Source organism: Ursus arctos, unplaced genomic scaffold (genome assembly GCF_023065955.2).
Source record: "Ursus arctos isolate Adak ecotype North America unplaced genomic scaffold, UrsArc2.0 scaffold_25, whole genome shotgun sequence".
In the NCBI taxonomy this organism is placed as follows: Eukaryota; Metazoa; Chordata; class Mammalia; order Carnivora; family Ursidae; genus Ursus; species Ursus arctos.
The window spans coordinates 17808560-17952738 of record NW_026622930.1 but is presented as its reverse complement, the minus strand read 5'-3'; the positions used below and the strand labels follow the sequence as shown (position 1 = coordinate 17952738).

Genomic DNA, 144179 nt, shown 5'->3' with positions numbered 1-144179 from the left:
GCCCCAAATTTGTAAAAATTTAAAATATTATCTACCTCACTGAAACATTGTTATAGGAATTCAATCTGTACTCATGAAATTTTTTTCATCAAATAAATACTTGCTGTAAGTAGTGGATCATTATGAATTAATCTCTACTTTATTACTATGCTCTAATTTGTGATTTGTTAATTGTAAATGAAAATTAGTTACTACTTGCCAATTCATATTACAACAAAAGTAATTGTAGATTTAAATTAGGAGACTGACAATGCCATTCTAGCACAATAAACAAACATTATACCATATGATGCAATGTGACATATCATATAGAGCCAAAATATTAATACAAACACAATAAACAAACATTATACCATATGATGCAATGTGACATATCATATAGAGCCAAAATATTAATACAAATAGACATTTTACATACACCCATAGGCACATTAACCAGAAAATGATTTAACATTTTACATTATTTTTATTTTAAATATTTTAAAAATATGGTAGGTTTGCAAGGCATTTGTATTACCTAACTCATGCCTGCTTTGTAAATAGAAGGAAAATGAAATGTACTATCCCAATAGAATAAGACATTTTATTTTCTTCTAAGATCCTAGTGTACTGATTTATTAGAATAAATATTTCATATTCCAGAAAATTTTTATAATAAATGTGTAAATTATCTGTCTTTGGATTTAGCAAAATCACAAAATAATAGAAATAATTTCCAAACTAATAAAATATATCTATTTTGTGACTAGTGCATTCTGCAATGCAGCACCCATATGCAGCCTGCCGTGAACAGCCTGATGTCTCCTATTCTGAGATTGGTTCACAGAAGGTCTCTACTGAAATCCACACCATTTAAGGAAAGCAGCCAATAACTTTTTCAACTTTTCCAAATATATCTTTGGCATTGTCCATTTTTGTATAGTTTAGCCACCCCTCTGTACATGTAAAGCTCAAATATAATGTTTCCTTAATTTAAGAAGGAGGTAGTCTGTTTGGTTTTAATAGGAGAATCATGGCACTTTAAAAATAAATGATTCCAGAGTCAAAAAACTCAGAACTATGTGGCATCATATGGCTCACCAATCCAATGCCATAACTTTACATAAGTTTCATTCACTGAGCAGATGGCTGTTAATGTTGTAGATGTGTTTATATGTGCAATAGAGTGCACTGGCACAGAGAACAAGCATTTCAATATCCTCCCTGTTTGCCAATGTTAAAGCTAATTTTTTTTTTTCTTAAACAAAGAGAAAATTATTTGATCAAGTGAGCCCTAAGTAATCCTGCTGGGTAAGAGCCTAAAGTTACCATGAAAAGGAAATCAGATTGTCAATGGGGGTGAGGAAAGGGAATAAAACTGCTGGTGCAGGGCTGGGGGGTATATCCAATAGCTTTTTCCTCTTTCATTTTCCATTTCTACTAGCATGTCCTTCATAATCGAGAGTATGTCATTCAGCTTTGGGATTGGCATACAAAATATGAAATTTATTTTCATCGATTAGAGGAGCAAAATCGAATGCGAACAAACAGTAGCAACAACAGAAGATGGCAAAAGATGAACCAGCTATATGCTCTAGAAAAGAAGGCTGATGTGCTATGCTAGCTTTGAACAAAACAGACTTAAAGAAAAATACATTATTGGAGATAAAAATTTCAAGTCTGTGAGAAGTTCTAATAAATATATATTTAAATACACAAACCAAATTTTAGAATGTAAAAATTAGTAAATTCACCCAATTGGTGTGAGATAAACAGATTTTTATTGATAATTCATAGGACAAAAGATGCATATTTATAAGAATATGGGAGATGTGAGCAATAAAATTAGAGGTTCAGTTTAGTAGATATATGGACAACCATGCTCCCCCCAAAAAGGGAGTATACATATTCTTTAGAGCATAGATGCAATATTTACAAAAGTGGCTGTTATCCTAGGTCACAAAATCTTAGTACAATGAAAAGAATTAGAATCATGTAGATTATCTTTGCTGTACTATACTACTGTTGAATTAGAAATCAATAATAAGGGGCGCCTGGGTGGCACAGCGGTTGAGCGCCTGCCTTCAGCTCAGGGCGTGATCCTGGCATTATGAGATCGAGCCCCACATCAGGCTCCTCCGCTATGAGCCTGCTTCTTCCTCTCCCACTCCCCCTGCTTGTGTTCCCTCTCTCGCTGGCTGTCTCTATCTCTGTCAAATAAATAAATAAAATCTTAAAAAAAAAAAAAGAAATCAATAATAAAAATATATGAACAAACCTTATGTTTGGATAATCTATAAACATAAGTCTGAATAATTTATAAAACAAATAACACTGAAAATTGAAAATATTTAGAAACGGGGGCACCTCTGTAGCTCAGTCAGTTAAGCATCTGCCTTCAGCTCCAGTCTATCCCAGGGTTCTGGAATAGAGCCCCAAGTTGGGCTCCTTGCTCAGCGGGGAGTTTGCTTCTCCCTCTCCCTCTGCCCCTCCTCCACATTCCCGACCACCGCCCCCATGCTCTCTCTCTCAAATGAATAGTCTTAAAAAAAAATAAAGTATTTAGAAATGAAATATCATGAAAATACTTCCTATGAAAATGTGTGACACCATTCAAATGGTACTTAGAAAAAAATGTATGGCATTTGCATGCTTATAGTAGGAAAAAAGTGTGTATTTGTCAGCTGGGGCTGCCATAATGAAGCACCAGAGACTAGGTATCTTACACAACAGAAATTTATGTTCTCACACTTCTAGAGGCTAGAAATCCAAGATCAAGTATCAGCATGTTTAGTGTCTCCTGAAGCCTCTTTACTTGGCTTCCAGATGGCCACCTTCTTGTTGTGTTCTTACATGGTGTTTCCTTCTTGCATGCATACCCCTAATGTCTTTTCTGTGTCCAAATTTCCTGTTCTTATAAGGACATCATTCAGATTGGGTTAAGGCCCACCGTACTGGACTCATTTTAATTTAATCATCACTTTAAAGGCCTTATCTTCTAAGGGAGTCACATTTGGGGTATTGGGGCATAAGGTTTCAACATATGGATTTGGGGAGTATATAATTCAGCCTACTACAAGAAGAAAGCTGTTAGTTAATGAGTAATATGTCAAACATAAGTAATTAAAAGCAATCAGTGTTACCAAAATAAGCAGAAATAAGAAATAAAGAACAGAAAATCAATAGAATATAAAACCAGAGATACATGAGAAAAAAAAGTAAAGACAAAGATAAATCTTTGAAAAAACTAAAAAAATAAAAATAAACATTTGGTACAATCATTCAAAAAATACAAATGGCATATATAAATAATATTGGGAATGGAAAAAAAGGAACATAAGCTCTAAGAAGCATTTTCCATCCCAGAAGCTCAGTAAAAATATATTTTACTAATTATCACTGGAGAATTATATCTAGGCATTTCAGTGAATCCCTGCCCTCATCTGATAACTTGGTTAGATGTTCCTACTAGCTTATTCCTTGATGACTTCGGTTATTGTATTATATTGTAATTTTCTACCGATCCCCATTTTGAACTACACCATCAAAGATAAAAACCAGTGACATTAGACCAGATGGACCTAACAGATACATTCTGAACATTCCATCCCCAACAGTGAATTACACATTCTTTTCAAGTGGACATGGAATATTCTCCAGAATAGATCACATATTAGGCCACAAATAAAATCTCAATCATTAAAAAAAGATATCATGCACCTTTTCTGACCACAACAGTATGAAACTAGAAATGAATCACAAGAAAAAATCTGGAAAGAACAGAAATACATGGAAGGTAAATAGCAGTCTACAAAACAATGAATAGTTCAACTGAGAATTCAAAGAGGAAATCAAAATACACCAGGAGACAAATGAAAATGAAAACACAATGGTTCAAAATCTTTGGGATGCAGCAAAAGCCGTTCTAAGGGGATGTTTATAGCATACAGGCCTACCTCAAGAAACAAGAAAAATATCAAATAAACAATCTAATCTTTCACCCAAAGAAAATTTAAAAAGAAGAAAAATGAAGCCCAAAGCCAGTAGAAGGAAGAAAATAATAAAAATTGGAGCAGAAATAAATGACATAGAGACTAAAAGAACAATAAAACAGATCAATAAGACCAGGAGCTGGTTCTTGACAAAAAATAAACAAAATTGATAAACCTTCAATTATACTTATCAAGAAAAAGAGAGAGGAGGACTCAAATAATAAAATAAATGAAAAAGAAGAAATAACAACTGACACCACAGAAATACAAAGGATTATAAGGGAATATTATGATAAATTATAGGCCAAAACACTGGAAAACCTAGAAATGGATAAATTCCCAGAAACATATAGCCTCCCAAAACTGAATCAGGAAGAAAAATTTGAACAGACCAATTACTAGCAATGAAATTGAATCAGTAGTCAAACGTTCCTAACAAACTAAATGTCCGGGACCAGATGGCTTCACAAGTGAATTCTATCAAACATTTTAAAAAGTATTAATATATATTCTCATACTATTCCAAAAAATAGAAGAGGAAGGAAGGCTTCCAAATTTATTCTAGGAGGCCAGCATTACCCTGATACCAAACCAGATAAAAACATCACACACACACAAAAGAAAACTATTGGTCAATATCCCTGATGAACATAGATGAAAAAATCTTCAACAAAATATTAGCAAACCAAATCCAATAATCCATAAAAAAATCATTCACCACGATGAAATGAGATTTATTGTAGGGACTTAAGAGTGGTTTAATATTCACAAATAATCAACACGATACATCACATTAACAAAAGAAAGAATAAAAAACATATGATCATCTCAATAGGTGAAGAAAAAACATTTGACAAAGAAAGTATGACATCTATTTATAATGAAAACTCTCCACAAAGTAGGTTTAGAGGGAATATACCTCAACATATAAAGGCCATATAGGAAAAACCCACGGGTAACATCATACCCAATGGTGAAAAACTGAGAGCGTTTCCTCTAAGATCAGGAACAAGACAAGGATGTTCACTCTCACTGCTTTTATTCAATGTAGTACTGAAATTCCTAGTCAGAGAAATTAGGCAAGAAAAGGAAATTAAAAGCCACCCCAGTTGCTAAGGAAGAAGCAGAACTTTCACTATTTGCAGATGGCATGATACTACCTATAGAAAACTCTAGAGACTCCACCAAAAAACTACTAGAACTGATACATGAATTCAGAAAGTCACAGGACACAAAATTAATATGCAGAAATCTGTTGCATTTCTATACACTAACAATGAAGAAGCAGAAAGAAAAATTAAGAAACAATCCCATTTACAATTGCACCCAAACCAATAAAATACCTAGGAACAAACTTAAGCAAGGAGGTAAAAGATTTGTGCTCAGAAAACTATAAAACATTGATGAAAGAAGTTGAAGATGACACAAAAAATAGGAAGATATTCCATGAACTAATATTGTTAAAAAGCCCATACTATCCAAAGCTATCTACAGATGCAATGCAATCCCTATCAAATACCAACATCCTTTTTCACAGAACTAAAAGAAAATAGTCCTAAAATCCTAAAATCCTTAAAGACCCCAAATAGCCAAAGCAATCTTGAAAACAAAGAAACAAAGCTCAGGTACCACAATCCCAGATTTCAAGATGTACTACAAAGCTGTAGTAATCAAAACAGTATGGTACTGGCACAAGAATAAAAACACAAATCAATTTAACAGAATACAGTCCAGAAATAAATCCATGCTTGGATGATCAATTAATCTATGACAAAGGAGCCAAGGACTGTTTCAACAAATAGTGCTGGGAAAACTGAACAGCTATATGCAAAAGAATAAAACTGGATGACTCTCTTACATCATACAAAAATAAAACTCCATAGAAAACTTGCACAATAATTTTGACATATGCTGTAGAAACATTTTTCATAGATATGTCTCCTCTGGCAAGGGAAACAAAAGCAAAATTAAACCATTGGGACTACATCAAAATAAAAAGTTTTTGCATCATGAAGGAAACCATTAACAAAATGACAAGGCAATCCACTGAATGAAAAAAGGTATTTGCAAATGATATATCCAAAAAGGGTTAATATCAAAAATATTTAAAGAACTTACACAACTGAACACCAAAAATTCCTTTTTTTAAGAAGATTTTGTTTATTTGACAGAGAGAGAGAGCACAAGCAGGGGGAGTGGCAGAGGGGGAGAAGCAGAAGCCCGGCCGAGCAGGGAGCCCCATGTGGGGCTTCATCCCAGGATCCTGGGATCATGACCTGAGCCAAAGGCAGATGCTTAACTGACTGAGCCATCCAGGCACCCCAACACCAAAAATGCTAGGAAAATGGGCATAGGATCTGAACAGAATTTTTTCTAAAGAAGAAATACAAATGGCAACAGGCACATGAAAAGATGTTCAAACATTGCTCATCATCAGGGAAATGGAAATAGGACACACAATGTGTTATCACCACACACTTGTCAGAATGGCTAGAATCAAAAAGAATAACAAGTTGTTCATGAGGATGTGGAGAAAAAGGAACCCTTGTGTACTATTGGTGGGAAAGCAAATTGGTACCGTCAATGTGAAAAAATAGTATGGAGGTTCCTCAAAAACTTAAAAAATAGAATTACTATATGATCCAGTAATTCCAAAACTGGGTATCCGCCCAAACAAAACAAAAACTCTAATTTAAAAAAAGATACATGCATCCTTATGTTTGCGCAGCATTACTTACAATAGCCAAGATATGGAGACAACTTAAGTGTCCATCCATAGATGAATGAAGATGTAGTATATATGTACAATAACGATTCAAAACAGTTGAAAGCAATGTATTCTACCATATTCCTATGCCACAATTTCATATGCATCTCATCTTACAATCTCTGGCTTTTTTTTTTTTTTTCTATTACAAGAGACAACACTTCAACAAGGTGGTCCTTCTCAAGGTCTTACTACTGTTACTTCTTTTCTCCCTTAAATCATGATTTTCTCCGTTTTTTTTTTTCTTTTTTTCTTTTTATTATATTATGTTAGTCACCATACAGTACATCCCTGGTTTCTGATGTAAAGTTCGATGATTCATTAGTTGCGTATAGCACCCAGTGCACCATGCAATACGTGCCCTCCTTACTACCCATCACCAGCCTACCCCATTCCCCCACCCCCTCCCCTCTGAAGCCCTCAGTTTGTTTCTCAGAGTCCATAGTCTCTCATGCTTCATTCCCCCTTCTGATTACCCCCCCTTTCTTTATCCCTTTGTTCCCCTACCGATCTTCCTAGTTCTTATGTTCCATAGATGAGAGAAATCATATGATAATTGTCTTTCTCTGCTTGACTTATTTCACTTAGCATTATCTCCTCTAGTGTCGTCCATGTTGCAGCAAATGTTGAGAACGTGTTCTTTCTGATAGCTGAGTAATATTCCATTGTATATATGAACCACAACTTCTTAATCCAGTCATCTGTTGAAGGGCATCTCGGTTCCTTCCATGATTTAGCTATTGTGGACAATGCTGCTATGAACATTGGGGTGCATATGGCCCTTCTCTTCACTACGTCTGTCTCCTTGGGGTAAACACCCAGTAGTGCAATGGCTAGGTCATAGGGTAGCTCAATTTTTAACTTTTTAAGGGACCTCCACACTGTTTTCCAGAGTGGCTGTACCAACTTGCATTCCCACCAACAATGTAGGAGGGATCCCCTTTCTCCACATCCTCTCCAGCAATTGTTGTTTCTTGCCTTGTCAATTTTTGCCATTCTAACTGGCGTAAGGTGGTATCTTAGTGTGGTTTTGATTTGAATTTCCCTGATGGCTAATGATTTTGAACATTTTTTCATGTGTCTGTTAGCCATTTGTATGTCATCATTGGAAAAGTGTCTGTTCATATCTTCTGCCCATTTTATGATTTGTTTATTTGTTTCTCACGTATTGAGTTTGAGAAGTTCTTTGTAGATCTTGAATACCAGTCTTTTATCTGTAGTATCATTTGCAAATATATTCTCCCATTCCGTGGGCTGCCTCTTAGTTTTTTTGACTGTTTCCTTGGCTGTGCAGAAGCTTTTTATCTTGATGAAGTCCCACAAGTTCATTTTTTCTTTTGTTTCCCTTGCCTTTGGAGATGTGTCATGAAAAAGGCTGCTTTGGCTGATGTCCTAGAGGTTGCTGCCTATGTTCTCCTCTAGGATTTTGATGGATTCCTGTCTCACATCGAGGTCTTTCATCCATTTGGAATTTATCTTTGTGTATGGTGTAAGATAGTGGTCAAGTTTCATTCTTTTGCATGTAGCTGTCCAATTTTCCCAGCACCATTTATTGAAGAGACTGTCTTTTTTCCACTGGATGTTTTTTCCTGCTTTATCAAAGATCAGTTGCCCAAAGAGCCGAGGGTCCATTTCTGGGTTCTGTATTCTGTTCCATTGGTCTATGTGTCTGTTTTTGTGCCAGTACCATGCTGTCTTTGTGATCACAGCTTTGTAGTACAGCTCGAAATCCGGCATTGTGATGCCCCCAGTTTTGTTTTTCCTTTTCAACAGTTCCTTGGCGATTCGGGGCCTTTTCTGTTTCCATACAAATTTAAGGACTATTTGTTCCAGTTCTTTGAAAAATGTCCTCGGTATTTTGATCGGGATAGCATTGAAAGTGTAGACTGCTCTGGGTGGCATGGACATTTTATTTTATTTTATTTTATTTTTTTTTTTATTAATAATGATTTTTTATTATATTATGTTAGTCACCATACAGTACATCCCCGGTTTTCGATGTAAGGCTCGATGATTCATTAGTTGTGTATAACACCCAGTGCACCATGCAATATGTGCCCTCCTTACTACCCATCACCGGTCTATCCCATTCCCCCACCCCCCTCCCCTCTGTAGCCCCCAGTTTGTTTCTCATAGTCCATAGTCTCTCATGTTTCATTCCCCCTTCTGATTACCCCCCCTTTCTTTATCCCTTTCTTCCCCTACTGATCATTCTAGTTCTTATGTTCCATAGATGAGAGAAATCATATGATAGTTGTCTTTCTCTGCTTGACTTATTTCACTAAGCATTATCTCCTCCAGTGCCGTCCATGTTGTAGCAAATGTTGAGAACTCATTCTTTCTGATTGCTGAGTAATATTCCATTGTATATATGGACCACAACTTCTTAATCCAGTCATCTGTTGAAGGGCATCTCGGCTCCTTCCACGATTTAGCTATTGTGGACATTGCTGCTATGAACATTGGGGTGCATATGGCCCTTCTCTTCACTACGTCTGTATCTTTGGGGTAAACACCCAGTAGTGCAATGGCTGGATCATAGGGTAGCTCAATTTTTAACTTTTTAAGGGACCTCCACACGGTTTTCCAGAGTGGCTGTACCAACTTGCATTCCCACCAACAATGTAGGAGGGATCCCCTTTCTCCACATCCTCTCCAACAATTGCTGTTTCTTGCCTTGTCTATTTTTGCCATTCTAACTGGCGTAAGGTGGTATCTCAGTGTGGTTTTGATTTGAATTTCCTTGATGGCTAATGATTTTGAACATTTTTTCATGTGTCTGTTAGCCATTTGTATGTCTTCATTGGAAAAGTGTCTGTTCATATCTTCTGCCCATTTTTTGATTTGTTTATTTGTTTCTCCTGTATTGAGTTTGAGAAGTTCTTTGTAGATCTTGGATACCAGTCCTTTATCTGTAGTGTCATTTGCAAATATATTCTCCCATTCCGTGGGCTGCCTCTTAGTTTTTCTGACTGTTTCCTTGGATGTGCAGAAACTTTTAATCTTGATGAAGTCCCATAAATTCATTTTATCTTTTGTTTCTCTTGCCTTTGGGGATGTGTCATGAAAAAGGTTGCTTTGGCCGATGTCGTAGAGGTTGCTGCCTATGTTCTCCTCTAGAATTTTGATGGATTCCTGTCTCACATCGAGGTCTTTCATCCATTTGGAGTTTATTTTTGTGTATGGTGTGAGATAGTGGTCAAGTTTCATTCTTTTGCATGTAGCTGTCCAATTTTCCCAGCACCATTTATTGAAGAGACTGTCTTTTTCCCACCGGATGTTTTTTCCTGCTTTATCAAATATTAGTTGCCCAAAGAGCTGAGGGTCCATTTCTGGGCTCTCTATTCTGTTCCATTGGTCTATGTGTCTGTTTTTGTGCCAGTACCATGCTGTCTTTGTGATCACAGCTTTGTAGTACAGCTCGAAATCCGGCATTGTGATGCCCCCAGCTTTGTTTTTCCTTTTCAACAGTTCCTTGGAGATTCGGGGTCTTTTCTGGTTCCATACAAATTTAAGGACTATTTGTTCCAGTTCTTTGAAAAACGTTCTCGGTATTTTGATCGGGATAGCATTGAAAGTGTAGATTGCTCTGGGTAGCATGGACATTTTAACTATGTTAATTCTTCCGATCCATGAGCATGGAATATCTTTCCATCTTTTTATGTCTTCCTCAATGTCTTTTAAGAGTGATTTATAGTTTCTAGAATAAAGGTCCTTTACGTCTCTGGTTAAGTTAATTCCAAGGTAACGTATGGTTTTTGGTGCTATTGTAAATGGGATGGATTCCCTGATTTCTCTTTCTTCGTTCTCGTTATTCGTGTACAGAAATGCAACTGATTTCTGAGCATTGATTTTGTATCCCGCCACGTTACTGAATTGCTCTATAACTTCTAATAGTTTGGGAGTGGCTTCTTTTGGGTTTTCCGTATAGAGTATCATGTCATCTGCGAAGAGAGACATTTTGACTTCTTCTTTGCCGATTTGAATACCTTTGATCCCTTTTTGTTGTCTGATTGCTGTTGCAAGGACTTCTAGTACTATGTTGAATAATAGTGGCGAGAGTGGGCATCCTTGTCGTGTTCCTGATCTTAAGGGAAAGGCTTCCAGCTTTTCCCCATTCAGAATAATATTTGCAGTAGGTTTTTCATAGATGGCTTTTATGAGATTGAGAAATGTACCTTCTATTCCTACACTCTGAAGGGTTTTAATCAGGAAAGGATGCTGTATTTTGTCAAATGCTTTTTCGGCATCGATTGAGAGGATCATATGGTTCTTGAGTCTTTTCTTGTTGATATGATGTATCACGCTGATTGATTTGCGAATATTGAACCACGCTTGCATCCCAGGTATGAATCCCACTTGATCGTGGTGGATAATCCTTTTAATGAACTGTTGGATTCTATTAGCAAGTATCTTGTTGAGGATTTTGGCGTCCATATTCATTAGGGAAATCGGTCTGTAATTCTCCTTTTTGAGGGGGTCTTTGCCTGGTTTGGGGATCAAGGTAATATTGGCCTCATAGAATGAGTTTGGTAGCTTTCCTTCTGTTTCTATTTTTTGAAATAGCTTTAGGAGAATAGGTATTATTTCTTCTTTGAATGTTTGGTAGAATGGCATGGACATTTTAACTATGTTAATTCTTCCGATCCATGAGCATGGAATATTTTTCCATCTTTTTATGTCTTCCTCAATGTCTTTCAAGAGTGATTTATAGTTTCTAGAATATAGGTCCTTTATGTCTCTGGTTAAGTTAATTCCAAGGTAGCCTATGGTTTTTGGTGCTATTGTAAATGGGATGGATTCCCTAATTTCTCTTTCTTCAGTCCCATTATTCGTGTATAGAAATGCAACTGATTTCTGAGCATTGATTTTGTATCCTGCCACATTACTGAATTGCTCTATAACTTCTAATAGTTTGGGAGTGGATTCTTTTGGGTTTTCCATATAGAGTATCATGTCATCTGCGAAGAGAGACATTTTGACTTCTTCTCTGCCGATCTGGATACCTTTTATCCCTTTTTGTTGTCTGATTGCTGTTGCAAGGACTTCTAGTACTATGTTGAATAATAGTGGCGAGAGTGGGCATCTTTGTTGTGTTCCTGATCTTAAGGGAAAGGCTTCCAGCTTTTCCCCATTGAGAATGATATTTGCTGTAGGCTTTTCATAGATGGTTTTTATGAGATTGAGTAATGTACCCTCTATCCCTACACTCTGAAGTGTTTTAATCAGGAAAGGATGCTGTATTTTGTCAAATGCTTTTTCTGCATCTATTGAGAGAATCATATGATTTCTGAATTTTTCTTCCTGGATAAAATCTAAGACCCCGATCGATTTGCGAATGTTGAACCACCCTTGCATCCCACTTGGTCATGATGGATAATCCTTTTAATGTACTGTTGGATTCTATTAGCCAGGATCTTGTTGAGGATTTTGGCATCCATATTCATTAGGGAAATCGGTCTGTAATTCTCCTTTTTGATGGGGTCTTTGCCTGGTTTGGGGATCAAGGTAATATTGGCCTCATAGAATGAGTTTGGTAGCTTACCTTCTGTTTCTATTTTTTGAAATAGCTTTAGGAGAATAAGTATTATTTCTTCTTTGAATGTTTGGTAGAATTCCCCAGGAAAACAGTCTGGGCCTGGAGTTTTGTTTTTTGGAAGGTTGTTTATCACTGTCTCAATCTCTTCATAATTAATTGGCCTGTTTAAAAAATCAATTTCTTCCTGTTTCAGTCTAGGTAGTTTATAGGTTTCCAGGAAGGCCTCCATCTCTTCCAGGTTGCTTAATTTATTGGTATATAGATGTTGATAAAAGTTTCTAATAATCCTTCCAATTTCATTGGTGTTGGTCATGACCTCTCCTTTTTCATTCATAATTTTATTAATTTGGGTCCTTTCTCTATTCTTTTGGATAAGTCTTGCCAGCAGTTTGTGAATTTTATTGATTCTCTCAAAGAACCAGCTTCTAGTCCTGTTGATATGCTCTACTGTACTTCTGGTTTATAATTCATTGATTTCTGCTCTAATCTTGGTCAACTGCTTCCTCGTGAGTGGTTAGGCCTGTCCCTCTGTTGCTGTTTCAGCTTCTTGAGGTGAGAATATAAAAACTGCATTTTAGATTTTTCTATTCTTTTGAGTGAGGCTTGGATGGCTATGTATTTCCCCCTTAGGACTGCCTTTGCAGTATCCCATAGGTTTTGGACCATTGTGTTTTCATTCTCATTGGTCTCCATAAATTTTTTAAATTGATTTTTGATTTCCTGGTTTATCAAATCATTCTTGAGTAGGATGGTTCTTAGTCTCCACGTGTTTGAGTTTCTTCCAAATTTTTCCTTGTGGTTGAGTTCCAATTTCAAAGCGTTGTGGTCTGAGAATATGCAGGGAATAATTTCAGTCTTTTGGTATCAGTTGAGACCTATTTTGTGATCCAGAACATGGTCTATTCTTGAGAATGCTCCATGGGCATTAGAATAGAATGAGTATTCTTTGGTTCTGGGGTGTAGTGTTCTATATATATCTATGAGGTCCAACTCATCGAGTATGGCATTCAAAGCCCTTGTTTCTTTGTCGATTTTCTGCATGGGTGCTCTGTCTATTTCTGATAGTGCAGTGTTGAGGTCCCCTACTATTAATGTATTTTTGTCTATTTGTCTCTTTATTCTGGTTAAGAGTTGGCTTGTGTACCTTGCTGCTCCCTTGTTGGGGGCATATATATTTATAATTGTCATATCCACTTATTGGATACATCCTTTAAGAATAATATAGTGCCCTTCTGTGTCTCTAACTATAGTCTTTAGTTTAAAATCTAATCTGTCTGATATGAGAATTGCTACCCCAGCTTTCTTTTGAGGTCCATTGGCTTGAAAGATGGTATTCCATCCCTTTACTTTCAGTCTGAAAGTATCTTTAGGTTCAAAATGAGTCTCTTGTACACAGCAAATGGATGGGTCATGTCTTTTTATCCAATCTGCAACCCTGTGGCATTTATGGGAGCATTTAGGCCATTTACATTGAGACTGATTATTGAGAGATATGATTTTAATGATGCCATGTTGCCAGCAAAGTCTTTGTTTCTATAGATTGTGACTTACTGTTCTGTATCACTCTTGGGGCCTTTTTACTTTTATAGAACACCCCTTAATATCTCCTGTAGGGCTGGTTTCATGGTTACAAAATTGGTCAATGACTGGCGATTCTGGAAGGTCTTTATTCTCCATCAATTCTGAATGACAGCCTTGCTGGATAAAGGATCCTTGGCTGCATGTTTTTCACTGAAAGAGCTTTAAAAATGCCCCCCCCCCCCAACCCTTTCTATCATTCCAGGTCTGTGTAGACAGGTCTGACATAATTCTGATACCTTTGCCTTGGTACGTGAGAAATTTCTTTGCCCTGGCCGATTTCAATACTGTATCCTTGGATCTAATATTTGCAAATAGCACTATGACGTGACGTGGTGTAGGTTTGTCATGGTTGAGCTTGGGAGGAGTCCTCTCTGCCTTTTGGACATGAATGTTTGTTTCCCTTGCTAGATTAGGGAAGTTGTCAGCTACAATTTGTTAAAATATCTCTTCTAGACCTCTGTTTTTCTCCACCCCCTCGGGGATACCGATGATTCTGACATTGGAAGGTTTCATTGAGTCAGTAATCTCCTGTAACCTACATTCTTGAGCATGGATTTATTTTGAGTCCAGATTCTATTTTAGCTTTGTCTTCTACTAACCCATCCTCCAATTTGCTGATATGTTCCTCTGCCTCATTCACCCTGGCCGTCAGAGCCTCTAGTTTTGTCTGCATTTGGCTCATAGAATTTTTAATTTCTGCCAGTTTTGCTCTCATTTCCTCCCTTACAGATTCTGTATTCTCATTAACATTTTCGTTAATACTTTTTTCAAGTCTACACATCATCTTGACCATTGTTTTTTTTTTTTTTTAAAGATTTTTTATTTATTTATTCGACAGAGATAGAGACAGCCAGCGAGAGAGGGAACACAAGCAGGGGGAGTGGGAGAGGAAGAAGCAGGCTCCTAGCAGAGGAGCCTGATGTGGGGCTCGATCCCAGAACGCCGGGATCACGCCCTGAGCCGAAGGCAGACGCTTAACCACTGTGCCACCCAGGCGCCCCCATCTTGACCATTGTTACTCTGAATTCCATTTCTGATAATTTGGTTATATCCATATCCATTATTCTGTGGCAGAGGCCACAGACTCATTGTCTTTTCTTTCCTGGGGGGGATTTCTCCTTCTTGTCATTCTGATGAGGAGAGGTTGCGGGGTTGTCCAGAGCCCAAATTATTGACCGGGACCTAGGCCGTGCGCCCTTGTTTTATAGGGATCTTAGGGATGTGGGCTTCTTGATTTTTCAGCCTGCCTTCTGGGGGAGGGGCCAGCTACGCCGATACTCAGGCAACCCTGTTTGGGTAGAGTCACCATGTCCCCTGCGAGGGGGGATGGGGATGGGCACACTGTGAGCTGGTATTTCCAGGCTTTTGTTCTCTGGCGGCTTTCCCTGGTGGTTTGCTGTGCCTCTTCTGTGAGTCAGAGCAGCAGTAGCCGAATCTCAGCCTTTGTCTCAGAACAGAGGGATCGCGGACCGTTCTCCACTGATGTTCTGGCCACTTTAACTCTGTTTCTGTTGGGGTTGCTCAACCCTGCAGCGTCCTGGGATGTGCACCCCACACCCGGCGTCCCAGCCCTCACTTCCAGGGCTGGCGCGTCTCTGTCCTTTGTGTTTCTAACACCACCAGCCACCAGCTGCCCCCGCGCGCTCCTGGAGCTCCCAGTCTCAGTCTGGTTCCAGTGAGCACACCGGAGGAGCTCCGTTTCAGTCTGGTGGCACGCGCTCCCCGGCTCACGGTCTCAGTCTGCTCTCTCGCAGGTGCTGGTCTGTGAGTCTGCCCGCTCCCCTATGCAGGTGGCTACCGCTTCCCAGTGCCTGAACACGGCGGCTCCCTCCCCCTTCTGTTTATCTTCCGATATCTGTGCTCGGTTTCACGGCTCCCCGCTTTGTACCTCAATACTCAGCGCTGGAGATGTTCATTTGTAGAGATCCAGATGTATCTTCTTGCGTCTCAAGCTGATTCCGTGGATGTTCAGGCTGGTCTGGTACCTATCCAACTCGACTCAGGGGACCGGCTGAAAACGGGGTCCCCTATTCCTGATTTTCTCCTTTTCTATTGATTCATTCCCAGTGGCATATAAACATGCTTTAAGATTTACCATTTAAAAATATACAACAATGACAAAAACTCTGTATATATATTCTTCAACTCCATTATATCTCCAGTCCCCTTCCCAGTAAAACCTTTTGAAGCATTAAGTATTATCACAACTTGACTTCTTGTCTTTCCCGTTTTTCCTACTCAGGATCCAACATGGTTTCCATTTCAAATATACTGAAACTGCACCAGTTTGAGATTCTCGGTAACCTGAATGCCGCCATGTGCAATAATTAGCTTTATAGTCATCTCCTATTTCCTATTTCTTTTAGATAACTATTTTCTACTTCTTTAACCACATTCTCTCATATTTAGAAACAATGGCACTTTTATTTTTCCTCTTAATGTACTTTGTTTTTTTTTTTTTTAAACTTCCTTTGCTAGTGCCTCCTTTTCTGTTTCACCATTAACTATTGGAATATAATAATATATTGGATGGAATGTTGTTATATAATAATGATTGATTTTCAGTCCTCCTCTCTTCCCATATTTTATGCATCAATGAAAGAAATAATAACAGCAGAGCAACTTCAGCAATTAGATTGTGAGTACTACGTCTCAGAAATTTCCAAGTTCTTTACAAATACTCATTCAATCTGTATTCCAATGGTTTCCAAATGTTATTTTTAGCCATGATCCACTGAATTTCAGTATCTTATATCCTACTGTATACTTATCATCTGTACCGAAGAATTATTTTCTCAAAATTTACATTGCCAACCCCCTACCCCAAATCAGGTCAGACTCTCCACCACAGTAAAAGTCAATATATACACAGCTAATTAATTCAATGAACTAGGGTTCAAGTTTGATTTCTCTCTGTGTTTTGGTTTTGTTTTTATGTGTGAATCCAGTCTGTCAAAGAATTTCTCTGGATTGATCTCAAAAACGTATTCTGAATTGTTCCACGTCTTTCTATCTCCTTTGTCTTTCACCTTCCAAAAACTCATCATCTCTAGCTTGGACTACCTAAATCATCTCAGAATTTTTGAATCCACCTTTAACTCCTGTATAATCTATTCCATGCAGACCATTCAGACTAACCTCTTTTTTTAGAACATAAATTATGCCACACAGTTTCCCTACTGATAACTCTCAGTTGCTTCCAATTACATATAGAATAAAATGTAAGCCTTTTGAATTACCTATAAGGACTTTATGTGAGGCATTCCTGGCCTTGGTTTTTGTCCTTCTCCAATTTTCCTAATCATCATCTTCATACAATGTAGTCACACGGGCCTTTTTCTTTAAGCCAAACACAACAAATTTCTTCCTGCCTTAGGTCCTTTGTGTTTTCCAGATATTCTTAGCTGGGAAAATTCTTCCTCATATCTTTGCTAGCCTGGCTTCTTTTCCCATTCAAGTCTGAGGGGCACTGTTGTTTCTTCACAGAGGCCTTTGCTGACCATCCAGATAACCAGCTTCTTCCCTCACCCTGACTACCATATCTCTCTGATTTTTAAATTTTTTAAATAATTAACTACTACCTCATATCATCTTATTTAAAATTTTCAAAAATTCCTTGAGATAAGTATTATTATTGTCTTTACATAGATGATAAAATCACGGTTCAGATTAAGTAAATCATCTAAGTGCAGCAACATTTAAGCAGCAGTGCTGTTTGTTCCCCAAAACATTATCATTGCAATTTGCCATACTGACACCCCATATTAGATCATGCACACACGCACACACTCTACACAAAAAGAATTCATTTTTTACTTCATTTCAACTGTATTTAAGCCTGCCTACTAGAAAAGTATTTGGCAATGTATCTCTATACCTTTTTAAATAACAGAAGCACTCCGTCTGTGTTCAGGGTGTGACCAGTAATTGTGATTTCCAGATACCAATCTCCCAGACTAATCTAGGTAACTCTCAAGTACTTGGGTTAAATAATTAAGCCCACCTAATCTGACTGGAGTTAAGAGTTAGAAAGTTGAAACAGACCAAATTCCTCACACTAATGTTTACATTCTTCTAAACTGCTTTGAGTGTGATCACCCAGGGGACTGAGTACTCCATTAGTTGAAAACTGCATGTATATGTATATTTATAAAATTGAGAGGTGGGGGTGAGAAGATAAAGGAGTGTAAAGAATTTGAAAGGCCACAACAATTTAGCAAACAATAAGTCCTTAACCAGGAACATATGGTTTCTCAGGCCATGTGTAAAACATTATAAGAAGAAAGGAAAAAAGAAGAAAGAATGATACTGATATTGTAATGCAAAAATATATGTATGTTTTATTTCAAGAATGCTTTTAGTAAAAATAAAAACGATCCTTGAAAAAAATTTTACTAATTAGTAATTGTGTTTATTTCAGGCTGTATTTGTGTTAGACACATTGTAAACTATTCACAGTTGTGTACACAGATCACTTATCAAATGCAGTTCACGAATTTCATAAATTACAAAAATACTTTGGTGCATCACATAGTTAAACGGGCAGCTGTCCAATAAACTTTATTTCTTTTAAAAGAAATAATTGTAATTCACTTTATAGGGTAGAGAAGTGTTGTGTGTGTGTGTGTGTGTGTGTGTGTGTGTGTGTATGTGTGTTCCCCGTTGTTGCCTTAATCAACAGTTATCTCTCTCTAAGGGAAAAGCCCCTGAAGATTTCTCTTCATATCTACCATTAGATAATGTGGCAGGCAGCCTTCTAAATGGTTCACAGTGATTCATGTCTTCTATTATTCATGTCCTTGTCTAATTCCCTCCTCTTAAGTGCAAGCTGGACGTACATAGTGACTTGCTTTCAACAAATTGAATATGGCAAATGTGATTGGATATCACTTCCAAGATTAGGCTACAAAAGCAGTGACTTCTTTTGCTAGCAATCTTTCTTTTGCTTGTACTCTCTCTGCTTGTTCACTCTGATGAAGCAAGCTATCATATGGAAAAGTCCAAATGGCAAGGAACTGAGAATAACCTCTGGAGAGTAGCCAAGAAGAAACTTAGGACCTCGATCCAACAGCCTTAGAGGAACAGAACCCTGCCAACAGGTAAATCAGCTTAGAAAAAGGTCCTGCCCCAGTTGACTCTGCAGGTGAGACCGCAGACTAAGATGGCATCTTGATTGCAGAGTTACGAGAGATGGAAAAGCAATGAATCTAGCTACATTATGCCTGATTTCTAGACCACGGGAACTGTGAAATATGTGAGCAGTTTTAAACCAGTATGTTTTAGAGTAAATTGGTAAGCAACAATAGATAATACAGATAGAAAACATAGAAATCAAAGAGTAATTTGACTCCACCATTTCCCTGGCCAATCATATCCAATCAAATTTTTTGTATTCTACCCCCTGAGATCTGTTTCACCCTATCCAGCCATACTACCTTTTCCTTTCCAACCCCCATCAACATTTGCTTGAAAGATTTCAGTGCTTCCTAAGAGTACTGCCTACCTCCAGGCTGGTGCATTCCATTTCAGACTTTGTGACAGCATTTCCCAAACTAACATTGACAAATTTTCTGGAACAATTCCTTTATCAAACAGTCTAGGAAAGCCTGGGTATTTTAAATTACTTTGGAGAATCGTAACTGAAATTGTGATATTGTCAGATAACTTTATGCAATAGAGTTTCTCAAATTCATTTGATTATAAGGCCTCTCTCTCCCCCTCCCCACCCCCGTGCCTCCCTCCTACCCTCTCATCGTTTTGTAAAAATCATTGATAACATTTCATGGAATCACTTTTGTCCCCCAAAAAGAAGGAAAAAAAACCCACTTGGCAAATAGTGCTCCAAACTTCTGAAAGAATATTTTTTTTTCTAAAATGCACATCAAATCATGTCACTGACTTCCTTAAAATACATTTTGACAACTTCATGTTGCTTACAAAATAAAGTTCAAAAAAAAAAAAACCATTCAAATGAAGTCATCTGTGACCAGATTTAACCTCTGGTCTTCCTTCTTAGTTATTTATCTGACTCACTGCTCTGCTCTGCTCCCCTTACCCTCCACCGCAGCCTTACTAAACTCCAGGTAGATTGCTAACTGTTCTTTTGGTCTGGAGATTGCTAGTCTCCATTCATGTCTCTTTATGACAGAAGAGTAAACAATCTTATTCATATGCCTACCTCTATTCCCCCAAGGGCCTGATAAACTAGAACTCACTCTTCCATTCACTTCAAGAGTCATTTACTATGAAGCGGTTACATAGCTTGAGATCTATGGGGAATGGATTTGTTCCATCTCTGAGAATGTTCTTCAAAATTAAGACTTTTATTTTAAATATTTACAAAAGTTAAAGTATATTTCCTTTCACTGTCCTTGTACCCTTGGTGATGGAATCATTTCAGATTCTCATTATCCTGATACAATCTGTCCTCTTCTCTTATTTCTCATTTCTATTATACCCTGACCACAAAAATACTATCATTTTATTAAACGTAATTCTTTGTATCTTTCTACTTATGATTGACAATAAGTACCTTAAAATCAGATGAGACATTCAGTTTTGTACCCTCACATTGTTTTGACTGATATTCAAGTAATGCAACACTCATTCATGTACTCCCTTGTTTGTTCAGTAAACTTTAATTTCTAAATTAAATAAAAATCTTCTTCATTTTATTTTCCTCAAGTATGCTCTTTTCAATGGTTTCTTATGATTTTATTTCTATCTGGTGCATTCTACTTCCATATATTATGAGTGAATACATGGATTGTTACTGGTTAGTAGTTCCTTAGTTCCCTACTATCTGTTTGGTCTTCCCTGTTGTTATTCCACAGTTTTCTAATAACACCTGAGCTTGGTGATGTACTCCATTTTTTAGGAAAATTAAAATGAAAATCTCTGCAATCTCTTTATTTCAGTAAATTTACAGAAATGTTAAATATTCATTGCTTGAGTTTTACTAGGAAAACACAATGATTAAATGTAAATCAAAGAAGCTTAACCAAATTATGTTTTGCTAATCATTGACTTTCATGTGTAGTTTTAACAAGTAAATTCTTTATCCATTATATGGATATAGATTGGTAAAAATAACAATATTGACTAGATTATGAATGTTAAAATATGTCTGTAAAAATAGAATTTGATAAAAAATTATTTGTCTGAAGAGGGATAAATACCTAAGGATAAATATTTAAGTATCTGATAAATACCTCTATAAAAATATAGGGTATTTATAGCTGTGACGGCATCAATATCCATGAATTGTGAAATTGGTTGAATTTTGATTGTTGTATATGTCACAGATATAAAATAAAAAATAAAATATTATAAAAATGCTATTTGCCCAGTTGATATTGTATCATGTTATAGGACATAGTATCATATACTTTTATTAAATTCATTTTATTTAAACCTCTTTGTGCACCCCACACTTAACCAAAATTTCATCTGCTTTCATTTTTTTAATATATAATTTTTGAACAATACAACTCTTAACATAATCAGGAATAAGACTAGGGCATGATTAGAATCAGGAATAAAAAGCCTTTCATTATTATGCTATTTCCATTCACATTTTATTGTTGCAAAATATGCTGGGAAATGTTTATAGGACAGGATTAAGCTTTCTAAATGGTGAGTTTAATATCTAGCTGAATTATTTTCAGTTTTATTAAGCTATTATTATCCAACTGATAACAGTAATTTTCCCACAGTACTATATCAAATGCCTTGCACCTGGAAAATTTTCTCTGAGATAAATCAATAAAATTGTGTTGGCATAAGCATATCAAATAAACATGATCTAGTAGGACTTGGTGAACATCTGTCATTTATGTCTTACCATCACAGATTCATTCTTTTAGTAATAACATCCCACATTTTTACCAAACTTTTCTCCCTTCTGCAGTCACACTCCTATTCTCCTGTAGGTGCCCATCGCAATATTCTACTAACAGGTTTGGAGAGATGACTCAGCCCAATTGTAAAACCCCACCATTTGAATGTCAAAAACTAACACAAGGATGATTATGTAACACAAGCAGGCTAATCTGAATCCTGCCCTAGAGTTTTCCTTATTAAAGATGACAAGGAGGCTCCTTTATTTCCTCCGGAATGAGAGTTTCAAGTAGTGATGTCAACTACGTAGAGAAGGCTGACATAATTAGGCCAGTCCATCAGCAGAATGGAGAAGAGATGGGGAGCTGGGACTACATACAAACAATATCATGTGGTTCACTGGACCCAGTCATACGTGCCTGGGGCCAGATCTAACCAAATCCTTTCCAAATTTAAGTGAAAATACTCTCCACATTTTTTTAAAAAGATTTATTTGTTTATTTATTTTAGGGAGAGCAGAGAGAGGGGCAGAGAGAGAATCTCAAGGGAACTCCCCACCCAGTGCAGAGCCCCATGTGGGGCACAATCCCACAATCCCCAAGACCACAACCTGAGTGGAAATCGAGAGTTGGACACCAAACCGACTGAGCCGCCCAGGTGCCCCTACTCTCCACATTTTGAACAAAATGCAATTTTTTTTGCTTCTCAAAAACTATACACTCATTCTTAAGAAGCAATTCTCTTCCACTTTCAGATGAAAAGACAAAGCTCTTGGTAAAAACTCTGAATTGCCTGGATAAAGTGATTTTTTAAAACAAGTTTTCCAGGGTAAAGAAAAAGCTTAAAGAGAAAGCAAATAATACTAGCATCACACTATCCATCTTTAATACTAGATGTTATAAAATGGCAGAAAAACACCAACATACTACTGAGATGAAATGACTGTAACATAGAATTCTATTACCAACTAATACATTCATCTGTTCAGGATGAGAAAATTTAATATGGTCTAAAAGTTACTATATCAACCAATTCATCTATTTGAGGAAAGTGCTAAAAATATGTAATAAACGAAATTATGACAGAAACCTCTATTTTAAATGAAAATGAAGTGGACAGAAAATAGTGTAAACAATAAACCTTAAAACATATACAGTTAAAAATGCATAAGTAAACATAGTGTGTGGAATTGTGTAAGTGTTAAATATTAATGAAATAGGATAAAAAGTGCAAACAGAAAACTTATAATAATCTGAAATTAATGCCAGTAAAGTAGCCCAAATTTGGAGGGAGACTGAGGGAAAGAGTATGTTGTTGGTATGAATGGTGTTATGTTAATGTTGCTTTGGGCAGTCCCCATGTTCACTGTATCACTATTTACAATAGCCAAGATATGGAAACAACCTAAATGTCCACTGACTGATCAATGAATAAAGAAAATGTGGCATGCATATATAATGGAATATTATTCAGCCATAAAAAAGAATAAAATCTTGCCATTTTAAACAACATGGTTGGACCTCAAGGGCATTGTGCTATAAGTGAAATAAGACAGAGAAAGACAAATACCAAATGATCTCTCTTATACACAGAATCTTATAAAACAAAAACAAAAACAAAACAAAAGAAGCTCACAGAACAGATTAGTGGTTGCCAAAGGCAGAAGTGAGGTGTGGGAGACATGGAAGAAAGTGGTCAAAAGGTGAAATAAATGAATAAATACAAACAATTTATTGAGGTATAATTTACATATAATAAAATGCATCTATTTTAGAGGTTTTATTTATTTGAGAGAGTGAGAGAGAGATTGAGAGAGTTAGAGAGAGAGTTTGAGAGAACAAGTTGGGGGAGAGGCAGAGGGAGAAGCAGACTCCCTGCTCTGCAACTTGATTCTAGGACCTTAGGATCATGACCTGAGCCGAAGGCAGACGCTTAACTGACTGAGCCACCCAGGCACCCAAAATGCATCTATTTTAGAAGTAAAATTCATTAACTTCATAAATACATACATCTACGTAATCACCAGAATTAAGAAATAGAAAATGTCCATGACCATGAAAAGTTCTCTCACGTTCCTTTGCAATCTACCCCTCTATAATCTACCACACAGACAAGCACACACTCACCTCCTAGTCCTAGAAAAGCCTGATATCCTTTCTGCACTCTAGTATAGTTTTGCCTAGTGTGGAATTTTTCAAAAATAATACAGGTACTCTTTTCTATCTGGCTTTTTTTCACTCAAATTAATATTTCTTAGGTTTATCCAATTTTTACATGTATCCCTAATTTATGCCTTTAATTACTGAGTAATTTTTAATTGGATGGCTATTGCCATAATTTTATTTCCTTTCACGTATCAATGGATATCTGCTGAATCTTTTTCCATCTTTTCATTTTTTACTGATCTGTCTCTTTATTTAGAGTTTGTTTATTGCATCTTTTTAATTGTGTCTTTCTTATTTTCCTCCATAGTGTAACAATCTCTGCCTTTTTATTCCTTTGTTCTCTTCATTTCCATTTAATGCCTACTTTTTTGTTATGTATTTCTTATTCATCTTATCTGACCTTTGTTCTTTCTTTCCTCTTATAATACATTTTAAAATAAATTAATATTTTAAAAATATTTTATTTATTTGAGAGAGAGGAGAGCATGTGCTCAAGTGGGGAGAAGAGCAGAAGAAGAGGGATAAGCAGACTCCATGCTAAGTGTGGAGCCCGTCATGGCCCAATCCCATGACCCCAAGATCATGACCTGAGCAGAAACCAAGACTTGGATGCTTTACCTGACTGTGCTACCCAGGTGCCCCAAAATGAATTAATACTTTTTGATGTTCATTTTATTTTCACAATTTATTGTTATATCTATCTCTTTGTTTTACATTTCAGTAGATCTAGGGTTTACTATAGACATCTTTAACTTACCAGATTCTATATTTAAATAACACTATACACCACTTTGTGTTTAATATAGAAATTTCACAGTAGACCTTTATGTGTTATTATCATTCATTTGACTTCTACATATATTATAAAGTCATAAATCCATGTACGTAGAGTCAAATAATCTTTGACAAGGGTGTCAAGAATACAAATGGGGAAAGGATAGTCTATTCAATAAATGATACTGGGAAAACATGACAAAGCAGTAAATTGGACTCTTGTACCATACAAAAAAATCAACTCTAAATGAATTAAAGATGTACATAAGACATAACACTAAAAATACTAGAAGAAAACATAGGGGGAAAATGTGAAAAACTTGGCAATCACTTCTTGGATTTAACACCAAAATCATAGGCAACAAAATTTTTTTTAGCAACTTAAAGAAGTTTTGTCTGTTTTACATAGCTTCTGGTAAAAGTTGCTCTGCTTTTCTTTATGTAATGTATCTTTTTTCCCCCCACCACTTTGAAGATTCTGTTTTTAACAATGGTTTTCAACAATTTGATTTTGATATTTTGAGTGTTTTCTATGTGTGTGTATCCTGCCTGGTGTTTATTAAACTTTTTTTGATCAAGTAAGTTTATACTTTATATCAAACTGGAAAACTTTCAGCCATTATTTCTTTCTCTCTCTCTCTCTCTCCCTCTCGCTCTCTCTCTATATAAATATATATAAATATAAATAAATATATATATATATATATATATATATATATATATATATATATATATAATTTTTTTTATGTCCTCCCTCAATCTTCTCTCCTTCTGCAACTCCAATTACCTGTAGGTTACACTCCATGATTTTGTACCAGAGATGCACTGGGATGTTCACTAGGTTTCAATATGTCTCTCTCTGTGCTTCACTTAGAATATTTCTCAACATTCCATTAATCCCTTTCAGATTTGACTTTTTTCTCTCTGAAAGTTTCATTTGATTCTTTTTCATATCTTTTATTTCTCTTTTCTTATGTGCATATTTTCCTTTAAATCTTTGATAATATTTGTAATATTTATAATATATTTTTATTTTTTTTGCTAATTTCATCATCTCTGTCATGTCTGGGTCTGTTTCAATCAATGGATTTTTCTTTCAGTTGTGGTTACAATTTGCTGCTTCTTCATTTGTCATAATTTCTTTGGAAAAAAGGGTATTGTGAATGTTACATTGTTGTGTTTGAATTTTTATGTTTGCTTTTATAAAGAGTTGAAGTCTGTTTATAAAGTCTTTATGCTTCTTGTTGATCAACATGATCCTTTCAAGATTTATTATTAAGCCTAGTTATAGTGGCATTAAGTAGCACTTACTTTAGATATGAATTGCTCTTTTTTAAAGGGTGATCTTTGGAGATCTCTACTAATAGCTCTTATGGATCAGCAAGGTCTTGCTATTCTTGCTAAATGTAAATCAAAAATTTTCCTAACTCTGTGTGAACTCTTGGAATATCTAGCTCCCCCCCCCCCCGCCACCTCTGCACTCTTCTGTGTATAGCCACTCAAGGAAACTACTATACAGATTTCTGAAGCTCCATCTTCTTCAGTAGTTAGGTCTGTAAATTCTAGCCACCTCTGCTTCTCTAACCTCCAATCTTTGTAAGCATGGCTAATATATTCTACTTGAGATTTCTTTCCCTTTATTATAGTCTGAGAAGTGCTTCTAGGCAGAAACTCAAGGTGACTGTAGATATCACAATCTTTGTTTTCCTCCTTCCAGGTATCATAGTTCTGTTCTGCTTGTTGTCCAATGCCTGAAAATCTTGTCTAGTTTTTTAGTTATTAATGGAATATGAGTTAGTTCAATAATAATGATTCTAGCATGGCTGAAACATGAAGTCTTAGCATTTACTTTCAATGTGGTATAATAGGAATACCTTGGCCTTAATTTCATAAACTTCATAAAGGATGTAAAAATGTCTTTTCCTTGCTATTCTCACTGCTTGACATATAGTTGGCCCTCAGTATGTATCTGTTGAATGAATTAATAAAAAATAGCTACGGACTATTAAAAGAAAAAAAAAAGCCAAAGTTCTTTATTAGAAGGGCAGCTGCTGCTTCAAAGAATCATTTAATACAAAGTTCCACAATTCCAGCTTGTATATTTTGCCTATTGTTTATGGAATTGTCTACATGGATGAGTGAAATGCATTCAAATATATAAATAGCCCCAAATCAGGCATAGATGATATGCTTTTGCACTGGGCCCACAGGCAACTTAGAAAGGTTAAATAATTTTTTTCTGCATTGACACACAAAGAAATTCCAATAAGTATTTATTTTAAATCAAATGCTCTTGATAAGGAATATCGGCCACCCAGAGATTTTAAGCTATGTAATCTAAATGTGTCTGAGTCTGGAAATCTTGTAGTAACTCTAATTCCCTCAGTTATCATTAAAGATTTAAATTTACCTATTTTATCAAATGCTCTTAATTCAATATGCCAAAAATAATCCTTATTGGCCCAGAGTTGTCCCACATGAAATCACCATGTTTTTATGCTTCTGTCTGGAGGTCGCTGAAGTTGGTGTTCCTTGGTACATTGGTCCTATTCTGCACACTAATACTACATTACTTTGCTATATCTGACAATTTAACCCTAAGGAAACTGGGAAATTCACATTAGAATTGGCTTCTTTGACTTCTGGGAACAATTGAACATTTGGCCATCATTATAGGAACCATTACTAATTTGTGCTCTAATTAACTTTCCAAACCCATAATAATGGTTTATTTTGTTCTTGTTTTGAATCTCCACTCATTGCTTGCTCTTAAGGATTATTTGGCTGAACATGGTAAGGAGCTAAAATTTAATTTTATTTTGGATAAACTGGTAATAAATATATCCTATTAAGAAAACATTCTAAGAAAAGCAAAATAAAATAAAATTCATGAAACTTAACTAGTAAATATGCTATAGAGAAAATTCCTATAATCAAGGATTTCAGTCAGCCAGTCAGTCACCAATTATAAGTTTAGTTCCCACAGGGGGCACAACATTAAGACACTAAAGCCATTCAGCTTTAAGACATATGGTTTCAAGTTTTGATGCAAATCTAAAGGTGAAGCATTCTATTTGAACAAAAGAAGAAGAAAAGATGTTTAAATTAGCCCCAAATTAAAATCTGTTCTTTGGAATGAATTTACCATCTCTATTGTTTCCTTTATGTTATACTGCCCATGACTTTCTGCATATTCTCATAGAATCACAGAACTTTCAACTTGAGAGGATCTGGACAGTACACATGTTCCCACTCAGGGTACTTCACAAAACTACAGATTCCTGGACCTTTCTTTCAAAGATTATAATTCAGTTCATCAGAATGGTCCCAATAATCTGCCTTTTCAAAAGAATGACTCTAGTCAAAAGCACTGATGTAGTTTAATTTTCATTTTACAAATAATGAAATAAACACCCAGAATAATTAACCAATTAGCCAAGTTTCTGTGAAAGTTAACAGCAATAAAGAAATGCGATCATGATTCTGGAATGCTGTTTTCTGTTCTAGAGGTTTTTCCACTGCTTCATAATCATTTCTTCCCAAAGGGAAAACATGGTTTATGTAATAGTAAATGGTAGAAATCTTCGAGATTATGTCTTATGTTTATCTCTTATCAAGCTGCCCTTTCTCCCAGGAGATGTCCTCCATGGTCTTGGTATTATTTCATATCTGCCTTCCAAATCCATGTCTTTACTCTGTATCTATCTTGAGTTCTATAATTTTATATCCAACTGCTTAATTAACTCTTTTATTTTAAACAACTTCAAACAAAACACATGTAAAGCTCAGCTTTTCATTAATATGCATAAAAACCTCATCTGCCATTGTCCTCTGTCTTAGGAAATCAGATTATCAGTATGGCCATGTCAACAAACCAGAGGCCTGAGAGTGATTTTGGATACACTTTCTCACTTACCTACATATCCAACGATTAGCAAATTTTTCTAAAAACCGTTATATTAGTTAAACAAGGAAGTCAATAGACTCAGGTGGTTCTAATACCCTAGCAGCCTATGTAAGTAAACCAAAACCTAAGCCTGTAAATGCTTCAAGATTAGGAAATCAAAGCCTACAATCAGCCAATCAAAATATGCCTGCTCGGGGTGCCTGGGTGGCTCAGTTAAGCAGCTGCCTTGGACTCAGGTCCTGATCCCCCAGCCCCGCCTAGGGTTCCCTGCTCAGCCAGGAGTCTGCTTCTCCCTCTCTCTCTGCCTTCCCCCTGCTCATGCTCTCTCTCTCAAATAAATAAAATCTTTACCAAAAAATGTACCTGCTTAGCTTTAGTTTTTCATAACCTAGCTCCAAAACTTCTCTCTACCCCATATAAGGAAAGTAACTCCATTATAACTAGTGTTTACCCAGCATAGCTTCCTTGCTCCTACTCATTTTGGTCTATAAAACCCTCTTCATACAACACTTTGGAGCTCCCAGTTCTTCAGTCATTAAATAAAGCCAACTAGATCTGAAATTTATGTATCGGTGAAGTTTTCTTTTAACAGTATTTAGCAAGTCTTTTTAAAAAAATTTTTTTATTATGTTAGTTACCATACAGTACTTCATTAGTTTTTGAGGTAGTGTTCCACGATTCATTGCTTGCATATAACACCCAGTGCTTATTGTAATACATGCTCTCCTTAATACCCATCACCATGCTAACACCCCCCCTCCTCCCGCCGAAACCCTCAGTTTGTTTCCCAGAGTCCATAGTCCCTGGTTTGTCTCTCCCTCCGATTTCCCCCCTCCATTTTTCCCTTCTTCTCCTAATGTCCTCCATGCTATTCCTTATGTTCCACATATAAGTGAAACCATATGGTAATTGTCTTTCTCTGCTTGACTTATTTCACTTAGCATAATCCCCTCCAGTTCCATCCATGTCAATGCAAATGGTAGGTATGCATCCTTTCTGATGGTTGAGTAATATCCCCTTGTATATATGGACCACATCTTCTTTATCCATTCGTCTGTTGAAGGGCATCTTTGCTCCTTCTACAGTTTGGCTATTGTGGACATTGCTGCTATGAACATTGGGGTGCATGTGCCCCTTCTTTTCACTATATCTGTATCTTTGTGGTAAATACCCAGTAGTGCGATTGCTGGGTCATAAGGTAGCTCTATTTTTAACTTTTTGAGGAACCTCCATGTTTTCCAAAGTGGCTGTACCAACTTGCATTCCCACCAACAATGTAAGAGGTTTTCCCTTTCTCCACATCCTCTCCAACATATGTTGTTTTCTGCCTTATTAATTTTTGCCATTCTAACTGGTGTAAGGTGGCATCTCAATGTGGTTTTGATTTAAATTTCCTAGATGCCTAATGATGTTGAACATTTTTTCATCTGTCTGTTAGCCATTTGTATGTCTTCTTTGGAGAAGTGTCTGTTCATGTCTTCTGCACATTTTTTGACTTGATTATCTGTTTTTTGGGTGTTGAGTTTGAGAAGTTCTTTATAGATCCTCGATACCAGTCCTTTATCTGAAATGTCATTTGTAAATATCTTCTCCCATTCCATAGGCAGTCTCTTTGTTTTGTTGACTGTTTCCTTTGCTGTACAGAAGCTTTTTATCTTGATGAAGTCCGAAAAGTTCATTTTTGCTTTTGTTTCCCTTGCTTTTGGGGATGTGTCTTGAAAGAAGTTGCTGTGGCCTTATCGAAGAAGTTACTGCCTATGTTGTCCTCTGGGTTTTTGATGGATTCCTGTCTCACACTGAGGTCTTTCATCCCTTCAGAGTTTATCTTTGTGTATGGTATAAAAAAATGGTGGAGTTTCATTTTTCTGTATATAGCTGTCCAATTTTCCCAGCACCATTTATTGAAGAGACTGTCTTTTTTCCTTTGGATTTTTTTTCCTGCTTTGTTGAAGATTAATTGACCACAGAGTTGAGGGTCTATATGTGGGCTCTCTATTTTGTTCCATTGATCTATGTGTCTGTTTTTGTGCCAGTACCAGGCTGTCTTGATGATCACAGCTTTGTAATATAGATTGAAATTAGGCAACATGATGACCCCAGCTTTGTTTTTCTTTTTTGACATTTCCTTGGAGATTCAGGGTCTTTTCTGGTTCCATACAAATTTTAGGATTGTTTGTTCCAGCTCTTTGAAAAACGCCATTGTTATTTGATCTTGGAATAAACCTAACCAAAGAGGTGAAGGATCTATACTCTAGAAACTACAGAACACTTATGAAAGAAATTGAAGAAGACACAAAAAGATGGAAAAACATTCCATGCTCATGGATTGGAAGAATAAACATTAAAATGTCTATGCTGCCCAGAGCAATCTACACTTTCAATGCCATCCCAATCAGTATTTAGCAAGTCTGTTCAGATCTTCCAACACATCTTACTCTATGCTAAGAACATTTTACTTGTTGACAAACAGCATGTGATTTTGAAATGATTGCCTTCAGCATTGCCTTCATCCAATCCATTCTTCACACTGTTGAAGATAAACCTTCTAAAAATGCAAATCTGATCATGTCAAATGTTCCAATATCTTCCCACTGTCCTTGAGATACATTCTAAAAAAGACAACTTAATTTACGTGACCCCACTTAATGTATGCCTTTCAAATTCAATGTAATGCAATTCTGTTTTTTTACTTTCTATGTTCCAGCCATACTGGAACCACTTTTTGATAATCACACAGGATTTAAATAGAATTATAACTGTATTTGAGAAATAAAATTAATTTCCTCTTGTTAAACATTAATCCAAGGCCAATATAATTTCATTTGCCATTATTTCTTTTTTATTCTATTTAATGTCACTTGTAAGTTGCCCTTGTTCTTGACTTTATACCTTTTGTTATATGAAAAGATATTCTAAACTTTAGTTGTATTTTTTAATACTATTGGCACACTCAAATGAATAGAAAATAATTTTTTAAAAAGATTATTTTAAAGTAGAATTTATTGATTTGACAGAAAGTCATGAGGAAAGGAAAAGAAAGTTTAGAATATCACTTTCAATTGTTGTAGTAATCTGTTACAATATTTAGAAATACAATTAGCTTAGTTCTTTATAATAGTATGCAATAAAATAATTTATCATTCAAGAAACATTTGCCAATGTTCTATTTAAATGATTCAAATTTAACATTTACTGAGGGTGTATTAGCTACTAGGAAATGACAGATTTATTTTCTTCTTGAACCTTTAATATTGTCAGCTGGTTTGGCCCTCTTAAATGCTTACTGTATTGTACACTAACATGTTTAGATGACTATGTTCAAAGGCCTTTCAGGGATTGTGCATCACTCCTGTTCACAATCTATCTCCCTTTTTTCTCTCTTGGTGAGAAACTTGGCTCACACTATCTGCCATGGGTCCTCTGCGCATCTGCTTCTGGTCTTGGTAGAATCAATAAAGCAGTTTATGAAATACTTTCCTTCTAAGGAAAAGGTGGATATAGATTGCAGTCATCGACCCAGTAAGAAATTTTATTTTTTATCAACCAATTTTTAATTGTTAATAGTGTTGCCACAGTGGTAGTAGTGGAAAATTTTCTCTATAAACATTTGCAACTATTTTAATTGGACAAAGGATGTCTCCTGCCACAAAACCTTGATTTTCTGATTCTTCATGAGGGCACCATTTAACTCCCTCCTTGGCTGCAAACTGCAAGTCTTTGAATCAGTTTTTATCCTGGTACTGGTCCTTCTTGTTTGCAATGAGACTGCTGCCCAGCTTGTTTTCCAGGCAGGTGGTTAGGCATCAGGTCCCATTTGGCAATCTAAATACTCAGGAAGAAGAGCATATGACAAAATCTCTATGCCACACATTAACTTCTTGGGTCTTGAGGGTTGTGAATTTAGTGAAAGCGTTACAAAGAAATAAAAACAAGGAGTTAAAACAAAACCTGTTCAGCAGAAGATCAAAGAAAAAGGAGAAACTAAGGAGAGATGAGGTGTAGGAGAGGAAAAGTGGGATGTAATTTTGCCTATACCAAGTATCTACTGGTTGGAAATGGCACAAGTTTACAACAAATTAGGAATGAGCGTGGATCTGTATTTTCTCTTTGGAAAACTAAAAATATCTAAAAATTCTAGCTACATGACACCATCCTAAAGCCTAGAGAATGAGCATTTTGCATTTCAGAGGGCCACACCATATTGGATAAAAAAGGCTGCTACTAATGTGAGTGACATTTGACATCACAGCCATGCGTCTCTGTATGATGCCTAAACAAATATGTTAACTCAACTGAAAAGAAAAAGGCAAACCAAATTGCTTTAATAGACACAATTTCTGTCTTAACTATTGATTTAGGTGCCACAACTCTGCATGCATCTGTTGGATTTGGGGACACACAGAATCTGAAGGTCCAATATGTACTTATGGGATTAGTTTCACCTAAGATTTTTGTTACCCTTCCCCCAGATATTTGGTAATATCAATATTACATAAAATGTCAAAAGAAACACCATACATTATAAAATGAGCTAGAATTAAACAATAGTAAATAAAGGTCTTCTTATTTTCAAGAACACTAATTGTGCTTTGCCCAGTTCCATGCCATCCCAAAACAAGCCCTATGCCAAATCTATCCTGCAGGTTCAACACAGCTGATCTATTCTCAAAAATACCTCAAATCCAATGGACAGTCATAATTCCATTTCCTTCTTTCTTGTTCACATCCAGATCCCAGGTTCTTTGTTTTTCATTCTCCATAAATTGACACTCTCCAAGGAGTATGTGCCTTTTTTTCCTTTATTTTTCCCCTAAGACACCATTTTTTATCTCTTAGGCAGTTAGTAATCTATTGACTCAGATTAATATCTGTCTTTCAAGAGTAAATATTGATGTAAGGAACCTCTCCCTTCTCTCCTGAATTGATGTCTTTCTGTTCTCTTCACTCTTTTAGGTACGTGTGCTTAATGTGCTATTTATTTTCTAATTTCTGGACCAAATATGTCAATAATACATGAAAACTCAGTTCACATAGATGTCACAATAAAGAGAACCTGCTGGAAGAGGCACTGACTATTCAAATGGAGCCAGGACTCCATACAGGAGCAGAAGGTGGCATTCTGGCACATGGATCTGGGGCTTGTTTCTAATATGTGCAGGTGTGTCGCACCTCTCCATGTAAACATATGGCACCAGCTAAACTCTGATGAATGCACTATGGACTTTGCAAACCTGAGAGGATAAGAGGAATAATTCTGAAAACAGAAGCAAGGAGTATGATCTATGGAGGACCAAGCAGTACCTCCTGGGGCCAATAATACTGTAAAAATACCACTATGCAATATGTGAATTTGCTAAACGAGCACCAAGATTTGCTCAGCCTCATTAAAGGAACAAACTGGTCTGCAATAAGGGAATCCCTCTGGTGTAGTTTTTATCAGGCCCCATTTAGTAAGTCCTCAGTGAAGAAGGTTTGACACTAGGCAAGAGGATGAATTGTTCTCAAATTGAATTTCATGGAGTGGGATGTAACTTAATGAAAGCAACTCTCTGGATGTCAGCAGCTCTGTCTTTAGCTGTTGGGAAAAACACTAACATTATCTTGTTTTTCTACTTGGTGATTTGGCTGCCAGAGTGCAAGGCTTTTAAACATTCTGAATACTCAACACAACCTTAGAGTCCTTTAAATCCAGGTCAAGGCCAAGGAGCCCACAAACATTCTTGGTTTGCCATGGATGTGAAAATCAAGTCTTTTTCTGTAACAACACAGAACAGTAGGTAATTGACTATGACAATGGAGGTCTGGAGCTTTTTCCTGAGTATGACGGCAGTGACCTCACTCAGTGTTCTATGTGCCGAACTCTGCCTAACGCTTGTTCTTTATCACTGATATTGGGTAGCTATGAAAATGATATATTGTGTAGCAGCGATTTTATATTTTAATATAAAGAAAAGCACAGTTTTTTTAATACTCTGAAAAGATAAAACCAGGCTTCTTGTGGCTTTTGCTTTTATTATTATTTTTTGTCATTGTTTTGTGCTTGCTTTGTTTTGGGGGAAAAAGTAACAGTAAAATTGCAAGACTTCACAAAACAACTACATTTCTCTATTGTAATGGAGGTTGTTGGAGGTCATGCAGTTGTCCTTATTTTCCAGCTTTCATCTTCTATCCTTTTTATAATTATAATATCACATCCATGGCCCAATGGACTTGGGACCACCTAATCTATTGCTTATAATGTAAAAAGAAATAACCTGGTGGGGATTTGTTATATTCATATGTACATATCTATATATATATATATATGTATAAACATGTGTATTTGTATGTATGTGTATATTAAGATCCTTTAAATAAAATTAGTTTTCACCGACTATAGGGAAGGGATTTAAATAGAAGTATAAATGCAATGAAAAGGATTTAAATAAAGATTTAAACATAGTAATATTAAGAAAAAAATTAAATTAAATCAGTGCTATACTTAATAACATACAAATAATTGTTAAGAAACTCCCATGTATAGATTCTGTGCTAGATATAATGGGGTATGTAGAAATGGTGAGGATCACAGACCATAGCTTTAGTCACTCTGAAGTCTCTACCATTTTAATTAATATCTGGGTATCATAATATCTTTAACATGTTAACTTTTTTCTGTTGAAAGGAAGCTTAAAGACCAGTTTATTTTTTTAACTGAAGTTAGAGATTAAAAACGTGGCATGAAACAGCTGGTTTACTTTCTTAGGATCACACAAATGTATTATGGAAGAAACCCACCATATGTACATTTAACTTTATTTAGTTATCAATAACCAATAAGCAAACTTCAAGAAGCCTTGCATCTTTTGTGTAAAGTGGAACTTTAAACCCTATTCAATTATTTCGTCTATATTTGCCAAAGAAATAATGATCTGTTCCAACACTGGAGGAAAAACTGGCAAAATTGGATTTATTCATGCATACTAAACATTTTAGATGATGGAAAAAGATTTTTAAGACTAATTTTGGTATTATTTAACTTGAGCCTAATTCACTGAATTTAGGGCTTAGCCCCTGGAAAAGACACATCTCCACTGTTTAGTTAAGTCATAAACATAGTCTATACCTGCTGACTCTCAGGTCTTCTCTCCTCCAGGACTCTTTCCATTATAAAAGTATAGTTTTTGGCAAAGAGAGCCAGCCAGACATTGGCAGCACTTCTAGTAACTTGATTGTTGGCTATAGGTCAATCATTAACCCATTCTAGCTGTCAGTTTCTTCAAAAAGGAGATGAATAGGTTGGGCTAGATTACACCTAAAACTTATCATACTTGGAATTCTACAATGTTAAGTTTAGGCATCCAATTATAGACGTTATTCCTGAATTACAGTGTATCTTTTCAGTCTCAAAGACATTCTGGACCGGTTATCAAAGTTCAGTTCCACCATTCTTAGATTCTCTGATGTGGCCATGTGCAAAGGATATTCCATCAGCCCTAACCTTCTAAATCTCAAACATCAGAAGGAAGCAAAGAACTGTGAAAATTAGTCTTGTTCCCTGTTTACCAGACTACATCACTAAATGGGATGATTCAACCTCTGAAATCCATTGATGCAGCAAGGTACTCTTCAATATTTGTTACTTAATCCTTTAATGAAACCCTAATAAGGAAAGTTTCAGTCAACAGTGTACCCTCCCACTCTTATACGATAATAAGTATTAAAAAATTTTAAGTGCTTGTCACTATGGGTGAAATGCAGATAATACAGATCTTTTTCCATATGATTTGTACTTTGTGTGTGTGCATTTCACCTTCGTACATGACTATGGCAAAGTCAACACTAGTTTAAAACTTTCAAGCTTAACCATGTTCAAACACATATTTTGAAAAATTATTTGGAGCGTGTTCTTGAAAAATTTTAGTGCATAATATCATTAATCCATGTATTTCTTGATGTGAAAACTGTATATTATAAAGAAGATGGTTGAGTAAATTGAATTATTCTGTTAGTTCAGTGAAAGATGCATTCTAAATATTAGCTAATTATGAAGCTCCTGTGTGCCCACATATGCATGTGAGACATTTAAAACTATTAAATAGGGATGCCTGGGTGTCTCAGTCAGTTAAGCATCTGCCTGCAGCTCAGGTCATGATTCCAAAGTCCCAGGATCTAGCCCTGCACTGGGGTCCCTGCTCATTGATGAGTTTGCTTCTCCCTCTGTACCTCACCCTACTCGCCTGCTCTCTCTCACTCTATCTCAAATAAATAAATAAAATCTAAAAAAAAAATTAAATAAATAAAATTATACAATTCTCAATAGATATTTCTACCCCCCTCCCAACTAAAAAACATAGATGCTAGTAGATAAATGTCAACAAATAATGTTTTAATATATTGCTAAGTTTATAAGTAAAAAAAAAAAAAATCCCCAAAGGGGGAGGAAAAAGTTGTCCATGTATGTTGTGCTTTATTATTTTTTTTAAGATTTTATTTATCCATTGACAGAGAGAGAGACAGCCAGCGAGAGAGGGAACACAAGCAGGGGGAGTGGGAGAGGAAGAAGCAGGCTCCTAGCGGAGAAGCCTGATGTGGGGCTCGATCCCAGAATGCTGGGATCATGCCCTGAGCCGAAGGCAGAGGCTTAACAACTGTGCCACCCAGGCACCCCTGTTGTGGTTTATTTTAGAAGAAATCATTAATAGCTAAGTAGCTCATTCTTGCATTCAACAAGCATTCATATACATGTAAGTAATATATGATTACATAGGCTCAGAATTCTAAACAACCTGGGAATTTTCAATCTGACCTCATCATTGAGTCTTAAAATCTAACTAGTACTGCATAAATGTGTCCAATTTGAGCTGGCAGGTTAGTTGCATCTAATTCGATTATATGTTCTAGTTTTGTTCCCAGCAACTAGTTTATAAAAAGGAAAATACTGTTCTATTTCTCAGTAAGAAACTTTGACGAGATCCTCTACCTGCCAATTGGTTTCTTATATTGGACAATACTACAATTATCTCAGAACACTCACTAAAGTTATAACATTGTTTTGAAGAGAAAGCTGAAACTTCATACAAAAGAAAAAGAATAAAATAAGTGTTGCTGGGGGCACCTGGGTGGCTCAGTCAGTTAAGCATCTGCCTTCAGCTCAGGTCATGATTCTGGGATCCAGCCCCACCTCAGGCTCCCTGCTCAGCCAGGAGTCTGCTTCTCTCTCCCTCTGCCCCTCCGCCTGCTTGTGGTCTCTGTCTCTCAAATAAATAAATAAAATCTTTTAAAAAAATAATATGAAATAAGTGTTGTTGGGCTTGCTGCCCCTTCTGGGATGCAGCTCTGTAAATCTTTACTCCACAACCTGTAGACTTAAAACGAACTTCAGGCATGGATACTGACAGTTCACAAATACATTAATGGATATAAAAACACCATGATCACCCAAGAAAAACTGGCACCTTTTGCATAAAATAGTATTTTTTAAGAGGCGATGGACTTGTTCTAATACTCACATCAGTTTCAGGAGGTATTGAATTTCAAAACATTTATAATAAAACCATACAACATTTTAGAGTTAAGGGAAAAAGTATTTCAATAGCCTACTAAAATATAGTTTTTGTTTTATAGCACTTCAAAAATCACTTGCTTTATTTTCACATATGGTAAGATACAGATTTTTTAGAGAATTTATATGAAAATGGCTTTTATGTATGCTTGTAAACACTGCTATATAAATGAGTCAGGGAAAATTTTTTTATTATTCAATTCATTTGATCATTTTGACCATTTATATTTCATGTCATTCATGTATTGATTGTATTCATTATATATATAATATTCATTCATTCATTAAAAAAAAAACAGGTATCAGTAAGTCCTCTGTTCTAAGTACTTTCTTTGAGCCAAATACTAACATATTAATCATTATTTGGCTCTGCTTTTTAAAATTGTTTGCCTTTTTTCTTGTTCAAGTGCCCTGTTGAAGTAAAGAACAATTTGTTTATAGAACCATGAATTACCATTTATTCTCAGATTTTTTAAAAAAGGGACATTGGTTAGCATAATTGAAAATCATCCTCAATGTTTTTGTTTTTTTAATAGAATGTGCAAGACACCTGCACATTTCTTAGCACTGACCATCAATCAAGATCCAGTGACAAATTCTTCTCAGCTTTAAAATCTCTAGAGAATTTCTTTGCTATGTTGGATTGATCTGCTTCTTTTTATCTTTCTTTCTGTAATAGAATTTGCTCTGACTTGGGCTTCCCTTTGACAGAACCTAGAAACAAAGTGAGGGAAGGCTATTAAGAGAAAATATGGATCTGTAATACTTCTGATGGTGAGAGGGTCGCAGTGGGGATCAGGAAGCAGCAAGAAAGATGCTTATTAGCTTAAGTAAGACATTCAAAATAGGTCTTTTCAGAGTATGTACTTCTAGTTAAAAAAAAAAAAGGACTGTATAAGAACTAATTCTTTCCTACTTTACAAATCTTCATAGCATTCCATCTGCCAAAACTAATGATCTTTAGCTCTTTCAATTTTAATTGCTAACTATGGCATAGTTAACTTTTCATGTTATCTGGCATTATTGTAAAAATAACTGGTGCAGAGTTGACAATGAGACTTCTACACATTTATTCTTCATTCATACATTTATCTTTTAAAAGTTCTCTATAGAGAGACATTTGAGTGTCAGGATTTATTTAAAAGTCTGGGAATACTACACTAAAACACAAAGGAAGTAGAAAGAAAATAAATAAAATTAGAAATAAATGAAATCTGTAATAGAAAAATTCTGGAGAAAATCCACAAAATCAAACCTTTTTTCTTTGAAAGGATCAACAAAATCGAAACTTTAGATTGATTAACGAAGAACAAAAAAGGGACAGGGCACAAATTAATGAAATCCAGAATAAATCAGTATTCATTACCACAGACTTTAGGGAAATAAAAGAGATTATAAGGAATTATTATGAATAATCATATGCCAAAAATGAGATAACCTAGATGAAGTGGACTCATTCTTAGAAAGACACAAATTACCAGAACTCACTCAAAAATAATTTAAAAATCTGGTTATCCATATAACAACTAAAAAGACTGGATCAGTATTTAATAAATTTGCCACAAAGAGGAGTCAAAGCCCAAATAGCTTCTAATGCAAATTATACCAACTATTTCAGAAATAATTAACTTCAATCCTTCAAACAGTAGAAGAGGAAGGAACACATCCCACTACATTCCATGGGGCCAATATTATCTTGATATCAAAGTAAAAGACAACACATGAAGAAATAGACTAATATCTCTTATGAATACAGGCATAAATTCTTCAACAGAATACTAGCAAACTGAATCTAGCAGTGTGTGTGTGTGTGTGTGTGTGTGTGTGTGTGTGTATAAATTATACCACAACCAATTTGGATTGTGCTAGGAATGCAAGTTTGTTTCAGCATACAAAAAGCAATGTAAAACACCATGTTAATATAACAAATGGCAAAACCACATGATCATTTCAATAGATGCATAAAAATCATTTTGCAAATTCCAATACCTTTTCATGATTAAAAAACACTAAAAAAATTCTAAAAATGGAAGAGAATATTCTCAATCTGATAAAAGAAATCTATGAGAAACTTATAGCTTACATCATAAAGGTGAAAGATTGATAGCTATCCTTTTACTCTCAGAAATAAGACAAAAATGTCCATTCTTGCCATTTCTATTCAAAATTGTGCTGGAGCTTTTAGCCAGGAGAATTAGGCAAGAAACAGAAATAAAAGCCATCCATAATGGAAAATAAATAACAAGTAAAGGATGTAGAAAATCTTAAAGAACCCACGAATAACTATTACAGCTATGAAAAGTTCAGCAAGTTTGCATGATAAAAGGTTAATATGGAAAATATGCTTATCTACACTAACACAATGATAATGTGAAAATAAAATTAAGAAAAAATCCATTTATAATAATATCAAAAATAATAAAATTCCTCGGAACAAATTTAACAAAGCAAGTACAAGAGTCATACACAGAAAACTATAAAACATCATTGAAAGAAACCAAAAATAACCTAGTTAAATGGACATTCTGTGTTCATGAATTAGAAAATTTAATATTGTTAAGATGGCAATACTTTAAAAAAACTTATCTACAAATACAACAAGAATCCCTCTCAAATTCTATGCTGCCTTAGTTGCAGAAATTAACAACTCGATGCTAAAACTCATTTAGAAGTGCAAGGGACCCAGAATAGCCAACACAATCTTGAGAAAAGAAAACAAAAAAGGAATTTCAAAACTTACTACAAAGCTATAATAGTCAACAGGGTGATACTGTTATAAAAATAGAGATATAGATCAATATAATAGGATTGAGAGTACAGAAATAAACCTTCACGTTTTTGGTCAATTGATTTTATTTTTGAATTTTTTAAAAGATTTTATTTATTCATTTGATAGAGAGAGAGAGAGCACAAGCAAGGGAAGCAGCAGACAGAGGGAGAGGGAGAAGCAGGTATTCCACTGAGAAAGGCAGGTCTGCAGCCCGGGACCCTGGGATCATGACCTGAGCAGAAGCCAGGCACTTAACCCAGTAAGCCACCCAGGCGCCCCTAGTCAATTGTTTTAGACGAGTATCTAAAGCATAGTCTTATCAATAAATAGTACTGTACAACTGGACATCCATGTGAACAAGAATGAAGTTGGACACTTACCTAACACTGTAGACAAAAATTAATTCAAAATGGTTCAGAGACCTAGATATGAGAGTCAAAAGCATATACATAACTCTTAAAAGTAAACACAGGAGTAAATCTCCATGACCTTGAGTTAGGTAATTGTTCTTTGATATGACCAAAATCATAGCAATAAAGGGGGAAAAAACAGGCAATTTGGACTATGTCAAATTTAAAATTTTTTGTGCTCCAAAGGACACTATCAAAAAAGTGACAAGAAACCACAGGATGGAAAAAAATATTTGCAAATTATCTGTTTGATAAGGTACTATTTTCCAGAAAATATAAAGAACCTCTTATAACTAAAATAATAAAAAGACAAACACCCAATTTAAAAAAAATGAACAAGGCTTTGAATACTCTTCTCCAAAGAGTATGTACAAATGTCAATAAGCACATGAAGAGATGCTCAACACCATTAGTCATCAGGGAAATGCAAATCAAAACCACAATAAGGTACCACTTCACATCCACTTGTGGCTACAATCAAAAAGTGGGACACTAACAAGTGCTGCATGGATGTGGAGACATTGAAATCCCCATGTTGCTGATGGAAATATAGAGTGATACAATCTCTTTGGAAAATAGTTTGCTAACTCCTCAAAATGCGAAACATAGAGTAACCATATTACCTAGAAATTCTACTCCTCAATACCTACTCAACAGAATCAAAGACAAATGTCCATAAAAAAAAACTTGTATACAAATGTCATAGCAGCATTATTCCTAACAGCCAAAAAGCAGTAGCAACTGTCCATCGACTAATGAATAGGTAAGCAGATGTGGTATTTTCAAACAATGGAACACTGTTCAGTAATGGAAAGGGATGATATACTAGTTCAAGCTACAGTGTAGATGAATCTTGAAAATATTATGCTGAGAAAAAGAAGCCAATCACAAAAGACCACATATTATATGAGTCCATTTATGTAAAAAGTCCAAAAGGGGTACATGCACAGAGGCATTACAGGGATGAAAATGCTCTATAACTGCATAGTGGTCATTGCTGCACAAGTCTGCTAATACATCGAAACCGACTGAAATGTAACGTTTAAGGAGCGTGTTTTATGGCATGTGAATTACATATCAATAAAGTTGATATAATTAGAAATAAGATCCTCTTGGTTACATTGCAAAATTTGATTTTGAGAGCAAGGGCTGATGTCAGGAGATCTTTCATTTTAGGTGGCCTGTGAAATAGGTCAGGCAAGTGAAAATGGTGGTTTGGACAAAACTAATCCCAGCTTTACTGTTCTGCAAATATCACTATAGCTTTTGGGAACAAAAATATGAGCAAGAAACCCACTGCATTTGCCTTAGGTGGCTTCACGACTGCATATTTCTAAAACATTCTAGTCCACCTGGGCCGGTTATTTTTAATGGGAGAGAAACTTCTACTCCCACTGGGTCAAGGCTGATTTGATATTAGGAAGCAAATTCTCAAAGTACAGATGATCCTTAAATCATTGTCTATGAAAGCCAGAGGTAGCATAATAAGCTGGTCTATTTCTCATTGGTATTTTTATAATGATACTGTCTTTTATAAAAATATGAATTTATTCTCTTATTCCTTATTTGTAGCTCATTCAAAGCCATTTGTTTTTTTTTTTTCAGTTTTTTTTAAGTTTATTTATTTTCGTAATCTCTACACCCAATGTGGGGCTCAAGCTTATGACCCCGGGATCAAGAGTTGCATGTTCCCCTGACTGAGCCAGCCAGGCTACCCAGATTTTTCCATTTCATTAAGATTAGGTGGTCCTTGCATTAGGGAACAATAGGATATCCTGAGATCATCAGTTCCCTAAAGTATGAGAACCACTGTTCAAGAACCCCAATCTGAACACGTCCTGAAAAGAAAAAAAGGAAAAGTTTGCAAAGCCTCTGCTTTCACCCTCAGAGCATCTCCTTCACCACACAGCTAATCTAAACCTCTCTGCTGTTTCCCACCATCATGTGTATCTCTTGTCAGCAAGATCTGCAAATTATCCTCTAACCATTCAATTCACATCTTGTAGTGTTTAATGTCTGTCTTTTTTGTCTTTTCTGTACATTAGTTCCTGCCAAATGCTTTCTTTGAAGGGAGAACAAAATAAATTCTGGCCACTAAGAAAGGCCAGACCTAATTCCATCTTTAAAATGTTAAAGTGATGAAATAGCATTTTACTCCTTTTGGGCCATAGTTATGGAAGGGAGTGGAAAGTTTTCTAGTTCATATAAACAATCCCATCAACCACACCGGGATAGAATCCTGAATAAATGCATCAGGTCTGGCATCCTTAGAGGAGAGTTACACCTTCTAAAGTTCTAGCTGGGAGCAAACTTAGAATTTGTGTAGTGTAGGTTGTTTTTATTCTTGGAAACCCTTAAATTTCCAGCAAAAAAAAAAAAAAAATGCAAACACCTCTGAAATCCTCTTCAATCCACTATCACCCTCAGCAAACACCATTCTGATGAGCAGATTGTCAATGAATCACAAACAGGTAAATTACATTTCTAATTAAATATTTAGGAGTTTTAAAACTTACAAAGCAGTATGCTACTTCTGCTATTTTGAACCTTAAAGTGGAAAAAAAAAAGTGGTTGCAAGGTATGTGCCATTATTATATTTCTCTCAGGTTTTACTGTCCCTCAGTAAGCATCTTGGGAAGACAGTGAAGGCACTCTTCTGACTTTTGGTTGGAGAGGTTTCACATTGCACTGTTTCTTTCTTTTTTTTTCCCCCTTCCAAAAAAATCTGCCAGAAGTCCCTATAAGACTGGTAGAGTTGTGGTGAATATGAGTATAGAAATTCAAAGTGAACACATCTTAGAAGACATCATTAGTCATACCAACTACAGTTACAAACAGTTACACCAACTAATTTTGTGTAGGGGAAGAAAAAGAAAGAGGGAAAATCCGACAACGAGAATACTAGTATTATAATTCAATAGTCAATAGGTTCCATGCTGTGCTCCTGTTATTAATTTGTTGGATTGACATTTCAAACTCAAGAAGCATTATGACAACCTCTTATCCTTTTCTTTTTCTGTCATTCATGTGGCAGTCTTCTCTGAGGTAATGATAATGAAGAGCAAATGTTCTGCTTTCTTTATCACTGGATGTGAGAGAGGGAGAGAGAGGGAGGGAGAGGAAGAGGGAGAGGGAAAGAGAGATGGAATCACAGAAATGAGAATGAATGACAAAAGGAGAAAGGGGAGAAGGGGAAGGAGTGAGCATTTGTAGTTGAGAGGGACAAATTAGTCTGGAGGAGTCAAAGTGAGAAAAGATAGCTGTATAACACAGAAGTGCACTGGCATTGCTTTCTCATTAGGGTTTATTAGCTGTGAGGAAATGGGGCATGAGAGAAAGGCATGGTTCTGTGGAAGAAAGGAAGTCTTTCATTTATTATTTTGAGGGGTACAGTTTCAGTGTTCTCAACATTCCCTTCTTTTCTCCCCTCCTCCTTTCACCCAAGGAACATTACTTATGCCTGATTTGCATACTTCCCAAGACTCAGTGACTATTTCTAATGTTCTTTGTGGATAAAGCCAACAATGCCATATGGAGAAAGAAGGAAGAAAACATTTTTTTCCTGAGGTTCCATCACTATTCTCTCGATTGAAATACCCTTGACTCAAAAATAGCTGATCAGGCATTAGTAGTATTCCCAGTATGGAAGATGCCATGGAAGATTAGCATTTTGAGTGAGACTACCTTTATGAACAGACTAGGAAAGCAGCTATCATTCTAGTGATTTGAGGAGCAATAAAGACCCTGCTCCAACATAGCTCCTCACACTTTTATGCCACCTACCAGAAAGTTCTACATTACTTCCTCCTCAAATTCTTTCTTCCTTTTATTTTTATTTTATTTTATTTTATTTTATTTTATTTTTTTAAAGATTTTATTTATTTATTTGACAGAGAGAGAGACAGCCAGCGAGAGAGAGGGAACAGAAGCAGGGGGAGTGGGAGAGGAAGAAGCAGGCTCCCAGTGGAGGAGCCCAATGTGGGCTCGATTCCAGGACTCCCGGATCAAGCCCTGAGCCAAAGGCAGATGCTTAAGGACTGAGCCACCCAGGCACCCCTCTTTCTTCCTTTTAAATAATAGATTTTTAACTTGAATTCCTTGCCTGGTTTCAGGACACCTAGTGCATTTTTACTGGGGAGAAAGCTAAAGTGCATTGTGTAAAAGAAAAGTTAGGAGGTAAGGAGAATGGGGCTAGGTGGCTGAGAAAGAAGACTTCTTTTCACTCCTTTAAAGAGGTTTTGTGGTAGAGGAAGGAATCAACTAATTATTTGTTACTCCATTTGACAAAAGGAGGATTACAGCTTCCGAAGTTTAAGGAGGTCCAAGTGGGCTCAGCAGGAAGTCACCCAATAATGAAGCAGGCAGTTTCTGATTGTGGTGAACAAAAAGAGGCTGGATGCCACCCAATATCAGCAATATTGTTTAAAGGACTCTTGTGCTGGGTAGAAATCCTCCCTGTGTCCAGAGATCCTTTCCAATATCCCACTTATACTCACAAATTACAATTTATATGAATAAAGAGCTCTCCAATAAGGACTTTGCTTTAAAACAAACTTTCCAAAGTTCTCTAAGACTGGAAGAAAAATTCACTTTCAAACCTTACAGTTTAAACCATCGGACTAAGCGGTTCTGCTGAAATACATACAACGGCTTCGATCACTGATTAAACCACCAACATCACTGGAAGCCATTTTGGGTGAAAACAGTCAATGGCTTCAACCACAGTTTCAAATATGCTGATTCCATTCAAGCAACTCCACTACACTCTTTCTAAATAGGGAAATCTCAAAATGTGAGTCTCAAACAAAATTCTCTCTCCTAATGTCATTCTATATTCTATAGAGTTTAGAATTCCAAAAGACAAAAAAAAAGATATTATTTGCAAAAAAAATGCAAACTAAAAATATTTTTAGTGGGAAGAGATACATTTTAACATCCAATACTTTTCCATATGAAGTTGTTGGTTAGTGTAACATACTAACAAATCCATTCATACCATAAATCGTGAAAACATGGTAAATATGAATTGAGAGGAAATGGGATAGATATGGAAATTGCAGCTGTGGAGATGCTGCTTAAGATGCTGCACCAGGTGGGGAATAAATGGGTAGCAGAGTGAGGACAACAGGATTTGAGGAAGTGAAACACAGGATATTTAAGTCTGTTTGGGCGCGATCTGAGTCAGGAAGTGTCAGCTGGCTGAACCTGGGAGGAATTCAATGGATAGTGGTTTTTGGAACACCAGTGCAATGGTAACATAATCATTTTGGCAAAATGATAGGCTCGTGATAAGCATTATAAGGGAAGTGGTTGTAACCGAAAGGAAGACAGAGAAAATCAAAGGCAAACTGCTAATACCAAATGTTGTCTAAGACCCAAAGAAAAAGATCTGGCAAATCCTTGAAGAAAAACTTCATCTGTGGCAAAAGTGCACTGTAACCACCAAGTTCTTGTCATTAACAAGGTTAGAATGCATGTTATTGGAAAAATATAAGCCAAATATTTAATATTTGATTGTTTTTCTGTCAAGCAAATAGAGGAAATTGGGGATAAAAAACCACCGTGGGTACTATAAAACTTTCATTGATCTTGAAACAGCACGTGAAATCCTCGTGAGGCTGAGGGAGATGCAGGCAGCTTTCGAACACAAAGTTGACCAAACTACAATTTAAAATATTTTATGTGGCTATGTAAAACTTGTAAATTGTAGCAATAGGTAAGCTTTAGATAACAAAGCTATATGAACACTTCGGACAAATTTCTACATTGTGACAACAGCAGTCAATCTGCTCTACTTGATAAAGTCTGCTGGATAGAGTCAAAGAACAGAGGTTTGGAGACAAGGGCCTGAACCAAAACAATCCCCAGGTCTACCACTGACTAACTGTGGGACGGTGCTCAAGAAAAATTAATAATCTGACTTTCATGAGCTACCATTAACATGTAAAAAAAGGACCACATATGAAGAAAATAACAGCATGATAATCTGTCTTATAGAGTTATTATAAAGATCCAGGGGTACAGCACATGTAAAAACATTTTCTGAAGTATGAAATGCTATGGGCTGTAAGCTATCATTCATCACTGATCAAATACATCCATAAGTGGTTCCAACAGTCACCTCAACTGTAAAGGTCAACTTCAAACCTGTGGCTGCAAACTAGTCTCTTTGCATATTCAAAACTTAGTTGTTTAGGTAATTCTGGGAATGGTTTTCATTTTTATCAAGAAAGGATCTGTGAGCCTGTTAATATAATAATAAGTTGTGTTCTTTTCAAGATTAGTCATTGGGTTTAACATTACATCACTATTAGAATAAAGATCCTTAAAAAGGACAGCATTTAGAAGAAATCAACAAACCATAGTGGAGAAACATAATGCCAACAAAAACAAATAAACTGCTTTGCTCTTTTTTTTTAATGGAATTGCGCCTTTTTCAGTAAAACTCATAATTTCTTTTCTTTCAAACTCATTCAAAAGTTACTGAATTTTTGATTTGCAATAAAGCAAATATGTTGTTAAAGCAGAGAAACTGGTAAAAACCAATTGTGTGTATAGAAAATGTCCCTACAGTAGATATATATATATATAGTTATAGTTATATATATAGTTATATATATAGTTATATATATAGTTATATATTTCTCAAGCAATAATGATAGTGTTTTTGGTAGCAATTAATAATGATCTGGATAGTATTTTAGGAATGACCATTAAAAATAAAATATACTATTGCTAGTAAGTTTCAATACAGTTTGTTCTGCATTTCTATCTTAACAACCATAAGAAATGACATCATTTTATTTATTTCCTAGAGTCCTTTAAAAAACAAGTTGTTTTTGAGTCTCATACTTTTCCAGTTCATTGACAACTAAGGCTATGAAATGGAGACAATTATAACTCTTAATTCTTGGGGCTTGGATGACTGACAGTTCCCAGGTGCTCTCATCGAGAGATGATATTCTCTGGGTGGCAGAGCATGGGTCCAGGGTGGATTTCACAGGCAGTTAGGTTGATGGCTCTACAATTGCTTCCTGGTCTGTCACTCGCCTGTCTGTTGATAGGCTTCAAATGGACTCTCCAGGTCCCCTTATGTGTAATTTTTTCTTGACTTCTCTTTGATCCTGAGGTAATGGAGCATTTTATCAATTTCAGTGAATAGGTCTTGATCAGATTTTTTTTTTTTTTTTAAGAGGATCAACAGCCTCAGCTGTTTGGTCAGGGAACAGGAAAAGAGGTGAGGCAGAAGGCCTTTTTTCCTGTCTTCGTATGCTTTTTATGTTAACCTTTATAATGCATTCCAGGTGGCAGCATCCCTACGGTCATCCACATGAGAAAGTTTTAAAGAACATAGCAATACCCAGTTAACCCTATTTAGAATGAAAAGCCCATTATCGGAGGTCTACTTGGCAAGGGATATGGATATTGAATTTTTGTAACCTTACTTATGTTGTGGTACTGTGATTTTGGCCATTCCTGGGTCCCTTTTATGAGTATTAATATAAATTATTTATCTAGCAGGACACATTTAGCCAGGGATTTCCAGTATAAAAAGAGAGTAGGACGGTAAGCTCTAGAAAATTCAGTTTCCCTGATATTGACAGTTAGAAGATGTGTTACTGTGCTGTGATTTGCTTCATCAGAGAGAGAGAGAGAGAATTATTTTATTTTCAAATTAAAAGCAATTATTAGAATGCTACATTGGCACAAAACTTAATTAGATTTATCCCTGTCTCTTCATTAGCATTCATGGAACTTTAAATTGATTGTGATATGTCTTAGAAGAAATGGAGGAGCAGAGTTCATCTATTAGAAAAAAAAAGTTATTTACTTAAAATTACTGCTTATAAGACAAGTTAAGACCCTATGCCTGGCCTTTGAAGTGGGATATTTCTTTACCATAAATAATAAAACTAAAGCTCTAAAATTAAACGAATGCTATATTGTTAATCTTGGCTCACTTAAGTAAATCTAAGCTTTTTTGAAGGAAGCAACAATGCTGACAATGTGTCATGGATTTCTGAAGACAGCTCTGATTTCAGACTATTTCATCTTCCTATATAGGTTATTTCTTTAAGGTGTAATATGTGAGATTTAGTGTCAAGTGTTCCAAATTTAAAAATAACGCACGCGTTAATTCAATATGTGTTTATGGAATGCCTACTTATACTCATTAAATGCGGTGTTTGGTAAGGAAACTACAGACGAGAATAAAACACTTGTCTTCATGGGTTTTCTTTAAGTTTTATTTTCAAAAATATGGCTACCTGACATTTCTAAGTCTTCTTTTCTCTGGCTGTTTTCTCCTTATTCTGGCTGTTAGAAAATCAAATTAATAGTCCATTACTAACATCTGTCCAGAACTATAGAGCATGTTATTTTATTATTCTTACCTACTGTTTTAGCTTTATGTTATTTTCTTTTCATTTCTCCATTTATTTAAAACTGTTTCTCTCATAAGCTGTCTCACATTTCATTTCAAAATGAAATGTGGCATCAATAATCTTTCTTACCCATTGAGCACCTATAAGGTCGAACATGCAGTAAGTTTTCAATAAATATGTGTTGACTAATTGATTATATTCACACACAAAAAAATGTTTTTCACTAAGTATTAGGGTTTATGACCATTGGTATCTCGCTGTGCATGGTTAGGAAAGAAATTCTTTCCAAATATGGTCCTTTCTTTTGTGAAAGAATTGTTTTGCCCTCAGATTTCCACAGCTGGGCTATTTTTCCAAGATCTAAGGAATGACACTAAGGAATGGGAAGGTGCCTCTGCATCTTCCCTGTCAAGCTCGGTCACAAAGATGGCAGGTGACCAACTGAACCCCTGTATTTCAGAACCCCAAATCTCCCATATGATTTCTTGTGCTTTCTTCACCAGGATTGAATGTATATTAACCAAGTGAATCACAGTGAGAGAATGGGATAAGACATTTTGAAGTTTCAAATACAGACTAACAATACATTACATAAGAATAACACATTTAAAATAGTACTACTAATGGACATGGCAAACAGAGTCTAGGAATATTTACGAATGTAGTAAGATGAATTGCACCTGATTTCTCTGTTTCAGCATCATCATTCTCTGCATTAATCATGGTCTGGGTAATTATTTCACCTCTACTTTTATTAGATGAATAAATGGGTAAACAGAGCTTTATTATACAACAGGCTCTAGTGGGCTGTTTTTTCACTGGGTGTTCTGATTGATGTAGATATGTACACCGTGAACCTTCTTACTGCATTGAATCTACTACTTTTGAGATCCTGCATTAAACACAGGGTTGCATATAATATAAATCCTTATCTAGAATCTGCCTTCAGCTTGTAAAAAGCAAACTAACAGATAATAGGAACACCACTGTCTCACATATTCATAATTATTTGTCTGTAAGGGCTACAAAGAGAAACAAAGAGAAATGGCAGTCAAAGTTTATGTAGCACTAATTGTGTAGGAGGAACATTTTAAGTGCCTTAGATGTAGAACATTCTTTAAATTTTATGAGAACTTTTTGTGGTAGATAATATTATTAATATCATTTCCAACTTACAGAAGAGAAAAAGTAAAAGTTCAAATTTACTGCCTAAGGGAGAACATAAAGAAAGAAACCATAAAGAAGTTATTTTGGGATCGAGGGCATTTGGTAGAATAAATAAAATTGAGTTTGGGGCCAGATCATGAAGGATCTTATGTAACAGATCATTTAATATTTCATTTCACAAATATTTATTAAGTACTGGTAGGTACTAAGAACTATCTTAGGAACTGGTGGATATAGTAGTAAACAGTGATGTTATAGACATAATTTTCTTCAACTCTGTATTTCACTGAGGAGTTGAGTTGCAGAGGACTGAGGCCACATAAAAATTCACCATAAGAAAGAATATATTCTACCTTTATCTGTATCACTGTCAATTTAGTTATCTTACCCCAGTGCCATGATGCCTTCTCCACCTTACTTTAATTTCTGATCTGGAATTACATGTTTTATCCCGTATTTGTACTGTCTCCCCCCTTTTCTTGAGACCAATTTGACAGAATTACAATGTTTTAGGTGGACAAAGAATGCTTATGTAGTAAATCGATGGAAGTTAATGAAAGTTAAAGGCAGATATAGCTTTTGGGATTTCAGAGTTAATGCCTCCTTATGCTAAAGACCCACTTCTGCCAGGTATTTGCTTAGCAAATCTCCTCATTCCATTACATTTTAGTCTCTGCTCTGACCATCTTATTTAATAGTGTAACCTGCCCCTCCTTCACCTGTCCAGCACTAATGATGCCCTTTACTCTGTTCTACTTCTTCTTTTCCTCACAGTATGATTACCTTACAACAAAATATTTAACTTGCTTACATGGGATGTCTGATGCTTTTTGCCTGTTACGCACTTTTAGGAAGGAAGTTCTATGAAGGAAAGAAACTATTTTCTACACTGTTGTATCCAAAATACCTAGGAACAAGGTAGATACTCAACACATATATTAAATAAATGACTAAAAAAGACAGAATGTCTGTGGGGAAAAATAATCTGTGTCTTCTCCCACTGTGGTTACTTCATACCTCTTACAACTCTGTTTCAGGTCAAAAACATCAAGAGAGAAAGAATAAAGTTAAAACAAACAAACAAACATGATTCTGCTTGTGAAAGCATCTTTAAATCCAAACCTGGGATTTGGACCTGAATCTAGACAGCCTAGAAAGAACATGTCATTGTAAATTGTATTAACAGGGGTAGGAGTGTAAGAGTTGGTAAGGAGAGACAATAGAAGTTAATTAGCTTGTTCTTTCATTTTTGACGATTGTTGGTAAATACTGTAAATGAAAACTACCGGAACTTTGAGAGAGGAGTCCACACAGGGAATTGTAAAGAGAAGAGTTTGCAATTTTTAAGAGAATCTGGTTCATTAATAGAACATTTACAGAAACCTCAGAAGTGCCCATTCCCAATGGGAAGGATTTGAGCTGAAATTCAAGATGAAGAAGTCTCAACCAGTCATTAGGTAGGTTACAATCCTGTTCATGTTCAAAAAACATTTTGTTCCATGCTCTTAAACGACAAGGAACCACAGTGCACGAATGTACTCCAGGTTCAGAGAACATATCCAACACAGGGATTCATTCTGAACACAAGGGGCTAGGCGTTTCTTTAATGAAAGAAAGTTAAGAATATGATACTATCTTCAAACATTCCCACTTAAAATGTATAAAACTCTTTAAAAAATGGATGGAGAAATAAGTGGATTAAATTATAAAATCAAATAAAGATGTCAGAATATATTTCCATGATGGAATGGGTACAATTAGCAGCACCTCAAAGATAGATGTCTATGTAGTTCAACAAATATTTATAGTAATAAATTATATTAATATATTAATTCAGGAATTGTCTACTTAGATTATAGAGTTTAATTAAATAAGCTGAATGTGTCTGGTTTGTGTTTTCACCACTTGTTTATCAGGTGTGATTCTTGCTTTTTTTTTTTTTTTAAGTCAAATGGAATAGAAATGAAACAGAGGGCATCTGAGCAATATGCTTTGAGTTTAATGTGACATCAAAAGCAAATTTATGTTTTGACTAACTTAAGCAGTTTTTTTTTCAGTTTTAAAAGTATCTATATAAGCAACATGTCAATGAGTTTTAAGCTATGAGTTTAATTGTAAAGGAAAGAAGAAGAAGTGGCTAAAGCAAAACATATCAAAAATATCTGGAAATTCATACTAGATAAAAAATGTAATTATTAAAAAATTTTGTATACTATTTTGAAGCCTTTCTCTTGACAGTTTGCTGCAGGAAGCAACAGCAGGGCAGGTATAATCTTTTGTCTGAGGTATTAAGCTATTTCAAAGGAAAAGGAGAGGATGTTATCGTTGCTTAAAAGGAATACCAAATTAAGGAAGCATTTTGGGCCTCACATTGCAAAATAAGCACAGTTGCACATCAAGGCAGTTTAATGGCAACTATAATTAATATTTTACCATCAAGTCTGCACAATGCTACAAAGTTCTTACTATGCAAGCATATCCATAAGGTTTCAAAAGTTCACAATTTTCAATAAGGATCCTCTCTATCAATATATGAATAACAATGTGTGGAGTAAAATGCACTACCTAATTATTGATCTTTTTCCTTTTTATTAAAAAAAAATATTTCTTCAGCTTCATCACTATTTATTTTGTTTATTGTGAGTACACAGATAACAGTAAATTGTGCACTAATAAATATCTGAGTCATCACTGCTTTTGATCAATATTTTTGCAATAACTAGACCTTATGATAGTATGCACTGTAATTATCCTCCACTGTTATTCTTACATGTTTTTATATCTAGCTGTGTGTGTATATATACATATACATACACATATACATATACATACTACCTGCCAACCCCTAGTTTGCTTATAAGTTTATACTTTATTGGGCGTATTTGCTAAAAAATTGTGCTTTTTAAATAACTTTAATATGTAGTCAATTTCAATGTCTATGTAGTTTATGAACACTGTGACCTAACAGAACATCACATAACTTTTTTTTTCTTTTATGAAGTAAATAATATGGAATGCCCATGTGTCACTAGAAACAATTTAATTTTTCCCCTTTTAATAATAAAGTCATTAAAAAAAAAGTAGAAATATTTTGAGTAAAGGATAACGCACTCCCTGGCTCTGTGGATCCTGGTCAAATGTTTGCTGGCTCTTCCTTTGGATAATAGTCCTATTGGATTTAGTGATTTATTTTTTGTGTTATACAGACATTCTCCAAATAAAATAGCATTCCACTTACACTCCAAAATAGAAGACCAATTCTCCTGGTGTTGAAAATACAGGAAGGTCGGCACCATGGTTCAGGACTCAACATCAAGTAAGCTTTGATGAGCAAGACTCAGACTTCAAACTTAACTTTCATTAAGACAAATGAAAGAGGAAGAGGAGAGCAAGCCAAGGGCTATTATATCCTGGGCCCTTTTACATGCATTTTAGATTTCACGACACCACTGTGAGGCTGACGGAACTTATCTGAGATGCCCTAACTTCACACTGGCAGAGCTCGGAACCCAGAATCATCTGACCTAATGCCCATGCTTTATACTGCAATGTGCTACTTCTTATAAATGTCCCATGCCATTAGGACACTGACATTATTCCAAGGGAGGTCAAATCCTCCCTTTTCAGCTCAGCTCCAGTAACTACATCCCAACCTTGTGTTTCTGTACGGAAACCCTGTTTTAGATTCCTACTGCCTTTCCCTCTTTTCATAATAAGCAATAGTAGATACATAATAAGAACCAATTAGCTCCTGCAGTAGGGAAATTAAGTTAAACGCCTATGATCCAGAACAGTTCCTAGTCAGGAGGAAGTGCCCTCTGTCATTTGTATGCAAAGGAAAGGCAGATATTCAATATCATCTAGCATGTCACATTAGATGGGGAATTATTTGGTACTAAGGCTGAAATCAGGTTTGTGCTATGTAACACAATGTTAATTAATGTAAAAGAAAAAATAATGAATTTAAAGGGATACCATAAGACAGGCCATACTCACGCCATGTATTACATGAACAAGTAACTCTTTTCCAGTTGGTGCCCAAAGTTATTTCAGAAGATTTTAGCATCTCTTATTGAAGCCCAAGTTTTAAGCCCCTGCAGAACCCATGCGCTTCAGGGTCTGGACAAAGGGACTTTTCAAGTTTCATATCATCCTTAGACTTTGCTGCACCAGCTGTGAAAATCAATTAGCCCTGGTGAAAACCGAGCTGCTCTATGTTCTCAATAATGAAAAAGACCAACTGCACACCAGCAATTTTCTCTGTCCTTACAAAGACGAATGGGAACTTTGAATCTTTTTTCACTGCTCCATGGAATTGCCTTTAACTTCTATTTTGAAAGTTGCCAGACATGCCGGGAGATTAACACAGAAGACTCTTTGGAGCGGCAGGAAAATTATACCACTGCACACCAGTGACATTTGTGACTCCCTCAGGCTGGTATGCAGCCATCAGACAGTCAAAACAAACACCTCCCAAACACATGCCAGAACTCAACTCCCCTTTGCCTCTGCTCCCTTGATAAAAACTGAAATGGCTGATGGTACCTCATCAATTTTAAAGACCCAGTCAGTAGCTCAGATAATGCTGTGAGAAAACAACAATAGGAAAATGCTAATATAAACTGGGTAAGAAGAAGACCACTGAGATGCTGAGTGAGTGCTGGGAGACCCCAGATGGGCAGGGGTTCACTCAATAAGCTTAGATATCTGGGACTGCTCCATGCTGTCCTGTCCTTTGTGGGAAGCTGGGCATTTCTGGAGAGTAAGAACAGAAAAGACAACCCCTACCACCTTGCCCTCTGCACTACTGCCATCACCATGATCATCATGAACTACCTTCCCTATAAAATAAATTCTTCACTCAGTTTAGCAGGGTTTCTCAACCTCAGCACTATTGACATATTCGGCTGAATAATTCTTTGCGGTGGAGTTGGAGGGACCGCCCTGTGCATTATAAAATGTTTAGCAGCATCTCTGGCCTCTACTCACTAGATGCCAGCACCCAGTTTCTCCAAATTGGAACAATCAAAAATCTAGACATTCAGTCATAGTGATATTTTCTTTGAAGTCCCTAAAGAACACCAAAATTAGAAGACTCAGGGAAAAGTCATGCTATTAAGACTGTTGAGTATATATCTCAACTGTCTCGGATAGATCCTGGCTCCATATTTATAATGCAATTAATCAAAAGGTAATTGGTTTTTGTTACAAGACTTTTAAATGCATATAGAGATAGATAACCAGATAGACAAGCTTTCATTTTTAAAATAATTAAATTCAAAGACATTAATTGTTTGGTTATTTATTATTAAGATATTTTGGCTCACATTGTAATTGATGCTGCATCCCCACATATGCTGTCTCATTTGTCTCCCAGGTAAGAAAATCAAATTCGTTTCCCATTTTTATTGTAGAACCAGATGCAGTGAGTTTAAACGACTTGTTAGAGAGCAAATGTTGGGCTTTTTAAATAAAATTATTGCTTTTTTTTTCCTACCTGACAGTCTTTCTATATACCTGAAAAATAGGAGTCATATTGTGTACCTTAAATAAAGGTAATTAAAACAAGTATTTTAACTAGAAGTGTAAATTACAAAGGAAAAATGGCTCAATGAGGATTAGATTCTTCCTCTCAGTCAAAATTGCTTATTCAATCACATGTAATCAACAACTACTATGAGCAAGTCACAACAGTCATGGATGTTACAGAGGGCAAAGGATAGTAGATTCTGAATGGGATTTATGGTCAGTTTTAGTAGTGAAGAGCTATAAAATAGAATGTGGTAGATTTCAATACTACAATGATTACAACAGTTAAAAATTCCTCCCATATCTGTATGGATAACTGATCGATCTTGCAGCTTCTTCTAGCAAGTGGTAAAGTGTATTTTTCCCACTCTCTGAATTTGGTTTTGCCCACGTGACTTGCTTTGTCCAATGAGTCATTAGGAAAATAGTATGAGTAAAGCTTGAAAGTGCTTCTACACTGGGATTTGCCTTTTCTCTCAACTCTGCAACCACCATCATGTAAATGAGCCCAAAATAGCCTGCTGCAGAATGAGAGACATACAGGCAAGTAATTACTATTGTCCGAGCTGACATCAGGCCAAATTCTCGCCTGTGAAAGAGAACATCAGCCCAAGCCTAACTGTTGTCTGACTACAAAGATCATATGAGTTAGCCCAGAGGACACACAGAATCAGGAGAGACAATAAAGCCTATTGTGTTAAGCCACTAAGTTCTGAAGGTATTAGTGAGCCAAAAAAGCTAACTAATGCACTTACCTATGTAAGGTGGCAAGCAATCTACTATAACCACACTGGAGATCAAAATGAGTCAGGTAGTCATACTGTCTTTTATTTAAGTGGTTTATGAGAAAAATGTAAGTTAGAGTTGGATGAATTTCTATAATAAACTGAAAGTAGTAATTGAAGGAGTGGACACTATATAAATTAAGTCAGATTCTGCACTCTTAAGCCTTAATCTTCACCACCATCATAGTTAGTTTTGACCACTTACTTTGAGACAGGCACAGTGTTTTACCTGTCTTATTGTCCTCATCTAAAACATGGAGAAAATAGTAATACCCACTAACTAGAGTTATTATAAGGAAGAAATTTGGCTCAAGGAGTTTGCAACTTGTCCAGAAGCCCATAACTGATAACTAGAAAGGTTGGGATTCAAAGCCAGGTCATAACTGCTTCATAGGTCATGTCACTACCCTGATAATATTGCTTCAATTGATATTCATTTTCTCAAACTGGATTCTATCATATTTTCCATCCATCCATCCATCCAACCATCCACTCATGCATGAATGGTTGCATTCAATAAATTTCAAGTGTATAATATGTGCCACCTATTATTAATGCAGAATTAACAAGCTAGACATGGTTCTAGCTGACACACTTTATCCATTCTTACTTCTCCACCTCCTACCTCCTTCACACCCCATATCTTGAAACATTTTTCTTTTTCTGTTTTTTTTTTTTTTTATTTTTACACAAAGAGATTTACTTTTAGAACCATAATTGACTTTTAAAGCTTGTGTTAGGGTTTCTCCATAAAAACAGAACCAAAAGGATAGGCATATACAAATATATATACACACACATGTATTGTAAGAAACTGGCTCATGCAATTACAGAGGCTGAGAAGTCCCATGATCTACCACCTGAAGGTCCAGGAATGCTAGTTGTGTAGTTCTGGTTCAAATGTAAAGGCCTGAGAACCAGAGGACCCTATGTTTTAAGTCCCAGTTTGAGTCCAAAGGCTCAAGATTCAGGAGCACTGGTATCTGAGGAAAGGAGATGAAGGGCTCAAGTCAAAGAGAGAGGGCAAATTCACCCTTCCTCACCTTTTTATTCTATTTAGGCCCTCAGTGAATTGGATAATACCCACCTGTATGGGTGATGGCAATCTTCCTGACTCAGTGACATCAATTCAAATGCTAATCTTTTCCAGAAACATCCTCACAGATACACCCAGAAATAGTGTTTCAGCAGCTATCTGGGTATCCCTTAGTTCAGTCAAGTTAACACATAAAACATTCCAATTTACACTTCTAGCTAAAATACTTGTTTTAATTACCTTTATTTAAGGTACACAATATGACTCCTATTTTTCAGGTATATAGAAAGACGGTCAGGTAGGAACTTTAGAGATAATCCAATCCAATCAGTGATTAGATTAGGAAATAAAATCCTAGACAGTTTATATTTTAAACAAAATATATCACATGTATGTTTGTCTTCTAAATTCATTTGTGGTATCCGCATACACAAACAAGCAGGGAACATTTTCTTAGAAAAAAAAAAAAAAAGAAAGGAGAAAAACATGCCTTTATCATTTTTAATAGCAGAAAGGGAAAGCACACACACCAGCCATTATTTTCAAAAATGGCATACGACACAGACTCTCCTCTGTGCTATGCAGACATTGCCATCCCTTGCAACAACAAGGGAGCTCACTCAGTGGGTCTGATGTGATGGATGCTGGCCAGGGAAGTTCTGCACATGCGTGGCACCATTTCCCGTGAACACCCATGGGAGGTCATGCCTGATCTCTACTTCTACAGAGATCCTGAAGAGATTGAAAAGGAAGAGCAGGCTGCTGCTGAAAAGGCTGTGACCAAGGAGGAATTTCAGGGTGAATGGACTGCTCCAGCTCCTGAGTTCACTGCTACTCAGCCTGAAGTCGCAGACTGGTCTGAAGGCGTGCAGGTGCCCTCTGTGCCAATTCAGCAGTTCCCGACTGAAGACTGGAGCGCCCAGCCGGCCACTGAAGACTGGTCTGCAGCTCCTACTGCTCAGGCCACTGAATGGGTAGGAACAACCACTGAGTGGTCTTAAGCTGCTCTTCCACAAAGGCAAACAAAATGGGAATAAGGTTGATGGAAAATAAACAGTTTGTAAAAAAAAAAAAAAATGGAATACGATCTATAGGTATGGATCGTCCTTTGTTCCAGAGGTCATTGTGGGTATCGTACATAAATTATTTTATTTAAATGTCACAACCACCTCTAAGGTAAATTGGATAACGAATGGCAGCATGGGTACAGAGCTCCTACTCCAAATCCTGAGCTATCTATATTACACTCTAACTTTGAAAAACATCTAGGCAGATTATCTTTAAAATCATGACAGGGGCACCTGGGTGACTCAATTGGTTGAGCCTCTGACTCTTGATTTCAGCTCAGGTCATGATCTCAGGGTTGTGAGATGGAGCCCAGCCTTGGCCTCCATGCTTAGCAGGGAGTCTGCTTTTCTCCTTCTCTCCATCTCCCCCTCCCCCTGCTTGTGCATACACATTCTCTCTCAAGAAAATAGATAGATAGATAGATAGATAGATAGATAGATAGATAGATAGATAGACAGATAAATCTTTAAAGTCATGACAAGTTATTCCCACAAATATATTCCTGACACTGACAAAAAAAGGGTGCAGAGGGTACATCACAAATGAGCATTCAACACCAGCTAATATTTACATGAAGGAAGACTAAATGATGTATTAACGGTTTAGCACCCCCTTTAGGACATAGTATAAAATTTATACATTAATTGTTATTTAAGGCATAGAATCTGATTTCATAAAATAGTGCTAATGCAGGAACATTTCATTAATACCTCAATATATTATACTCTGTATGTTCTATCAGTGGCTGAGGGCATTAATATCCTCATACATCAGCATCCATACTTGAGATTAGAGGTTTATTTAAACTAACAAATTATCATCTTTTACAGCAAAATTGCAACATAAGTGATGTGAATTGCAAATTGAACTTCCCTGCTGGGAGCAGTAACTAGTTTTAGAGCTTATGCTATAACAGGGCCACATATAAATATGTGAATATAAAAAAAAATGCCCTGGTCTTGATGACATAATTTGTTCTCGTGACACAAGCTGTTTTATTTTCTATCCTTCCGTAAGTGTTCTTTCATAGTAAACCAAGGAAAATGAATCAAACATGACACAAATGCTAGCTCCTCTTGGTAGATTGCGGCAGACCTACAATAATATGTTTTATTTAAAGCAACTGACGAGCAAAGATTTCGAAGGTGTATAAATCAATCCAGTGGTTAACTTTGAGACTACAAACATTTTATACAACATGTTATAAGAATTATTTTCCCCAGTTAATGATTCTCAAGAGCTTATGAGAAAATGCCTCAGGATATCCACCAGGTGCTCTGAAGATTCCATAAAATAGCTACTAGTATGGAACCTTCTAGCAAGCTAGAACTTTGACTAGCATCTTCTGAAATGCTTTTCTTAGGCCTGCTGCATAAGGGGTGTGTATGTGGGCGTGGGTGTGAGAGAGAGAGAGAGAGGTGGGGGGGAACAGACAGACATGGTGGATATATTGCAAAGTTTGTTAGAAGCCAGAGTAACATCATAGCATGCATTTCATTTTGTTTTGTACTTTGCATGTGGACATGCCTGGAAATTTATAAAATAACCATTGGTCTTCTTAATCTTATTTTTTGTAGCTTGAACTTTGTTTCCCCACATTACAATCATTATTTTTAAAATAAGGATGCTTTTAAGCTCTGACCCCATTGCACATCCTCTCTGAAACAACATACGTAAAAGAGAAAGCGGAAAGTGTTGTTTTGATTAAACAAATATCATCTTCTGTTAACTTTTCTGTCAAAGGGGGACACTTAATTCATAGTGCACAGGAACACATCATTAGCCATTAATAAATGATCAATTCTTAGCCTTGGATCTCACTGGTAAATAAATTATTTTGCGCATGCCTCTAATGAGACATCAGACAAAATGGAGTATTTCCATTTCATCTGTGTTTCTAACATGATTCCATTTGTCCAATTTGATGTGGCCTCATTGCATTGTGGTGAATGGAAGCATCTGGGACAGAACTCCATCAAAAGAATGGAATTTGGAAAGATAAATACATAGGTTGCTTCACCTTGGTTTGTGCCCATATGAAGTGGACAATGATAATCTCCTTCCATCACTGATAATCCACAATTTTACATCCTGCATCCATGAATGAAAAACCTGGGAAGGATTAAGGAGGAAAAATACATACATGGCAGCTTGCCATATAGCAGTTTCCCAACCATGAGTCCAGTTTAAAATATTTTGGAATATACAAGTCCATCCTGCACTACTAGTTACAAATTAGATTTATTTATTTAAAGTGACACTTAAAAATAGATCTAGTAACTTAATTTTTTATTTATTCATTTTTAAATAAATATGTCTATTTTTTCCAACATATGTGAAAAACTGGTAATGCCATAAACCTAACAGAGAATATAATGGGGGCACATGGGTGGCTCAGTTGGTTAAGCGTCTGCCTTTGGCTCAGGTCATGATCCCAGAGTGCTGGGATGGAGACCCAAATCAGGCTCAAGCAGGGAGCCTGTTTCTCCCTCTTCTCCCCACTTGTGCTCTCTGTCGCTATCTCAGTCTTTCTCTCTCAAATAAATAAATAAAATCTTTAATAAAAAGAAAATATAATGAAGTATTTAGCAAACTTATCCAAAAATCAATTGAAAACTTAAAAGATGAACTGTGAAATGCAACTAATATCCATTAAGCTAAATTTCACTTTAATAATTATTTTACTATAATGCAAAGTCTAATTTAATTGGTATAATAATCCATCAAAACAAATATTGTTGGCCATATTCTAGCAAATGAGGTAACTGTGACCCAGAGAAGTAAAATGATTTGTCAAACGTTATCCAGGTTGTGTGTGAAAGAGCCAGGATCCAAACTTGGGTTAACTTGATAAGAAATCTCTGAGTCCAATTTTGTTAAACTACTGGAATGCCTTCTGATTGTTTGCCTGGGTTAAAATTTGCTACAATGTGCCAGAATGTTTGCCATGTGTCCTCATACCCATATCTTATTCCTTGTTCCCAAGACTTTTCCTAGGATATTCAATAGTGAGAATCAGTTTTTATCTGAAATATGGTTAGATTCTCCATCCTTTTTGTCTGTAATTTTAAAAGTATATATATTTCAGACATGGAAAAACACTGTCAGTTGATGGATGTGTGAATGGAAATTGAAAGTTAGAAACAAGATGGCTGTATAAATGAAATGGTAGGTTGGCTGGAGCCAGGAAGCCAGAGAAGCTACTTTAGAGGAAGAAGGCCAGGTAAAAGGGAGGATTTGGTGGGTGGCAGTGGGTGAAGAATTTGGGAGCCTGAGAAGGCTTGCCTTATCTTCCTATAAGAAGCATTGCTCTAGAGTGTTCCCAACCCTAGAAATTAAGTTTTCTCTGACAAAACCTGAAAGTGATTTGGGATTTCAACCTGAACACTATTCTAGAAATTTTCTCTTATGTACTGAATCCCTGGATAGAGTAAGTATCAACTCAATTTCTGAAGATATTCTAGACGGATAACAAATTCTAAAAGAAGGAGAGTAAAAATCACAAAGGATTTAGGTGCCCTACATCTTAATAATATTCTTTATATCAGACTTCTATGAGTTTTGTAGTTATTTTAGTAGCCAGTAAATTCATTCAAACATTCAGTAGGAATAATAGAAAGCAATCAGAAAAGTAGTGCTTCCATACTGCCTGGGGTGAAATCATATTGTAAGTGTACATTCCTCTTAGAGACTTTCTTACAAACACATTTAAGACTGAATTTTTGATGAACTCATGCTGTATTATATCAAGTTAGTACTTAAGCCCTTCTGCATAGGATTTACCAGGTCACCCAAGAGGAGGTGAAAGATGTTTTATATCCCTAAAATCACCTGTTGTCATGTACATAAATTACAAATCTAAGCAAATGTCCAGAATAATTTATTTAAAAAGTGAAAATCTATTATGTTTCTCTATAAAAATGGAAACACAAGGAGTTTTTATAGTCAGATTAGAGGAAATTCTCACATTCCCCCAAATTAGTGTTTTCCAAATTGTGGTCGAGAAGTATCTATATTAAAATTACCTGGGATATTGTTGAAACTGTAGCTCTTTGAGCTTCATCTCAGACCTACTGAATCAGACATACCTGAGTGGGAATCTATTTTTCAGGGTCTATGGGTGATATTTATTTATATTAAAACTTAAAAATCGGGGTGCCTGGGTGGCACAGCGGTTCAGCGTCTGCCTTCGGCTCAGGGCGTGATCCCGGCATTATGGGATCAAGCCCCACATCAGGCTCCTCCGCTATGAGCCTGCTTCTTCCTCTCCCACTCCCCCTGCTTGTGTTCCCCCTCTCCCTGGCTGTCTCTATCTCTGTCAGATAAATAAATAAAATCTTAAAAAAAAAAAAAAACTTAAAAATCTTTCTAAAAAGATAGGTTCAGGGGGACCAGGGTGGTGTCTGCTTGAGATTTTCCGCCTCCCCCTCTGCCCCTCCCCCCACTCGTGTTTTCTCTCTCTCTCTCTAAAATAAATAAATTAATAAAATCTTTAACAAAAGATAGGTTCAGAATGCAACGCAACCTCCTATATCTTCTAGTCATCCTTTTCTAAGGAAGATTAAAATTAAGAGACTAAATATCAGTAGGTAAATACTGTCATGGAGCTGTGATACTGCTCCTTATCAACCTCTTTTCATCCCCTTGACTTGAATGGAAGCGGTGATTTCAGTAGATAAGAACCTTATTACGTACCCCAATAGGAGTGGTCTTGGTCTTTTAGCATCTGCCCATTTCTGCAACAGTCCCTTCTGAGTCACTTCTCTGCCACTATCCAATATAAGATCCCTGACAATAAGGCTTATATATAATAGTCTTGGCTCGTCAAACCCTCAAGTAGAACCGTGAATAAGACAAAGTGAAAGAAAAAAAAAAAAGATGAACTAAAAGATCCAAGGACTGGCAAGTTTGCAAAAACTTGGAATTATAAAGAGGGAAAAGCAATTTACATAGGATTTCAAAAAGCTGTATCATTCTTGAACTTGCACCCCTGTACTATGTCTGATTTTCACATATTTGGGCTTTGTAAAGAGGGCATGATGGTTAGTCATCCACATATGGTATACACATTTTTTTTAAATGTATTTCACCAGCTTTAACTCTTTTTGACAGAAGAGAAGAGCAATCAAATGATTTTCCTTATTCAGCTGTGGTACGATCTCTAAGAGGACAGTTATCCAAAAGTTGAATGCAGTTTTGTTGTAATTTTTTGTGACAGAATCAACTTATAGTACACATGAAGAAACATAGCAACTAGTTAGTTCATAAACACTAATAATGATGAAATTTAAACCTTTATATTATAGTGACTCTCCTAAGTAATTCTTTAATTTATTCATACATTTAGTTATTCAACAAACATTTATAGAGAATGTCTTATATTTCATGCATTAAAATGAGCACTGGCAATAAATTCACTGCCTTTTTTGTGAACCCATAACAACAAACTGCCAAACAGACAAAAGATCTTTAATCCGGGTCACAAACAGTGTGTCTAGTCCACTAAATTTTTATTCCCTCAAGGGAAATTTTTAAATATCACAGCTTAGCATTTTATGTAGAAAGCAATGAGGGGACATAATTAATTCTTCATCCAATGACATTTCATTTTATATATTTCAAACAACTCAGTTTTTATGGCATCTTTTGATCTACATGACATGCCATTAGACAAATGATGAAATGGGGCTCTGTGAAATTATAAATGACTCAAATGTGACACGTATATACACACATTACAAGAGCAACAAGTCTGTTATCATTTGGTTGAGCTAAAGCATGAGGGAAAAGTATTGGGGAAATAGTAGGAAAAGTCACAGTTTAGCTGAGTCCCATTTATGTTAAAGTCCCTAAGTACCCAGAGATGGCTGAGCTTCTAAAAATCTCTTTTCAGTTCAATGGATAGGCCTTTTTCTATTTTGCTGCTGATATTCCTGATTTCTGTTGGTTTGGCTTTTCCTTAAATCTACTGCACACAAATAGTTGAATAATGGCCATGAAAATTTCTATTACTGGTTCTTTGTCATCTCTTCTCTCAACCCACTCAATCAGCGACATTCATTGCTTCAACAGGTTAGTGAACTGGTAAAAAAGGAGGGGTATCAGAACAACAACAAATAGAACAATCTTCGATCCCTGATGATGATAGTGCAATTGCACCAATTTGACAATACCCACCTCCAGACTTTTATGTATGGTAGAACTCACTTCTTATTTTAGCCACTTTTATTTAGATCTTCGTTTATGTGTACCTGAATCTAATTTTAATTTACATACTCACTAAAGCCTTATGCAATTCATTTCTCACTGCACCTCCTTCTCTATCCTAAGTTATACATCAAGAAAAGTTCTATTTCTCTCATGGAATATACATTAGATGTAATACTTAATTTGTGAAACTATCCTAGGTATATTCACTCTTGAATAATATGTATGCTTTCACGTTAAAGGAAATGGACTCTAATGGTATCGTGTCAGACATCTTTTAAAAAATAGTAATCCTTGGAGCGCCTGCGTGGCTCAGTCCCTTAAACTTCTGACTTCGGCTGAGGTCATGATCTCAGTGTCCTGGGATCCAGCCCTGCATTGGGCTCTGCCCTCAGAGGGGAGTCTGCTTGTCCCTCTCCCTCCCCCTCAGACCTTCTCCCTGCCCCTGCTCTGTCTTTCTCTCAAATAAATAAATAAAACCTTGAAAAATAAATAAAAGTAATCCATGAGGTGCCCGGATGGCTCGGTCGGTTAAATATCCGACTCTTGATTTCAGCTGAAGTGATGATCTCAGGGTCATGGGATTGAGCCTGGTGTCAAGCTCCACGCTGGGCATGGAACCTGCTTAGAATTCTCTCTCTTTCCCTCTCCTTCTGCCCTCTACCCCCCACTCACACTCTAACAGAAATAAATAAAATCTTAAAAAAAAAATAGTAATCCAGCCAAGCATATGGAAGTAAAACCTCTTGAATTTTTATTACTTAACTTATCCAGTTGTTTTACATGAAAACTACAGCCTTACACAGTCAACATGTTTTATGTCCAGTCAGGGCAGATGCCTTCAAGGAAGTACACACAAGCCTTTTTCTATTGTGGTGTTTGTACAGATTCTGGAAATCCTGACACCTACAAGTAATGTACACTTGATTTCGTCTCTGCAAATGGTTCTATTTATCAAGTTTCCAAAGGCTAAGTTAAATAAGATAAGGGATCAAAAGAAAAGAAAGCATGAAGAACTAAGGTGGGAAATTCTACCATGAACTTTTAGTTTGAATGACTTCCTTTCTATTTTCATCACCAATGATTTAATTTCTGAGCTCTAGGGGAATGCAAGTTAGCAAACTAAAGCAAATTTATCACTTCTGAAAACTGCTGCAAGACCCCCAAGACAGAACGATTACCCCCAAAATTGAATTTAAATAAAAGTAATTAGTTTTATTTTGTTTTTTAATTCATTTACCTCTGCACAGAAATCCTCCTGGAGTTTTGAAACTCATCAGTGATTATCCCTGGAGCTGATCCAATAATGTGAGAATAAATACACCATTAACCAATTATACATAATGACTCCAAGACATGCCAATAGTGGTACGGTTCAGGTGATTTATAAGGCTTGCTTCCAACAGCCTATTCACAATTCACATCTTTTCTAAAAAAATGCATTAAAAGTTAAGCAAGACTTTAGATCTGCCTACATTCATCTCCTAAGGATATGAATAAATGAAACTAAGCAATTTATTTAAAAATTTGTGTTTGTCACATATGAAAATCCTTGAGTGTAGAGAATGAAATATTTATTAAATATATTAAAAGCAGCAGAGCATAATTCAGGTTTTTGGTTTTTTGGCTTTAAGTAGGCCTGTTGATCTGGTCCTATCTGCTGACATAGCATAAAAGCTTTTGAATTAAAGGACACATCTTAGATTTCAGACTTACTAAAAATCTGAGAAACTATGTCTTCTTTCATTTTCTTTTTGAAGTGAGAGTTTTCTATTTGTTTATTAATTTATTTATTTTCCAGCTATACTGAAGTATGATTACAAATAAAAATTGTATGCATTTTAAGTTGACCAACACGATGTTTTGATATGCATATGAAATGATTACCACAATCAAGCTAGTTAACACATCCACCAGCTCATATATTTTTATTTTTGTGGTGAGAACATTTGATATACACTCAGTAAATTTCAAGTATATAATACATTATTATTAACTATGCTATACATTAGATCTCCAGAACTTATTTTTTTTTTTTTAAAGGTTTTATTTATTTGAGAGAGTGAGTGAGAGAGCACAGCAGGGGGAGAAGAAGAGGGAGAAGGAGAAGCAGATTTCCCGCTGAGCAGGGAGCCTGACATGGGGCTCCATCCCAGGACCCTGGGATCATGACCTGAGTGGAAGGCAGACACCCAACCAACTAATCCACCGAGATGCCCCAAAACTTATTAATTCTTTAACTGAAGTTGTATCCTCTGACCAACATCTCCCCTTTCCCCCCACCCTTCAGCCCCTGGTAACCACCATTTTACTCAGCTGTTATGTTTTCAATATTATAAAATACTCTTTAATAAAGAAATTGAACCATGTGTCATATGGATTATAATCAGATCATTATTTGAGATAATCACATCCCTCTAAAGAATAGAGGGTAAAGAGAATATGAAAATGAGTAGTTTCAGTTAAAAAATGTGTAAAGGTTTCTAAAGACTAGGGAAAAGTTCCTCCACTTTATAGTATTTGATCAATTATATCTTATCAACTGCCTCAAATCGGTGTATAAAGGAGACTTGAAGACTAGGCTCTAAAATAATGGAGATCTCATTCAAGTCTTAAGTCCACCAAAGTCCACTACTAATGAGCTACTGGACTTTGAGTAGGTTCTTCAAACTCTCTGGATCTTTGGTCTTTCATTTGTAAAACAGGCATGATCAAAATGGTAGCTAACTGACAGGGTTTCTGAGAAGTTTAAAAAAGATAATCCACTCATAGCCCTAACAGATGTCACACACATGGTCCCCTTTCAACATGTTAATCATTATATAATCAAGGAAATACAATTTCTATTTTAACTTTCATGCTCTACAGATTATTACATGAGAGATGGGGGATTTTGCTCCTACCAATACAAACTGACCTATAGATTTTACCTCAATAAGCATTCAATGGAAGTAAATAAGAATTATTTATAGCAACAACGACAAAAGCAAACGAATGTATCAGGGAAGGACAGAAAGTCACTGATGTATGCTGAGGGTGTAATATGTGCCAAGTTTTACAACACAGTATTTGTATGATTCTTATTTAATTGTGAAACAATATGCAAAATTATCTCCATGTTGTGGAGACCGGAGCCTAAGCAGAGAGTGATGAAATTATCTGAAGCCACATAGTTAGCAGGTAGTGCATACCAACTACTCAGGTGTAACACCCTTATGTTATTTTTATTGCATTGGGCTGTGCTTCATTGAGTTGGCATAAGAGCAATGGAAAAAAGTTGGGTTGGCTATGGCTGCTGATACTATATAATTATAGAAGTCTATCAAATGCTGAGCCGTGAAACTATAATTATTAAAATGATTTATCGCATGACAAAATGAAGTCACTTTTTTAAGAATTCTACATGCCTTTTCTAGTGGCACAATTCATGAATCATGAAATGTCCTTTTATTATCACTACAGGGAATGCTGGGAAGACAAATAGACTCAAACCACAAGGCTAAAGAGTTGATAAATCAAGTGATACGTGATACAATAGAGATGAAATACAAAACTCCACCAAGATTTCTGAGATCGTGCCAAGTGGTTAAAATATTTTGTTTATAGAAGATGAGATTTCTACAGATATTTTTGGATATTCTAGACTTTTTTAAAGTCATCAGTTTGACAATTCAGCAAGAGATTGTGGAGATGTATGTTAATAAAACCAAACATGTCTATAGTTTACGAAATACCAAAAGCATTTCCTTGAAGCTTTTGAATCACTTGGATATATATCGAGCTGCAACATTCAGAAAGCCAGACTACAGTGGCTTAAACAATAGTAGTTATTTTGCATACAGACATAATCTGGGAGGAGATTTTGTTGGCATTTTCTTGGGCACTCAAGCATGCCATCAAGAGAGGTGGGTTCTTCCTACTTTGCCAACCTAAGACAGTTGGTCTTCCCCATAGACAAGAGGACTTACGTAAGTCCTCGTGGTGATATGGGCAAGTGGCGGTTCTGGATATGTCACTTATTCTGAAGGCAAGAAGAATAGGCAAGAACAGAAAATCCACCATGCCCTTTGTTATCAGGAAAGGTGGGTTTTTGGTTTTTTTTTTTTTTTTTTTTTTGGTTTTTTCTTTTCCCCCCAGAACTAAACCCCTTCTTGTTACCAGAGTTTTTATTTCTCACAGGCTGGAACTGAATTAAATAGCTATTATAACAGAAAAGATCCATAGGAAAGTAATTAATTGGCTTCCCGGCCTCTTTTGTGGAGGTGGTAAAAAAGAAGGAGGTTGTAAATGTCTTCTGAGTAGTCAATTAAGAGAGACTGCAACGAAAGTGGAAGAAAATCCAGATTTGCTTTGATTGGACAAGTGGTTCACAATCTGAAGCTAGAATGCAAACATTGGCATGTGGTTAGACTTTAGGCATGATGGAAAATATGTCTGTGCCTAAGAATTGATCTTATGCTATGTTAGGAAGTGCACACAGTCTCTTTTGGGACACACTCATCTCTTCTTTGTGTCTTCAGTATCTGACTATTCATGGCCTATCTTTCCAAGAAACCCTTAGCTTATGTGTTTACACATACTTTCCCTTTGTATGCCCCTAAATAACAGAGCTAGATATAGGCATATTATGAAAAGAAAGAAGAGGGCATTAGCAACCTATCTTCTCTTTACAATCTATTTCTGATCTTTGGAAGCTGACTCTTTGAATTCTATGGCTCTAAGAAGTCATTTAGAAAATTATTATTGATGCTCAGCATAGATTTAGAGAGCTAGTAGGTTAACTAAACAATGTAGAAGTTTATTAGGTTCTCCGTATCTGGAGAGCACTAGAATGAAAACATACTTATTCAAGGTTGCAATCAATTCAGAAGGAATTTTTGTATTTAGACTGGACCATAAAGAGAATAAAGCTCTTTTTTTTTCACTTAATTCTTTTAACTTTGCATACTTTACAATGATTATATAATTTCATTTCCCAGTGACTTCAAAAGTAGATAGAGATATAGGAAAAGATTTGAAGGAAATTTTTGGCAACATTTATAAAACCACTGTAAAGATTTATGTTATGAATGTCCTGAATATTTTTTCAATTTTTCTGATGGTCATTATTACATGTATCCTCTCAAAAAATTGTATTAATTTGCTGACTGCCATTGCTATAGATGTAATCTCTATCCAGGAAAGAGGACAGAATGTTTAAGAAAACAGACAGATTCATCTTGGCTGTCAAAACAAGAGATCATGGAATTAATGATGCTAACCTTTTTATTAACGTGAACACTCTCATGTGGAACGAGTTTGCTCTAGAGGTCAGTGCATTATGCTGAAACTTCTTCATTCCTCAGACTCATGTTTTGGCCTCTTCCCTGTATCTACCCAGGGAATAAAAGAATGAGAGCAAATACTATCTGGAATTCCTCCTTTGTTATGCAGCCCATCAAACTTGATTAAATGTAGTACAAGGTTAGACAATGCAGGCCATGGGAAAGGCACAACTTAAAGGTAATATGGGCTCCTCTTGTTGTACCATAAACACTATAGAAGCATTTATTAAGAGACCCTTCGTTAAATCCATTCAGATTCAGTAAGTTTTCTTTAATCCCTCTTCCTTTCATCTCCTATGTTCTGTATAAGATCATTAAGAAAGTTTAAAATTATAGTATATTGTCTATATATAATCTTGTTTTTTTCCTTCTTTCTTCTCTCCCTTTCTTCCTCTCTTCCTCCTTTCCTTCCTTCCTCCTTTCTTTTAGCCCACTTTCTCCTCCCTCTTTCTTCATAATTTTAAAAATTCTTCTTTCACAAATGAAATCATTTTAACAGCCCAAGTCCAAATGTAGAGTACTTATTACAAGATAAGGCAGCAACATAGACTCCCACCCAAAATGTAAAGCTCTTTTCCTTTTGTCTAGTATTAGAACATAAAAAATAAGATATTTTATATCAAACAATGATTTTTTTTAACTTTCCTCTTAGCTGTTTTAGCCTAAACGTAGATATTAAAAACTTGCCTTAGCCTGACCCATCTATGTTGGGAACATTTATGATTTGTTTGGATAGTCAAACTACTTAACAATATTACTAACTAGGTGAAAGATAACCTTCATGTCCTCACTACTTAGTTCTACAATCTCCTGTCTCCACTTTTCTCACAGACACCACCCTGAAATCCATATTACTTGTGACCATTATTCTTATTGAAAAACAAATTAAAAAGGCTTATTCTGTTCCTATAGAATATTTTACTTGACAGCCTAGCACTCATGTTGGAATTTCAGGTATCAGGCGAGACAGAATTCATGGAAAAAATGTCTACTTTTCAGAACGCAATCCATTTCTAATTAACAACAGAAGTAAACAAGAAAGTGGGAATAAATGAAACCTCCAGTTACAAGAATGAGAAACATGTTTTTTGTAGTTTTTCCCAAGACAGAATTTGAATATTGTTTACAAACTCAAGGAGCCAGTAAAGAAAGAGCTGGTTATCTAAGGGAAAAAAAAAAAAAAAAAAAAGGAAGAGTCAATGAACCAAGGTTACCTGGCAGGCAAGAGGGGATGGGAAGCAGAGCAATGATAGAAGAATTCGCCTTATTACAAAATGGATGAAAAGAGACAGTGATGATTAGATTGGCTGAATTTAGATGATGGCAAAGGAGTGTTCAGGAATAGAGAATGAGAGAAGGCAGTGGAGAAGAGAGTTGTCATATTAGCCCATTGTTCAAGTATGCAACAATAAGGTGACTAAGTTTATCATAGCCAAATTCGTCATGATTCTGAGATTGTATACCATAAGCATACTGGATTCTTTGTGTTTACAAAACATTATAGAACATAAGAATACTCCAAAGGAGAGTCCATTCCAAAGGAACTGGGCAAAAAAGAACAGTCAGACATCCACATGTAAAACAATAACTATAAAATACATTAGGTAAAAAATATAAGGTGAAGATAGCCCGGACAATTTAATATCTGTTATTTGGTACAATTAAGACAATAAATGCGAAAAAAAATTAAAAAGAAGAGTTTATATGGAGCTAATGTGAATTTTAGCATATAACAGGACAGTATAATGTGATGACTGAGCATGGAACTTCTGGAGCAATAGTGCCTGGGTTTAAACCTTATTCTGCCTTCTATTTGTAGGACATTGGGCAAGTTACCTAATCTCTCTTTGATCTTACAAATTTTAGAATATGATAGAATACTTTCACAAGGATGTTAGGAGGGTTAATTAACACACTTATGCAAAGTACTAAGGATTGCATCAGATAAAAAAAATGTTACCGATTATTAATAGAGAAGAATCTAGGTAAACTGAACTTTGAAGAAGGGGCAAAGAGTTATACACATTGGAATGAATGCCTGCAAATAACAGACAACCAAACTCAAAGTCTTTTAAATGAGAAGAGATTGCCTGGGGTTATTTAATGGGAAGTCCGGAGGTAGGGCAGACTTCAGGGTTGAACTATTTCTGCAATACTCCAGGCTCCTGGTTAAGCCTGTGTTGGTTTCCTGCTCAGGCAAAATGGCTGCAATAATTCTGGGACTCATTCTCTGCCAAGAAGAAACCAGAGGAAAAGGCGCCACCCCATTGCACGGCTGTCTCACATAAAGGAGAAAACAAAATCTCAGGAAACTCTTATGTCTCTTTCACCTGCATCAGGTCCTGAACATTTGCTGTAACCTGGAGAATGCTATGCGCTAATTGGTTTAAGCCTGACTCCTGAAGTGCAGTCTATTCCTTAGAGTTTACTCCTAATATGCTGGTGTTCATCTCTCAAAATTGTGACTATTTTATCATGAATGAGGTCAAATGAATACTGGTGAAATCATATAATCCATAGGCAGGGAGAGTACTGGGGCCTAATTAAAACATGCAGAATTGCGTTTGCTGATGATTCTTGTCTAAGGTTACAGTTGTGTGGCTAATTGATGCCCAGGGCTGTAGGGGAGAATATAGCAAATTACATTTGGGTAGTTCAGTCAGATTCTTTTTCCGTTCAGGGAAAACAGTGAAAACAGTCCAAGAAGTCAAGCCTCAATTCAGTACGGAGATGACAAATGTAAACACTATCTTCAGTATGATAAACTCTAGTTTATTGCATATTTTCTTTGGTTTTAAACCAAGAGAATATCATGTTTCCCAAGTAACATGTGCTAACTTCAATCCTGGATCCACGTGAATACAAGGAATCTGTGCTAGTAGGTTCCTGACACTAGTTTGCTTTTATTTTCCTTAAATATAAATCGGAAGGGATGGAAAGTTTTCTCTCAGGGTTTTAATATACTATGACAAAGATCCTACTGTACATAAAGATAAAACTGTAGTTCTTATGGATAAAATGTAAGCTATCACATTATGAGTATTGAAATGATCTTTTAAGGTAAGGAGTCATCTTGTGGAGGACTTCAGCTGCTACAGTCCCTCAATTCAGCCCATTCTTTCACTGAATGCAATTTACAAGACTCTCCTCAGAGTCCTCGCAGTTTTTTTTGAGGAAAACATAAACTAAACTCAGTCCCAAACTCCCAGTGGGACTGACATTCTCCATATATACTGAAGGCAGTATCACTGAGGATAGTGTAAGACGCCAAGAACTTTTTTTTCCATTCATAAATCTTCATCATTAAAAAGCCATTTTAAAAATATATATCACCCATTTTTAGCAAGAAATCTATCATAAAGTCCTATCTCACAATGTTGATGAAAGATTTGCATAGCAAATATTTTTGTCACAAGATGAATTCAACATGCCAAGTATCATGATATGTTTTGGCATTTGTACAGTGCCTTTCCAGTTTATTTGTTGAGTCATGTATCATCTGTTTTGTCTGCTGAGTACCCACGTGGTAACTTGTGCCAATTAACAAAATCCAAAATCAATCACCAATCTTGCATTCTCTTGACGAATCCCTATGCAAGGCAGAAAGGATGAAACAATCATGATGTCAAGGAAAACGTGATCCTTTTATTCTTTGAGACAAAGCATCTTCCAGGGAGTGAGCCTTCTCAGAATCCCCAGAAAAGAAATTTTAAGTGGAAACATAACAGCCTTCCTCTGCCTTTTGTCATGCTTCAGTGTCCATGGCTTTTGTGACCTTTGAGTACTATGCAATAGTAGACCAAGCAAAGCCAATCTGAAGACAAAATGATGACTGACATTCAAATTATGTCTAACATTAGCCAGAAAATAGAAGGAATGAGTTAGTTTTGGTGGGTTAAGGAAAAAAATGAACTATAAGTTTCACCGAATCTGAATAAATAGTGACTTCTAGGATGTTCCAGATGACTTCTCAACCATTCTCACTAGCATTGTGGCAAGATAGTTTCCTTAGATTTCAGTCTTGTATGTTTTGGAAAAATTCAGAATCAATTTTTTATCAATCTACATTTAGATGCTATTATCTTCAGCAAGTTTTGTTGGAAGAAAATACTCATTCTTACTTTAAGCATTCTTTTTGGAAAAAAAAAGTATGAAGCATGTAAAAAAAGAAGAAAAATATTTCTAGATATTTTAGTCTATTATTTGAACTAGGTTCTATTTTTTTTTAGCTCCCCTGATTGAGTTATTAATGAAGAAAACCAGACATCTTTACTACATGAAGTATCCACTTTGATTTTCCTTTTTTGTTCCAGTATTGAGTTATAAGTGACACATAACATTTTATAAATTTAAAGTGTACAACATGTTGAATTAACACATTTACATACTATAAAATGATTACTGCCATACCTTTAGTCAACACTTCTATCACATCACATAATTACCATTTTTTTGTGTGTGTGCAAGAATATTTAAGATATAGTCACTTAGCAACTATCAAGTATATAATAAAACATGATCAGCTGTAATAAACATGCACATTAGATCGCCAGAACTCACTCATTTTGTAACTGAAAGTTTGTAGCCTTTGACCAATGTCTTTCCATTTTGCCCACCCCTCAGCTCCTAGTGACCACCACTCTACTCTGTTTCTAGATTCTTTTTAGATTCCACATATAGCTGATATCATACAGTATCTGTCTTTCTCTGTCTTTCTCTGTTTCACTTATTTTACTTAGGATAATGCTTTTCAAGTTTCATCCAAGATAACTAGATATATATCCATCATAAGGCCTATAATTTTCTCTCCCTTTAGTGTCCTTATCTGGCTTTGGTATCAGGGTAATGTTAGCCTCATAAAATGAGTTTGGGGGTTTTCCTTCCTCTTCAATTTTTTTGGAAGAGTTTGAGAAAGATTGGCACTAACTGTTCTTTAAATGTTTTATAGAATTCACCCGTGAAACCATCTGGTCCTGGGTTTTTCTGGGTTGGGAGTTATTTATTTGATTACTAATTCAGCCTCCTTAATTATTATTTGTTCAGATTTTCTATTTCTTCATGATTCAGTCTTGATAGGTTGTATATTTCTAAGAATTTATCCATTTCTTCTAAGTTATCCAATTTGTTGGCATAAAATTGCCAATATTAGTCTTATGACTAAGTCCTGGGCTGGCTATTGGTGTTTACTCCAGAGAAATGAAGACTATGTTTAAACAAAAACCTCTACACAGATGTTCATAAGAGCTTTATTTGTATTAGCACCAAACTGCAGCAGTCCTTCGACAGGTGAATGATTAAACAACTTGTACCAACATACTTTATAATACTACTTAGCAATGTAAATAGAGGAACCACCGATATATCCAACAATCTATATTTCATTTATATAACATTCTTGAAAGACAACATTTATTTATTTTGAAATGACAACATTTTAGAAATGGAGGCTAGATTAGTGGCTTCCATATGTTAGAGACAGTGGAGGGGTTTATTTTGAGATGGGTGGGTGTGGTTATACAGGGCGACATGAGGGATCCTTGTGCTAGAATTGTTAGTGTCTTGACTCTGGTGTGGATACATAAACCTACAAATATGATAAAACTGTATGGACTAAACTGCAAAGAAACAAAGCAGAGGCTGTTAATACAGTCATGTGGTGGGAGCAAATGCAGTACACAAAGACTGCCTCTGCAGTCAAACCAAAAGATTATGCCACTGAAGAAGGAACCAATGACCAGCACAGCCTCCATGGATCCCCTGCAGAATTCACCAGCTTTCATCCCATAGGTATTCCTGTTTGCAGATGCCAGCTGCCTGAATCCCTGCCAGCTCCCTCACCTCCTCCAAACCTACAGGAGCCCAGGAACTGCATCAACAGCCAGCAGGCCATTTCCTGTCTTGAAAGTACCCTTCCCTCCATAAGTTAGCATTTTCTTAGGTATCACTTCCCCTTGAATGCCCTGCTTTCCTCCTAGTTCTGAGTGAGATGAACCTCTTGTGCCCCCAGATACTGGTCCCCACAAACCCATCCTTATCTCTACCACCATCAATCTTTTATTTACCTCTTCATATTGTAGATGTCAGGAGGGAATAATCAATATATACATTTTTCATCACTGTATCTCTACCTATAGCAGAGGACATAGTGAAGAATTGATGCTTAATATTTATTGCATGAATACATGAATTAATGAAACAGCATTTGATTATTGGCTGTCAGTACTTCCTTTCTAAATAAAAATCTCTTGAGAAAGAACAACTTCTTACCAAGAGTCACATGTAGGCCTAAAGCAGAAGGTCAGGGAGCCCAAACAAATCATGTTCTGCATTTTTTATACCCTGCTCCTTCTACCTAGTCATATTTTTATTCCTCTAAAATCACTTCAAAGATATACCAAATTTAGTCTGGAAAACAGAAGGGAATAATAAAGGATTATCTTCCCTACCTAAAGGCAGAAGAGCATTCAGTCAGCTTTTCTCTGAATTTGGTGAGAGAAAAGGTGCTGTGTTTTTATTTATATAATTAGTATGTATATTTTTGCATTATTATCATCTTATGCCCGATCAAATTGCCTCTTGGCTTCATACAAGATCCACTGAACTGCTGTTTTATTCACAACTACTGCATTTCATCCAGCAAAAGGCTGGCAATAAGCCCATTACCCAGATTTGCTTTCTCATAATATGGGGTAAGGGGAGTATCACCTAACATTTCCTTAGTGTTTATTGTATACTCTCTGCTAGATGCTATATTGCCTTTATATTAGTGAATCCCCACAATTCTAAGTATTGGTTAGTATGGAGAAAACAGAGATTTAGAATAGACTAGCAGATGTTTCCAAGACCACACATCTGGTAAGGAGTGAAGCAGATATTCATACGTGTATATAACTCTATTCTCCACACTCTCTTTAATATATTATGCTATATCACAGTTATTTGTGATTTTTTAAAAAAAATCACATAGAAGCTTGGTAAGTTTCAATTAAGTTAAAGTCTTTAAAACTTACATAAAAACTTTAGAATAAAGAACAATAATGATAATATAGTTTACCTTGGTAGGTCAGTAAGAAAAACACTTTCTTAAAAAGAAAAAAAAAAGAAGCAGCACTACTCAAAAAAGCAAAAGAACGCTGGGGATAGGATTAGTTCACATGATACAGTCTTCTGCCTCCTAATAATGTCAAGGTCAGATGATTTGCATGCTGGGCGTTCCCTCATTTGTGTCACTGTAGACACTAAGCAACGGGTTTTTGCCCACTATTAGCTTTCAGTCTGATTAGGTGGCACTATGTGGACACAAGAACTTTTAGACCTTAAAATCTCGACATGTCATCAATGAACAAGAATGTGGGGTGTTAGAAATCCCAGAAGAAAAGAATTTACAAAATACTTTGGTCATGTTATTTCAAAGGTATCTGAATAAACTTTAATATACTTCCATCCTCCCTTTGAGAAGTGCTGACAGGTGTCCTTAAAAGGGTTCTTATTATTGCAGAAACTGTGATGTTTTCAAAGACTTTTTATTGAAATTATATTTTTAGAATATGTGTATTGCAAATTATCCTTTTAGAACTCAAACTTATTACCATCATTGTGACAACACAGAAGTTAGATCATTTTAATGAAAAAGCTCTGATGTATAAGAAATCAAAGTCCACATGTTCTTTTATTCTTTGCATTATCTATAATCAGAAACAGTCTCTGTCAGTCTTTGTTTAGCTTGCTGAATAATCAATAAAAGATAGAAAGCAATTTACAATTTTAAGGATGAATACTAGCATGAAATTTAATATAAAATAATAGAAAACTGAAAATTAACCTTCTAAGTTTTTCCATAAAAGCCTTTATTAATTTTCAAGAAAAATACAATTTAATTTTCAATTAGCTGTGTTTTTTTGGAAAGTGAAAGCGATATAAGAAAATTCCTTGAGAATAATTTCCAGGAAAATAATACTAAAAACACTAACACTTCCTCAGTGAAATTTGCCAAGCAATTAGCTACAGCAAAATGCTTTTTTAAATTATCATGATCTACTACAGAAAACATTACTATTCTATTTTGATATAAAGAACTAAAAAATAAGTAAAATGCAATTGATTTTGCTATGAACAGAAAGATGTCTATAAATTTCATGAATTCTTAACCTGAAATCTCTGAAAATATCTGGAGAATATATCACAGTTTTTGGAAGTCATTTAAAAAACAGAATGTGAGTTAAGTTTTCTGTATCTTTTATGAGCCCCATCCTTGCTCTTCAAGCATACCGCACTGAGTAGGTGCTTCATGAAATACCTACTATTGCAGAGAAGAAATTGGGCTAATGCAAAGACTGACACCTGTAGATCTTTTCCAGGTAAAGTTAAAGGGCCAATGAAGGTCATGACATGTTGAAAGTATTTCAAGATGAAGGAATTTTTCTTAAGAAAAAAAAAATGTTGTATAATTGCTTCCAAAATGATCATCTCCTTCACAACGATTTTTTTAATCCTTCTTTGAAACTCCCATTCTAAATTCAATGAAAGTTGTATTTAAATGCTTCTATGAAATTTCTCCTGGTTTCCATCAAAATAAATTTTTTCCCATGAAGTTGATTTGTGGCATTCCAGTGAACGAACAAGGAGAAGATGCCATTCTTATTCTCTACCAAACTCCTTTTTCAATTCCTAATTTGGACCATTGGATCTGAATGTATTTGGCGACAACTCACAAAACATGAAATTTGTTGGCTGAGAAGTAATGCTATCTACTCCAGCTTAACTACAAACACAAGAACATTTCTTTGTGTGGCTGCTATGGAGGAGATATTTTGAGCAGCTCTAACGATTGCAATAAAAACTTGGAGGTCAATTTGTCTTTATTCCAGATTACAGAGCTCAGCATTTGTAATGTTCAGCACTGAGAAACAACACACAATAATGAGCTTTAGGTTTCCTGTTTGCAATTTCCCACACTACCAATTACCATCACTGCAGTGGTGTTCTCAGTGGATTATTTTGGGGCTATTTTAAAGCCAGCCCTTGGGAAACTTCTGCTGAAGTTGAACTTTACTACTTACACCATACTAATCCAAAGAGTAATAATATTAATCACAATTAATATTAAATTTATAATATCAGCACACATTTTTGAGACCTGTTATATGTCTGGTACTGTGATAAGCACTGTGCATGTTACATAATTTAATCCCATGAGATGGCTACATTAATATCCCTACTTGAAGAATATAGGATCTGAGGTTAAAAAGGTAAACTGACTTGGCATTTACACAGATAGTCAAGTGTATAGTTTGTGGCATCACTGGAAATATGGTCTAAGTGTTTCTGGCATTTATGATCTACATACATGATACCGCCTTCTCACCTGTTCTGATGGCTCCCTTCTCTGAACTCTGGTATTTATGGGCATGTAGTTTACATGATGATTGATCACAAAGTGCAGTGCTAGGTTTTTTCCTCATCCTCTGGATGAGAAAACGTATATTTTCTCATATATATAATAGGTACAATAGATAATGCAATATAATATAATTAATATAAGTAAAACAAATAACATTAACAACATGCAAGATAAATGCTATTAAAAACAACTGCTACTGTTCCTAGACAATAAACCCATAACAATGGGAGGGCAAGGAAACCAAATTTTACAGATAAAGACTAAACATGATACACTATGTAGTTCATTATACCCAGAAGTATTAAAAATGTATCATTTCTTTTGTTGTCTAGTACCCCATCTTCCTCTAAAGTGCACCTTGATTTCCTTCTGGTAGGTTATCTTTCTTGGTTGGCATGCTCTCCCAGTGGGAGGTAAAAGAAGCAACTGGCTCTTCGTCCTCCACACTTCTGGGCAGTCACATTATCTGAGACTTTGTGTCTTGAATGCAGGGTGACTCCATTCCTCAGAGCTTGTTCTTTGCAACACCCAGGAAACCAACATCCACACAGCCTATTCTGTGTTCCTTAGTCCTTCAGAGCTCACTTAGTTCCTTCTTCCAAGCCTCCTTCTCCATCTGACCAGTACCCTCTGAAACACTAACTTTTCAGTCAATTTCCCAGTGCTTAATTCAGCCATAGTGAAGCTAGAACTCCCAGACATGGCCATGCTGGTTGTATGCAGACTTTCCTTCTAATTGGTCAGGTCTTCAGTCACTGGTACATACTGATAAAGAACAGAGAGCCACTAAGAGAGAATGGGACTATCACTCCTAGTTACGAACTTGCTGTTAACTTGCAGGAAGGGCAAGGGGAGGAAAATTAAAACAGATGAGGCACGGTAAGAGAGTACCTTAAATTTTCTTATGAGCTCACATTTTTAAATGCCAAGTAAGAAATGGACAGCAAGACACATGGCTGAAGGTCTGCTGTAAAGCAGGCAACAGAACACTTGCTTAGGAATCAGAGCATCTCTGATCAAGTCAAAGAAATGACACTAAATGCACGACAGGAAACTGGCAAGTCTTACTATCACTTGAGTGCACTTCATAATCTGTTTTGATTTGTTTCAAGAATAAAAACAATTAAAAAGTCACACAAATTCGTCAAAATTTTGTTTTATTTTTAATTTTTTATATTTTTTTCTGAACATCTCATGTATATTCATTTACTTATTTTTATTTTTTTTATTATGTTAGTCACCATACAGTAGATCATTAGCTTTTGATGCAGTGTTCCATGATTCATTATTTGCGTATAACACCCAGTGCTCCAGGCAATACATGCCCTCCTTAATACCCTTCACTGGGCTAGCCCATCCCCCCACCCCCTTCCCCTCTAAAACCTTCAGTTTGCTTTCCGGAACCATAAGAGACTATGGACTCCGGGAAACAAAATTTTGCTTTAATAGCTCACAGTCTGATATTATAAATTACTTAATAAGACAATTTGTATGGAAGTTTACAGCTAATCAGACTTTAACAGAAAGTCAAAGTACACTGCAAACACTGAGAAACTTCCACGACTTCAACAAGGTGGGTTAATTCTAGATGCCTGATGTAAGGTCTTAGCGTTCAATGCAACACCACACATTTCCATGGACTGAATCATTTGTCTCCTGAAGGTCATTTTTCAATGGTTTATATTTGAAGCTACATGGCATATTTTTAGTCATGGAGGAAATCTTTCTGCAAGCTATTAAGTTTATCTTCTATTTAACAAATATGTCTTTGAAAGGTGTACTATCATCTACAGGAAATTGGGAGAAATCAATTCAGTTCAATCATCAAATTCAATAAGTATTTATTAAGGCTTACTTTGTGCTGGTTATAATGAAGACTCAAAGATGCCAGACTGTATTCCTGTACTCAGTGAGCCTATTCTCGCTGGGGAGATATACAGAGTCTTGAACACCTTAATGAACCAGTGAAAGCAGTGGTTAGTGCTCACTGGTACACAAAGAAAAAAGCTTCGTGGATAAGGGACTTCGGGAGGTAGGCTTTGAATGGGTAGAAATGTCATGGGAAGAGACTAATTGTAAAATGAAAAAGCATTAAAAGCACAAATACATAAAAATATGTGTTTACCAGGGATACAATGTAACTCTAAGATCATGAATGACAGAATTTGATGATTTAGTTTTAGTATAATAACATTTTGGTCATGAAAGAACTCAAGTGTATCTTTAAAAAGGTAATAGCTCCGTTTATATGTAGAAGTTTACTTTAAAGAAGGAGAATTCAATTTCCAGAAGATCTCTACTGCAGTGCTTTTGAATCTAGAAAGTGAGACAGTGTCAAGGAAATTTGTTAACCCTCAACAATTGTGTGCAAAATTTTGTGTTCGAATTTTTTTAACTTGGTCTATGATTCCTTAAAACTATAAATATTGCTCTAAGATCATCCAGAACCCATAAATGGGAATATAAAGTTTTCCAAACTCAGTAAATCAAATGTCCATCAAGTTGCTAAAATCAGAAATCTGAGAGTAAATCCTGATGCTAAGTCCTAAGTCACTACTCTATTTCCAAAACATGGCATCTTTATATATCTCTCGATCTCTATGGATACCCTATTTACCTAAAACACCAAGGTCTTCTCACCTGGATTAATTCAATGATCTCCTAATGGTTTGAGCCATTATCTCTTCTCCATTTTCAGAGTAGTTTTTAATATAAATCAGCTCCAATCTCTATTCTTAAAGCCTTTCAGTGTTTTCTTTGAATTATGATACATTTCAAACTCTGCCAAACAGACCACCTACCAATCTTACCTTTCACTGATCTCTCCCTATGTGTTCCAGCTATTATATATAATCTGAGTTTTCTTTCTTTCCACCCCAAAACAGACAGCTCATTATCAATGCAGGGCCTTTGATACCTTACACTACTAGCACTTTTCTTTGCTTAAGTGTTACTTCCCTAGAGACCCTATCTTATACCCAAGGTGTACAATACTTAAATTACCTCTTGTTATGAATCAGAACACCTTGCTACTTATCTTTATATTTAACACTAAAGAATCTATTATTATTAAGTGTGTTTCCCCCTGATACGATGCTAGGTAAGATCAGGGCATAATCTATATTTTATACATCATTGTATAACCAACATCTAGTGTAATGTCCACCACCTACTTAATGCACAGTAAATGTTTGTGCTGGAAACAATTGATAAGCTCACCTTTCCCAACATATACTTTATAGGCAACAAGCATTAACACACAACATTATCTACTTGTATTTCCATAAAAAAAGGAAAAATAAATGATTTCTGTATTTGTAAGATTTTTGTGTAATAATGGAAGATGCTTTATTATTTTTTAAATCATCTCTCAACATTTCAACTCTTGGTAGAATATATTTGTAAGATTTGAGCAGCCAACTTCAGGCAAATGGTAGTCAGGGGAGTAAGGTAGATTAAGCATTCTGGGAATTTCATCAGTGTTTGTGGTAGGTAGGATAAGGGTCCCTCCAAAAGGTCCATAAGCTAATTCCTCAAATCTGATAATATGCTACTTTGGATGGCAAAAGGGACTTCTGCAGATGTGACTAAGGGGAGGGACTTTGAGAAGGGGAAGATTATTCTGTACGATCCAGATGTGTCAAATGTAATCACAAAGGTCCTTAAAATTGGAGGCAGAAGAGGTTATATTGAAGGAAATATGACTTCAGTAGAACAGTAAGACAGAGATACAACATTGCTGGCTTTAAGATGAAGAAAAGGACCATGAGTCAAGGATTGCTGCAGCCCCTAGAGGCTTTTGAAAAAGGCAAAAAAACAGATTCTCCCCTAACTCCTCCAGACAGATGGCTTGCTGACATCTTGAGTTTAGCCCAGTGAGTCAGGCATCAGACTTCTAAGCTCCATAACTGTATGATAATAAATTTGTGTTTTTTAATCTTCTAAGTTTGTGGCAACTTGTTACAGCAGCAATAGAAAACAAATGCAATGCCTTTAATTAAATGCATTCTGGGCAGCCCTTTACTATTATACATAATGGTTCCTGAACCTTTTCTCAGTCTTTAAGTGTAAAAGTATTCAACATGGCTTATATCCTTCTAAAGCTCTAATAAGTCTCACTTTTTTTTAGAAGGTTGTGTGACAGGTCACATGTTGGCTCTAATTGTTCACACTCAGTTCATTCCAAAGCAAATAAAGCAAGTTAGTAGCTCATTAGTTGATTGCTACCCATATGCGTACTTATCAGCAGCTAGCTTTCAGGTTAAATTATAACTGTTTTAAAAGGGAGAGAGCCACCAACTGAAATTGTAAGCACCTGTTGCTTTTCAGAGAGACTGTGCCTTATCACCACGCTACTCTCATCAAGAGTGACAACCAAAGCATTTGGCCACAGCATTGCCTATGTTATAGAAAAAGTGAACCATCTGGGCCTAAGGCAGAGGGGATCCTGGCAATAAGTTTTCTTTTTTTCTTTGTTTTGTTCTGTTTCAAAACTAACTTTAATTTCTCTGCTTTGGTTTGCTACATGTTACAAAAAAAAATTTAATGGAAAAAATCTAGAAGTTTATTTCTCTACCTTTCTTCTTGGGAGTCTTCTGAGATGTTTCAAAAGTATTTCCTCCATGGTGATGAAGCACAAAATATAGTTCTTACTATACTTCCCTGAAAGAGATATTTCACTGAAGTTTTGCTCTCAACTCCTCTTTTCGAGCTACTAAATTCTTTATAATGCCTTTCCTCTTAAGCCTCTACTAGCCATTCAACACAGTGTCTCAGTAAAATGAGATTCTATGGTCTGAATTGAAAGGTGGCCTTGGAGAACATGTACTCTAACCCCACAAGGCTTCTAAAACTTTTTCTTTCAATTATACCTAGCTGGGGAGAAAGTTCTAAAGCCACAGCACCCTCCTGATATTTCTATAAAGACTTACGTTTACCTTAAAAATTGACGAAAACTTTGCCTTCTCTTCCAGGATATATTTGTGTCTACTTTATTATAACTGTACTGCCCCCTCTATCCCCTCTGAAATTTTAGGTTTAATAGTTTCTAAGAACATACACAACATTTATCTTATATTCCTTGACATGTTACTGAATTATTCAATTTGAGAAATACTGTTATATTAATATGTGTCATGAACTCACATAGGTAGTGTGCACAAATGACTAGGTTGTGCACATTTGGCCCAAAATATAATTAGAGAACAATCTGAAACATGTCATGATGCTAAAAAGTGCACCATTCAAGAGAAGAGCCCTTAGGGCTGAATAACTACATATAATTATATCTTCATGGGGCTCAGTTTTAAATATCAATTACTTTCACAATGGTAACATACAAATATAAATAGGCATAAATATAGTATCGTGGATTCGTTTTTCATAATTAGCCTTGAAGCAATAAGACTGAGAACAGAAAAAAAATTGAACAGAATATCAAGGAAGGGAAAGAGTGCCTAGTAGTTTGGACATTCATGAAGAGGTGTTGGCAGTTCGAGCCCTTAAAAGTAAAGGAACCATTTGAGTTTTGATAGTTAGGGACCTGGGAATGTGCTGACCTGCAACAGAGATTCTCACACCTCAGCATGTGTCAGAATTGCCTGGAAGGCTTGTTCTTGGACTCTGTCCCAAGGGATTCTGATTCACCAGGTCTCAGGTAGAGCTGAAAATGTGCATTTCTGATGAGTTCCTAGGTGATGCTAATGTTGCTTTTCCAGTGACAAAACTATGAGAACCACTAAGCTAGAGGAACGAAGCAGACAAATTTGGTCTGGTTCATTTTTTAACTATGAAACTGAGAGCTCCCAGGAGGGAAAAACCAGATGTAGCACTGACAGATAAAATACTGTTTTTATAATTAAGGTATAGATTAGTGTCACATTAAATGGCATGAAATGACCCTTTAGGATACATATAAGTATCAGTAACATATACACAGGGTTAACATAATAGTAGAGATGCCATTTTATCATTTTTAAATAGTCATTTTTAACATGGTTGAAATATTTTACTTAATGTTTGAGGCCTATAACATTTCAAACTATTAAAAGCATAAGTAAGGCACTCTTTTCTATTTTTTGCATAAATAATATTAGCTTTCATTCTTTTAACATTAGTCTTGTTTAACTAATTTATATTGTTAAATGATGCTTTAGTTATTTTGAATTCTCTGGAATAGATATTTTATCACCTGCCTGCATTCACAAAGGCTGAGTAGTCATGTAAGAAGATTCTACTGTTTTCGTACTTTCAAAGTTTACTTTCCACATGAAGTGCTTTTGCCCAAGAAATGCTATATCTTAATTCTTTTCTTGTTCATTACTCTAAAAGTTAGTGGGGGAATATATTTCAGAGTCTTGGATCCCATGATATACATCTCTTAATTGTACCCACAAAATGCCAAACTCTGACTTAAGTCTTTAATATTCCAATTATCCTGATAGATGATTGAGTTTTTCCAGTGTTTACCCAGGATGGGACATTATTTAGAGACGAGCTCCATCTTGAAAATCAGTTAGTATTATGTTGGTTCTACTGACTTTCTAAAGCCTCTTCCAGAACTGCATAGCTCTGCCTCTCATCACCTGCATCCGTAACAGAAGAAATTATCATATAGGTACAGACCCTCTGCTCCTATGTGTCTTTCAGGGAGGTAGAGTAATGAAGTCCATAGGAAAGAACCTATCCCGATTGCCCTAACCCACTCACAGGGACCTATCATATAAGACAGCTAGCAAAACAACAACAACAGAAACCCACAAAGAAATGATTTATTATGTAAATAAAAGAAAAAATATCACCTCTACCCTCCTGCTCCCAGCTTTTGTTATCCAAAAACAATCCTAAAATATAGTTATTGCTTTTATCTTATGCCTAGAATTGAATGAAAGCAGATTTCACCTGTGAAAACCTGTTAGAATATTAAAATGTATTTGATTTCAGAGTCTCATTATGTATATATGTACGTAGTCACATACATACTAATTTATGGAATTAAATTACAAGAAACAATTTACCATATCGTTACAGGCTTCCTTATGTAATTTTTCCTATTTTTTCCTTTGAACAGTTTTTTTACCCATATTTTGTCATTTGAATAAATTATCTTTTTTTGTGATATTATCATCTTGTTCCCAAAACTAAACCTATTAACTCTATACACATAAGTCTGAAAGTTGATATATTCATATATACCAATCTAGTTTTCCTGCTGTTGATTCTCATAATGTTGGCAAGATTTTCTTCTAGGCACAGAAGTCCTTCATGTTTCTATTACAGATAATATTCTTTTATAACTAGAAAGAGAGGGAAATTTTAAATATTTTCTCTTTCGAAGAACAGAACGTTATTTAGAGTAACTGTTACATGACCATGAGGCAGAACCAAGACACACATAAGGGAGGACAGAGTAGAAAGTAAGAAACTATATCCAAAATACATTTTCTTCTGATGATGCTCCACAAATTCATTTCAGATAAATCCAAATATATTTCCAAAACTTTAAATTTCTATTTAGTTTTGTTTTCCATATGAACTGAACTTCACGTAATTCTAAACTACTGGAGATTCAAAAAGGTCATCCTATATAGGACATACGGCTGTGAGATTAAAACTATGTATACTCAAGAAGTTTATGAGGTTCAAATATTAGTAAGTATTCACAATGTTGAAACGATAGAGCAGAACAGAACAATTGGTTAGAACCCATTGTCATGCATGTGACCCCTACTGCCTCTGAGTAATTCTATGAAGAAGACAGAAAGATAAATAGGAGGAAGAAAAATATTTATTCTCTTACAGTAACTTAAATAATCCAAATTAAAATAAGATGGTTTTAATATAAAATTGCTTACATGACCTTGTCCTGAGGTGTTAGAACCATAGGCTAATTATACCCTGATTGCCATTATATCAATAAATACTACTTAGCTCCATAACACTTTGCAAAAATTTTCTTTTTGATATGCAAGGCAGGTAGAAATCATTTTCTCTATTGACTTCATTTCTTTTACATTTTTATTGAATCTTGGTAGACAGTTAAGCCACATGAATATACTAAATACAGCCCTCTGTGATTTGAAACTTATAGTTTGAAGTCATCAGTGTGAACTTCAGTTCTGGTTAACATAAAATATAAAACATGAGTAACAAGTCAGACTAAAATGTTATTACAATTTTCATGCTCTACATTTTAACAGTAAATGTATACCATAAGAAGAAGCAGAAAAATAATGATGTTCCTATTCTTCACGAACTCCTGGTAAAATAAACTGTTCCTTTGAAGAAATAAAAAAAAATGCTGCCTATATTTTTGTCTCAGGCTCAACTTCTGAATGTTAATTAAGTATTGTGGAAAAAGGATTTCTTGCCTATCAAGTTGTGTTATAATTCATTGTTTACATAAGTAGTGATTTTACCTAAAATATTTGTAATTAATGGTCTAATTTAACCAGGCTACAGAGAAACAATCTGAGAGACTAAAGAAAAATTCAGCTTTTTACCACAAATAATATATGATGGCCTTCTGACTTGAATATGAAAGCTAACTATCCATAAAATACTTATTTAAGGGCTCCCAGATTAACTATTTTGATGGAAATGACTGACCCATTTTAATAAACTAAATCAATTCAGCCAAATAACCAATTTTAATTATTTTTTTTCACTTTGGTCATTAATTAGAGAATCATTTATATAGTATGGCAAAAATAGTCATAGAAGCAAGCCATTCTTCACTAATAATTTTTAAAAACATATCTAAGATAAAAAGCAACATAAAACTGATTCCCACCTTTTCCCTACTTTCTTTCTCTGTGTTTCACTCACTTTTGTTCTGGCTTTAATGTACATTTCTAACGATAATGTGAAATTAATAATATCGCACCTATCTTGAACTTTGGTCTTCGTTTTGTTTCCTACTTTATAGATTATGTACAAATAAAAATCATAAAATTTCACACACCTGTACACTAATAAATGTGTGTATATGAGCACGTTATAAGAAAGGAATTGAGATAAAACTGACTTTGGGTGAAACTAACAAAATTCTTGATATAGGCCATGCTTGTTGGCTGAAACAATCTGAGAAGTTCCTTGTATTGAAGTAATTATCAAAACAAATATGTAAGAGTCATTTCAATGTTAACCAAAACCATTTGTTATCACAAGTCTTTTCTTCAGATAGATGAGGCTAAAAATATGGAATCAGAATTTTAGTTTTTAGTTTATGCCTGTTTGCTCATGATTACCAATGTACCTCCCCAGGAAGCTTTGTCTATTCAGACAAATAGAGTAAACAAGGGTAATTGTCTTGTCAGTATGTGCACAGAGACAGCTGGCTAGATAACTGAACACACACAAACCCTAATTCCCTGAAAAATGGTTCTATGACTCTGCACTGCCAGGAGAGATTCAGGCGTGAGATTTCTTAAAAATATCCCCTTCTTTCACAGGCATTCTTGGTTGAATTTGGTACTTGAACTTTACCATCATTTCAGGAGAACAGTAAGTTTAGCATCAGCTACTGATAAACTCTAGAATTGGTGATATTAATGTAAAACCTTCGTGTCCAGGATCCCTCCATGCATAGATGTCCTCACTACCCTCCACAACTTCCCCACCCCAGCCACTTGACCTAAATTTGTTCATGTTATCCCAGTTCTTCTAATTTCTAGATTTCTTTTTTTTTTAAAGATTTTATTTATTTATTTGACAGAAAGAGAGACAGCCAGCGAGAGAGGGAACACAAGCAGGGGAAGTGGGAGAGGAAGAAGCAGGCTCCCAGCGGAGCAGGGAGCCTGATGTGGGGCTGGATCCCGGGACTCTGGGATCATGCCCTGAGCTGAAGGCGGACGGTTAACAACTGAGCCACCCAGGCGCCCCATATCTTCTAGATTTCTTCCACAGGTAATAATGCATCACCAATTCCAGGAATCACCCCCTAATTCCCATCCCAGAGGACTGGACTTTTGAAATTAAGGACTAGCCAGTGGATAGGACTGAGTCTTCCTTCTCTCAACATTGACTCCTTACTACAGGCGCCACCCCAAACAGTACCCACTTTAACAACCACCCGAACCCACAGTTACCTGAATTCGAATAACACATTATATCCTCTATACCATTTGCCTCTCAGTTGCCTACTCTTGATCCTCTGGTCTCCAGATGTTTATCATACCTTAGGAGAAGGGGGAATGATATTTTAATGTGAAAGCAGGAGTCTAGAGCAAGGAATATGTTAGAATATCAGTGAAAATTCAGGGGTATTCTTATCGAAGGTTAAGCAAAAGTCTTTGTATGCTTTTCATTAGAGTATTTTTTTGTCCAAAAATCCATATACTATTTTTTACTTTCAAAAATTTGAAAAATTCTGGCTTGATTCCAAAACTAAAAGATGAAAGGAAAGGGAGAGATATAGAGCATCACTGCTTGATAGAAGTAACACAGAAAAAAAAAAAAAAAAATTAAGAGCTTCCTGCAACTAGAAGGCAAAACTTCCAGAGAGGAAATTGGACAAGGTTTGCACAACTACACCTTCCCACACAGACTGACTTTACTTCAAAGTTCTAGTCTGCCTTTCCCTCAGGCAAGATTTGATTTAAGGTATTGGTGTTTGCCTTTTTGAGGGTGTGAGTCTCCTAAATGTCTAATAAGAAATGGCATTATCTAACCATAAAAGGGCTATTTATTTTGTTTTATTGTTTTGAACTCTCTGATTTGAAACATACTCATCTTTTCTGTCTGCCCATCTATTGGTTTCATTTTGTTGACAGCTAAATCAAAGAAAAATATGAAATCACATTATATTCTGGTTTATACTGTAGCTTCAAATAAAATTCATTCTTGTGGTGATTGATACCCAGTGGCATCTTGAGAAGAAACATGGTGTTTCCAACTCACATTGATTAGGAAAAAATAATGGATATTAAGTCAGCACACTAGCCCTAAATAAAATGAATTTCCCACTTCGTCTCGTTGTGAAAATGATAATTAATGGATTTTCAAGTTTTACAATACATAAAACACTACAAATGATGTATAATTTTCCAATGAAATGGGGAAAGAAGAAAAGGAAAAGAAAGAGATACTGGTCCCTTTTGTTGAGTATCACACCAGACAAATCTGTTAACAAGAGACTGACATTTATGAACCAAAAATCTCAGGAGATGGATATGTATGAACTGCAAGTTTCTTTAAAGATTTTCCTTTGTATAATATTTTAAAGTTTATAAATTGCTGTTAGATGTTATCCCCTCCCCCCCCTTTTTTTACAAATCCCTGTGAAAAGATATAGTAACTATAGTATATTTAGTAGACAATATCATCTCCATTTTTCAGAGGAGAAAACTGATGCCTTAAGATATTGAATTTTTGTCTGGGTATTGTGGATACAGTGTGCAGTGTGAGGAATTGAATAGAAGCTGCTGGTTTGGGGTTCCTGCCTTTGCACTCTCTCTGAGTGGAAGGGATACAGGCATGATAGCATCGGTATTGAAATGTTCTCTTTTCCTACTGTTTCTAAATTCTTACAGCAACTACCATCTGCTGGAGAAAACTTTCTAGGAATATAAACACTGTGTGTCATGTCTATGCAGTTACACTCAATAAAACATATTTACTGAGCATCTATGCTGTGCAAGACATAGCGAAGATCACTAACAATGGATAATGACTTGCTTCCACCCTCAACGAGCTCTCCATCTAGGGGACATAAAAGATCATTTAAAACATGGGAATAAAAGCAATCTGGTAAGTAAAAAGTGGAGGAAAATCCATTTGCTGTATGAATCAGAAGAGGAAGATAGAACGTCCAAGTAAGCAGGGCAGAGAAGTTTTATTAAAAGATACTGCGTCACAACTGGGTTTTTTTAAAAAATGGAAAAACATAAATAAGAAACAAAATGATCAGGGTATTTTCCAGCCGGAGGGAATAACATGACAAAAGTACAGGAACAGGAGTATCAGAGGACAGTGCAACATGCAGTATAGAATATTTGAAGGCAAATAATGATAAAATTGGAAGCATTGGTGAAGATAGGGATATCCTTGTATATCAGGGGGCATTTACACTTAAGGAGTTAAGGAGGCAATGGAGAGTCTTCAGAGTTTTTGTTTTGTTCTGTTGGTTTTTTGACTAGGAAGTTAAGTGATCAAATAACTTTGTTAAAATAAAGAAATAAAGCTGCCTAAACACTGTTTTAGAATAAAGAATGCAAGTACCTGGAATTGGAGAATCATGCTAGCATGGCGACTGTAATAATCTGGGCCAAAGGTAATGACTGGTGGGGATCCCCAGTGCAGGGATGGACAGGGACGGATTTGCAACCTGCTGTCAGGACAAGTCAAGCCCATTTAAGGACTAACGAGACATCAGGAAGAGACAGAGAGTCACAAATGATTGATTTTTCTCCACGAATTGACTGAAATCATGCTACTGCTTTTAATAGGATTACAGAATCCCATGGAAATCTGAGTTGGAGTAGAAGTTGATGGATTCCATTTTTAAGAAACCTGAGAGAAGTATCTTATACTCAAAAGTAGGGAGAATATTTTTTAAAATATGACAAAATACATTCAAAATACTGTGCAGGAAAAAGTGCCATGTTTCCCTTTACTCTCACACTAGTACTGCACTCACAACACTCCTGACACCAGATGTGTGGGTTTACTTCCACTTGGGCCAATTCTCACACCAGCTGGGTGTCCGACAGTTTAATGCACTTCTGACAGTACCTACCTGGAGTTAGCATCAGTTCCCACAAATTAAAGGTTCAGTCCCAGGAGACCGTTCCTTCAGATGCCAACCACAAATACCAGGTTTTTTACAATACAACTGACTATAAATTTGGGCTCCCACAACCCCCTCGTTGGTTCAGTAATGTGCCATAACATCTCACAGACTCCAGGAAATATGTACTTACATCCTTTATTAGAGGATAAAGGATATGATAAAGGATACAGATGAACAGTCAGATGAAAAAATACAGAGGACAAAGTCCGGAAGAATATCAAACAAAGGAGCTTCTGTCCCTGAGAAGTTGAGTGCACCACCCTTCCAGCACATGGATGTAGTCACCAGTCTGGAAGCTCGTCAAACTCCATACTGGGGATTTTTTTATGGAGGTGTCATCATGTAGCCATGCCTGATTATTAATTCAACTTCCAGCCCCTTCCTCTTATGTAACAATGCGAGGTGGGGTTGGGAGTTCCAAGCTTCTAATCATGGCTTGATCTTTCCGGCGATCAACCCCCTTCCTGAAGCTATCCAGGAGCCCACCAAGAGTCACCTCATTAGAACAAAAGACACTCCTATCACCCAGGAAATCCCAAGGGATTTAAGAGCTCTGTCAGGAATAGGAGTCAGAGACCAAATATTAAAACAAAAGATGTTTCTTGCTATTATCACTTTGATAACTACAAGGGTTTTAAGAGCTCTGTTCCAAGAACCTGAGATGGAGACTAATAAATACATATGTAGTATATATTTTTTCTATTATTTTAAAATTATCAATTAATATTTTTCTTTAAATGAAGATATTTTGGTTCAACAACTGGAGGAAAAAAAATCTGATTTCTTAATAGGGTCAAGGAAAAGTAATACCCAGTTGTGTTCTCACAAGAGAGGACCTGGTAATGTTAATTGATCTTTATATTGACAGGCCTAAAGTAAATGCATCATTCACCTAATGGGTGATTGATGAGTTTGCCTTCCAAATTGAAAAGAAGTATTTCTCACATTCCACTGCATCCCCATTTCAAATTTAAAGCATAAAGTGCATTTAATTTTTTACCAATGTGACAAATGGGGCTTATCAGAACATGACATTTGGGATCCATGCCATGGGGCCATCTTATAAGTGAAAAAGCTTTATAATGAGATACTTCTGCTGCTGCTGCTGCCAGGAATAAGTTCTTCAGCGAGGACTAAGCAGACAGGCATTATGCCAAATTTCACACCAATTCAAATCGTATTTGAACTAACCTTTAGGGATGGAATTGATTTTCTGTAACAAAGTTTTACCACCACTGAGAATATTCAAAAGAAAACACTGTAAGCAATTCTAAAAAGAAATTCCTGAACTGTTTTGTGCAATGACAACCTGACTGGAATAAGTTTAGAGCCTCCCATGGTGACTACTTTGAAGGATCAAATATTCCTTGGACATAGAGTTTCCAGTACTTTTGGTAAAAAGTCTATTTTATGATTTTATTATAATATATATGCATGTAAACGCAGTCCTGTCTTTACACACACACCCCTGAAGACACACTGCTCCATTTGATATTTGACAGATGTCATATTATTTTTTCAAATGTTTTAAGAATAGCACACTAAAACAGATCTTTCCTAGTATGCAACCCCATGTGAATTTTAAGGATTACAAAGTCTACCTTTGATTCATTTACACTTTAACTCATCAAAATGTCATGCTGTAAGAGACATCTGAAGTACAAAAGACAGCTGGGTATCTTTCCCATGTTTCATTTCTTAGACATAGAATAACAATTGTGACTAATTATAAACAAAACTATCTCCTCCTAAGATGTAGATTGATTCAAAGCTCAGAAAAAAAAAAATGTTCTTTAAGTATGCTATGTGGTGGAGGGGAAAAGAAAGAAAAACTAGGGAATATCAGAATGGAAGAGTCCCTTAGTTCCATGCCATAAATTATCAGATGAAAAAAGCAAGAAAAGGAGGAAATGTTTTATATAGGGTGTCCTCAGGGCTTTGAACCAGAGCTAAGAGAAGAGGTGAGTCTTCTGTTTCAAAATCCAATTCTTCAGCTGTATAACAATGACCTTTCAAAGAAATCTATATATCTCTACCTCTATATCTATATACACAAATACACACACACACACCTATGTACGGAGAAAGGATATGTGCATGTATACATACATGTGCATATGTGTGAGTGTAATGTTTGTGGGTGTGGTGTGTGTGTGTAGAGAGAGCTAGCTAGCTAGATATATTGACAGAGACTATAGTTTAAGAGCGGAATTGATTTTCTGGAACCAATTTTACTACCACTGAGAATATTCAAAAGAAAACACTGCAGGCCTTATAAGCAATTTCATATATAACTATAATTCATATAATGTTTTTATAATTCATATGATACTCATATAATTCATATAATGTTAATATAATTTCATATGTATATATGAATATAAAATAAACTTTGAAAGTAGCATTCTTTGAAGTCTTGCTCAAATTATATTATGTTCAAATCTTAATGGGCTTTTCCCTAAGCCAGTTTTTTTTTTTTTTTTTGGCAGGTCGTGAATGCGTATGTGAAAATATTAATGGTATTACTGTAAATTTTTTTTAAATGTGGTATTTCTGTCAGTCTTAGAAAACAGTAGAATGTTTTTGTCTTGAAGGACTGCCGCTATCTCTCCATCCTATTACCTACCTGGAGTCATTACCTGTTTATGCCACATTTTTTTTTAAGATTTTATTTATTTATTTTAGAGAGCTAGTGAGAGAGCACATGTGATAGAAGACAGACCTATCCGGTGGTGAGGGGGAACAGCCCAGGGGGAGAGACAGGGAGACGGAGAGAGGCAGGGCCCATGGATCTCAGGACCCTGAGATCTAGATGTGAGTCAGAGAGGCTTAATGGACTGAGCCACTAGGTGCCTCTCATTACCTGTTTAGAGATCAAATCTACAGTTAGTGTTAAAGAGGACCTAATATTAACAGATTCATAATGGAACTTGCTTCAATTCTAAGCGCAGTGATTTTCCTTTTTTTTTTTTAATCTTTTTTTTTTTAAGATTTTATTTATTTATTTGACAGAGAGATAGTGAGAGAGGAAACAAGCAGGGGGAGTAGGAGAGGGAGAAGCAGGCTTCCCCCTGAGCAGGGAGTCCGATGAGGGGCTCAATCCCAGGACCTTGGGATTATGACATGAGCCGAAGGCAGATGCTTAAGGACTGACCCACGCAGGCGCCCCTGATTTTGCATTTTTAACTCAGTCTCCACCTTTTTTTAAAATTGAAGTCCTTACTGCCTATCAGTGGAAATGAACATGCTTGAACTCCTGATGTAAGTGAGAATACGGTCTCTCACTGAAACAAAGCATTAGTCATGGACAGAAATTTATCAGAAGAATAGGTTTAGCAAATCACAAAGTCTTATAAACCAGTATAAAATTATGTAACTTATCAATGAAAGACCTTCCAATGGTGGTTATTTGATCATCAGTGGATAAGAAGATTCTCATGCTCCTTTCCCCCTTCCTCCTCATACAGAGTATAATAGCAATAGTCTCATTAAGATGTCTCTAAGAAAGACAGAGAGAGTGACTGCTCAAGTGTTTCCTGGGTTTGGTATTTTCATTTTAGTAAAATCTGATTTTGAAACTTGAATGTGGTAATTTATTACTTGTTGAGAGTACAAGTTGTAGAATTAGGTCAAGGGTACTTTAAATTCTGTCTTGCTACTTATTAGCTAAATACTCTGAGAAAGTTGCCTAATGATTCACAGATGAGGTTTCCCAATATATAAGGTGGAGAATGAGAACTCATTAATTCATACATTTCATTTAAATAATAATTTTTGATTCTATATAATGCCAGACATTGTGCTGCGTTCTTTAGATACAAGGATGTACACTGACCACACACAGCAGCCTCCCAGAGCTTCCACTCGGTGGGGCAGATAAACGTGCCCCCTCAAGAGTCTCAGGGCTGATAGTAAAATGACAGGATAAATGCAACAAAGGAGAGGCACTCATGGGGACATATTATGAGGGGTGTTCGGTTAATTAGGAGTGTCAAGGAAGACACTGACTTTAGCAGTGAACTAAGATCTGGACTGTAAGCAGGAGCTCACCAACTAAGGAAAAGAAAGAGTATTACGCTTTAGGTAACAACCACAATGGCCCCCAAGGTACAAAGAGCACTGGCAGATACAAGGGACAGAAAGTAAACCAGAGTGCCCGAGGGAAAACGTCTGTGTATGTACCTGTGTGCACATGCACACATGCATTTATGAAAAGTATTACACATTAGAAACATAAAACAGAATCACGTTTTACAAATTTTCCTGCAACTTGCTTTTTTAAAAATATTATAAGCACAGATATCGTTCACAACCATTCATATATATCTACGTCCTCCATGTTAATGATTGACTTGGGTTCCCTCAGGTTTAGCACTATATGTTAACTATTCCTTTATTGATAGAAATTTTGAGTATTTTTTATTTTTTTAATTATACTAATGTGTCAGTGAGTGTTCTTGTACCTGTACCTTAGCTCAGTCATGCTGATATTTCAGTAAGACAGTCAAATTCTTGCTTGTATTTATACTCCAAACACAGAGACCATTGCCTGTGCCTTTGTGGGAATTTTGGTTTAATGAGAAGTAAACAGCCACATAAATGAATTCATAATTAAAATGTTGGTAGACATTCTAAAGGAAAGTAAAGCATTCTAAAAAGCTGGGGAACCTGATTTCAACTGGTGCAATGGGTCAAAGATGGCCCTTTAGGCTGAGACAGAGCAGTAGAAATTAGCTGTGTGAGGCTGGGACCCATGGGGATTCAGGAAAGAGAGAAAGGGTCATCTTATTTGACCGAGGGGGGCGAAAACCTTAGCAAGAAGGTCGTAGGTTTGAGGAACATGGATACCTGAAGCACAGTGAACTTAGAGAGAATGCCAGAAAATGAAGCGGGAAGTGGAACTCAGCTATATACAAAGCCTTGTGATTATATTTGTTCTTTGGGCACTGAAATTATCAATTGTTTGATTCTTTCCCGTCTCCTTTGAATTATTTTTTTCCCTTTGAATTACTGAAGTTGACTAACCAGGTAACTGTTTTGTAAGTACTCTGCCTTCTTTCCACATTTATATTTTCTTTTAAGTCACCCTCTTGCAAAGACCACAGGTACACATAAGAATCACTGGGGAGCTGGAGAGCTTAAAAACAAAAAAACAAAAAGCAAACAAACAAAAAACAAAAAACCCTAATCCTTTGGCCCACCTCCATAAATTCTAATACAGTCAGTCCGAAAGCAGATCCTGGACATCAGATTTTTTTTTTTTTTTTTTGAAGTTTCTTGAATAAAGCCTGGTTGGAGCACTGGTGTTCTAAGGCAATAGTTCTTAAACTGTAAGGTACATATGGATCACCTACAGAGCTGGTTAAAATGCAGACTCTGATTCAGTAGGTCTGGGGTGGGCCTGAGATTATTTTCTTGACCTGTTCCCAGTGCTTCTGAAGCTGCTGGAATGAGGAGACACTGTAAATAGCAATGAGCTAAGGGACTCAAATTTGGGTTCATTACCATATAGGCAATAACCTCTCTGACCCAGCTGGGAAGGAGGAAGGGTAAAAAGAGATGGGATATGGGGTCAGGAGACCTATATTTTATTATCTTTAATTAGTAAATGAATATAATTTACAAAAATAATTTATAAACTTATGATTTTTATCAAAGTCACTTTTATTGTCTTAAATACTAAATGAAAAATACATATTTCAAAGGTTTCTCTGGAAGAATAAATGAGACAGAAATCTGAGTATATTTTATAGTATATTATTATTACTATTGCTACTAAATAAAATTATTATGGTCTTGCAGCAATCAGTTACTGAGCATCTACTGCATATGAGACACTGGGTAGGTGATTTTCCCATATATTGATTACGGTTTCATTATTTCCATTTTACAGAGGAATAGTGTGACCTGAATTGGTAAACCTACTTATAAACACTGTAGAATTTTACAAATGCATTTTATCATTATTATTTTTCTCTGAGATCCTGTGGATCACTTTGATTTAATTGGCTGCTGATTCTTTGTGATTTATAGCCAGAATCCCTCACCTTCTTCTGTTCCTAGTTTGTTCAATTATCCAACTTGAAGCTATCTTTCACCAAGGCTTTGGGAGTGAAAGTGGGAACAAAATGTATCCATGGAGATGGTTTTTAAAAAGAAAAAAAAAAATCCTCTCTTCTCCTCTCCCATTTTCTGCATTAGTGCGCATATGTGTGCATACATGCACACACGTGCACGCATTAAGATTTAGCTCCCATTTTTCCCCTGCTATTAGCTTCACAGCTGTGACCTTTAAACTATATTCTGCCTTTCTAGAATTAGCCAGAAAAGTCAATGAACTCTTTTCCATCACAATGCATGAATTAAAGAAACCTTTTATTTTAATTTCAAGGATTTAAAGAGACCCCAATATACACATATAATGCTATGTTTTATTCTGTATTTACTAACATTTAATATTAGTTTAATTCTGGTCTTTTTGTAATTAGAATGTGTAGCTTTACACATTTTTAATGCCTGTATATTTAAAAATGTTGCCATTTAAGGAAATAACAAACACTACTCCTACATACTTCACAGCAAAAAAGCCAAATAAAGAAAATTCTGACCTTTGGAATTCTTCGTTTCCTTTTTGCCTGGTTTGCAGGTGTTCTGTGGCATTCAAATTCTTGTGGTCTTGGCATATCTTCAGAGTGGAAGGAATTACTGTTTTGTAGAATTGAAAGTACAAATGTAATTAACATTCCTATTTTATGGTGTTAGTGATAGTAGAAAATTTATGATTTTTATTTTAGGTGTGAAATTACATATAAAATGGTTTTAAAACTGAAATGTAAAAAGAAGCCTCTAGTTCCTCATTGCTATTAAGAGATGTTTTAATATTTTACATATTAACCTATTCTCCTAAGAATATAATGTCTTTTTCTTTAAAATCCAAAACATAAAAATCCTTCCACTTAGCATAATTCTATATCACTCTTTGTCTCCTCTACCTACTTTTCATACCTCCTTCTTGGTTTCACACCACTATAAAGGCATAGGAAAAACATCAAAAATATAAGAGAGCTGAGTAAATATATATGGAGGGTGTTTTTTTAAGAGAGAAAATCTATTCTACCTGATGACAAAATCTTTGGAAATGATATGAAAAATTTGGTCAACATTCTAAGTCTCTGTGTGCTTTGTAATGGCTAGATACTCATAATTATTTAAAGAAGTGACTTAATTTTCTACTTTTCATTAGGGTATATAACAGTTTGCTAGCCCAAAATATGCATTTCTTATGGGATTTTTTTAAAATATAAGAAATGTATCTGCAAGTAGGGTGTCATTCCACAAAAATCTCAACAGAATTATGCACATAATCCATAAATACAGTGAGAGAGAGAGAGGGGAGGAGGGGGAAGAAGAGGTCATATACCCTACATTATTTAAGAATTAAGCAAATTCCGGGGCGCCTGGGTGGCACAGTGGTTAAGCGTCTGCCTTCGGCTCAGGGCGTGATCCTGGCGTTGTGGGATCGAGCCCCGCATCGGGCTCCTCCGCTATGAGCCTGCTTCTTCCTCTCCCACTCCCCCTGCTTGTGTTCCCTCTCTTGCTGGCTGTCTCTATCTCTGTCAAATAAATAAATAAAATCTTTTAAAAAAAAAAGAATTAAGCAAATTCCATAGCATAAACTGAAGCACTAAAATATTAGAATGCCATCTAACCTTCAATTCTGAAGAAGTAATAAGCGTAACAACTTGTTACCTAGTTGTAGCATGCTTGAGCATGGTGAGAGAGTATCAGGAAAGGAATTGTAAGTAAGAAACTCAACTGAGATCACGCCAGTTTTCTTTAAGTTAGGGCACATATTTTTTTTTTTTTTAAGATTTTATTTATTTATTTCAGAGAATGAGCAATGGGGGGGGGGTGGGGAGCAGACTCTCTGCTGATGATTCCAGGCTCATCCCAGGACCTGGGATCATGACTTGAGCTGAAGGCAGGTGATTAACCCATTAACCTTAACCAACTGAGCCACTCACGTGCCCTTGGGACACATATTTTGATGCTAATCTGAACAAGGATTCCTGTCTTTGAGAGTAAATACATGAAAACTGTTACCGGTTCTCTTTTTGGGACTTTTGAAGATCATGTAGCAAACTGCAGATCAGAACAAAACAGAATTTTTGTTTTTAGCAAGCTTTCCACAAAGTCTCAATACCAGAGAAAGGAAGGTAACTGCAGCTGAGAGTTTCACTCAACACATTTGACCAGTTAGTCAAATAATCTGACCTTCCCAGACAAGCAACACGGTGAAAGTTCCTCAGTCAAGAGCCTCATGTTGCAGAAGAAATGGGAGAAGGGAAAAAGGACAGAAATTAGGGTAAACTTGAGCAAGGGAGAATGAAGGACAGAATATTTCCACCAAGAAATTGGGAATACTTGAAGGGCCGTCCAGGAAAGAGGTTAGAATGGAACTGTTTTGAGAAGGATCTCTGATAACTAATCATAGGCTTCCACATAAAGAATGCAGAATGTGAGGACACAAGAGCTGAACTAGAGGGAGTAAGATGCAAATACTAAAAAAAAAAAAAAGGATAAAATGCTCGGGGGAGAGTACACCTCCTTCTGCAGTTAATCCAAAAAGAGAAGTTAGAATAGGTGTAATATTCTGTTTCTTCAATCCTTCTTGTCAATGAGAATATGACAGTACCTTCAAATTGTAATTTATAAGTTATTTTTAATATTAATAATCACCATCATCATGAATATAATTACATTGGGTTTCTACTGTTTTAAAATGTTTTCTGAATCATGCTATACCTATAATGAAATGTATTAACTAATCTGATATTAACAGCAAATTTAAAGTGAAGTTAAAATTTTCGGTTCACTGCATTGTATTTCCCTCATAACCAGCTACCATCTTCAGCCTAGCAAATCTAAGAACAGTTTATAGGTAGATTCTTCAGGAAGAAGAGTCAGGGGCCAATTCAGTCCAGGGCTTCGCTTCAAAACCAGCCCAATCTTGGTGTAATGTGCCAAAACTTCCTTCATATGAGAACAGGATATTGGTAAACAAAACCCTCTGAATGAATGAGGGGGTCTAGGTGGGAACGGGGCTAGGGAAGAAGATCACTATTACCTAATTTGGTTGCCTAAGTCACCAGAAGTAAAATGAGGGAGAAATCTCCTGACATGTAGAGAGCACAGTCTGGCAATATTTGATATAAACAGCTTTACCAAATTGTCAGGCCTTTCAACACATATGTTTCAAAAAGACACTGAATTTAAAAACTACAGCAATTTATCAGAGTGGCATATTTCCCACTCGATCACACTTTATATTAATGTTCTAAAATATGGACAATTAAAAAGGAAATTTTTTTCTTACTTTTCATTTTACTTCAAATAATTTTCAAGAGCCAGTTCTTAACCAAAAACAGCTGTATCTTCAAGTCCCAATCATTATTATGGAATGATTTCTAAGAGTGCTTTGATTACTTTAATGTGGTTTAATTTTGAACATTCTAGTAAAATCTTATATAGTACACAAATGGAAAAGCCTAGTCAGTCTTAAAAAAGCCTTTAAGAGCATATTTTTCGTTTCTTTCCTTATTCACATCTTTCGTTCATATTGAAATTCCTGAATTCATTTAGGGCATTTTCCAACAAATCACTTTCTTCATGGTCTTTCTGTATAGAAGACATGCGATCAGATGTTTTATTCAGCAAATGCATGTTAAGCACACTCTTATAGGCTGGAACTATCTGATAACGGTATGAGAGTAAAAAGATAGATTCTTTCCTTAGTTGCAAGGGAAACTGAAAAGTTGGGGAGAAATCATATGATTAATCTGCTGATGCTCTCTCTCTGATACAACTAGTGTCAAGTGGCCAAAAAAGTTTTAGTTTTTTTTTCTTTTTTTTTTTTCCTTTCTAAATACATGTAAAGAGGGGACAATATGATATAGTGAAAGAACCTGTTTGGAGTTAGATTGAGGCCTAAATATGGTTGATGCCATGTTGTGGGGAAGTTCATTATCAGATTGGCAATTCCTTTTTTTATAAAAGGAGAATAAGTCCAATATCTCAAGGTAGTTCTGAGGATTAGAAAGAGTGAAGTGATAGTGTCATGTTACTCTTCACTGTCCAACTGGACCATAGCGGAGAAAATAATAATATGTAAAAAATAAAGGATAATATCAAAAAGAAAACCTTCAGTAAAAGGAAGGTGTAACTGTATAATCAAAAATCCCCTGAAATAGTGCTTTATTTAGTCCTAAACAAGCTGTATCATCTGACTTACTCGTAACTCATGCTGAGCTATCCAGAATTCATTAAAACTACCATTTCTTCTTGATGACTCAGTGAATACAGTTTCTTTGTTTCACTAGGGAAGTTATTCACAATTCCTGCCAGTTCACAGCCCTTTTAGTGATTCTCCTGAGCATAACCCCACTGAAAGGACAATCGTCTGTGGACTACCATGGAATAAAAATGTCTGGTTCATAAATCACTGTATTTCACAGCAAAATTTCCTTATAAAAAATGGTTGAGTGTGCCTGGTAGCTCAGTGGGTTAAGCATCTGCCTTAGGCTCAGGCCATGATCCCTGGGCCCTGGGTTGCAGTGCTGCATGGGGCTCTCTGCTCAGCTGGGCAGCTGGGAGCCTCCTTCTCCTCTCCCTCTGCTCCTCCCCCTGCTCATGTGCTAAGTGGGCACACACACACTCTCGCATGTATGTGTGTGCACGCGCTCTCTCTCTCTTGCTCTCTCAAATAAATAAATATTTTTTTAAAAGTGTGAAAGTGAGATATAATAAGAAATATATTTGGTTTTTGTTCTCAAAACCTGGCCCAGGGCACCAAAAACCCTTATAATTTCTTGACTGATAGTATTTTTTTTGTTATTCATAGTGAGCCCCTTTTAACTATACCTAAATTTATGCTAATGAAGTTACTCCTGATGGCCCCCTAGATAGCTTCAGGATGGGGCCTGGTTACCATAGGAATGAACTAAGTGATTAGAGGGTTGGAACTTTCAGCCCCACCCCCCAACCTCTGGGGAGGAGAGCAGGAATGGGGATTTAGTTAATCACTGGTAACCAATGATATAATCAGCCATGCCTATGTAATGGAACTTCCATCAAAACCCTAAATGAAGGACTTCAGAGACCTTTCTGTATGAACATATCCACATGCTTAGGGGCTGACACACTCCACACTCCATGGAGACTGAAGCTCTTGCACTGAGGACACTTCCACCCCTCACCCTATGTAGCTCATTGTTCATTTGTATCCTTTATAATGTCCTTAATAATAAACCAGTAATAATTAGTAAAGTAATTCCCTAGGTTCTGTTAGCCATTACTGCAAATTTTTCAAACCTCAGAAGGGGGTCGTGGGAATCCCTGGTTTGTAACCAAACTGGACAGATATATGAGTAACCTAGGGACCTAGTACTTGTGATTGGTGTCTGCACTGGGGACAGTCTTGTGGGACCGAGCCTTAACTTGTGGGGTCCCCACTAAATCTGGGTAGTTAGTGTCATAATTGAATTAAATGCTAGGATTCCTACTTTCTATCTGCAGGGAATTGGAGAACTGCTCCACTCAACTGGAGAACACATTTAGTTTCATACTGCTGTGAGGAAACAGTTGTCCTTTAAGGAGGGTCTGAAGTTAACCTAGGACTCACAATCATTACCCATTAAAATGTATGTATTTGACTTGTTTTCTAAATAGTATGGCATCTGGGTTATTAAGAAAGTCTTCTAGATTAGGTTTAAGGAAGTTCCTCAAGCAAGTAATGAGGATTTTTGTTTTCTTTTGTTCTCTAAAGCAGTCCTAAAGAAGCTTTATGCATTTCACAAGAGAGAGTATTTTTGTTATGGGGTGTTTAATCATAAATCCAACTATCTTCTTCAAAAAAACCAAGTTACCCCACTCTTAGCTTCTGACCACAGTTGACTACTGAAGCACCAAATTCATATTCTTGCTCAGAAAAGAAGAAACTTGACTGAATTCTCTCTCAGGAATTTGACCTAAAAATACAAAGATAATGAAAAAACTAGTAGAGGAAATTGAAACTAAAAAGATAGCAGGCATAGGTGGCTTCACACCCATGAGATTGTATGGTAAGCCAAAGTTATAAGAATCATAATAAATGAAGAAATGAGAAGATGAGGCTGTGGAGTCATGGTACGGGGCTGGGGAAGAAGGGCAACAGGGAACTGAGATCCAGTCAGATCTCCACTGGTCAAATATTTAGACTTGAAGTGGACCTAGATCAATAGGACACTTCTTTTAAAAGTTTACCCCACCAATAGAGGGTAAATTATCCAATTCATTTACTAACAGATTACATTTTTTCTCTAATTCTAATTAAGATGGCCCTGATGAGAAAAGAGAAGTTGTACAAGACAACAACAAATGATTGAAAGAAAAGAAAATGCCCAAGAAGCAGGGGTAGGAAACAAGTAAACATTGTCAATGAATCGTCGATGAACCCTGAAGTAAAAGATCCACAATTTCTTTTGATGGTGATCTTAGAATTACATTGGTTCACTCCTTTCCCCAAAGTACAGTCAAGCCTCCATAATGGTTAGCTATATCAGATTCCTGTTTCTAATTACAGTTTTCTTTATTCCTCCACATAAACATTCAATAACTTTCCTCCACTGTTTTACTTTAGATATAACTTATTTCCCCACTATGAAAATAACCTAATTAGAATATTCATCTTCACTGTTTTCTATAGCAATAATTGTTCCGCCTCTTTGGGGTGTGTGTGTGCGTGTGTGTGTGTGTGTGTATGTGTGTTGTGCATAGGGGAGCAGAGCTATTCTTTCCCAACTGGGGAATTACTGTGAGTGTTTAATCAATTCACCTTCTATGATGGCTATTATAGTTCTACCATATAAAATTCATTACATACATATCTTCCAATAGCAGCTAATTCATCAACCAACCTAGGCATATATATATATATATATATATAAGCCTTAACTCCAAGGAGCTATGACAATGACAATAGGGATAACTGTTGGTAACCTGGTCAAACCCAGAAGATAATATATGATCAGAAGAAACTTAGATTTTTGTGGTTATTTGCTATTAACAAGAGACACACCTGAAAAAAATATATATTCTTGAGTCCAAAGCCATTGGGAGATTTGGAGGCTCAGCAAAACTCAGGATATTATCAGCTTCTACATTTGTTTCCGCATTTTGAAGAGATACAGTAGGGCAATGTAAGCTCTAGAGGATTCTCCTGAGTCTAAAACATGGTGGTATTCTACACATTTCATAGAACTAAACATCAATCAAGGAAAATACTGGTAATTAATTTCTATAAAATCCTTAGTTGGGAAAAAACTAGAAAATTGACCAATAGTGCTTATAATTATCATGTTTTACCTGTTGTTATGCAAATATAGGATAAAGCACATATTATATTCACTTACACAATTATCACATAAAGTAGCTTACATGAAGACAGAATTTCTGAATTCCACTAGAAATAGAGAAGATTAAATGTGAGAAAAGCCTGTCAAATGAAATTATATATATTGTCTTTCAAGTCAACACATATACATATTTATAGGATAGAAGATACTCAAACCTAGCATTTGCATTCAATGTAATATAAAATTGTGTCCAGCCCTACAGTGTAAAAAAAATGAAGTACATGGGCACCTGGGTGGCACAGCGGTTAAGCGTCTGCCTTCGGCTCAGGGCGTGATCCCGGCGTTATGGGATCGATCCCCACATCAGGCTCCTCCGCTATGAGCCTGCTTCTTCCTCTCCCACTCACCCTGCTTGTTTTCCCTCTCTCACTGGCTGTCTCTATCTCTGTCAAATAAATAAATAAAATCTTTAAAAAAAAAATTAAGTACACATCCCAACACTTACAAAGATGAGGGAAGACAGTTGATCTTTGTACAGAGTCCCCCCACTCACTCTTTCTCATACACACACACACTCACACACACACACACACACACACTGACACTCAAATCACTGGCATCTCCCACAGCCTTTGACCAATTATCAAACTGTTAAAAGTGTCATCTGTGGCACCAAAGGGTTAGAGGGACTGGGTGTGGTTCCATAACAGGGATAAGTTTACAAAGAGCTTCCACATTCTTTTATTCTTCTTTAGTACAAAATTATAATATCTAACTTTAAGCTAACTCTGAAAAAGAGACAAGAAACTTAAACAGTTCTACAAAAAACTCTAGACGGACTACTAAAACAATACTATTCGTTTTTTTTCTGTAACACCCTCTATATGTTTTAAACATCGGTTCTGTGAAATGGGTTAATTGTAAAAAGGAAAAAGAACCAGCGAAAGAGATCTACATACATCAGTTGCAATTCTTACACAATTAACTGCATAAGTGGACAACTATTATGCATTATTTCCAATAGATACACAGAAACGTTCACACGCAGATAAAAGAATAATAAAATAGCAGCACCATCGGTTCTCCTACTCGAAAAAGCTCTTCATCAATATAATTACAATGTGCAATTTATGTATACATCTGAAAAGAAGGTGGCCAAAAAATTTAAAAATTAAGATGAACTTTTGAAAAAGATTTATATTCTTTATCGTAAAAAAAAAATACATTACTGGTCTGTATTTTTCTATGTCATTAATAATGGTGTGAAGTCATCACAATGAACGTTATTAAATGTAATTTAAGTGACAACCAAAATATTTGGTGCCATTAAAGAAAAATAATTTTATATTATTAATAAAGGTAAACTTATTTAAAATATTTTAAAATATTCTTTAACATCATTATGAAATTTCTATTTGAGAATTTTATAATTTATATAAAATATTTGTTCCACTGTGTGTGTGTGTACATGTAAAACAAAAAAAACACAATTCATACTTTGGGAGTCCAATCTTTGTTTTGTTTTTGGTTTTGTGGTTGTTTCTATTATTGCTTGTTGTTGTGCAATTGTGAAAGTTTGAAAACCACCACTCAAGCTAACCTAAGGAAAATTATGCATTAAGATAAACTTTACCAAAAATACTCAATTTTTATTACATTTTTTAGAAGAATAAATGTTTTACATTTTATGACATTTGGAAAATTAAAATATTAACTATTCAAAATATAAATAATGGTTAATTTTAAAAGTCATAAGGACCTAACAGGAAAAGAAAATCAACTTGTTTCTGGTTGTCCAAGCTTTCGTGAAATATTATCTCCTAAATTTAAAGGTTGTCTATAGAGAAACTATAATTTAATCTTTCATCACATTCAAGATTTCCCTCTACAGCATTCCTAATATTCAACATTTACAACTATTTTGTCATGGTTATTCAGTCCCAGGAGGTCTTTCCCTTGCCAAGCAAGTGCTTTTATAGGATAGATAACTCTAATCATTAGACTCTTTTTCATAACTGAAATTTATGTCCCTTTCTTCTTGGTCCTATTTATGTTCTCCAGACTAATCCAGAGGAGAGACTTCTTTCAGATAGTTGATAGAATACTTGAAAGTAAATATCATACAGGGTGTTCAGTCTTCTCTCTTGCTTTAATATTTTCATATGATTCAAACAATCCTTTTATAGATAAAGGTCTCTTCCTTTCATATACAGGTCTCAATAACTATGTTTGCAATGATTGTGTATACTGTTCTACATGGATCTCATCAATACAATAGACAATATAGATATGAATCTCCATATTTCTATGGACATATCCTAAGACCTAAGACCCTGTGAGATTCAGAAGCAGACCCATTCTTCTAAAGGATAAATGTGTATATTGTATGTGTGTGCCTGTTTTTCAGTCTGGATTTCTTGAAAACAAGGCTCTCTACCACCAACCATCTCTCTAATCCCCATCCCTCACTTAAAAGAACTTCCGTTTTTGAGAGGACATTTTTTTCTTTCCATTTTACAAATAAACTGCCTTTAACAAAATATCTGGGATTATTTATAAGTGGAGAGGGACAGATGGGATAGTGTGGTAAATTAATAGAGGTGATTGTATGTCCTTCCATAAGGAGGACATAAACAATGTATATGGAATTCCAGAGGCACTGAAAGAAAAACAGACATATGCAAAAAGCAAAATGAAAATATGTCCATGATGAAGTTTTACAGTGCTCTGAGGCTTGTTGTAAGCAAGTTTCTTTCTATAGTGGTTACAATGAAACTCACTATTCATGTCTATCTGCAGAAGACCTGATCTAATGAGAACACATGTCAAATATCCAGCTTACCATATTTTTCTGATAAGGATGCTCAGTGTAGGGAAAAATAAAGATTTGGGGATTTTACAGTACATAATAATATCCTCTGCAATGAGACAGTAAGAGAGGAACAATTTCAGCACAGCCTGGGGAGTACAAGCTGGAGCCAAATATGATGAAAATGAATTTATCACTGACTATTTATTGGCACTGCAATATGCTCAGCACTGATTATGTGCACAGGATTGCAGGGCGGGTATCAAAGTTGACCTCTGCATTGTATGAGCTTATATTCTATCAAAGAGATGATGCAAATGATGATGATGGCAATATGGATCTCATCTGAATTGAATGCTTACCACTCTGACAAGTACATTTCATAGACTAATTACTCAGGTTCATATAATAAGTAGTTATTCACTTTCAGGTAAAGTCACACAGATGAGCCTATCAGGTAAAGTCACACAAATGTAGAACTGAGGCACATAAAAATTAAGTAACTTAGGCATTAATTTAGACTAACGAATGATTTGTTAAAACAATATTCCACACTAGGTATAACTGGAAGCCCATGCATTGAACCACGGCTGCATCATACTGAGTAGCAAGAAGAAATAATAAAAGACTTTTTTTCCCATCATACAATACAGTTAGTAATATACTAACCACTGGATTTTTTTTTTTTTTTTTTTTTTTTTTTTTTTAGGATAGCATTATGAGCCAGAGGTAGATCCGTTAGGCAGGGATTCATGAAGAAAGCGGGCAATGAACAAGCCTTTCACTGATGGCTATGATTCAGACCAGCAGAGGGCAGAAGTCAGGGTACACTAGACTGGGAAAAAGCGAACAATGAGCAAGGGTATAGATGCAGAATTGATATGGTATTAAGGGACAGAGAAAAAGATGGCATGTTCCAAGCAAGGGTGGAAACAGTCAATGTGAATGAAGACAGGTGAAGAAGTTGCAGCTACACAGTGGAGAGCCTTGAAGGCCAGAGAGAAGCCTACACTCCAGGCACATTTTTAGGTCAACTTAAGGAAGAGTGCCTATGAGTTCTGAGAAGAGTCATGGCAAGTAGAAAGTCATGCAAAGACACACAAAAAGATCAGTAGGAAAAGGGGTCAAAGTTAGAGAAAGCAATTAATAATTTACTACAGCATCTGAGGCATAAAGTGATGAGGGTCTCCAGTAAGAATATGGTGAGGTAAATAATAAAGATGATTTTAAGTGAATTTTTAAAATCTCTACACTACAGAAGATTTTTATCAGAAGATTTGTAAATGGATTGAACATTTACTTTGTCCCCATGGAATTCTGTTAAAGAAATTAAGCTTAAATGCTGATAGCTATACTAGTAAGAAAGAAAACTTTCAGCAATATGAACAGACTCAACTTTTTTCAAGAAACTATAGCTTTCGCTCAAATGTAATATTCTCTGCTATGCCAGATTTTCTTAAGGAGTAAGGGCCCTTGAGAATATTAGATGTTTCTGAAAAAGTTCGGATACCAGTACCTTTATAGAATTTAGAGCTCATTTTAGTGAACAGAAATTGGAATTTTTCAATTGCCATTTTATCATCCTGAAATAGTTAATGACCTTACCACCAGGGAATAGTTTGAAAGAGGATGAATATGAGTTAGGATTATGAATTTAGTAATAACTGGCATTTTATCTTGTGATATCTACAATATTTTAGCTTAATAATTGTTAAATACTTTCGCTCTCTCCACTTGTCTTAGTTGAAAACAATTCTAAATTGAAAAGCAAAGGAAAATAAGTATTATGGCTTGAGGAGTTGTGTTGAATTGTGAGAATATAAATCACCCAAAACAAAATGGGGGCAGAAGCAATGTTTACATGTAAATTGCATGTGAAGCAGATGTGTTAGCAGATGTGTTTTGTCTTTTTGAATAGCCTCAAAGTTTAAATTAAATTTTGGAAATGAAAAGACAACAAAAAGGTTACTATCTCTTATAATGCATGTCTTGATTTCAAATGTAATATCGTCTTTTTCCACAAAGGCTTTAGTTTATATCTAATTCATTGTCATTGTTTAAAGATGCACAAAGACAATGTTTATCTTGTATTTAGTTAATCCAAAAGTATTTTCATCACATATCCTACAAATCTGAAGGAAGGAAATAATACTTTTCAAAGTGCATAAAACAGCTTCCCACTGTACATCTGGAATGCATGCAGACTGGACCATCAGAGCTGCTAGCAATCCCACTGCATCTCCCTAGTTCAGGGCCTCTCAAATTTAACATAAATATGAATCATCTGGGACTCCAGATGTTGCATTTTTTTTAAGATTTTTTATTTATTTATTTGACAGAGAGAGAGAGACAGCGAGAGAGGGAACACAAGCAGGGGGAGTGGGAGAGGAAGAAGCAGGCTCCCAGCAGAGCAGGGAGCCAGATGCGGGGCTCGATCCCAGGACCCTGGGATCACGCCCTGAGCTGAAGGCAGACACCTAACGACTGAGCCACCCAGGTGCCCCCAGATTTTGCATTTTCTAACAGACTTACAGGTGATGTTGATGGGGCTGGCCTTTGAACATCACATTCAGTAGTGAGGCTTAGAATAGGTTTCTCTAACTTGGCACTATTGGTATTTGCCTGGATAACTGTTTGTTGTGGGGACTGTCCCATGCATTGTAGGACATTTTAGCAACATCCCTGGCTTGCGCCAGCCGAAAATGTTTCTAGGCATTGCCAAATGTATCCTGAGAAGTAAATATCATTGCAAGTTGAGAACCACTGCTCTAGAATCCTCATTCACCTGTTCTTCCTCACCAGGGGCCTCTCTTTAGACTATTTGTGTCCCAGGGAGTTCACAAAGCTTTTCCATAACATAAATAGTTCTAAGGAAATCAATATCTAGATGGAGAAGTTCCATATATACTCTTCCTTAAATTGATGTAAAAATATGCCTGCAGTGTAGGCATCAGGCAATCTCTTCCTTCCAGTTCCCTCTTCACAGTCACCCTCAAAAACTTCATAAAATGTCCATCTCACAGACATCCTGAACCTTACTATGGTGAATTGCCCCATATACAAAAACTGTAGGACACCGAACTAAAGAATGATTTCAGAATTTGAAGTTTGGTAACAAGGAGCCTCCCGTAATCAAGGCACCTTGTTGGGATCCATGTATTTATCTTTCCTACATCATTCTGTTAAGGACAAAATACAGGTTTAGAAACAATGTACGCTGGCTAATGGCAATATATTCTGAAATTAGATATACTGTAATATATTGTAAAGTGATGCAGCAGAAATACTGGCAATTTTTCCTTAACTACCTCACCTCTTCCTTCCCCTTGCTATTGTCAAAGAAAGAATCACTCCTGAAGAAGTGTCTTGTGAGACCAAAGCAGACAGTACTGTAAAAAATCAAAAGTGGCAGTTCATCAAAAGAACAAACTTATGGCAAGAGTCTGTGCCTTGTATCTATTTATCATGGAATTAGAATTTAGAGTGAGACAGATATCACAGAGATAGGCATTAACAGTAGCATCTGTATTGAAAAATAAAGTAAAAATTTTCTGAAAAAATACATCTGAGTTGGGATAAATGGTTAGAAAATGAGGACTTGCTTTTCCAATTATATTCTCTGACAGATGTTTTGTAAACTGAATGAGCTAAAGCTATAGGTAAAAAAAGATGGATGAAATATATTAAAATGCATGTTAAAATAAAAACATTGTATCAAAAGTTGTACTTAGCAAAGATATATACATACATACGTTAAAAACATTTGGAATTTTATAATACTTTCTGATTATACAGGTTCAACACAGGATCTCTAGATAAAAAAGTAATATGCATAATAAATTGTGATTTAATAAATCTTGGTGAAACTTTTAAAGAAGGTTCTTAGGCACTGAGAAAGTGAATGACTCTAATAAGTTGGGGCGAAAATTTTGCAAGCAGATTTTTTTTTATGATTTTTTAATTGCATGAAACTTAGAGGTCTTAATTGAATTGCTAGCTGGTAGGTTATTAGAAACAATTCTCAGTGATTTAAAATTATTTGATAGTTGCTATATATTTGGAAGGAAGTACAAAATACGTTTGTTTATGTGAATATAGTTTCCTAAGGCTTACGAGCGTACAAAATGTAATCGATGCTGAACCCTGAATCATTGTAATAATAAAGCAATATTTACCCACACAGATATGTGAACTTTGATACAGCAAGCCCATCCATCTCATTAAGTGCATTTTCAATAACAGTTTGTATGTCTGCTGCAGAGATGAAAAAACACTGCTCAGATCTCTCTTCTGCTGAGCTTCGGAGCTTGCAGCTACCTGAAAGCCCTCAGCTCTTAGTGCCTCTGAGACCTGATGTTTCAGCTCTCCAGTCAAGGCCATGCTCTTCCCGGACAACCTTCAGCCAAGGATTGAGTAAGGATTGGTTATTTTGGCCATTGTGTCTCTGTGCAAGATTTCTCTAATGGGTGATTTTCTCGGCAGCCTCTGGTGAGTTGGCAAGAATTTGTTAGACATACATGGTGATCCGAGGCTCTCCCACACAATCCTTCCTCTGTCGGTTACTTTTTTCAGGTATACTCTATTCCCTGATCCCCACTTCACTCCTAGCAAAACGTCTTGCAGTTCTAACTCAACAGTGTGTGCTTGCAGAGCGATCCAACTAATACAGTGTTTGATAGTTTTATAATCTATAATTTGTAATTTTATATTGTTATGTTTGTTAATTGAGTACAAATACTTTTAAAGTTGTTTCACTCCAGAAGAAATTTTTAAACTCTTGGCTTCTCACACAGTAAAATTTTAAAAAGTCTGTTTGCATACTTAGTTTTCTTATGGAGAAGTATGAGAGGGTGAGTAATAAAAGATTTTTGAAAGCATTGATATGTCTCCTTAGGTTTATATTCTGGAGTTCCATTTCAAAGAGAAAAAGAGAAAATGTTAACATTTCCAATAGAGAAAAGGCTGTGCATATAACATTTTTAAATGGATGATGGTGGGTTTAGAATAGTTATTTAGATTCCATTGAATGCATTTTTTAAATAATGCAAAATTTTAATTTATAAATGTCAATAATTACCTACCTCAGAAACTCTTTTGTAATACTTAAAATTAGAGTGAAAAATTGTAGAGATTAGTTTTAAAATGTTTGAGAGGAATCAATAGTATTTCTCAAAACTCATTTACACAGAAAATCCAAATAATATTTTAAAGACTACTGTCATTAATGGTTATTTTCTTTCACATTTCTGGTTCCTCCTCCTATTATTTCCATTATCTGATAAATTTACTTCTGACTTCACAGATAAAAGAGAAGCACCCAGGAGAAAAACTGCATCTGTTTCTTCCATTTCTCTATCTACTTCCTTGTGTCTCCCATGTATTGGCTTTCCCTCCTGCGATTATGGAGAGCTATACCTTCTTTGGTCTAAGCTCAACGCCTCCATTCATGCATTAGTAATAAGCCTTTCATATTTTCAAAAACTTCCCTCCAGCAATCCTACTCCTTTTCTCTGTTAAAAACAAACAAAACACCTCTCTTGATCCCTAGCTACCATTCCATTTCTGTGCCCCCCTTAACATTCCAACCAACCTTTCACTACCAGACTTCACCAGGAGAGCTGCTGTCAAAGCCTCGAAGGAGCGGCTAATCCCAAAGGTCAGTTCTCAATCCTCAGTATTTGGTCTATCAGCAGCATTCGACACAGTTGGTTCATTCCCTCCTCTTCATTCTCTTCACTTGCCTTCCAAGTCAACAGACTCCTACCCTGTGCTGCTCATTCCTTCCCTGTTTTTTTTTGCTTATGTCTCCTGATTTTCTGAACTTTTAAAGGTTGGAGTGACCCATGGGGGGGGGGGGGCTTGTGGGCCTCTCCTCTTTGCTACTATACTCACTAGCTCAGAAAGCTCTCACTCAATCTCACGAATTTAAAAAAGTAGAAGATTCCGACTTACAAATCTCCAGCCTAGACTTCTCCTCTGACTACAGATTCATATATCGGTCCTACTTGCACCTGTAGTTGGCCGTCTGCAAAGCACTGCATAGATAACAGGTCAAAAAATCCTTGGCTCAGCCCCTTGGCTAACACCACACTTAAAATGTATCGGCTATTTAAATTTTCCTCTATTTTCTCAATATATCTGGAATCTCATTGCATTTAAACACTACAGCCTGGGTGTGAACAATTATTATCTTTTGCCAAAATTTTACTGTAATAGTTTCTGCTATGGTTCTGTGACAGTTTATTATGAACACAGCATACAGAATTAGCTTATTAGAGCAGAAATCAGATGATGGCTTTATTCTGCTCAAAATCCCCCAAATCTTCCCATCTTACTCAGAGTAAAGGCCAAAGTCCCTATAAGCACTAACAAGACTCCTCATAACCCTCCCACCTCCTCTCCCCTACTCATCTCTCTGACCTCATCACCTAATACTATCCGCCTTGTTCAGTCAAGCTCCAGCCACATCAGCCTCCTTGCTGTATCCATGCCAGGCATGCTTCCATTTGGGACCTTTGCAATTGCTATTTGCTGCCTAGAACCATCTCCTTCTGGATATCTACAGGCCTACCATCCTCTCCTCATTCATGTCTTTAAGTGTCACTTTCAAAAAGAAGAATTTCCTAGTCACCATGCTTAAAACTTCAGTCACCCCTCACCACCTTCAGGGTACATATACCCTATCTTCTTCCTTGCTTTATTTTTCTTCATAGCACTATTGCAAACTGATGTTTCAATCTATTATCTATCTATCTATCTATCTATCTATCTATCTATCTATCTATGTGTTTTATTTATATCCTTGTCTCTTACAATGAAATACCCATGAAGACAGAGATGTTTTTATCTCTTTTCACAGTAGTAGAGTCTTACGCTATAGAATATTTTCTTTAAATATCTGTTCCATGAATGAATAAATGAAAATCACACAAAGAGAGCCAGAAATGACAACTCTTTCTTTATTTGCTTGTGAGGACCCCACTTACAGAAATCCTCTTGGCTGGATCAGATGACTCACAGGTGACAAAAAAGAGCTGTGGGGAATTTAGAACTGTTGATTTCAACTACTATCCTTTCATTAAGCAAACACATGAAAAAATTATGTGACTATTATATATTAAAATGTAATTTGTTGGTCTTTTGGAGATAAAAGTGAAAAAGTTCAACTAGATTCAAATTGAAACAATGGAACATTGAACTCATATCTGGCTTTTAGGCTATTTTTGTTTATGTAACTAAACTCATTTCAAGATTGCATAGGCAGAAGGCCAGTTTCCTTACTGTATAAATGTTAAATTTCATTGTGTGTCCGGAACTAGTTTAAGTAGTTTTAGGACAACAGAAAATCAAATCAGAGAGATAAAGTGTCACCGACCTCCTACTCACTCAAAATTCAATCTAATTCTCTTGCAAACAGTCTTTGTTGAACAGAGTGACTGTAGCAATGTCTTTGAATTTCTGATGAAATGAGTAAGAGTATGCGATCATGAAAAGACAGCCTTTTCTTTTGAAACAATTTAGATACCTCTCACTTAAACACGTGGGATATTGAAACACCGGGCACCAGAAACAGTGACTTAATAGATTTCAAGAAATATTGCAAGGATCCTAGAATAGAACTAATGATAGAGGCTTGAATTTCACCCATTCCACCAACTAATCCATTCTTCATTAAAGTTTAAAAAATCTGTTTGGCAATTGAAGTGCTATTGATTTTGAAGCCATGGCACATGAAAAAGTTGTTTCACTTGTGTTGTTTCCTGTATTTGCTTTAAAAAGTTGGGACACAGAAAGTAAAGCACTTTAAGAAGTAGATATAGCTGAGTCAACATTTATCCAGGGTACTTTGCTCTAAGCCCAGGGTGATAGAAAGAAAAACATAAAATTCTAATCAGTAAGCTCTTGAGAACATTCCAATGAACAGTGACTGACTTCAGAACACAACAGGGTAAAATTTCAGAACTTTCTGAAGTAAAGAAGATAATAAGCTGCTGGCATAAAGGGTGCAATATTTCAAAAGTGAATACTGAGTTGAGTTCTCTACCACCATATGGGAGATCTATGTACAGAAGAGGAGAGTCAGGGGATGAACATATTCCCCAACTGGAACATGGAGAAGAATGCCATTTAATTCTACTCTCCAGTAGTTTCTATACCAAATCAATGTCTCCGGTTCTCTGAGCACAACTTTTATAGAGACAGCAAGAAAAATAATAAAGGAAGTCCTTTAGAATCATTCTATATCCCAAGAGAAGTGAATTGGGCCCAGTTAGTGGATTTTGCTTATAAGACGAGTGGAGAGAGGAAATTTTTTTCTAACAGCTGGTGAAATAGTATCTCTAAAGCTGAAGGGGAGAGTTTCTCCATAAACATTACCATCCCACATTCCAAATTATCTCACAAAGATTTATGTTAACTTTATTTTTTCTGTTTAACCAATGCCTATCAATCTTACTCCCTTAAATTATCTTCAGGACATACTATGAATCTAGCTCAGGAAGGAGATTGAACATAATCCATAGGTAGTTCCTTACTCAAATTTAGAAAGAGAAAGGAAAACCATAAATATTCCTTATTGACAAAAATGTATCAATTAATGTATGTCACAGGAGAATATAGACTCTAACACTAGAGGCTAACCCTCTTTCTGTTCCAGTGTTAAAGCTTAAATTATCATTTACATAAAACCAATTATATCAACTAATACTAAAGGTAATCAAAATCAATCTATAGAACTGTACTTTTCAATTTGGTAGCCACCAGTCATGTGTAGGCTATTTAAATTAAAATTAATAAAAATTAAATTTTGGTTCTCCACTCAAACTAGCTACATTTCAAGAACTCCACAGCCACATGTAGCTGTAGCTACCATACTGGATAGCACATATATAGGATATTTCCATCTTCACAAAAAGTTCTTTTGAAGAGCACTGTTCAAGTGCTACATATACATACATACACAAAATATATATAAATATTATATAAAAACATATAAATACTATATAAAAATATATTCTATAGATATATATTTTATATATACACTATAAATACTATATAAAATATAAATTTACAAAATAATGCAATCATGGATACTGGAAGGGAATGAGAAAGACCACTTGGTTCATCTGGAAAAAGACAATTTAAAGCAATCATATATGCCTTGAAAACCTCCAGCTGAGGCAACTAAAAAATCCTCAGTCATAATCTAAGAGTGCCCATAATGAAGAAGTTCATCATGTTGATAGTGGTTTTCTTGTTAAGTTTACAAAGGAAATTATTAAGCTTACAAAGGAAAAAATATCAGTCCATTCTATTAGAAGAAACAAAAAAAGAGAAATTACGTTTAAGAATGACCATTAAATTATGTCTCACCCTTTCTAATTCAGACTAATCAGACTCAATGTTGTGAGCTAAATTCAGAAAGCCACACGTTTTTATTATAGCCTTAAGTCATGAAATCCATAAATAGACATGGTATTTCATCAATATTTTGATTAGGAGAGACTACCAGACCTACCACTGGCAACTTTTCAGAAGAAACATGCTACGCCTTCAATTATTCATCCTAATTTAATGTTTGAATGTCAGTCACATATATTTCATATTTAGGTGGTTTCTCTTTGTATACATAGTTTCATGTAAAGGCTACTTTTAAAGTGTTTAAGTGACTTAGTTAGAATTAAATTAAAATATGGATTTTACCACTTGAAAAATGCTTATCCTTGAGATTATAGACTAGATTGTAGTAGAAGTCGAACATTTTGTCTCTCCTTCTCCTTGTCAATCTAAGTCTTATGTAGCAATAGAATGGAAGGCAATGAGTAGAACTAAATGTCAAAACCAGGAAATCCAACAGTGGAGGCTAAATATGTAGGGACAGTAATGACGAAAGTTGGTGAGAATCACAAAAGCTGATGCTCTTATTTTGAAATTTGTTTTCTTTTATCCGTGTCTCATTTTTGGTTTTCCCTTATTTCTTCAAGGAAAAAAAAACATTAAAAAGGGAAGTGGGCTGAATTTCGGAAAAATTGTCAGAAACAAAGGAGTCACTGGAAGCAGTTCATGATAAGGAAGAGAGAAATATCCTGGTAATCAAGAAAGTAAAAACAGTTTGCAAATAGGGGAATTTAAATTGAGGAATGACCTATTTCTTCATAAATCCCCTTGTTCTGTAAAATATGTTATTATTACAGTGTGTATAACCTGAGGCACCTGGGTGGCTCAGTCAGTTAAGTGTCCAACTATTGATTTTGTCTCATGTCATGATCTTCAGGGTCATGAGATTGAGCCTGGCGTAAAGCTCCATGCTGGGTGTGGAGCCTGTTTAAGATTCTCTCTCCCTCTCCCTCTGCTCCTCCCCTTACTCTCTCTTTCACTCTCTCTCACCCTCAGCAGTGAAAAGATATCTCTATTATAAAGTCTGTAACCCATATCTCCCCAGGTTTTACCAGCCTATAAGTATAAATAGGCTACATTCATATGAAGGTTTACTTTAGAAGGCTCTTCACCCTGACATGGCCTGTCCCAACCCTCACATCTAAGCCAACCTAGGAAATTATTCGCTGCTTCTACCAACAATGGCCTCTATAAAAATAATATTGATGGGAGATCTAGAACATTCTGGGTACCATTCCTAAGCTCTTTTCTGGTATGTGGTGAGAGCAGGGATAGAGGTTTAAAAAGAGTTATCTTTTTTTTTTAAGCTTTCATTTATTTATTTGAGAGAGAGAAAGAGAGAGAATGAGCAGGAAGGAAGGGCAGTGGGAGAGGGAGAAGTAGGCTCCCCACTGAGCGGAGAGCTTGATTCGGGGCTTGATCCCAGGAGCCCAGGATCATGACCTGAGCCAAAGGCAGATGCTTAATCGACTGAGCCACCCAGGGACCCCTAAAGAGAGTTATCTTATAAGCTATTTCTTATACCCTGTCATCTGCAGTGGTGCAACTCCAAAAGCCCTGTCTCCAAAGAGCATAAAACCAAGCCTTCAGACTAAAAGTTCTTATGTTATTCTCTTGTATCATCTTCCTTTCCCCTCCAAAAACACAAAGACAGAAGATTTACTTTCTCATCAGAAAAAAAATCAATCAATCAATCAATCAATCTCTCATGCATATCATATTGTCCAGATGGATACCTGGGGGGGGGGGGCAGTTAATACCTTATCAGCTTTTCCAAAGTTTAGACACTAAAGCCTAGTCTCTTCCCAGCTAATAATATCATGCTCAGTTTCCATTGAACTTGGTCCTATTAGACTAGGTAGGCAATGATGTACTTTTCAATCCGGAGCTAGAATACTGCAGATGGGAACCTGTCTCTTCACATTTTTCATCTCCTTGAAGCTTGTTTCTTACTATTTTTCTGCTATATTTGGTGAGAGGTAGTTTTACTTCCTTTCTAGCTCCAGTGGCAAAACTTGGGCTTCAAGATGGTCTCTTTAGGAGTCATTCCAATGATGACTGCAATGATAAAATCCTGTTTTGCTTTTCAGGAATTAAGGATTAAGATCTCAACTTTAGAAATGTCCACAGTAAAGGAAAAAATGAATGTTATATAAGCCAGCAAAAGTCTGAAAAAGTTAATTGAGTGAAATGTGGTTTACCTAGTTCTTGAGCAGAAATGGAGCAATGACAAAGTTATAGAAATAGCAACAACTAAGACAAATTGATCTTACTAATCAAGTGTTTAGGTAATAAAGCACTAATTCCTTCTTTCTTGCCTACATCTTTTCTCTTAAACTTGACATAGCTTCCAGTCAAGTAACTCATGACTCAGACTAACCCTTCTCTTTTTCGGGTGTCAGTAATTCTAATGACAGGTGACCCACTACACTATGTTGTTGGACATAGTTCTATAACTATTTTAGCTCACTCACTTGGGCTTATACTGAAAATGTACTTTTTCCATAAAAGAATAGGCAAAGAATAATAGTTAATTTAGCTATATACACACATAAAATCATACCCAGAGGATTCTCTATGGAGATGGAAATAGAAATAGATGAAAAGGAGATGTGTAGTTGATCCACTGCAATAGGTCACAAAAGAATTCAAAGCCAAGCACACTGGGTTTTGGAAGTTAATCCCTTGCTTGACGGTGGGGGGGAGGTGGGGGCGTGGAGAATAAGATGTCCATGGAAGGGATTTAAGGCCAAGGACTTGGACAGGACACTGGGGGAAGGAACACTGCTTATGAAAGAGAACTTTGTAGTGATCTATATGCCATAAATTCACTATGCTTCCCTGTAAGTTAGCAGCTAGCTGCCATGTTTGGTGCTAGACTGGAATAGGCCTGAGGACTGGGAGAAGAATTGAGGTTGCTGCTTCATGTGAATGCAGATTTTCTCATTTTGACTATTTTGACATTTTAATAAAGTTGCCTCGATCTTCAATCTAAAGTAGGATTCAAGTTACCTTACCTCTACAGAGCTATGGATGAATGGAGACATGAAAGTAAAAATATTTTCCCCTATGGAGAGCATTAAATAGCATTTATTACTTTACATGACAATCAGGAAAAGTGATGTATATAATTTTAGTCATGTTTTGTAAATTTTTACTTCTAAAAATGTTCTACTTTGTTCCTCACAACCTTGATATTCAATGCAAATTTATAAATATAATCTATAACTTCCAGAAAATGCCTGATTCTGGTCATTGAAAACTCTCTTCTTTATCATTATACATGATTTTACTGCACTGCCCTAGTCAAAGAGAAAACTTCATTGTTTATCCCACAAACACTTTAGTGGTTGGGGAACTAATTTCTGAGCAACACATTGCTGTTATAGGTCAGAATTTTATAGGACCTCTAGGCTCCAAAAGAACAGCTAATAAAAATTTTCCCTTTCTAACATACAATATAAACACCTGAAGTCACCTTTTTGGAGTAAAAGTATTACATAAATATTAAAGCCATGTTAATAACTTTCTAGTGCACATGCCTGCCACATGCTTGTGCATATAGACTTTTTTTTTTTAACCAGTGGACAGATTCAGACTTAAAAAAAATGTAATTTCTTTATTAAAATGAAGTTTATTGTTTCTTATTGTGAATGGTAATAAAATTTTTTGTAGATATTTGGAAAATATGAAAAAAATAAGTCTTTGATCTACTTTTCAGAGGCCCCACCTGTTACCTGCATGATCCATTTTCTAGAGAGTAAGTTGACTTTCTTAGACATTCTCTCACTGAGGCTCTGCTGGTTCAAATCATTACCTTAACCTTAAGATATCAACACAGCTCTTATTTGCTCTCCCTTCTGGGGATATTATCATTCTAAAACAGCCTACATATGCACAAAAGAGCATTTCTAAAAGGTTGTTAGTGACTAGTTCCCTCCTTTGGTCTTGGACTAAATAGTGGAAAATGAAGGGTTTAGGCAGAGAAACCACAAAAAAATATGAAGGGTTATCTTTGTTAGTATTTTGTTTTCCAAAAAGATCATAAGAGGCTGTATACATTATGACAACCTCTGATTTGAACAGTTGGTTCTCTGATATTTGGTACAAAATGAACTTGATTATTTGCAAAGCATGGGACTAAGTAGACCAACGTGTAACTTAAAATGTAGTCCAGTTGGCTTCATTGACCAATAGCAAAAGCCTACATCTCATGGTCATAAACTTTACCCTGACATCTAGAGAAACACCTTTCAAACATCTGCTGCTATTGCAAAGGAAGCCAGGGAGAAAAAAAGCATACTGATCAAAGATGCAAATCCTACTTCACTGTTGGAAAGTCACTTTGAGGATATATGCCACCATCAGCAGGCAGCATCAAAGCTGGATCTAAGTCATCACACACTGGGTCTAAAAGGGAATTGAAGCAAGCAAGTTTTATGAAGTACTACAGATAGCATATGATTAAAAATCTCTATATAGATAGATGGGCTTAGCAACAAAAGATTGTGGCTCCTGCATGTTCACTGCAGAGACCATCCGGCCTCTCTACTTGAAATTCACCAATGGCTCTTCATTTCCTACAAAGTAAAGTACAACGTTCTTAGTATATTATATAATGCCTGCCACATCCTATTTCTTATCTCTCTCTCCAGCTTCATCTTCCACTGTTCACATTTAATTTCAAAATCATTTTAGTTCTCTGAATGCATGACAATGCAACCTGTCTTTGCATTTTTACTCATGTTGTTACTTCGTTAGCTCTCCTTAAAGAATCAGGTCAGTTTCTACTGCCTCCTGGAAGTCTCTCTTGATATTCCACCTACAGTGGATATCGATGGTGTCCAATCCAAACACCCTTTATTGCCAGTATACTGGTAACTGTTCTCTGCTGGCATGTTGGACCATCACAACTCAACGTTGCATTCTCCTTTGGAAAATTTCATTCCGCCATATGAGAGCCATTTTTCCCTACAGCAAGATACAGCAACCTGCAGCTAGCCTCTAGCTCAAATTCAAGCCATCACCTGCTTCTGTGAATAACTGGAACACAGCCAAGCTCATTTCTTTACGCTCTGTTTTTCACACTACAATGGCAGAGTAGCTGCAACAGATACTAAATGGCCCAAAAAGCCTAAAACATTATTTAGATTTTTACCAAAAAATTTTGATGATCCCTAGAGCATACAAAACGTGGGAAAGATTGTGTTGTAATTCATGATCCAGAGTTAGTTTCTCATACGATCATACTGAAGCTGAGCTTCAGCCAAGACCACATTACTCGTTAGCTTCCCCCATCCTATTCTGTTTCCTTCATTCCTTTCCTGAGAACATTTCTTGAATAAATCATTTAAATAAGATTCACTGATCTAATCCTACTTTTGGGAAACCTGACCTAAGATAGTACCTGAGTAGACGGCAGACATTAAGGATGAGATTCTGGAGTTGATTTCTTACTGAATAGATAGCAACTATGACCCCCTTACTGGCTGTGGGAGGAGTTTCAATAGTCTTTTCATCCCTTACATGTTGCAGCTGTGTGATTTCTAGCCTAGGACGTTCCCATGTGTGCTGGGATGGGAACAAGTGGAAAAGGATGCATTGGCTGGTGCAATATATTGGGTATAATGGGAGATGAAGTAGAAATAGCAAGCTTATATGGAACTGGTGGCTATCACTATGCATCACTGACTCCATGAAAAGAAAAAATAATAAAAATAACAAGCTTAGATCTATTAATCAACAACCCAAAACACAATGTGAGAGTCAGGACTCCTTAGACTCACTGAGTGAGAATCCATCTCCTGCAGGAAGAGACCAGACATAGCTGAAGGTCAGGCACAGCTGAAGACTGGAGATGATAAAGTCTCAGCCAGGGCAAGTCTACTATGCCAAAATAGGGCTCTGATAGGGAAAGAGAGGACTTTGGAGCTAGATACAGAGATATCTGGGAAGGAAAACTTTTTATATTCAATGAGCTTGAATCCCCAGTTTCTCCCAAATCCTCTGGGCCTGTTGAAGTGGCCTGTGCTCCTTACTGGAAGAAATAGTCCTCCCCTTTGCTTGATGATTACACAAACACCTCAAATCTGCCAATGTCTTTCAGGACAACATTTGCCCTCCTGGGGATCTGTTACCATCTCACCTCCTGGACAGCACATTCATAATCAGAGTCAGAGCTCAGCAATCAATTGAAGACTTGCTGGGTCTATCACAGGAAGGAAGATGTTATTTGCCAAGTAGCAGTAGGATTGGCCAGCATGTATGCTAAGGAATTCAGAGGGAACCTCAGGAGTGGATTCTAAGCGTGCTCTTTCAAAGCAAGTGGAGAGAACAGTATACTAACACCCGATAAGAAAGAGTTAATTGATACATGGCCACTAGCAAGGGTCCTGTGTTATATGTAACACACTGTTGGCATGGTCCCAATGGCTTAGCTAATTGGTCAGTGACCTGGCTGGAAGAACAAGACTGGAGAAGTCAGCAACAAGGAGATCTGGGAAAGATGCTTGTGGGCATAAAGGATGAGTTTCATTGCATTGAACAACAATGCCGAACAGAGAAGATCCGCTGCAGAAATGGTACTAAACCAAGTGAAAAGAATAAGCCAACTTCCTTACTTGGCTAACTATTGGCCACACATGAACTTTTGCAAAGAGTAGCCATTGTTAAGGAGGTAGGTATTATGTACAGTGTTCTTATCACACACATACACAGAAAACCACACATACACAAGCACACACAAAGAATAAAAATAATAATAAATAAGAAGGGGAAGAAAACTTTCAGAGGTAATAGACGACATATTATAGTGATGGTTTCATAGGTGTATACTTACTTCTAAACTCCTCAAATGGTATACAATAAATATGAACAGCTTTGTTTTTATATCCATCATACCTCAATAAAGTGGCTTAAAAAAATAGAGGGGAAGAGAGAAAGGGCGTGGCCATGATAGCAGAGATGGAGATAAGCACTGTTTTAACAACACAAGGAATCTCTCACCAGTCTGAGATGCTACAGTGAAAGCAGAAAAATATCTGTATCACCATCTTCTACACATACTGCCATATTTATAATGATGTTTTAACTGGGTGTGGTTAAAGACTTGAGGTATGCACAATCCAAACCTCTCTAAATATGCCTCTTGCACTGTCCGTGATACATCTGTGAAAGTTGATTCTCAGATTAACCCTTAACATTTTGCTAATTCCTACAACCTCAGCCTGAGAATGCACCATAAAATAATCCCAGGTTATCTGTTATTTCAGCTTTTTTCTTTGATAGTGTAGCATTTCATAAGGGTAAGAATTTTCCTGTAATGAGATACATTTGTGATGAAAGCTTCTGCTATATTTCTGTCTATAGACAATAAATTTAGAATAAGATCATGGGTCCTAGCCTTGAATCTGTGCACAGAATGAAACACAGGGAAGGGGAGAGAGTCTGTTTTTACTAATCATCATTATTCTGTAAAAATGTCAACTCTCCTCCCATTTTTATCCCATGTGGACTTTATCACAATCTTCTGCCTTTCATTAAATGAGACCCCTGCTTAGCTGTCCTTACGCCCTAAAAATGGGTCATCCAAGGTCAAGGCTAAATTGTAATGGGGGCAGAGAAACTAAAGGAAGGCTGCCCTGGATTTCCTCCCCTTGAACTAGAGGTTGAAAGGATATCTTGATCAAAGCAATAATTTTGGAAGACTCTGGAAATTGGGATGTAAGGTTTTCTTTATTATTTAATCATAAAATGAATCTAGAAATCCACAGTCTTGATATAATGTATGGCAAAGCTTCTTTCTGAGGTGCAGAACAAAAATTAGGAACTTACAGACCTACTTTGAAAATGTGAATGGAGCATTTTAAGAAGTGTATATTCTGAAGCACGATACAACAGAATAATTCAGAAGAAAACTTACATGTTTTGCTAACAAGTGAGTTCTTAATCATCATCTGAAGTACATTTTCTCCTTTTGAGAATAGTTTGGCTTGAAACTTTATAAAAGGTGTAAATGTAATAAATATCTTTGGATGAGATTTCTCTGTGATTTCCTGCAACACTAAATATTCATGCAAATTCACTCATATTTCAAGATGTAGATAAAGCAAAGGTTTTGAAACCAGAATTGATTTTAAATCCAAGCTTTGGAACTAAACTAAACTCTCTGACCTTCAGCTTCCTCATCTCTAAATGGGGACATTCCACCTTAAAATTGTGCTTTGACTATAAATTGGATGACATACATGAAAGTGCCTGGCACAGAAATGGTAGGATATCAGTTAACCTTCATTTTTTCTCCTATTATTCTTCTTTTCCTTCCTTTCCTTAGGAAAATAAGAAATAACATGATTACTGGATTATCAGTGTATGAATATGTGTGAATTTTGCCACATCTTTACAGTTTTTTTGAAAATCCAATTTGGACTATGTTTTTTTCTTTTCCTTTTCTTTCTTTCTTTTTTTTTTTTTTACAATATAATCATGCTGAGGTAGATATAAGAAATGCATTTTATGTGATATTGAAGTTCAATTTCTGAAACAAACTAAAAATACATATATATATCAGTAACTTCTTAGGGGTTATTGCTTTTTGAGGTAAAGTGCTGCAACAGAAATTATCTTGGTCTTCCAACAAGGTCTGCCTCTGAGTCACAATCTACCAAAAATATTTAGCTTCAGATTTCTTGTCTGGGAAATAAGCATAATACAGTTAGCACTGGACCAAAATGAGTTAATTATCAGAAGTGCTATGAAAAAGAGTATTAGTTACCTCTGAAATAAAAGTTAGCTACCTAAGTAAAAATTAATTTCTCCACATATATTAATCTAAAGTAGTGATAAGATTACATATTTTCAAAAATTATTAACATTTTGCCATTATTTTTAACCTAGTTGCTTCTCTTATAGTCTCCTGAGAAGAGGTGATTAAACAGGAATGTGAAAGAAAAAAAAAAAGGAATTGTCATTATTTTTACTTTGAGCTGAAGAACTAGTAACATATATTTAAAAATCAGTCATTACATTAAATCAGCTGGTCTAATTCTGACCCTTGAGATAGATACAGTTATCTCCATAAACAACAAAACAAAAATTCCAGAGAAAACCACCATCATGTCCTCCAAGAAAACATTAAATTAAATTTAAATTAAACTTTTCATTTATGTGTATCCATTTATTAGGTAATTTTGAGAAAGTTTCTGTACTATAACCTTAGTTGTTTTGTTTCATCTTTACCTAAGAATATCAACTGATGCAACATTGACCACTTTAATATCATCAGTAACCTACAGATAGATAGATGTCAAATACCTAAATATAGTTTGTAGTTATTTTTAAGTTCAGTCAGTTTCTCCTCCTGGGCATATGGACACAGAACCAAAAAATGCCCTTCTGTAGACTACTATGAGTCTCCTTTTCTTTCCAGAGTGAGCTGGTGAGGCCGGAAATACTGAGTAATGTCATGAGACTTTCATCTCCATTTTGAAGTGCACACCTGAGCTGGATCTGTTTATTTAGAATTTTCAGATTCTTTTAGGTTATTTAAGCACACAGAACTTAAACAGAAAAGGAACTAAGGCACATACTTTCCTGTAAGACACTGGAGAATCAAAATAATAGTTAGCAAGCACAGAGGAGAGGTCAAGTCTTTCGTTAAAATTTTTCTTTATATATTCTTCTTATTACGTTTCATTTTTAAATTAAAGGTTGAGATAAATTCAACTTATATCCCATTTTCTTGCAGAATGGGACAGGAAATGGCTATATCACCTACTAGATGTTGCACTACATTTCTTGGATAATCCCTAACAAGAGAAATGAGCACCATGCAACAGATTTCTTCAGCGCCTTCTCTGTACAAGAAGTGGACAACCCTTGTTTAAAAATGAGCTCATTCTGAAAAAATAGGTGAACTTTGAGCATCTCAGAATCCTGGGAGTCTGGGAGTGGGTTTGGCAGTGTGCTACAAACATTACAACATGGATGAACCATGAGGACATTATGCCAAGATGCTAAGTGAAATAAGTCAGTCATAATAAGACAAACCCTGTATGATTCTACTTACGTGAAATATCTAGAGTAGTCAAAATCACAGAGACAGAAAATAGAATGGTGGTTGTCAGAGGGTGGAGATAGAGGGAAATGGGGTGTTGTTTAATGGGTATAAAGTTTCATTTTTGCAAGATGAAAACTGTTCTGGCTGCTCTGAGGGCCTACTGATCACTTCCTTTTCACATATTAATTCAGGAAATATGATCAACCAAATCTTTGTATTTCACCTTTTATAGCCACTGCCATTTTTAAAATCTTACTTTTGGAATTTTCCCTAATAAATATAGTTCACCTCTTGCACACCATCTCTCCTTCTGATTCATAGTTTTATTCCTGACTACACATGAGAATCATGATGAGAGCTTTAATTTTATTTATTTATTTATTTATTTTAAAGATTTTATTTATTTATTCGACAGAGATAGATACAGCCAGCGAGAGAGGGAACACAAGCAGGGGGAGTGGGAGAGGAAGAAGCAGGCTCCTAGTGGAGGAGCCTGATGCAGGGCTTGATCCCAGAACGCTGGGATCACGCCCTGAGCCTAAGGCAGACGCTTAAGGACTGTGCCACCCAGGTGCCCCAACCAAGTAGATTTTTTTAACTCCCTTCCACAAATATGGTAAAATTGATTACCTACCATAACCATAATTAAGCCTATCCTAAGATATATATTTCAGATGTAGCAGATTTTTGTTTTTCTCTTAAAAAAAAAATGGCAAGCATTAAAATGTATATGCAATAGCCTTTTCCAAACCATAAAGTTATATTGTTTGGTCAAATAAATTTAGGAGAGCCTGCCTCTTTTAACCCTCTCCAGGAAATTACTATCTCTTAGTTTGCAAAAAGACCTACAAAAATCTGAAAACCAAATAAACACACATTTCTTTGTGTATTACTTAGCATTCTCCTAATACACTTCACTATTTTAACTTTTTATTAAGGTATATCTGAATACTAGTGTTCAGCAGAACACCATTTGGAAAATGTCATTACACAGTGTTATGGCTGAATTGTCTTCCCCAAATATGTTGAGGTTCTAACTTCCAGTATCTCAAAATATAACAGTATTTGGATATAAGGTCTTTTGAGTGGTAATTAAGGTTAAATGATGTCATCAGAATGGCCCCTAATCCAATATGACTGGTGCCCTTATAAGAGAAAGGAGATTAGGACACAGACAAGACCATATGAAGGCAAAAGGAGAAGACAGCCAGCCATCTCAAAAGAAAGGAAAGAGCCTTCAAAATGAAATCAACCCTGAAAATACCTTCATCTTAGACTTTTACTCTCCAGAGCTTTGAAAAATAAATTTCTGTTGTTTAAGCCACCCAATCTATTATACTTTGTTATGGTAGCCTTAACAAACTAATATATATGATAAAGTCATATATTGCATGTTTTCAGAAATTTCCTATTTTAATGAAGGTTATGTGTTAAGAGAAGTTAATTAAGATACAGTTAATGATAATTATAATATTAATACCACTGTATATTTTCCAGTGTACTGCAGCCTATAAAACATAGAATTCCTTATTATTCCCAGTAAACCTACTGAAGTCACGATAGAAAGTATTTTTTATCCACTTCATATATGAAGGGAAATTCAGATAAGATGTTGAGTGATTTATACAAAATTACATGTCCAGAGAGCATTGACCAGAACCCAGGCCTTCTGACTCCATTGTCTAGGGTTAAAACATAGAATGAAGTCAATACTACAGAACTATCTCACCATAAAAAATCAATAATCCTTCCCAAATGGCAAATTAACAGCCTACTTGTTCACTTAAGAATCACCCCACTAAGAATAATTAACAGGCTTCCATCTGTGGGAATTTTTTTTCTGGAAGCCATGCATCTATAAAGAAAATTTTAGTTAATAATTTAGAGCTTAGATAAGAAATACTCTACCATCACATTGCTTGTTCAATGTACAGCAGAATTCTTTGTAGTATATTTGCAAATATTTCTTGAGAAACTAGATACTACAGTGCCCAGTAAATGTGTGAAGCTGTGAAATCAGGGACATGAGAAAATTCAATCTATGTAACACAGTGACCTAAAAGAGAATGGAGATGATATAAATTAAGTGTACACAGAATGAGAGAGATTGCAGAGTCTGGAAAAAAAAAGTTATTCTATAACATTAAGTACAAATTATGACTTTATTTTATCTGATATATTGGAAACTAATTTAAGTTTTTACTTAAATTCCAGCTAGTTAACATAGTGTAATATTAGTTTCAGGTGTAGAATTTAGTGACTCATCACTTACATACAACATCCAGTGTTCATCACAAGCGTACTCCTTAATGCCCATCACTCATTTAGTCCATGCTCCCACCAACCTCCCCTCTGATAAGCACCAATTTGTTAACATACGGGGAATTTGAACTTATTTAATTCAGTATATAATGCCTATAAATATTAAACAAATTAGGATATATTTTAGTTAAAACAAAATACTGTAGAGATTTATTCTAATAAAAAAAAAATAATAATATAATTTCGTTGCGACATCAATTCACCATCACCATCTATACACTAGAAATAAGTAGGAATCCAGATATCCATATCTCCAGTAGTGGATCAATAAATGTGTCATGTAATTTATTAATACCTAAATCTTGAAATATTTAAATTTCTGATACAGTTTTGAGTCACGATAAGTTACACATGTCAACTAATCAATATATTATGTGTCAATAAATGACCAATGTTCCTTTCTAATTCCATTAGTTTTTAAGAGAATGAATTAATAAGATTGTCTCTGATGAGGGAAACAAAGGCAAGAGAAATGTAGCTTAAATTAAATCTTACAGCTTGCAGCCCTCTAATGGATACCTGAAATACGCAGAGTGTGACCTTCCTCAAGGAACTCATGGCCACCTTAGTGTCTTAATGTTTATGTCTTATTAAAGACTAAAAGTAACTTTATCTTAACAGCAGCTAGCCTCTCAAGGTCCTGAAAGCCTTGCTTCCAAATTCCTTAGAGACTTATGCTATCCCTAACCCCCACTAATTAAAAAATACATAATCAGTGACTCCTCACAATCCCAGTGCAGCCCTTTCTGCCCATAGGTCCTGTCCCCATGCTATAATAAAATCACCTTTTTGTGTGAAAAACATCTCAAGAATTCTTTCTTGGTCATTTGCTTATGAACCCAAAAACTTCCAAATTTCATCAGTCTCTATTTAATTTTTCCATATATATTAGGGTTAACATTTCTGTTTGAGAAAATGCAGAAGGAAAAAAAAAGAACTATAAAACTTGTAAGTGGCCCTAAATATACCACCTGTATTCAGAGTAAAACTTCTCCTTTAGATGAATTTAAAGCATTTGTTTACTTTTATTTTAATAAATCACCATTATTATCTACTCACTCATGTGCCTTTGAATCGTGACAGGAAGAGGTGTCAGCAACTACATAAATATGAACATTCTACACATAATCAAAATTACAACATAATGACTAACATCACGCCTAAAGGGAAAAGCAAGACTTTCAGAAAAAGATCCATGAAGGGATTCAGTTCAGTCATGTTTTAACTAGAAAGCAGAGGTTATTTCCTAAGAGATCAGACTTAATTATACTAAAGTATCTGTAATCAGCATTGGGCCATTTTTCCAGGCCTAGGATTGAATATTTCAAAATGCTGGAATCAAAGCATACTTGCCACTTTATCTATACAAAACCCACCAGCTTTTATTTTAATTCAGTGAATTATTTCATAGTATTGGCAATTTCCCATCAACTAATCCAAAGAATGGGCTTATAAAAATGGCATTCCCTTTATTCCTGATTGGGTCAACCTAAATTATAAATGTGAGAAAATACCACATAATTTAAAAAATGTCTTCCATATTTAAGACTTAAGTATTTTAACTGTAACACTTATCAACATGTTCACCACAACTCTGTTCACAAAAAGGTGGAACTTACACTAAATCTCAACAGAAGGGCAACGAATAAATATATTGTAGAGCATTTATGTACCATGTGATAATACTGCATCGTTATTTTGTGTATTAACTAATAAATTTTAATAAGTTAGTAATACACTTATAATAAAATGTGGCAGTAAACATAAATAAAATGTGGCAGGACACGCTAAACAAATACGGGATCAATAGTATTAAAAATGCACTGAAAGCATACCAAAAATATCTTTAATGGTGTCTCTTTATAAAGATTAGAGGTGATTTTGTTACCTTTTGAAATATTCCTATATTTTTAGAATTTTTTCAGGGATCATGAAATACTTACAAAATCAAAAAAATTTATCTTTTTATCGATGGCTCTTCTATCTGTGCTCTTGGGCCTGGTCCGTTCATTCATTCATTCATTAATTCATTCATTTTTTTAAGATTTATTTATTTTAGAGAGAGAGAGCATGAGTGGGAGGGGCAGAGGGAGAAGGAAAGAGAATCTCAAGCCTACTCCAAGCTGAGCGAAGAGCCTGGGCCCAGAGCCAAAGCCCAACATGGGACCCAATCTCATGACCGTGAGATCAGGACCTGAGCCAGAACCAAGAGTCAGACACTTAAGGACTGTGCTACCCAGGCACCCTGGGCCTGGTCCATTTAAACTCACTGACACACCACCAAAGTCAAGCACACCATATACTTTTACATGCCCTGGCAAAATTTTAATTCCTTAGAAAATTTCTTATGCTTCAGACTTTCAGACTTTTCATTATTTTAATTTCACATACAAAGAGAAAATGTAGGTTGCAATTAGCTTTGTCAGAGCCTGATCAGCATCGATGGCTTGACTCTGTTTTCTTACAGTGACTTTTTCATGTATCTGTACTGATTGCATGACTTCTTGTAACCAGCATGTAACAAGAGGAAGACCATGGCCATGCAGCAGGAGAATCAGCCAGTCATAGTTAGAGCTAGGTATACTGAAAGGCGATGCCATAGAAAGAGCTTGTGATGTACAGCTTAGATATGGGGGTTTAAACCTTAGCCTGACAATTATTCAGCCAGAATACCACTTAACCTCTTTGAGTCTGCTTTCTTTGTGTAGTGTGGGGAAAACACTGTCTATATCACATGTACTATTTCAGACCTACCAACGCATGCTCAAGCACTGGACATCTCCATTTCCCATGCAGAAGCAAGCAGTCCCCACAAGTGCAACACTATTATTGTGCAGCGGAGAAATATGGGGCTGACTTTCTTGCTTTTCTCCTGCAACTGTGAAGATGAGAACAGTCGCTTAATATTAATGAAATCTGACTTTCTGACTTTCTTCTGCTTAATTTTGCATTTAAAAATAAACACAATTATTCAAATCTTTTAACAAGTATTATCAGCCTTCCCTTCATGTTTTATGACTCTTTCCCAAATCTATGACTGTGTGTTATGATTCCAAAACCATTAATTTGATGAAGCTAAACAGCAATCAGTGCAGAAAAAAGAAACAAAGACAAAAATGCAAAAGCATTCCAAGTGAGATTTGACAAAAATCACTGTATCTACAAAATAATCCAACTTCTCTAATTGGTTAACAAGGAAATGCACGGGGAAAAAAATGATCTACTGAATATAATTCTTCAATAAATGAATTGCCCAGAATCTCATTATTTTAGAAGATTTGATTAGCAGAAATTTTAAAGTCAAATAAAATGTTCTGAGTGTGCATTTCAACTCACCACACACTGCATGTAAGACACTTTTTCAATGACATATTAGATAAACTGGTTAGGAGAGAGAGAGAGAAAGAGAGGACGGAAGGGAGGGGGATAGAGGACTGTCGGGACTAGAGTAGAAAGAGGTAGAAAAGATGGAACTTTTAATTATTTGCTTTGAACCATCCATCAAAAGATTATAAGTGACCACAGCAGGAGATTCACATGTTGGTAATATTTTCTCCTCTACTACTGACTTTGGTCCTCTACTGTTATAAAAAGGACATCAAAACATCCACTGGAAAATCACTGTCATTTCCTGCTGCATCTATAACAGCTCTATGTGTTGGGAAGAGGTGCAGCCTGCAATGCCTTTGCTATTCTCTATATTCCACTGTGGTCATCTCATTCAGTTTGGAACATAAATAATATCTTATGTCCATCACTCCCAAATTTATCTAGTCATAAATTTTCTCTGAGTGTGACTCAAATGTCCAGTTGCCTTTTAGACATCTTCATTTGGGTGAAATTTAACTTAGTCCCTACCCTACAAAGCAATCCTGGTCTCATATTTACCTTTAAAGCCTTTCTTCTCTCAGTTACAGATAATAATTTAACCAGCTACTATGGCCCAACTCTTATAGTCATCCCTAATTGTCTCTTTCCCTTACCTTCATCCTTCAGTCTATGACCTAGTTCTACTCATTTTGAAATTAAAAAGATACCCCAAATCTAGACACTTCTCCCCATCTCATTATAGGTGCCAAAAAAATTGGAGACAATACTATTAACTATTAGTTTTAGAAAAATAGGCAAATCACACTAAAATAGGCATTGGACTAGCATGTAGCAGAGAAACAAAAGTAGTTTTAGGGCCATGGAATTAATCAGCTGCTATTAAAAACAAAAGGCTTCCATGATAAAAAAAAATTAATATTGTGTTGAATATTTTCAATATGTTCATTTGTTACTAAGTTTCTACAGAACTTTTAATATAGAAATATTCATCAAGAATTTCACAGAGGGCAATATAATGCAAAGGGTACTGAAAATGTATTTGAACATAAAATCTATTTATTTGAGGAGAATTCTACACTAATTTAAGAAATATAGCCTTAAATAAAACTTTCAGACATGTTTGTTTACACTTCCACATTTCAGACATATATCCAGCTTCAACTTTGTTGTTTTGGTGATTGTTGTTGGATCTTTTCACTTTCCCAAACTCTAAACATTGGAATGTCCCAAGACTTAGTTTTTTAAATTATTTTTTCTAATCTCTAAAAGTGATTATTTCACTCCCATTGGTTTAAACATTGTCATAAATTAAAAAGTCTCATGTCTATATCTAACAGCTACCCCTCACCTCCTACTGAAGACCTCCATTTGGATATTCAAGAAGCATCTCCAAATTCACTCTTTATTTGCCCCCATCCCAACCAGCTCTGTCTTTGCTTTCCATTTTAGTGAATGGTAACTCTAGTTTTCTAGTAATTTAGGACAAAGAAATATTTGATGTCATCCTTGACTTTCTTCTTCTTTTCTCATGGTGCATATTCTATTCACCAATTACCATTGTAGTAGAAGGCATATTCATTTATGCTGAGGCCACTAATTTACACCTTTTAACTACTGCAAGCCATCTCTCTCCTCTGCTCCACATCCACCATTGGCTCCTTATCTCGCTCAAAACAGAAGCCAAATTTTACTATGACATAGAAGTTCTTACACAATCTGTCCTAGGCTGCTTCTCTCACTTCATGTTCCTACCACTCCCTCTTCTTTCTTTACTCTTTAACTGAGATATTCTCTGCTGTTCATGAACTTATGCTAACCATGTTCCTACCTTAAGGCCTTTGGACTTGGTTTCCTCTGTTTAAAATGTTTTATTCAACAATCCCTTCATAGCTTACACCTTATTTAGTTCAGGCTTCTGTTGGAACACTGACTTATCAGAGAGGTCTTCTTTCAGCCTATCTGAAATAATATTTATATTTCCCCATCACTTCATCTCTTTATCATGCTTTACTTTTTTTTTTTTTTTTCCATGTTACTGTGATTGTTGATTTATATGTCAGCTTGGCTTGGATACTATGCCCAGTCGCTTGGTCAAACACTAGTCTAGATGTTGCTGTAAAGGCATTCTGTAGACCTGATTAACATCTATACTTAGCTGATTTTAAGTAAAGATTATCCTTGATAATATGGGTGAACTTCACCCAATTAACTGAAGGCCTTGAAAGCAAAAACTGAGGTTTCTTGGAGAAGAAAAAATTCTGCTTCAAGACTGCAATATAGAAATCTTTCCTGAACTTTCAGCCTGCAGCCTGCCCTACAGACCTTCAGTAGAAGCCTGCAGTATCAACTCCTGTCTGACTTTCCTGCCCTACAAATTTTGGTCATCAGTCCCCACAATCACATCAGCCAATTCCTTAAAATCTCTTTATTCTCTCTCTCTCTCTCTCTCTCTCTCTCTCTCACACACACACACACACACACCTCTATTGGTTCTGTTTTTCTGGAGAACCTTAACTGATACAACTACCTATTACCACCTACTCTATTAATGCGTTCCTTTGTGTATTTTTTCTCCCTGCATCGTTAGGATATAAATTTGTGAGGTAATTTTTTCTTTGATGCACTATTACATATCACCTTTTAGAGATGTGCCTGCAACATAATAGGACCTCACAAAATGTGTGCTGAATGAATAAATATTATTTTGTGACCAACTTAAATCAGGATAATTAAAGCAAAATAACAACAAAACAGAAAAACAAATAGCACTGCCTTTCATAAGTCACCATTGTTCCTGTTACGTGATTTTCACAAGTATTTGTAGGAAATGGTCTGTAGATATCCATATGCAAAGTGTAAAATTAATCAACAATATCATCTTGTGTAACTTCTTATTTAACCTCACAGTCTTTCACTATACATTTAATAAGTGCCAGGAATTTTCACATGTATTCTACTTAATACACATAAAAAATCTTAAAAGGTAAGTAATTGTATTTAAAATAAAGAAAACTAAGGTTCAAAATGGTAATCAGTATAAAACATAATTTTGTCATAGGGCTCAGTGGAATATTACATTTAATAAGAAAATCAGGTTAAAAGATAAACTTTATTAATAGAGAAAATGTAAATAATCAGAAGGAACAGATATTCTCACTTTTTATGAAAACTTCCACTGCAATTGAGTGTATTCTGCCTTGCTCCATCTTGTTACAAAGGAACAATAATATTATGGGATGAGGAGGCTGTAAAGAGTTACATGAGATAATTTATATGAGAGATCCTATCATAATTTATTAACAGATGTTAATTTGAATTTGAAAAATTATAAAGTTTGAATTCTTCAAATTCACTGTTGATTTTAAAAGCCAACCAAAGATGCAAATATTAAATATACATGTTGACACAAGTCTATGTGAATGAAACACACTCTCACTTTGTGAACTGATACATAAATAAGGGCAAAGTCTGAAAAATATTAACTAGTAGGTACCTAAGAATATAATTAGTCACAATGGTGCTACTTCAAATGAATTTTATACTTATTCCATCTTAAAACTGTAAATTTTATAAGAATTTCTCATGTGACCGTCTGCCTTTACTACAGTGACTTACCATTATACAGCAATCATTTAAACCGAAGGCAATAGCTCCTGTTTATTTTTGTAGGAAATTATATTTATTCATCTATATTTGTTGTAGAAAATTTAGTTTTATTTACTTAACTCACTATGACTTCGCTGATTGTGTTATGATGAACTCAACAAGCATAAAACCTAGTGATTAACCACCTGTTTCCCTCCATGTAACAATTATCACATAAGTTAAAAAAAAAATGACTATGGCAAAGACATTTTTATTGCCCAATGCCAAATTTTGACTTTTTCTTTGATAGTACCTGCCATATTATGCAGAGGGTGCTCAATAAATGTGAATTCACTTATGACTTACCATGAGTTCACCATCTCAAAGAAGCAAATTAAAAAAAAAAAAAAGAGAATGAAACCAATTTTGTTAGTAAAAATCATACATATATGTGAGGGCTGATCTCAATTACCCTGATTTTCTTCACATCAGCATTCAATTTGCCATTGTTATAGTTTGGATGCTTTTTCAAATACCCAACTATTCTACTGCAAGAATTGATAGCCTATTTAAAAATCTGAACTTGCTTGAAATTTTACTAATAATGGTACTACTCTGAGCCAAGAATTTATCAAATACTTACATTTGCCTCATAATGTTTGGGGATATTTGGAAAACATTTTACAATCACCACTGTTCAAAGGAAAACATTGTCTTTGCTTGTAATGACCAAAGCACTTACTTTTTTTGGAAATGTTTTCACCCAAAGAAAAAGGTTTTCATTTAGAAATGTAAACATTTTGGCTGTCAGGGAGGTACCAAATAAAAGATTCCCTGATTGCTTTAAATGAGCCATTGAGAAAACCCTTGCCAATATAGACACAGTTAGTCAGTATTCTACAATGTGTCAAAGCGTTCCACCTTCTTTGGTGCTTTGCAAATCACACCAGGGATTTGAGTAAATTAAGTTAGTTTTTTCACTAGAAACCAGATGTTGTACCTCCACTGAGTTTTATTTGGGAAAACAATGCATTATTAAGTGACTACGAGCCATACTATCAGGAAGAAATACTGCATCTGGGTGTCAAAATTTATGTTAAGTTTCAACCTGCTGTAATAGAAAGTCTTCGAGGTAATACTCAGCCCCTGCTAATAGAAATCTGGAATGACATAAGATGATTACTAATTTTTTTTTTAAATTCCAAAGATGTGTGACAGGCCATAGAGTAAGGACAAAAACACCCTTAGTAGAGTTAGCAAATAGAATGAGTTGTCAAAAATGAAGCAGGATGTGTGTGTGTGTGCACATGCATGTGTATCAAAAAGCCCATATTAATAAGGCCAATTAGAATCAGAGACCTAACTCGGCCCATGCATCCAGATTCTAGAAGGTAACTAATCAAACTATGTAGAATAAAAAGGAAAGAAGGAGAGGAAAAAGGAGGGAAGTTAAACAAAAGGAAGAATGGAGGGAAACAAAAAGGAAAGGGGGGGTGGTGGGAGGGAAGGAAAGAAGCATGAAGAGAGGGAGAAAAGAAAGGAGGAAGAAATGAGAGGAAAGGGGGAAAGAGAAAGAAAGGAAAGAAACATTTAGAAACTGGAAGCATATTTATCAACTCAAATGTATGTCTAAGACCTCCCAGATTGTGGCTATAAGTAATTGCACTTTCCTCACCCATAAGATTTCTAACTACCAAAAGATATGTCCGTTTTAGAATATCCCAGATTTTCTGGGCATCCCCAAAGCAGTGTCTCACATGAGCAAACAACTTGTCCACTGCAGATCACGACACAAGATCTGCCCCATTCTTCTCCTCTTGCTTTTATCGCACTTGCCACTGATATGCCTGTCAAGCCAAATGCTAAAACCTTCCTGCCACTGCCCATTTGTTACTTTCAACTTTCTTTCCCTAAGGATGTTAAATCGTGTTGTACAAGGCATCTTCCATGTATCTCAAAGTATTCCAAGATATGTTGAAACACAAGGTACTGATGGTTTGTATGAAAGAATAGGAAAATGACCTCTTTCATAATTAAGTTTCAGATTTTATGAGTCTCTACAAGCACAGATGATTGTCAGCCTAGGTGACATACTTTTTTCTTGAATGGTCAAGTCAGCTTATGGCCCTTTCTTTTCTACTGTAGGAAATCAAACCTAACCCAAGGAGCTGGCCATAAAACACACTTCCTCACATCTTACTCAGTCTCTCACTATCAGCATCATTTCCCCATCCCAAACTCTTTCCTCTTACAAATTTTCAAAGAAAAAATGTCCTCACATGCCAGTTGATGTTTAGAGACACAGGGGAAAAGATGCTCACATGCCAGCAAGCTTGCATTAATAATATCTTGGATCAGGTAAGTCCATATATGCATTCTTATATGTAATTATACATGTATTTATATTTTTTCAACTCTATACTTTTTATATTATAATTATACATGAAGCCCTTTTCCTAATTGTCCATATCATAAAACTTACAATTTCATGAAAACACACTCACAGGATTTCATGGAAGGAGGAAGAAGGCATTTCAGACAAACTACACATTTTCAAGAACATTTTTATTTGACAGCTTTATTGAATTCACTGATTTAGTGGATGTATTAGTTAGCTATTGCTGTGTAACAAATAACCTCAACAGATAATTATTTAAAACAATAAACAGTAACTACAGAGAACAAACTGATGTTTACCACAGGGGAGGTGGGTGGGGGGGATAGGTTAAGTAGTGATGGGGATTAAGGAATGAACTTGTTGTGATGAGCACTGGGTGTTATATGGAAGTATTGAATCACTATATTTTACAGCTCTAACTAATATTACACTGTAAGTTAACTAATTGGAATTTAAATAAAAACTTTAAAAACGAAATAAAACAATAAATATTTATTATTGAACTATTTCCGTGGGTCAGAAATTCAGTTTAGCTGAGTGGTTGTGACTTTGGTTCTTTTATGAAATCACAGTCAAGATGTTGAGAAAGACCGCAGTTATCTAAAGGCACTACTGGGGCTAGAAGATATGTTTCTAAGATGTCCAGATGCCTCCAAAATGGTTGTTGAAAAGAGGCCTCCTTTTCTTGTTACATGTACCTCTCCACAGGACTGCCCCAGCATCCTCACAACATGGCAGCTGGCTTCTCCAGGAGAGAGCAAGAAAGAAATCACAATGCCTTTCAGGACCTCGTCTCACAAGTCACATGCCATCACTTCTGCCACATTCTCTTTAATTAGAAGATAGTTACTAAGTCTAGCCCACAAGTGGTTAGAGGGTAACATTTAAACTGTGCCTTTTGAGAAGAGGAGTATCAAAGACCTTTGGATATATTTTAAAACACTACAGGAGGAATATGTAAAGTATTTGACAAAGGCTCACTCAGAAAAAAAAAAAAAATATGGCAAAGATTGGATGAATCCAGGCTTCCATCATTGGAGATTCTGTCTAAGACACTATACTATACCTTAATGCAAAATAGATACTGGATGTGTATACAAGGTTTTGGTCTGTTTCAAGGTCTTTACTTGACTGAAATAGAGATAGACTCAATTCTCAATCCCTGTTCCTTTTTGTTGATGTTAGTATGTGCAGAATTTATTTTCTAGTAAATGATGAGAAACTTCATTTCATTCCTTCATCACAATGATAGTGTCTACACTGGCAGATGGAACTTTGGAGTGGCCTACATAGACCACTTATACAAGACATGGGAATTGCGTACATGATTTTCTGACCAGGAAGCCATAATGGTACAGACTGAATCATATTGCCATTGGCAGGACAGTTCAAAGTACCAAATGGTCTGAAAAACATCAGAAGGAAAAGGAATATATACCAACATAATTAATTATATTATGATAAAAATCTGTCTTACCCTTATATCTTAGAGATGAACTGTAACAGCAACAACAAAAATAAGCTATTTCATTTTTTTCTCCCCCAAGATTAGCAGCTTAATGTGTAGGTGCAGGATGGATATTAGACATCTGGCTTCACAAGAGTAAGTATCAACAGTGGCAACATAAGCAGAAAATTTTTATAATATTAGCAATTCAAATTCAAGTATCAGATCAGTGTGGTATTGGAATATGTTTGAAGGCCACAACTTTTTTCAGCAAAACTTCCTTTTTTAAGCAAAATAATATGGTGTTTGTCAGTGTGTGTATCAAAATTTGCCATTCAATGATATTAAAATGACTTGATGTTCAACCATAACTTTGGTATCATTTACAACATCAAAATTTATTTAAGCTGTGGATCAAATAGGATGTTCTAAAATTGTGGTCTCACTACTGTTATTCCAACTTTAACACACAGCAAATCCTGTGATGTCAGCATCTAGGAAAAACTCTGGCTTTTATCTATTCTAATTCTATCTCTCTAATATTTAAATTGTGACTTGTTTTCAGTTTGTCACTTAAATATTACCTATGATATACATAAAAAAAGACGCAGTATCAAATTCAATTATATCAAGGGAAATCCTATTCTTTCTTCTTCTGTCAAACAGATGAAGCATTTCACTGACACAGTCTTTAGTAATGGCCACTGCAAAATGATTTCTTTGTATCTCGGTTTAATATTTACATTTTCAGAAGCTACCTGAACTTACAAGGACATAGTTGTAACAGGAACTGTTTTTATTTTTTCCATATAGCCTCAGTATGAGTTAGCCTTCACTGTGTAACAAATTGCACTCAAACTTAGCGGTTAAAACAACAACCACTCATAATTGTTTAGGTTAGCTGGATAATTCTTCTGGACTGAACCAGCTCAGTTGATATCTGCTGAACTCAGTCATGTGGCTGTGATTATTTGGAAGGTCAGCTGAAAGATCCAGGATGGTATCACCCCTACACATTTGGCAGCTGACAGCCGGTCTCTTGGCACAACTGAGGGGACTATGCCACATGTTTCTCATCATCTAGTAAAATAGTGTGGGCTTTTTCAAATGGCCATCCTTGGGTTTTCCACAGCAGCAAGAGAAGTAAAGCTACTCCACTTGCCATCATGTTTAGAATGACCCATCATGCAAGCATCTGATATGGCTAACTCATATGCAAGGAGGAGAGATGGGCTCCACTTATTGATGGGAGGATCTGTCATGTCACAATGCAAGAGTATGAAAGAAAAGAATCTACAACATTTTTTTACAGTGTATAGCCATCCTATTGTCTCAAATTTTGTAAGAATACAGGGGTTCAGTTGGATTCACAGAATAGGTGTAAATAGTGTGTAATAATGAAATGACCATAGCTTTGGAGTAAAAAAAATGATGTGACCTTTCATGTATTCATTCATTCATTCATTCATTCATTCATTCAAACATTATACATTTATTGAATATGTAGATTATTCCAGACAATTCATTCAATAATCATTGATTCATCAAATGTTTATTAGTATTTCTTATGTTCTAGGGCAATTCTGGGCACTAGAGATTTGACAGAAGACAAGACAATGACAGAGAAGACAAAGTTCTGTTCTCATGGAATTTGTATTCCAAATAGACCAACACACACATACATATACATATAGTAGAAAATATTTTAAAAAGAAGTAGAAACAAAATAATTTATTTGACATAGATGGTCAGTGAAAATATCTTTGAGGAGGTGACATTTCATCTGAAAGCTGACCACGGGAAAGTATTTATCCTTCAAAATGGATATCCCAGTATAAGAAATAGAGAAAACATCCAATGTAAGATCCTATGGCAAGGACGAGCTTGATATTTCAAAGAATAAAATGAGACAAGTGCTTGGACAGAACTGTATGAGCAAGGTAAAGGGTATCAGGAATGAGATAGGTTGCTTGATCATGCCCAGGCCTTGAATTCTGGATTTAGGAATTTATGCTCATTTTCAGATATTAGAGGCATAGTCAGGAGGGTTGATATGGGCCATAGGTGAATACATCCAACTGGCACTATGGACTTTATGCCCCATGGGAATAGGCAGAGCTAGAGCAGGACTAGAGTAAGGTCTTCTATAGCACAAAATCTAAGAAAGTGAACCTTATTACCAGTCTAAGGGTGCAGTCCCTGCCTACAAGGATTTCCCTCAAGTCTGGCTGAGGGGACAGTATTTTAAATACATGATAGAAAATGCTTGTTGAGGATTATGCACATATTGCTTGACCCATAAAAAAGATATTACATGGGCTATAAAAGGTTATAAGCAAAAGTACTTCACAGGTTATTCTAGAAAGACCCAAGCAAGACCTAATACATGTTATATTCCTTCCTTTAAAAATATAAAAAATACCAACTTTATACAATGTCAAGCTGAATAGGAATCACAAAAGAAGGTTTTACAAAATTGAGTCATTA

At 35.8% G+C, this 144179-nt stretch overlaps 1 protein-coding gene across 1 annotated transcript; it reads left to right on the top strand.

The window, feature by feature from the left end:
- The first annotated feature begins 58732 nt into the window (after nt 1–58732).
- LOC113246563 (40S ribosomal protein SA-like) lies at nt 58733–59228 on the top strand. The gene has a single exon (XM_044379801.3). It carries the CDS (start codon nt 58810–58812, stop codon nt 59167–59169), a length of 360 nt encoding a protein of 119 aa, XP_044235736.1. The 5' UTR covers nt 58733–58809; the 3' UTR covers nt 59170–59228.
- The last annotated feature ends 84951 nt before the right edge of the window (nt 59229–144179 follow it).

Excerpts from the sequence above, each read along its gene's own strand:
- LOC113246563 (XM_044379801.3), top strand. The coding sequence starts at position 58,810 with ATGCTGGCCAGGGAAGTTCTGCACATGCGTGGCACCATTTCCCGTGAA.